At 42.1% G+C, this 121373-nt stretch overlaps 2 protein-coding genes and 1 long non-coding RNA gene across 5 annotated transcripts; 2 read left to right on the top strand and 1 right to left on the bottom strand.

Annotated features, from left to right (window-relative positions):
- Window positions 1-2506: 2506 nt before the first annotated feature.
- Window positions 2507-93574, top strand: pknox2 (pbx/knotted 1 homeobox 2). 2 transcript variants are annotated; one of them, XM_037749378.1, is made up of 11 exons: window positions 2507-2713; window positions 58303-58409; window positions 62066-62202; window positions 78415-78586; window positions 81807-81992; window positions 82176-82311; window positions 84188-84285; window positions 88868-88987; window positions 89238-89314; window positions 89870-90042; window positions 90827-93574. In XM_037749378.1, exons 2-11 carry the CDS (start codon window positions 58323-58325, stop codon window positions 91090-91092), a joined length of 1452 nt encoding a protein of 483 aa, XP_037605306.1. In that variant the 5' UTR covers window positions 2507-2713; window positions 58303-58322; the 3' UTR covers window positions 91093-93574. The 2 variants fall into 2 exon arrangements, with proteins under 2 accessions (XP_037605306.1, XP_037605307.1); XM_037749379.1 differs by lacking the exon at window positions 2507-2713 and having other exon boundaries at window positions 54064-58409.
- LOC119476175 lies at window positions 33335-51806 on the bottom strand. The gene is made up of 3 exons (XR_005203962.1): window positions 51631-51806; window positions 40870-40878; window positions 33335-33481 (listed from the first exon to the last, which is right to left on the bottom strand). It is a non-coding gene; the product is annotated as an uncharacterized LOC119476175 (long non-coding RNA).
- A 3287-nt stretch (window positions 93575-96861) lies between the features above and the next one.
- panx3 (pannexin 3) lies at window positions 96862-103156 on the top strand. 2 transcript variants are annotated; one of them, XM_037749387.1, is made up of 6 exons: window positions 96862-96976; window positions 97262-97454; window positions 100347-100489; window positions 100825-101039; window positions 101380-102131; window positions 102557-103156. In XM_037749387.1, exons 2-6 carry the CDS (start codon window positions 97271-97273, stop codon window positions 102613-102615), a joined length of 1353 nt encoding a protein of 450 aa, XP_037605315.1. In that variant the 5' UTR covers window positions 96862-96976; window positions 97262-97270; the 3' UTR covers window positions 102616-103156. The 2 variants fall into 2 exon arrangements, with proteins under 2 accessions (XP_037605315.1, XP_037605314.1); XM_037749386.1 differs by having other exon boundaries at window positions 101380-103156.
- Window positions 103157-121373: the final 18217 nt, after the last annotated feature.

Here is a 121373-nt window from a genome sequence, read left to right as displayed (position 1 = left end):
TACAGTATTTCTCTAAATGGATATGGACAGGGGGATTTAAGATAAGATAAGATCAGATATTCCTTTATTAGTCCGACAGTGGGGACATTTGCCGTGTACAGCAGCAAAGGGGATAGTGCAAAAAACAAGATGCATCAGCTAACACAGTAAAAAAGTGAAACAAAATATGAACCATTTAAATAGAAGGAAGTATAAAAATAGGAGCAGTATATACAGTATTGACAATAAACAGACTATTAACAAAATTGCACAAGTGGAAAAATGATATTTTACAGTGAGAATAAAATGAAATTCCACCTAAAAGCATTGCACTGTATGAATTACACCTGAGTAGTAATGGTATTGCACAGTCAGTTTACAGTATAGTGCAGGTATTGTCAGTGTTTGGTGTGTATGTGGTCTACTGGGAGCAAAGGTCAGTTCTCCTGGGTGTTTTCAGCTATCCAGACCAAACAGAAGGACGTGTTTGGTCTCAATAGAAATGTCTACAGGGGCTGTTATTTGCAGCAGTGCTGGTTCCCATCATCCCACCTGTCTTTTTGAAGCATGCAGTTGTTAATGTGGGCCGACAGGGGGCTGGCCAGCTCCGCCATTCAGAGGCGGGCTGTTTCATGCCTTAAAGTGACCCTCATAAGATCCACACATTCAGCATTTATTAATGAATTTGGATCAGAATCAGATGGCAGCACTGGATCTCATTTAGAGACATTTAGAGTCAGCAAACCGAGGCCTGATTTAATACAGCAAACTACCAAACTGTGCGTGCAGTTTGGTGTTCTCACTGTTTTTTTTATCTGGAATTCACTCAAATGATTTGATCTCCTCCTGCAATCTAAAAAAAAAAAAGATCTGTTGGATTAAAGAGTGAATGGAGAGAGCAAACAGCAGTACACTACAGTACAAGCATTATTCTCTGATTATAAACCTGAGTAACCTCACGTCAGGGTCTAGTTTCTCTTTCACAATAATAAAGAAAATAATGGAATCAAAAGAGCACATAGTATAATGCATATTAGATATAATAGATAGATAAATAAAAACATGTGATTTATACCCATACATGGATGCTCATGGAGACTATAATTCAGTAGTTTAATAAACTAGGTCAGAATGAGTGCATTAGCATATACTAATGGGGGAAAAAATTGCAAAATTAAACAAGGAAAGAAAAAATGTATGAGCTCTCTTATAGGCTAAAGTAGTCCAACTGGAGGTTGTAGACATCTTTTCCTGTATCACAGAGATACTGCTGACTCATTCTCACAACAAATCTGGAAGAAAATGATTGAATAAGATTTATACGTTTTTAATTTTATTGGCATGTTGTGACCTAATTTGTGTTTATATTTGAGGTGTATATACACCTCAAGTGCAACTACCTTTGTTTACATTTATTACATCTGTTTTACAAGTCCAATTACCTCTGTTTACGTTACATCTATTCTTATATTTTATACTTCTAGTGTAACACTTCTGTTTATATTTATTTATTACATCTACTTCACCTGTTTTATTTGCTTTATAACTGTTTTTTTTTTACCTGTTAGATGTTTTAGCCGGCTCGTTTAGTCTCGTCAAGTATTTGTTTTAAAGCACTGACCAGAAGTGGACACTGTGAATCTCGTTGTATTTAATACGATGACATTAAAGCTTTCTATTCTATTCTATTTTATTATGTCAAAATAGAACAGATTTCATGTGTATTTGTGGTCGATAGGCTATAATAAACTTTAATGTTGCTGATCAGGAAAAAAACAAATTGTACAGGAAAGATAAAACGTGTTCTTTTGGTGCTTTTTGCAGCAGCATTCCCACAAACAAAAAAATGCAAATGTATGAGCTCTCTTATAAGATAAAGCAATCCAACTGGAGGTTGTAGACATCTTTTCCTGTGTCACGATACGATAAGATATGACACAACTTTATTGTCAGTTTGCACTGAAATTCATTTTGCATCCATAGGCAGCTCAGTTTGAGAAAAAGTACACATCCAATAGACATACTGATACCACAGACAGACAGACAAGTACGACCCATCAGACAAAAAAACAAAACACATCACCATTATAATAATTTATTAGCATGTTGTGACGTTATTTGTGTTTATGTGAAAATAGAACACAGGAAAGATGTGTGTTTGTGGTCGATCGGCTGTTGAAAATGCTGTAAAACTTTAATGTTGCTTATCAGAGAAAAAAAAACAAATTGTACAGGAGAGATAAAGCATGTGTTCTTTTGGTGCTTTTTGCAGCAGCATTCACACAAACAAACAAAATGCAAAATTAAACAAGGAAATAAAAAATGTATGAATGTATGAATGTATGAAAATAGAACAGATTTCCTGTGTATTTGTGGTCGATAGGCTATAAAAGGCTTTAATGTTGCTGATCAGGAAGAAAGACTAATTCTCCAGGAAAGATCAAACATGTGTTCTTTTGGTGCTTTTTGCAGCAGCATTCCCACAAACTCCAGCACTCTTTTCTCCTGCAGATTGATGCTGGTTGCTGGGGTTACCGTTGTGAAGCCCCCCACACGTGATTGCCGTATTTCCCATGGACACTGGAAGGCACCAGCAGCCCGGTGCTCGGTGCTCGGTGCTGGGGGAAGATGATGGAGGTGGGAGGGGCCTGGCTGTGCTGACGTCATCAGCTGTGTGGAGGAGTATAGGCTGTGCTGTCAGCCCAGTGTCAGTCTGATGAAGATTGGCATGCAGGTAAGCTGTCATTCATTTTCAATGTCAGTGCATGGGAGCAGGGCTTTACCACTTCAGCGTCCTTTTTCCCCTTACCCCCCCTCACCCACCTCCCCCATCCTCCCTACCTCCCCCCCACCCTCATTACAAAAGGCAGGACATTATTCATACAGGCAGACAGGCAGCCAGGCCAGAGAGAGAGAGAGAAGGAGAGAGATGGAGAGAGAGAGAGGGAGGGGGGAAGATAGAGAGAGAGAGAGAGAGAGAGAGAGAGAGAGAGAGAGAGTCAGAGAGGGAGGGGGGAGAAAAAAGAGAGAGGGAAAAGAGAGGAGATGCATTTTTGTGCTGGACTCAAAGACCAGTGGATTTTTTTTTTTTTCCTTTTTGCTTGATGCAGCGTTTGGATTTAAAAAAAGAATGTCGGTAATGTTTGTGTGATGCATCCTGCAGGAGGATGTGATCTAGGCTGGTTAGAGCAGGAGGCTTTTGTGCAGAAAAGGTTGAGATTTAGAGAATAATCAGAGAGTGAGTGGAGGACACGAGGAGCGCTCAGGCTGCAGGAGGCTGCAGGAGGAGGATGCTTTATTACCGCTTTGCATTCTGCATTCTGCATTCTCATTATTAGTATCTGTAAATTAACTATGAATATGTGATGGTGTGAATCTTCCGTGCAAAATCTGCTTATTGTCTTATAATGTCGAAGTTACGTGCTGTGTTTTTATTCGAAGGGAAAAAGGCTTTTATTTTGACATGCAAAAATTGGTGTTTGTAAAAAAAAAGAAAAAAAAAGGATTTTCAGTGTAGAATAATTTACACTCTGATTTGATCCAAGTTAATTTTCTTTGTTCATAATAAATTCTATTATAGACAGTAGTGTGTGTGTGTGTGTGGCTGGGTTTGTTTGTTTTGTGACAAAAACAAGCAAATTACCACAGCACATGTCAAAGTGAAGAAAATATATCATTAATCAATAATTCAAATGGCTTTGTGAATATATTCTTTTTTTATATATGTGTAACTTTTGGCTGTTTGCACTTCATAAACAGCAAAGTGAAACAAAATATATTTTTTGTCAATACAAAGCTAATGTCCTGCATTTATTCCAGAAAAATGTGAAACAAAAAGAAATGTCCTCACTTGTCTGTATTTAAAAAGGTCAAACAGGGAGTTGTAACCCTCTTTTGCATTTCCCGGTGGTGAATACATCTTTGATTGAAGTGTTTCTAAACTATCTGCATCTCGGTGCGGTCTAATGTTTACTCCCCACATTCCCTGCCCTGCAAAACCTCTCTAGACTGAACACTGGCCTTCTTTGTGTGCCGCTCACCGCTTACTTTCTATTTCAGATGACTACTTTATTCCACAATTGCTTGAATGACTATTTCACTCATTGGAGACGTTTGACTGGCATGAAATGCCGTCTGTTTGATTTTGACGGAGCCTGTGTCTCTCTGACAGCGTGTCTCCAATATACTGGGGCCCTGTTCGATTTCATTTAAATGATCATTCAGTTAAAAAAAAGCAGAAAAAAGGTACGGATTGGCAGGTTGTTTACTGTGATTTAGTAGTTTAGTCAACTCATCTGTTCAGTTGCTTTCAGTTTTGATCTCTGCCCCTCAAATATGACATCAACGTACCTGAACATAAACAGATTTGGAAAACACATCTACATTTGAAAAAAAATAATCACATGTTGCTAAATGTAAAGTTCAGGAAATATAAGTGTTATATATATTTATATATATATATATATCTTTATATATAGTGTTACTTAACTGTTGTCATCTGTCAATGGCAAAAAAACAAATGTTCCAACAGTATATTCCAAATTGAAGGCCCCTCACAGCAAAGACTATAGTGTGAGTTTTGGGAGTACATTAGCTTAATTAAATATGCCTGAACCATTTGTTTACTAATCATCTGCTTCCCTGAGAAATCACAATGGTCGATTTAGACCACTTTAGCTCCCCCCCGTCAAACACATTCGGCAGGTGCAGAGTGCTGAGCATAAAGTCCCACGAGGAGCTAAACTCGCACCCCATGTGACAGTAAACGCTTTGAAAGACACTGTTGTTGTTGCTGTGAATCGCTGTTGAAAGACCAAAAGGAGGTCTGTTACCTTTTACATTATTCAAATGATTGTGTACCTTTGTCAGCGTCTCGAAGTGGATGATTCAGCTGGGAATGCATTTTGACACACACACACACGAGTCAAAACGCATCACTCCTAATCACCCTCAGTGATGTTTGTTCTTTGTTGTGATGTACCCCACACGGCTCTACATTTAGTCAGATAGGGATAATGCCAATTTAGTTTATCCCCAAACCCTGCTGAGATCTTAATTGATGATTTGTGTCATTGGACAAGCAGCCCGGGGGCATATTTGGTGCTGCAAAATACTCCGACGGTATTTGCATATTCCCATTCCTCCTATATGGGCAAATTACATGATGAGGTGTAATGCTGTGCATTCCTGCAGCTTTTGGGGGGATAATCACTAATAAAGTGATTCAGTCACACTAAATGAAGGAAGTAAACAGAGCGAGGAGAGCATATGTTACAAACCAATTTAAGCATTTATGTATGGCCATAAAGCAATCGAGGAAATTAAACCACCAGCAAATGTCTTGTCATTTCCTTCGCCTTTGCCTCTAATTCCACCCCCGCGTGGTGCCGGAGAAACCGATGCATCATTTGAGAAGATCTAAGGTTTTTTGGAGGGTCTTGCGAGGCTAACAGGCCTCACTATGCAAGACTCCTTTTTGTAGCAATCGGATAGTGGGATGTCTAATTTGTTTTTTGAAGGCCTCACTTTCTCAAATCAGGCAGGAAAAAAAGAGAGGATGTTCAGAATTATTCATAAGACTTCAGTCTGCTGGGTATCCTCAGCGGAGGGCATCTAGGTTCTGTTCCAGCCCCGTGGGCGACGTGATGTAGGCTAGTTTCCTCATGTTCAATAGAGCAGCGATCCTTTAGACAGTTGTGTTGTGTTGTGTTGCATGTTTTGGCCATGTCTGGGCCCTCACAGGTCATGCCCACTAAGCCCGTTTGATCCCTATTGCTCTCAAGAGGAGACAGAGGCCTGTTTATACCGTCAGACAGCTCAGCTTAAGGACAGCCCTTGCATGCTTACCCTTGCTCATTCCGCAGCCAGTGCTGCGTTGGCATGGATCTAAGTAAGCCACCAGGGAGCGGGGTCGGAGAGAGATGGATTGGCTTGATTTATGCTCCAAGAGGAGCAGCAGGCACATTTAATGATCCTCCATACTGTCAACATCACCGAGCTTTGTTCCTGGAAGGACATAGAGATGTCATGAGAATACGTGCGGTATAAGACCGCAGTATGGGTTGAAAACTGCGTCAGATAGCGATGTTATCGTGTTATACTGTAGCATTATTGCTGACACATGTCATTCCCCCAGTTTCAAACCAATCTAACAAAAACTGTAACCCCTCATATCAAAAAGAGCCAAAAACAAATGACCATTTCAGATCATTTCAGATTATTCGTCACATTATCTAGCTAATAAAACTCTTAACAGCAATGTGGTTTCGTTCTCAAATTCTCAGCTAATGAAGCGTTGTGTTGCCATGTTTGGTGTCACAGAGATGTGAGGAAATGCATGCATGCAGGTGATATTGATATTTAAAAGTTCCTTCTTAATGGACATATATTATTTTCAAAATACTTTTAGTTTGGGACAAATCACATTTATATAAATACGTCAACACGTTTTCTCAATGTGGCTTTTCTCTCAGTATGTCATCAAAGAATATCTTCATGTAAGAAAAGTCCATATTAGTCTGTGTGATTCAGCGGTCGATTGGGCTTCGCACATTTGAATCAATCGGGCCTCCAGACAGTCAAACAAACTTTTAGAAATACTCGTCTCCACACAATAATATGTGATGTGTGCTTGAACAGTGAACGCCACAGCATGGAAGAAGTCATACAAAGGCTTTAGTCATTAGGTAATGATTTTAGCATCAGTACTCTGATTGCATTCCTTTTTTCAGACGGAGGAAATGAAAACCCAGCGGGGACACATTCCATAAACTAAGTCGAAGTCATGGCATAGAATGGAAGACTCCGATACAGCTTAGGTTGTTCACCAGCAGGATGCACACATAAATAGTGTTTACTGTGGGTGAGATTTCAAAGATGTGTATAAGACGTAGGCTATATTCCCATCCTCTGATGTCCTCAGTATCCGTAGTGTTAGTGCAAATGGCTTTTGATGTCATTATTTTTGCAGTAAAAACAATTAAAACTTATATTTTTAGACATCAGTGATGTTATTCAAGAATCAAGCACAAAATCAAATTAGCAACAGCTTATTATATATTCTGCATTTAAAGACCTTTAACAAGACTCCGAACCTCATTGTGCCTTTCGCTTCTTATCTCTGGTGGAATGTAGATAATCCTAATAAATGAGTAGAGCTTCACACTGAGAAATATGAAGCCTGCCAGTAAATCCTGAATTTATTATATTTGAGAGTCCTGGTAACAGCTGAGCTGGGTGAGGTTCAAAATATTTGATTTGAATTCAACAGCAGATCACAGCAGAAAAAAAAAAAAAATCCCACCAAACACTGCGGCTGCATATTTGTGCTTCCCTCCAAAATGAATAAATGCATGGGCTAAAATGGTGTCACTATTGAAAATCTCCCCCAGTGTAATACTCTTTAAAACTTACTTCTGAGTGAAATGTCATCACTGCCGGGTTTCCATGCTAATAGCACCGACTTAACATCGTGCTAATGCACAATGAAGACCGTAAAAGTGGCATTGGCTTTCTCCTGCCGGTATGTTTGAAGCTTGATATCTTTAGCAAAATTGCTATTATTATCTTTTTCTTCTACTTAAGAGGAGCAAGAGTACGCTATTTTAAAATAAAAGAGATCCAACCTAAAAACCCAGTCCAGTGTTGCCAACTCTTTTCCAAAGAAAGTAGCAGCACGAGCTCCAATAGTCCCTAAATCTAGAGAGAAAGTGTCCAAGTCATCAACACTGACAGTCCGTCCCTTTAGGACTTCCTCCAAAGATACGCCCCCAAAATGATCATTATAAACATTAACAACAAACATGGCTGTTGTTAGTAGCGGTCATGCTTGCAGCTGGTGGAAGACTCTAGTGACGTGCAATGAGTGCACGCGTGCAGGTAGTTAGGTGGGTAGGTAGACAGGTAGGCTGTTCAGTCATTTAAAAAAATAGATTTGAACAGCACCACCAACCCAACCTTTTAAAGCATGGAAAATAAGAGAACAATCTGAAACGTTAAACTGATATTACATCAACAGTGTTTCCGAGCACCAGAGTCCCGATGGAGATCTCTCATTTTACTGCAGTAGCAGGGTCTGACAGTCCTGGTTCTGGTTCCCCCGTGCCTCCCTTCCCTCCAGCGGGCCCAGCAGTACAGCCTGGGCCTCCAGCAGCAGTGGTGTCGGTGTTGGCTCCCAGCGGGGACCGGCGGAGCAGCGAGGTGAAGCTCTGCTCCTTGCCGGAGGAGGAGCCGCTGCTGCTGCTGCTGCTGCTGCTGCTGCTGCTGCTGCTGCTGCTGCTGCCGGGCGTGGAGCTCTCCACCTCCAAACGGAGCTCTCCACCTCCGAACGGAGCCCCTCCGACTAGTTTGGAAGGCGGCAGTAAAGCCGGGTCTGGTTCTGTCCGCGGTGGGCTGGTTGCTGGAGTCTGACGCTGAAGCAGTCTCTCGTGAACCTGCGTGATTTCATTTGATTTCCAACCTGGTGCACCGATGACAGCCATTAAAAATAACTATATAGCCAATCTTCTCTCTAACAATTACATATGTAGGTCATATACAGACATCAGTGTTACAATGAGACTGTTTCGTTAACAGCTCCTCACAGTAACTTTAAACTTCTCTTGTTTCATACTGCAGGTTTAGTTCCAGCTGTTTTTGAGCACTGCGGTGCTGCTACCAGCAGGAAAGCTGCTGTTCCTCCTCCTCTCTGAGTCAGAGGAACTTTTATTACACATTTTTAGACAGACAAAGTAAACATCTACTGAAGATATGTAGTGAACACCATGCTAACATATATTACTGTATCAATACACAGATGAGGTGCAGCAAGAGACAGGTTGGTTTGCCCAAGACATAAGGCAACATGTGAAAAATGTGCAATAGAGATGAACATTTTGCTGCTTTGAAACGAAGGTAGATGACCTTTCAGAATCACCTTACTTTGATTATTGGCAGAGCAGCCCATTGAAGTCTGCTGCACGTTGAATAGAAATGCAACAACGCTAAAGTTGTGACCTCCAAAAGGCTATTTACTGGAGCACGGTTCCATTTTTCAGAATCCTCTCCAAAGATATCATTCAAGTGTGTATTGCTCTTTCTGCCACTCACATCTCATCTGAATGTTTCAGCCTATTGCACTCCAGGACGCAATTGATCTGAAGGACGATCTTTCCACTCGGTTTACAGCTGCTCCTTTATTTTGACATTAGACTTTAACAGAAAACGTCTTTCTCTTCAAACCCATCCGTATACCTTGCTGTTAATCCGTGTGGTCTTTGCAGATGCCTGGTGGAACACTTGTTAGTGTGCAGGCTGTCGGGTGAAACGGCAGCTCGTCAACAGACTTTTAGTAAAAGCATCGTACAGTGGCAAGGACAGAATAATTTGCACTAATGCATTTTAGTGATCGCTCTTATTAGCTGGAGAATGACTTCCTTTCTGCAGTTCTGTCCCCCGCTATAAAAGCGCCATGACTTTATGACAGCACAGGCTTCAGTCGGAGTGCGTTTCATTCTCCACGGGAAGGCTACATCTTTTATGGTGTTTCATAAGAGTTGTCACTCTTGAAATATTAAAGGAGGACTACACTCTTTTATTCCTGTATTATATTTCATTAAGGCTTTTGGCATCCTGGATGTCTCAGTGCTGCTGGATTTATATCACTTCATATCGGTGCCCAAAGGATCTAAATGCCTCTTACACTGTAATACAAAGTCCCATGTTTAGCCAGTAGCTTTTAACTGTGTGGTTACCACACTCTCCTAGAAATGGTGTTCACATAGTACTCTATAAAACCACATTTGAACAGCAAATACATTTGTAGAGAAATGTCCACCCCAATTGCTTTTTCCAATCAACATAATGAGGAAACATTTTTAATGAACGTATCTGTTTTCCTTCCATATACTGTAGAGGAGAGGGGGTCGGTTGGGACAGAGCCTTTTTAACAAGTTAGATGCCATTCACCATGCATGTTTTGGCACTTTTCTTATTTTTTTCTGCTGTTTTTAGTTATGCCACATAGAAAAAAACATATTGTTGGAGAGCTTATTTTCTGGTCTATTTTCTGCTAGTGTTAGCTGTCTGAATTTGTGTTGGTAGCTAGTACACGAGTCTAAAGTGTGTCTGCTCTTCCTGAGATGGCTGGGACACTAAATAGTTCCTATATTGTTATAAATCAACAAAAACTAGACAAAGGCTTTTCCTTATTGAATAAGACCCGCTGTGATCACCGAGTGGATGTTTACTCAGGAGGCAGCCGGTCAGAAACCCTTTTTTGCAAAATTCCATATCTCAGTAATTTATGGAAATATTCTCATTTTACAAATTATTTTTTTTAAAAGAAATGTGTGAACAAGTTGCTCAAATTTAGACTGTAGTTTTTTTCAGTTTATTTATTATTATTATTATTTTATTTTATCACAAAACAATGTGTCCCAACCGTCTCGGGGAGGCAGAATTTTGGGAAAATGCACTCCTTAACAAAATTGTTCCTGTCTTGTTGGTGTCGAGCTTTAAATAACTTCATAAATTGTATCTGTATCAGTTCAGGGATCAAATTATTTTCATTACTGTTCCAGTAGTCTGTGAGTCATGGAAGGTTATTTGGTGTCCCAACTGACCCCGCTCTCCCCCACACCTTTGCAATTCAGTATCCGCTCATAGAAATAAAAGCATGCTTAGTGATTTTTATGGTTATGGTTTTGGCAACAAAAGCACTTCTAAGGTTAGGCAAAGATCATGGTTACATATTGAAAAGGTAACTTGAAGCACAAGACGGGGCTAAATTTCTGTTGCCTAAAATGAACCACACACACAGGACGCTAACTCTGGTCTGGGGTGTCATAGTCCTGCACTTTGTATGCCCACCATCCACCCCGACCCCAAACACTTCAACTCTCTGTTAAGAATGCAGCACTTTGTTCCCTGAAAAAAAAAAACTTCTCTGAACATAATTCTGGCAGACGTGATGTTTTCTTCATAAAATAACTGGCAAAACAAATGCATATTATATTGGACGCACAATAGACTCTTAATCATGCCAGTAAGTGTGATCTATACGGAGCTGCAATGCTGTGAAAAAGTCTGCAGAATCACACAGTAGAGCGGTTATTCCGAACATCAGCTGTCCGTATATGAAACTGCAATTGTCGTCTTGGCCGTATTCATCGTCCTTGCCTTCTCCTCTTCTCACTTCATTACATTCAGAACATTATGACTCTGCTGAGAGTGTTAGGAAACACGAGTGCCACTGACATTAACCTCCAGTTTAAAGCTACAGAGCACACAAAGAGCTGATGGTTAGTTTAGTCTCTTTGTTCACATTCATTCTCCTTTACTTCCTGTTCTGAAAGGACATGAAGACATTTCTTCCAAGAACACGCTCCCAGATTCTGCTGATGTTTGGTGCAAATTTAAAAATCTGGCAATCGTGTTAAAAGTTGTTTGTTTCGAGCCGTCTTCTGAACAACTCTGAGCTTTGTTGACTGGTGTCAGAGTATCATGTTTGGCCCGAAGCTTAGGCTCTGCAAGCAATCACGAGTCAGAGACTTGGACCGGCTAATGGGTGACAGAGGTTTCCTCCGGAGGAGTGTGAAGATGACGTGTGCACTGAGTCAGATAAATGTGCTTTTAGTCAGTAAGACAACCCTCCTTCAGATGATGTCTGTTTATAGTGTACAAATTAGTACATTTTTGTGTTACATGGCTATATAACCCCCATTCACTCTATTTATGTTTTGCAGTGACTCAGTCATCAAGTTTGCTTTTTATCCAAAGTATCCAGCCGAGAAACATCTCTCTCCTTCACTCCGAGCTAAATGCTTATTAAGCCCAGTTAAAGTCTGTTTCCAGGCTGCCACATTCCATCACGTAAAAAAGTTAGATTTATAATTCAAACCGAAGCAGTCACAGAAAAAAATGAAATGACTGTAGAGTCTCTGTTTCCTGTGATTTGCGGTGGCAGGCACACAATTTGTCAAAGAAAGCTGTGCTGTGTTAAGTATGTTTGTACAGTGGTGCCGGCTAACCGCACACCAGCTCTGATTTTACAAGTGGTGATATTTAATGACTCTACAACACACGTCTGATTTGCGAGCGCAAGAAACTCTCAGCGCCACTCGTTCATGTTAGCGTCCTTCCTGATTCGCTGCTGCTGACGAGACCCGAGGCATCGAGTCATGTTGCCTTTCAAGTCGTAATGTAAACATGTCAGATTTCTGGCGTGTGTGAAGAGTCTCAGGGAGCGAGCGCGTGCAATTATCATAACAGACACATTGCTGTAAATGAATGTATGCAGAAAGCACCTCAGCAGACTTTATTTATACAAGTTTGTGAGTGAAAACATCCGTAATGCTTTACAACAACAAGACATATCTGTGTTACTGTGAGCTTAATCAAGAAAATACTCTTTACACATTATCAGGCCGTGCAGATGTGCAGATATTCCACATGTTAATAGCAGCACTGTGAACTAAATGAAAAAAAAAAAAATGCAGACTGAACCCCCTGTTTTTTTTCTAACCGAGACTTCTTTTCCACTACAAAGAATAATTACTTTTCCCAACTCCCGCGCCATAATTGGTTACTACTCTTTTATCTTATCTATGTGCGCATAATTATCACAGTCATCATATTAGATTATTTCATGCATAATAAATGAGCTCAAACTGTGTGTGGGGTAATTAGCATGTTAGGATATGTGCCACGATAAGAGGTTTGCTCTCTCAAAGATTGCATTGTTCAAGACCTTCCTGAAAAGGGAGAAATGCAGAAAGAAATGAATATCTTACCATCACTCTGGTGTGTTAAGAAATCGAGTGAATAGTGTGTTAAGATCTTCTTTTAAGTTCACTTTCCGTCTGTTTCAGGGAAACTTCTCATGCAAAGTAATGCACCTTGTAATGTATTTGACTTTGGATTGGAGGTCCAGAGCAGACAGTAGTTTATATGCAGAAGACATAACAAGACATAGAGCATAATGGAGACTATTGTGAGAAGACAGACCAATATGCTATTTGACTTTGGCAGCTGTCTGCTGCATAGATCGTGTCCGATCCAAATGACAGATGTGCATCACTTCAGTCGACATTTCAGTCGTGAGCTTTGAGCTTTTAAATGTTCCCTTCAATTTCTGTGGAGCTTTTTTTTACACAGTATATACTGCAGGTAATTAAGATATTTACAGGTTGTCCTCAAATGCTGTTAAATGTTCCATAATATTACATAAATGTACAATAACTCCAGGCGAGAAACATTTCTTTTATTGCATTTTTACGAATAAAGTTCAGTGAAAGGTTGATTTGAACTACTTAAAGCCGTGCATGGTGAAGGCAGACCGGTCCTAATATGGCTCTTATTATTGACCGACAACAGCAGCTCTTCCAATTCAAATGAGGTAAACCTGCTGCTGGATGCTTTTCCAGTTCAATGCCGCCCTGCTTGGAAACATTTCAGTAGTTATTTAATGAGGGGAGCCAATCAGGACCGAGTCCAGTTGCGATGCCTTGCCTGGAGTTAGTCTGGAGTGCCTATAAAGACATAAGGGAGTTTTGAAAATGCAATAACTTCACATTTTACCACCTAATTAAAGTCCAATTTTCACAGTGTATTAAATACTAGTGGAAAGTGATGTATATAAATGAAGGGAAATGTGACCCAGCAGTCAGATTTACGGTGTGCATGTCCACAGTTTCATTTAGAAAGTTGTATATTTAACTTGAAGAAACTTGCAGATTCAGAATAATTTGTAAACCAAACTTATTTTAGTGTTGTCCATAAATCCGCCTCTCATATGATAGATGTACGAAAGTAAAGTTTGGTCATACTGCAGCAGCAGTATCTCGGATGCTTGCTTTTTTTTTTCCCACCACTAAATAACAAGAACAACTTCTTTGATGCCAAATGTTTCAGTTTTTTTGGCCCTGCAGCATTTTTGGCAGTGACACCTTTCACTAACCTGTGCCAAAAGCCTGTAAAACACAACATAATGAGCTATTTTCAGCATTGAGATGTTTTTATAATTTTGTTTTTATTCAGTGAGTTGTTCAGGGGGGGAAAAAGAAATTCATATTCAGGATGCCATTATTAAAAAAAGATGCTTGTCAGAGTTTATACAATTAAATTCAATGTGATTCCTACTATTAACAATAAATGGCTCTGGCACACAGTAATTACCAGAGTAAGATAGACATGTTTCACAGGATTTATGGGTAAAGTTTACTCATCTTATTTAGTTTTGTTTGAGTCGACTGAAAGTTAAACAGCTTAAGGAAGCTCTCCTTTTACATCTCTGTGTCTAGCAGACACAGCTTGACAATGCGAGGGCACCACTGGGTTTCCATAGATACCCCAGTTATTCATATAACCCACACAATCTTCTAAATAAAAATAATCTGAAAATGATCGAACCCCCTCGGTGAAATTCAAAACCCACAACAAAAGTTTGCAGCCAAAGAGGAGACGAAGCCTCTCCGAGGAATTCATAACAGAGTTTAGAGGACTTTAATTATCACAGAAAATATTGAATAAGAGAGTAAAGAAATGACACGTAGTCACGCACCGACACACACCGACACACACCTCCCACTCGCTGTGTAACTTCATAAGGGTTCATCTTCCAGAGACTGATGAGGGCTCTGTGCTATAAGTGAGTTCTAAACAGCTGCTGGGTCAGTGGTAAATAAGGCAGCTTGGAGGCGGTACAGTGTCATATCTGCTGCTTATATGACGAGACTCTCACCGGGTGAGGAGAGAAGAGCTTTCCAACCGTCCCTCCGCCGGTCAAGGTCTCACACTAGACCCCTGTGTGATATGTCTGTGCCCGTCTCCCTGCTGGCACCGCGCTGGCATTGCTGCAGTGTCAGTGTGGTGTAAATGGGAGTTGGAAATGTGATAGTGCTGATTGCGGGTCCGATGTGTTTGTTTAGCTTTAAAGGAAAAGTTTCTTTTGGGGGGGGGGGTAGGTTAGTCGGTCGGCCTGTCGTTTATGTTACTGCATTTGTCCGAGGGCCAGGATTTCTCTAAGCAGACACTGTGGGAGCTGGACTTTCACAACAAACTGAAAAACACAGGAACTCCATAACTTAACTAGAAAATGCTCTCAGTCGAGGTCTGAAATCAACTATCTGTCTCCTTCAAACAACTGGATCTATTGAAAGTTTCTTGCAACATTACATTTGAACACATCATGATAACATTATAATTGTATCTTTGCCTATATACATTTTTTTACTGAATAGAACGGTATCATAATGTAACTCAATGGAACATTAGTAGCTCCGGTATTTAGCCGTGCAGGACTTCCCATCGGCTGCTAACGGCTAACGTCACCAGCTCTCCTCCTGTTGATTTCACACAGATTTGTTGCTCACAGTGTCGCATTATCACGGAAAAATAGGGTGCGTCCCCTCAGTTTTATTAACGCCACGCTGTTGACCTTTTCGTCCGATCCCAGACAAACTGAAACATGATACAGCGTGCGTATGGCTTTACATCATTGTGCATGCTGTCGGAAAGCATCGATAAGAGGATTCATATAGGGCACGCCATTCCAAAGAATCAGACAACTAGGAACCGGCTCTCAATAGGAACCGATTCTCTATTCCCATCCCTCGTGTTTTCCATGCCTTCCCGAAGAGGCGGACAGCCTGACAATGTTACCCGCCACTGCCAACAGTTTACCTGCATTTGGCGGGTGGCGGATGCTTAATTTAGACCCTGCTCTCAGTCAGTTCACAAAGGAGTGATGGTAAAGATCTGTAATTACCAAAATATTAATCAACTTTAAACAGTTTTGATGCTTTAGTTTTGTGAGTGTGGTATAGGCCTGACTCCTGCATGGCGTTGTGTAGACTACTCGCTAATAATAAAGCTGACGGATAGATTTATAATGTCTTTAGTACCCGCAGGTCGAACACACATATTTGAGGTTTGGTAAATCATTCCTAATGAAATTATTTCCATCTCAATTGTTTTAGTGTTTGCTATAATATAGAGGAAAATTCATATTATAAATGGCGGAACATGTTCTTTTTCCACCACACATTTTCTGCAGGCCGGATTGAAGCTTTGGCGGGCCGTATGTGGTGTGTGCTGTGATAGTCTGGAGACCTGTCCAGGGTGTAGCCCTCATATAAATATATAAATATATATATATATATATATATATATATGTGTGTGTGTATACAAGTAGGGACAGTGAAAGAGGAGGGTGAAATTGATTGAGTGTATCTGAGTTTTTGTCCCTTTTTTTCCTGTGTTTGTGCGAATCCTTCAGTCTCTCTTCCTCTCAGTGACCCGTTACACCGCCGTCCTTCTTCCTCCCCGTGGTCAGTGGTATTTATAAACCGCCATAGACGTTTAATACAGATGGCAGAGCACCTTAAATTTAAAGACACTTCACTTTGCTCTTTTTCTCTGTCCTGGGAAATGGACAGAACGTACTCTGTATTTAACTACCTGGATATGGAGCTGAGGGGGGCTGTGAAACAAGTGGTGCATTTCTAATGTGAGGAAATGCATATAGTAGAGACTACAGAGGATACCTGACCGTCAGTAAATTCTGCAGGCTCAGTCCATAGGGATGTAATGCTTTACTATGAGGAGCCGTGCACACTGAACAAACAACTGAAGCAGACATCCAGCATGTCAGTGAAAGGGTTAACTTTCTGTCTTTTGGATTCTCACCAGGAGGGAAGAGTCAGAAAAAAAAGAAAAAAAAAGAAAAGCAAGGTTAACTCTCTTCAGACACTGACGGGGAATTCCGAGTTCTGCCTCGGCCGTCTCTGCCAAGTCCATTGTGTTTCTGTCTTCCCTGCCTACCGCGTCTGTTTCATGCCCAGACAATGAAAGGGTGTTTAAATTACATTACATTTCATAAGTATATAAATAATGAAACCATCGTGGAAATGATTGTTAAACTGTGTCTGTTTCAATTCATGTCACAAAGAGAATGACGGCGCTTCAACTCGAGCTTTCTTAATGTTTCCTGCCTAGTTTGACCGTTTGGTCGGAGTTTGCGAGTAACAGCCGGCTCTCATAGACGGCAGATGGACAGCAGACTCCAGATCAGATCTCACTGCTTGTTTTCCTCCGATCTGTGAAATCTTGCAGATGCCGTTAGGAGCACCGGAGGACACAGAGGACACGGAGGACCATGATATTTTTTTCAGATTATTATTATCTCATGCACTACTGTCAGGATATAGTGACCGTATTATAGAAATAACTTTTTTAAATCATGATCGGATGAGATGTGGAGCAGGACTTCTGATGAGCTCACTGGAAGGCCGACTCTGGAAGACTGGTCGTGATGAAGATCAGAGTTGAACGGGCTGGAGGAGGGTCGCATCTATAGAAGTTGTGGCAACTTCTGATTGTTTTAACTGTCAGCTGATTGAGCTGGAAGCAGGAACAAACAGAGAGAGAGAGAGAAAGACAGAGGGAGGGAGACAGAGTAAAGTAAGCTTTAGTCTTCCTGATTGAACTTATGGGATATTTCATATACTGTATAGCAGAGGTCTTTGTTAAGAGGCCTTATGTTTTTTTGGTTGTCTGCTTGTCTGTGGATATTGGTGATCAAAGGTCAAGGTCACAGTGACCTCACAAATCACAGTTGTTTGGCCATAACCCAAGAATTCATAGCTAATTATAACAATTTCACACAAATGTCTAACAGGATAAATTATGAATTGATGACATTTTGGACAGACATGGAGGTAAACTGACTCTTGGCTTCAACTAGCTGGCGAAGGTATACAAGCGCAAGGTGGTAAATGTAGTTATTTATTGACTCATACATGTCCTTTTGTTCTCCAAGGTACAAACTCATTTGGTCATACAATATAGATAAACAAGACAATGAACACGCCATAACATAATCATCATATATAAATCCAAAGCAGGAAAACACTTTGCACCGATTTAATGAAAAATGACCTGAATCTGATTTATAAAAACGGTGCTGTTGTGTTCCATTAAGGAAACCACATGATCACCATAAGAGGGCATAAGACAAGAATGAGTGCGGTACTATTTAAAATTTGCAACATAGTGTTGCACAAAAAAAAAAAGTGTAGCGTGGTTTAAAACCAAACAGAACTACTCAGAAGCTTTGGACGGAGAGCTCGCTGAGGCCCACTTAAAAAACCACATCCTTGTATTAGCCTTTGTGTAAGTGAAAGCATATGAGAGTCTCACCAGAGCCTAAAGCAGTTTAAGAAGCATAGCTCAGATGATACACGCAATGTGCAGTAGCTCACTACCTACCTTTCTTTTATTGCATTTGGGAAGTTGGGCTGAAGTATTAAGTGTTTTGGACAGTGAGAAATATGCAATATTTAAATTCATGCTGAATTCTAACACGTTGAAAGGTTGATATATGGAGATGGTACGAGGCTTAAATTGACATAACAGTGATGAACTGGTCTACATGTGTGGAGCCCTGAAACCATCACAAGTTAGTTATCAGACAAGTGAAAAATATATCTGAATACAGCAATGAATAATAGTGTTATGTTAGTAATGCTACATAGTTCAATGGAATGTCCAAAGAAATACAAACGTCTTTATTATTCTATTCATCTTTCACTTGCTCATTTTATTTTTTCCATTTCTTGTTTTTTTTTAGTCTGAGCACACATTTAGTGATTTAATGTACTCCCTATTTTGCTCACCCTATTTCCAATTTCCTTATTCTTACATCATCATGAGATGGGTGATGAGACAGCTAGCTAGCTATTACTACTACTAATAAAAAGGCAGATAATAATGATGGTAGCAGTGGTTGTCAATCAGGCAGCAGACGCAACCGCGATCCAGGTGTTACCTCGATCCATGGATACCTGCGAGACGAGAAAGCACAAAGACTCCGGGGAAGAAACCAAGTTGGTAACATGCATGAACGGGACATGAATTCATCCAGATGGAGAGAGAAAGAAGAAGAAGAGAGTAGCTCAGTGTATCATAGGAAGTCCCCCCGGCAGTCTTGGCCTATAGCAGCATAACTAGGGGCTGGTCCATGGCAGCCTTGGACCAGCCCTAACTATAAGTGTTATCAAAGAGGAAAGTCTTAAGCCTGCTCTTGGAGAGGGTGTCTGCCTCCCGGACTGAAACTGGGAGCTGGTTCCACAGAAGAGGAGCTTGATAGCTGAAGGCTCTGGCTCCTATTTGGAGACTCTAGGAACCTTAAGTAACCCTGCTGCATTCTGGGAGCGCAGTGCTCTGGTGGGGTAATAGGCTACTATGAGCTCTATAAGATAAGATATTCTGGATATACATGATTGTGTAAAGTATGTTGTGTGAAGTACTCCTCTATTAGACGTAGAGGAAGTAGATGTTTTAGTAAATATTAGCTATTCAGTCACTGAACACCCCCAAAACATCTCAGTAAAAACACATCTATGTTCCCGGTTGCACCTTCATTCTCTTTAAGTCTGTGATTCTTCTTCACATCATTAGCCTCCGTTTGGATAATCTCTTTATATCCCACTAGTCTGCAGATTTTTTTTCTCTCCCTTCTTGATGCAGCTTGATTCATTAAATAGATGAATCCACTGGTGGCAGGGAGGATTGGAACTCACAGAAGCCCAGACTGGAGGAAATTAGACTGGTCTCTTTTTGTTTGCTCAAACCTGACTTATCACAACATGGGTATTTTTAGCAGTGGATTCCTGTTTAGCTCCCCGCCCCCCCCCACACACTGTTCACAAGGGGCTATTATGTGAGACAGGGAGGAATATAATCAATGTCAAATATCAGCCATGAGTTGATTAGGCAGAGATACGAAGTTAGTGAACCTTGTCATGATATGTGTTGCAGCTGGATAAAGTGATCATATTGGTGTGTGTGTAGACTAAATGTGTGTGTTTTGTCTGGCTCAGCTGCCTGTATCAGCTGCATGCTCATTAAATGTTGGGCTTAAACCAGCGCTGACGTCGCGCCGGCTCCGGTTACTCCTGTGGGAATACCTGCCATTGCCATCGTGAGCCCCTTATAATTCCCTGGAATTGGTTGAAGTTCGGCTGGAACCGAGCTTCGTCACTTCCACCACATTTGAGGATTCATGCTTGTGATGCGTCACCTGAGCCTGAAACTCTATTGTACATGTAAACCTCAAGCGCAGCTGGATCATCATGTGTGTGTGTGTGATTCCTCACTGTTAAGGTGACCAAGTGACCCGATATCCTGTTTGTCAGGAGAACAGAAATATTTCTGATTGTTGCACATCCTGCCGGTCAGCGATCTGTGGCACATACAGCTGCCGGGCATGAGGACTTATTTAGCTTCCATTGTATGAGCTGGGAAACAATTGCACTATACTGACTTCATCTTCAATCCCAGGGAATGATTTCAAAGTGTGCAGGTTTGCTGGGTTGGTTGTCAATATGCGTGGGAGATTCTTGCGACTTTCGGGCGCACGAGCCACAGGCATTATCATGCAAAATTAATTATTTGCCTCTTTTTTTATGTCCCCCTGAATCTCAGTGCAGTAAAAAACCTGCCTGTGTTTTATTGAAACGAAATTATGGTATAATGTCACTTTTGCTATTAGCCCAGAGTCTGTGCATGCCAATTGATCCTGCTGTTGTCATAGCAACATGAACCACTAAACCTCTGCGCAGCTGTTGTTATGGAAGCCCTTGAACAGCTGGGGGGCTATGGCTGCGGAGGGATTGTGGGAAACGGGTCTTTTGCTCCTTCCTTCACACCTTGACCCCAAAACTCCTGCTATAGCGAAAAAGAAGAGGTTCTGGGAATCTTAAAGATGTCCATCTGGAGTTTTCTCTCTGCTGTACAGAACCTCCATATGATCAGAGAGAAAGTTTAGGCAGGAAGATGTGAATATTTAATCATGTCTGTGTCTTTCTCCAAACCTGCTTTGCCACGAACGCGAGCAGTGAAATCAAATGAGTCAAATGAGACTAGATTCTCTCTCTCAGGGTTTCCTTGATGCATTGGAGCATATCCCATTATTGATGTGAGCAAATGTTGTACACAGTGCAACAATAAAACAATCATTTCACAAGAAGCACAACTTGTCCGGGGGAGTAGCACTCTCTGAGTCCAATTCCTTCCTTCAGAGACAATAATGCTGAATCATAACCCGAGAGCAGGTCTCACTCTCCCACCGTTTGATTTAATGCACAATGTGTGGATGTGTATCAGGATTGTGGACGCTGCCCTTTTGGGACTCATATATACTGTGGAAGATCACTGAGATGCTTTACTTAAGCAGAAATTCTATAATGTAAGACATAGGGATGCTAATTTTTAAAATTTGTCTTAACCGATAACTGACCTTCGTTAACCGATTATTAACCGTTAACCGACAAGATTTGTGCCTCTCAGGCAGCGGTGCGCCAGCTGCAGGAGCACAACAGACAACTGAGTCTCCAGTTCACCGTCCGGGAGCGTTAACTTAGCAGCTACGATGCTGCGTGTAGTGTCGCGGACATGCAGCCACTTTCCCAGTAAAAGTCTCCACCGCACATTTAGTTTAGTTTAGCAGGTTGTCCGCTGTGTGTCTGTCCGGATTAACGATAGCTATTATCCTACAAACAGTGTGTGTGTTTGTGCTACGTTAGCAGCTCTAGCGTTGCCGGTGGCTCCGTGTCGCTGTAGCCACACACATACGCTCTGTCAGCGCGGCGTAACTTCAGAGTTTCCGACCGACTGTGTTGTCGGTGGCGTTCTAGCTGTGAACGTAGCTGTAGCAGACAGTGTGTGTGTACAGTTTATTTGTCGGTGAATAAATGTTACGAGGCTTCATCTCCTCCGCTCAAGCAAGCCAGAGACGGGAGCCAACTCCCTGTGTCTGTAACGCCGGCTCTGCTTAAGGTGGATCAGCGTTTCTCCTTCAAGTTACGAGTTTTTCTCAGCTTTTTGACTAATTATTAATATTTCTTTTAACCGTTTTAACCGATAGTGTTAATCGGTTAAAATGCTTAATGTCAGTTAACAGTTAAAGGTTAATTATTAACATCCTTAGTAAGATATTTTCTATTACAAGTAAAAGTTAATTCAGTAAAAGTGCATTATTAGCTAAATGTGCTTCGTATTGTAAAGAAACACAAAGGTTCTCGTTGAGCATCATGACCCCTTTCATACATGTGTCAGCAGCTTTTCAGTGTTGCAGCTGGATTGGACGAACTAATGATTATCTTAATTATACATTAATCTGATGATTATTTTCTGGATTCATTCGCTGGTTGTAATATGTCAGAAAATAGTTTAAAATGGGCGTGTTGATAGACGCATACTACTTAACCTATATACGGTCTGCTAACAAATAATGGTAAAATGGCAAAAACAAAAAAAAAGAAATTAGTAAAAAATACCCATCACAATTTCTCAGAGCCCGAGGCGACATATTCAAATGTCTCCAAAGAGATTTTCAATTATATAGAACAGAGAAAAGCAGGGAATCCTCATGATTGAGATGTTGAAAATAGAGAATGTTTTTGCTTAAAAAATTATTTAAACAATTAACTGATCTGAATAGTTGCTGTTACATTTTCAGACTCATCTAAACGGCTAATTGTTTAAGCTCTACAAATTATAACTGCTTTATATATTGTTGGGTATCTCCGTCGGCTCTGCCCTGTGGCGAGTAATAGCAGAGATGAACCTTTTATTACACTCTTTATTAGATGGATAGTACCAGCACTGTTAATGTCTTCAGTCATATTGTGTTATGTTTATGTTTTAGTTTTATGTGTTTGATGCTGCAAAAAGAATTTCCTCTTTTGGGACAATAAACGTAGGAATTGACCTGAACTTATAATACTTTATATTTTTTGCTTTTAAAATCTGCAGAACTGTCAGATTAATGTAGGGGAGTACAATATTATTATATTATATAAAAGTACAATATCTGCTTCTTAGTAGAGTAGATGATAAAGCAGCAGAACGTGGAAACAGTATGTGAAATACAAGTGAAAGGACTGACTGTATCTGTGTACCTGTAAACACGTGTAGAGGCTGCGGTGTGAGTGATGCTGGGCAGGTTCAGGAATGCTAATGTTTCCTCTGTGGCTTTTGTGAGGGACACGGTGATTAGACCTCCAGCCCCCTGGGTGGAGCCCCTCGCTGCACCGGCTCCCTCTCTGCTTCACTTTGACGTCAACAGGAAGGTCAGCTGGGTCCCAGAGGGGTCATGCGAGAGACGGTGAACGGTGTGTGTGTGGCGGGCTTCGGTATACAGACACACTCCTCTCCGGATCCCAGACGGGGCCGGAGGGATGACCAAGGGAGGAAGGGAACCTCGGAGCTTAGGGAGGGCTTCGGGAAGGATTACTGAGAGGCTAAAATGTTTTCTTTGTGGCTGAAAGAAACCTAAGAAATGCTCTCACCCAAATCTCCCATGGTCTGAGGGGGCTGTTTGGCCGGGAAACTCAAGCTACATCCTAAATACTTTCTCCTTTTCTTGGGCTTTGAGCTTGTCTTTACTGTCATTAACATGCCCTCAAAAGTTTGAGCTCCAAATCTTTGATTGTAATGAAAGAGCCTAGTGTAAAGAAAGCCAGGTTCAACCAATACCACAGCTGTATTTCCCCTCCAGATAAAGAATCAATGGGATTGGTAAGAAACTGTGAGTTATATTGCATTGGATAATTTGTTCAGTAAATGACAATTTCAACCAAAGTCTGTTTCCAAAACACTGAGACATTAAATACACTTCTTATGTGCTGTTGCTCTCATTAATAGGTGTATCAAAATGATGATATTAGAGCTCCATCAGGCACTTTCCTTTCTTTTTCAGACACCAACTTGTTCACTAATTCTTGTAAACAATCTTCAAAAAACGGTTCTGCAATTTTCTCATAAAGTCTTCTGATGTTTCTCCATTCTATGTTCAATGAACCGCTTTATTTGTATCATCTCAGATGATGTAAACACTCCTAATTGACTTTCCTCAAAATTTGCATGACAGTTGGATAGAATATTAACTTTTTATTGTTTTTTCCACTTGCCCCGTCTTTAAGGAGATTATGTTGAGAGAAATGTTTCGGCTCTTCTTGCTAAATCTCCACAGCTTTCATTCCAACCCCCCCGTCCCCCAATCCACTCAGGGCCTCTGGTAGTACCTACCTACCTACCACACACACGGTCCCCACTGAGCTATGCAGGACTGGATAAATACCATCCCTTCAGAGGCTCTGTGTTAGCAGATTGCTGGAGGTAGGCGGCCTGCTGTGAGGCCCGACCACACTCCCACTGTTCTGGAGGAGCTTTAAGCGAAAGATCAGGTGTCCAGCCCTGAATGCTTGATTGAACTTAAATCTTTTGCATGTGCGCCATAACTCTCTCTGCTGCGCTGTGCCCCGCGTGGCTCAGACATCGCCAGCCAGGCAATTGCTCAAAGGAATTTGAGTCACAGCGGATCTCTGACCTCCGGAGTCCAGGTTACGGTCAAAGGGTGGTCGAGCGTTGGAACAGTCTTCCAGTTAGTATTCGATCTGCTGACACTGTTTTGGTCTTAAGACACATTTTTACAAACTTAAGTCTTGCATGTTATCCCTTTGTTTCCTGTCAGTCTTTACCGTCTATTATCAAATGACGGCAAGATCCCACAAAGTGGTTTATGGCGGGTCCCAAACTTTCAGTTTCTGGTTCATGATTGTCATTCAGTGTCCACTATACGCAGGATGATAACTGTCTCAAATTGCATTTTATTAAAGGATGAGGCTGGTATTAATTTATATATTTGTATCATCAACAAACCCAAAAGACCAAAACCAACAATTGCGACTCAATTCACAATAGTCTAGAAATTGAATTTGTGCATAAATGGACGTTCCTGACCATTTTTCACATTATATTATCCTGAATAAGTAAAACAGCCATGTCGAAGAGATGTTTCATAAATCAAATAAATGCATTTAGTTGGAGTTAACAGGCTCTCGTTTTGTTTCTACTCATCAGTAAATCAAACAGAATGTACGCTAGTCTTTCAATGTTATAACATTAGGCTACAATTATCAGAACTATAGGAACATCGTAAAACACTTCATTCAAACTGGACAGAAACAAAGTAAAACTCACCTAAACCGTCGTCCTTACTCTTTCCAACAATCACCAAGTGTGCTTTGGTCGAACTCAACTGTAATTTCACAGAGTTTAATGTGAGAAAACGCTGAATCTACAGTCGGCTGATCGGAATTCTTAAAAATATTCCTGAATCCGGATCATGATTCGGATTGCCACCAAACTCTAATGGATTGTTCATTGTGCCACACCCTACCCAAAAATGTCCTTCCAATCCATTGCGGACTTTTGGAGTAATCCTGCAAACGGACAAACCAACCAACAAACCAACAAACCAACGCCAGAGAAAACATAACCTCCTTCCTCGGCCTTCGGTCTTGGCGGAGGTAAAAAGAAAAGAATATACTACTATATATTAGTGTGAAGTTTTTAAAGATTTACGTCTTCAGTAGGAACCAGTGGGCTCGGGGCTGAGAGCCACGGACAGGGAGTCATAAAGTATTGACAGATGCACTAACACATTGTTGGTTTTGGTCTTTCCATGGGATTTGTTGACAGTCAGAACAAATATAGAATAACATCAGCTTTATCTTTTAAATGTGTCACTTGTGGCTTGTGAAGCACACTGATTCATACTGCCACAAAAAAGAAAGCTGCTGCGTTGCTGTGGGCAAGCCAACTGTAAGTTGTCAATTGCCATAAACCTTCTACTATAGCCAGGTTGTATGTGGTTTGTTAGTGTCATTAACAAAGCGGTGTGTTCCCTGAAGAAGCCCAGTCTGCTCTGATTGGCTTGGGAGGAAAAATATGGTGCACCTTTTACAAAGGTAGTTCTCCAGCTGTGGGCGGTATATTCTAATGAAGAAGGGGGAGCCACATCTGATTGGCTTGGCCCACTAAAAACGGACTTATTTCACAGATTGTGGGTTGGTATCTTCTCACAGTAGATATCCAAATGGATGAGCACAAGCTGTCCCCTTTAAGTAAATGATAGGTACCCATCGGTGCAGGTTTGGTTTATCTGGCTTGACAAGTGGACGTTTCTTAATGTTGTGTCCACGTACATACAAGGGCAGGCAGGCATATAAGCAAAACAATTTTCATATCATCAAGCTAAAGCGGCACATATTAGCTAGATGTGTCAGACAAGTTGGTTATTCCACACCATTTTACCACATTAGGGGAATAATTGCTTCAATAGAAAAGTTGTCTTAGCTCTAACATTATTTCTCAGACGAGATAATGAAGCGTTCATGTTGCTGTAGCTGTGATAACTAGCAGTGTGGAGCGTACTGTAATGACTTTATCTGATGCAGCAGCTAACAAAGCTGTCACAATACGTGCTCTATTTAGAATCACACAAAAACCAGATCATGAGATAGAGACTATTATTACTATGACTACTTTTGTGATTTTAATATGGTGATTAGAAGGTTTAGATCGCAAGCGCAAGGAATAGTTTGCCCAAATTGTCTGTGTTGTTGTTGCCCACATCGACCTCGACCTGAGTCCAGAGACGCTGATATTAGAAATTAGCTGGAAATTGCTGTCTTGCAGCATTTTAATATTACTGCCTGTCCCTGTGGTTCAAATTGAAATAAGCCAAAGGACTTTAATGTCCTCTGCTCTCCCATGTTTGCAACTAATTGCAAATTGATTTGGAGAGCTGAAAAAAGTTTTGGTCGTTCCCGCTGAATTAAAAATGATTCTACAAATTGAGACTGGAGCTGGAGACGAGTCGGGCTATAGGTGCAAATTCTATTCCGTCTAATTAGATGTAGGGTGTCTCGAGTCAGTGTGTCAGTGTGTCTAAATCCTGCATGATTTGGAACAGACGTGCCTCCATGCATTCATCATCATTCAGTCATTGCAGGAGAGGGTTTCCTCTCTTGGGATCAACTGCATTTTGGATCTAACCATCACTGGGTCGGGTCGGGAGGTTCTCAGGTGCATTTCAGATTCTGTCAAAAGAATAAAATAATTGATGCTGTTTGAGTTTGGGTTTAGGTTTTCACAGTCCCAAATTATTGAACCATTGAAAGCTTCGACCAAACAATGCTTCGACATTCATTAGTATCTGCAACTCCCCAGTAACAGCAGTCTTAAAGTGCAGGTTAGCTTCACAGGATCAACTGGATTAAATAGAAGAGAGTCTTGACAGTCACTCTGTTGTGGGTGTTACATGTTCATCTTTGACACAGCTCAGTATCCCGACACTAGGAATATAGGTATCTCACAGTTTACATCCAATATTCAGTGGCAACATGTGAAGTACTGACGTAGCAGGTACCAGTTTGGAGGTCAGGGTGGTTGGTGGGTGTAGTGGGCCTGACTTTGGTGCAGGAGACTGGAGCTTGCGTCTCATCACAGATCTACAATTAGTGTTTATTAAGCGGAACTATGATCTTTCGCTCAGCTTCACCAAGTGTTTTAGTTGCCGTAACCCCAATATTTCCCTAATAACCATAGCTGCCATGTGCAGATATTGTAAAAAGGGAGAATTTAAAAGAACATTGACATGTTAGCAACAGGGTAGATCCACAGCAACAACATTTCCCCTGCTGGCTCCAGGACTCAAGCTTGTCATCATCCTACTCTTGTAACATCAAGCTCTTCATTGAAAGTGTTGTTTTTTGTCAAACTCTTCTAAATCATAATTAGTCTTTGTAGTCAAATTCTGTAAATGTCCTTGTATTGTGAAGGGGCCGTAGACAAAATACGAGCCAGGACTATGCGGGATCTGTACACACATGGCAGTAGTTGATTGCCAGAGGAGGTCTGGTTATACCGAGCAATTTGTCTCTTCCTACACAGGCCAGACTAATCGCACAGCGAGTCTCCATGTCCTCTCAGCCCCCAAGTGTTCCCCACTCCTGCCCTTCCCTCTCTCCCCGCACCCAAAACCTCCAGCACGATTCCCCACCAAGGATTGTTTTACGCTTAATTTTGTTAGACTTAATGAGATTTCACTAATTAAATCTCCTCCTGGTTGGAGACCCCCCCCACCTCCTACATTTCCCCCCTCAATTCCACTTACAATCACTCCAGCCCATGGGGTGATTGCTTGTAGAGCTATTTTAGACAAATAAAGTTTTTCATGAAGAACAGGGACAGTGGGTTGCACAAGGACAGGCCCGTGTTACTCTGTGGATTTCCAATTTCGCGCCAAGATGCTCCGCTGCACTTGTGATAGCCAATAGGTTTTTCAAATCTGATTTGTTGTATAAGGGTAGGAAGTAGTAGTCGAGTACATCGAGATGTCTTTGCATTGTAAAGATGAGGTGCTGATGAGTATGTCTCTAGCTGCTGTAGAGTAGTGGCAAAGTTCTTTGTAACATCTCCTTGTCGGATTTGGTAATACTGTATTTTATGGTCCTTTACAGCTTGAACTGTTGCAGGATTCTTCTTCAAAACAACGCTATCTTATTCTTAACTCCTTGTACTGGTTATACCTTCCCTGCTGTTAACCTGCCATATATTGTAGCACAGTAGCCAAAAGCTCAAAAGCAAATCCAAGTGACAGGACTTCACTGACAAAACGCACACATGTTCCAGATTCATGTCCCTAATAATAATCCCTTTAGCTGTATGGCAGCGCTAAAAGGGAAGTGCTGAAGGGTGGGACAATCTCAGTTCAAGCAGCGGAGGCCTTGGAGGTCATTGTTGACAGCAGCCGCTTGCCCTGCTATTGTGGACGACCCTCTGGGACTCTCACACGGACTATTGTGGGAGCCAGCCTCCCGTTTCCCGTTTGAGCCCCGGACACCCAGTGCCAGCTCTGCCGCTTGGTTCTTCAGCCAAAAAGTCCATTATACCCCTCACCCCCCTCTCTCTCTCTCCCTCCCATGCCTCTGTGGCCCATTGTAGCCCAGCTCCCTCATCCGCTGCCTCATTTGCTGTGGCCCCCGGGTGGGCGAGTGGGCAGTGTGCCCGTTTCAGATGGGAGAGCTTCCTTGATGAAGGCCCGTGCTGATCGGGTTTCTGCCACCTGTCATTCAGCTTAGGAGGCAGGAAAGGGGGCAACAGTGGTTGTGGGCGGTGGGAGTGAGGGGGTGGGTGGGGTAGAGTCGGGGGGTTGATAGGAAAGATGCCATGGCAATCTGGCACCAAGCCTGCAGCCTGCTGTTGTTTCAGTATAGCCTCCCAGATTTCTCAAATAGTCCTTTTAGTTCAGGCGAATTCCCCGCTCCGTCTCGTAATAAAGTCATCCAATTTCACATCAATTATGTTTTCCTAATTTTACTTAACATTATAGTAGATAATTCACAAAATAACATTCACTGAACAGCACATAGAAGACAAAACGGTAAGCTTTTCTTAGGAAAGTGAATTCATGGAGGTCTAGTTGTTGTCTGTTAGATTGTATTTACTATATATGAAGGCCTAAAGTCTCAAAGGTTTACGGAGCAGAGGACTGTTGGCCAGCGCTCCAGCTACTCGCTCTTCATTTTTATTGACCTGATTACATCTTTTTCAGATGGTTTTAGATTATAATGTATTAATTTATTTACTTGTTTCATCACTCGGTGCACACATATTGTAATAGAAAGTTTTAATCACACCCTGGTCTGTACACACAAGCATGAACATGTTAATCTAAATCATGGGATGTTTGTACAATGATCAATCAAAGTCAAACTAATGGGGACCGACTTTGACCATTTAGTTTTGATGTTGCTGTAGCACCACCTGCCATTAAATGTTGCACAGATGTTGTCAGATAGTCCATGCATGCCCGCGAGAATTTATCAACCAGTTATAGTGAAATGCCGTTGCATTGGACAATAGTTTTTTGGCAAAGCATTCAATAAATGATGGAAAATCTAGTGAGTGTGGTGAATATGGGTCGATGCATGTTGGACCAAAGACTCTTGAAAACCAAACAAATTATAATATATTTGCTTTTATGCTTTGCAATTCAGGTGTTAAGAGCAAAAACCACACGAGACCCAAGAAATGCACATGTAGGTGCATGCTCTCCACCGCCTAACTTTCCATCAAATCTATTAAGAATCTAATACATTCTTATTTATTAAGAATGTATTATGTTTTTCCCGGATGTCCTGCTAACTAAAACACAAACAGACAGAACAAACTGGACCAGAAACATAACCTCCTTGGCGGGGGTAACACAATAATATGACCTGCTGTAATTCATCACAGGAATTCATCTCGCAAACACAGCATGTTATTACAAATTGGATGCTGGTGGAATGCTGGCAGTAAAGTGTTTATGGCCTCATTTAGCCTTGCTCATGGAGAGAAATTCATTTGCCTTTCCTCCTGAGTTAGAGTAGCAGGTTTCCTCAGTTGTGAGTTTAGCCCTGCCAGGCTTTATGTGCTCCTTCTGTGAGATTTTAGTTAAATCAGGACGTCTGGAAGTTCATATTAATCACAAATACTTCTTAAATTTGGGAGTTGCACTAGATGTAGATGTTGCTGAAAAACAATGTTTGAGAAATGCTGCATAGTAAACTTATAGCATTTTAGCTTACATGGTCTTAGCAGATATGAAATCGTGGCTGCCATTTCAGATTGCACCGTGTGCAGCAGCTTGTGGAGCTCCTTTAGCCTCTTCCGCCTGCAGGTTAACATCTTTAGCAAAGAATGTGTCCGATTCTAAGGCCTGCAATCTGGCCTTGTGTGAGGAGGATTTTCTGCGGTAATGAAGTGGCTCTATTTTGGCTACAGAATGGAAAATCATCAAAGAAGATTGGAAACTGGTGCACAGCGACTCTGACCTCTCTGTTACATGAATTCAGGGTCGCGCTCATGCTCTACATTATTAGCTTCACTGTGTGATCCCATATTTCCCTCCACCACACTATACTTAACCATCACCCCCCAATCCGTCCATATCCATTTCTGGCTCACCCGGGCTCCTTACCCTATACCATCCCTAATTGTAATTATGTTGATTTAACTTAGACACATGCGGCTCCCTCCCTGTCATCTGAATGGAAGCTTATTAGTTTGAATTTTTTTTTTTAAATATTTATTTATTCCCATTTCTCAGGGTCCCTGTCGGCATTTCCAATTACTCTTGTCGTGCGGCTGTAATTGCCTCCATGCTAATGGCCGCCAGACAATCGTGCTAAATGAGGTGAGGCCGAGAGGCTAGGAGCCCGACTTCATTAAGAGCTAATGGGATTTTATAAGGGGGACTGAAGACCCAGCTCATCAAAAAGAGGGAGATGGAAGGAAAACAAAACAGATGGAGGGGGAGAGCCAAATCACCACTATTCTAACTTAGCCTGCTCCTTCTCCAGGTTACTCTTTCTCTGGAGGACTACTCAATATAGAGAAACACAATACTACTGGTGGAGAAATAGACACACTGATGAACTGATAAATATCCCTCTGGCTGTCCGGTTGAACATGAAAAGCAACTATTTTTACGTGTCCCGTGCTCTCTTGGAAGCTGCTTCAAAGCGACTATTTAATTGTTGGCAAAGTAACAGCAACAGATATGTGTTAAATTATTTATTTTAGAAGTGAGTGGACAGTCCAGTCCAAATCCTCCCACATATTTCACACTTCATTTAGACACAGAGAGAGAGAGACTTAGATTGGATGTGAATACGTGGCTTGAACACAACAGGATGAGACCAAGGCAGTAATACATACTGTAAATCTGCATATGGGTTGAAGGCCAGCCGGGTCATGAAATAATTCAGAGCTCTTAAATCTGTTATTGTTGTTGCCTGATGATAAATTCTGCTGTAATTATTATGGAAATATGTGTTCTTTTTAATAATGTGGTTCCAACTAAACATCAACAGAAAGAATGTGTGACAAGAGAAGAAACAGGCTGCAAGACGATCTGCTTTTTGGGTATTTTCTCTTTAGTTTCGTAACAGAACAAAGCCCAATCTATTCTTACAAGCATTCCATTGTGTACAATATATACAAAAACATTTGTACCTCTTCCAACAAAATGCTCAGTGCAGTCACATTAACAAAGTTCCCCATTCAGACCACTAAACCAGCCCTTCACAGAAGTAATGATCCCGTACTGATCTGTCTGCCCTTGAAACGCACTGAAAGGCAGCTATCCATCTTGGTGAAATCGCTCTGTTCCCCACCGGAATATAGTCACATTGTGCGTTCTGCAGTTGCAAGATCAGTTGCCCTATACTTTAATTTGCTGCGACATCTTAAAGCTGACACGGTTTGTCTGCCATTGGTTTCAGCCCAATGGCCTTTTTGGCTGCCGCAGATGAGGGGCCTGCCAAATTCTATTACACGCTGAATAAACCAACATGTTCACCTATGAGAAGCAGGCATTATAGAGGCAGTGTGGTAATGGATACTGTAAAGTGGGTGTACTACTACCACAACACTGACTCAGGCTCATTCCCTGGCTGTTATGTATCTGCTAGTTTGTTTATGGGAATGTGGGAGATAATCAGTTTCATGCATGTCCTTTATTGGTTATAAAGCTATAACATTACCAGGAAATATTTCTTGACTTTTTGCATCATTGGCAAAGACAACGCTAACTGATGTTTGTGTATATCACCCACATGTAAAAGTTACAAGCATCTGCAAACCAAAAGCCTATCTGAATATCATATAATGGTAGAATTCCCCTTAAATGTAACCAGTAAAAGTGTATAAAAAGTGCAGAGCTGTTTCTTCACAGTGAGGCCAAATGGGAGGTAATTATCTCTTTTGGGGAAACATGCAAATAGGAATCACAGAGTCGGCATTGAGGGTGAATTCAAGGCAACAACAAACAGCAGAGCAGCATTGTACGGCGTGTCTGGACACAGTGGAAATTAGGCCAATCATCCTCCGGCTATGTCTGTTGTGGGCAGTGAGCAGAGGTAAAACTATTGTCATTTGGCAGAAGGATAATGCACTCTGATGTTACGAGGAAATTGGCTTTTTGTGAAATTGTTTCACTTTGTTGGTGTGCTATCGAAATGATATTGAATTACCTTATGTAAATGCTGGTACACATTTACTCAAGTTACAAAATTAGACAACATTTGACTGTCAACCACGCAGGATGAGACCCCACCAACCCAGTCAACATGTTTTACCTTATATTCTCCAAACCATCTACCATACAGACGGTTATATGACCTCTGAATTAAAAACAACAACAAATAGTAGGTTTGAATATGGCAATAAGTAGTACTAAAAGTGTTTTATTAAATGTATTTTTGATCAGAAAACAAAATCCTGTGGATTATTGGTATTGATTTAAATATAAAGAGTTCATGATCTTATAACCTATTTACTTTTTACTAAGCCTGAGGACATTATTAGGATTTTAAAGTAGTGCAGAAAATAAGATATGTGTTAAAATACCACTAATAATACTACCAATGAATCAGTACTGATCTCAAGCCAGACTTGAACAGCCAAGCTTAAACTATGTCTAAACATGTTTCAATCAAAACTGAGGGCCACACCTCTCCATAATAAAATATAACATTTCTAAATATATATATCCTTATCCATTCAATGTGTATTACCTATGGTAAGTTAGGTGGCGGTCGGCGTGCTCCCAGTTTAGAGAAACAGACTAACTAACTGGTCGATGCAGCGGTAGACCAGCAAGTCCCGTGTTCTGAGAGGTAAAATGACTGTTTTGTGAATGGAGTCTGGTGACTTTGAAGAGAGCATAGATAACGTCTTCAGTTCCCCGTCAGAAAGGGCTGTCTGGTGGCGAGGTAAAGTGGTGAAGATATTCTAAATATAGCTTACACTTAAACTGATATAGATTTTTTGAAGGTGGCTTAAATCTGGACGTGGAACTGAAGCCGTTATATCGCTCTCTTCAAAGCCACCAGACTCCATTCACAAAACAGTCATTTTTACCTCTCAGAACACGGGAGTAAACATACAGCCCTACTTCAGAAAATCCCTGACTGTTGTACATAGAAGAAATAAAAGCAGTTCATTAACTGGTGGAGAGCTGAAAGCATTGTCGTCTTTGCACTGTCTGGAATCTGCTGTTCTTTTTCCACAGACGCTTCTGGAGAATCTACTAAGTACGGCAGATGTGTCTGATCATTTGGGCTGCGGGCTGTTTTTGTCCCCTAAAATGCCGTCCAGGCTGCAGCGATGGTGGGACGATGGCTGCGGTTTAAGACTCGGGCCTAGTAGGAACAGCTGTCCTACAGCTGCCATCGCTCCTGCTTTTGGGGTGGTGGAGGGGGGGTTTGAAAAACAGTCCCAAACCTCCTGGGTCAGAGCCCTGGTATGGCGGTCTCCCTGGCAACTGGAGCTGAGACTGTGGTGGTGTGTGTCTTTGTGTATGTGTCTACAGTGTGTGTGTGTGTGGGGAGAACAATCTGGCCAGTGAGAAGCAGAGTACCGGGGGTTAAGGCTACAGAGTCGATCCTCACTTTATCTGTATCTCATTCAATTCACAGACTCTTTAGCCTGAGACGATGTGGGACGTAGCCAGAGCGGTGTACGCACTGTCAGTTTCCCCCCCGAAAACCAACAAACATTCAAACCAGAATGCCGTGATTAATATTCTGTCTCTCCTTCTTCTTTTTTTCTCTAACTACTCTCTAAGCTCAACTCAAGGGAATGTGGAGCTCCCTGAGCAGGGCAAGACGTTGTGAAAGGGGGAAAAAAGGGAAAGGGAAAGGGAAAGGGTGGGGGGAGAGATCAGTGAAAAGAGAACGTGAGTTTAGGAAGAAAGAAGAGAGAGCAATGACGGGAATGAGAAAGAAGATAGGGGGATGGAGAGGAGAGCAGCGGAGGGCTCTGGAGATGGAAACGCAGGGAGGACAGGGATGAATGGGAGAGGGGGAAAGTGGATATGTGGAGATACTTGGCTTGGGCCCCATCAAAATAGCGGTTGTCATGCTTACTCAGCCCTCCCTCCTCTCTCTCTCTCTCTCTCTCTCTCTCTGTCTCTCACACACTCTCTTTCACCTTCACACTCCAAACCTCTCTGACAGCCTCTAATCAAATGCAATTTAAGAAAACTGGTTTTACTAAAATTACAAACCAGTGTGATGTCTCAGAGGAGTTTTCAAAACATCACGTTTTGCAGTGACTTTAAAATGCATTAACTTTTACGCAAATGCACCAGCAGGTCATTTCTAAGTTTTAATTCTTCTTTTTAAACCTCGATTTAAATCCAAGCTGCCTTTACACTACTTCCCAGCCAATGTATATCGATACAGTGGTTGCCCAAATCCTGGCAATTAACGTCCACAGTGTATTCTCACACTTAAACTTCAAACTATATATCGCCCACCAACCTTCTGTGCAAACACATTTGATGAGACAGCCTGAGTTTGTGTTGTGTTTAGTGAGAAATACTGTACAGTCTATTACAATAAGCTCACAAGACAAAAGCACAGTAACAGGTGTTAGCTGTGACACATGAGCACTTACTGAGTATTGGCTGATCAAGGTGTGAGAAGAGTGTGTGTGTGTGTGTGTGTGTGTTTGTGGAGAAGAGCTTGACTTGACATCAGCAGCACAAATGGAGTTTCTAACTTCGTGTTTTCTTAAAGTATAATTTGGAAAGCAACACATTTTAGATCTAAATTGGCTCTATGCTCATATTTAGATGTAAATGTATGCACATATTTCAAACATCCATTAACACCACCTGAACCTTACCTACCTACCTAACTACCATTAGCGCTTAATGGTATTTTATTTTTTTAACCTTAGTGGTATATATGGTAATATTGTGGGATAATGATTGTGATAAGATTATGTTTTCATAACCTGAATGGCAAAATACTGTAAATCTTGCCGTGGTCACATTTAACGACCGGCCGGCAGAAGAATAATTATATGGATTTGCAATTGACTTTTCAAAATAAAAGCCTTGTGACAGCACTTGACTGCTAGAAACTGTATCTTTCATTCATATTATTTATATATATATATATATTTATATATATATATATATATAGTACCATCATTAATATTACTATTATTATTGTATTAACCTATACTACACCTATATATTATTGTTATTAATGTTATATCTTATCTCATTATATCTTCTCATATCATTTCTTACATCTTCTTGTATTATCATTTATAGAGCTATACTACTATTATACTATTACATTACACTACTGTATCATACACTATAATATACACTACTATATTCAGTGCACTATTTGCACTCCCATTGTCACTTCACTGCTGTACTTATGTTATCTTATTTTTATTTTATTTAACTTTATTCTATTTAATTTGATCTCTTTTTAAGGTGTATTGTTGTTTGGACGTGTTGTTTAAGCTACTGGATGCCTACATTTCCTTCGGGATCAATAAAGTATCTATCTATCTATTTATCTAAACTGGATTGTGTATTACGTTTCGAGAGATTTTGTCACGGATTACGTTAAAAAATAAAGTAAATTACTCTTCAAAGAATGCCAAAATGAACAAATAAATAAAGAAATGATTCACAAAAATCGACTGTTGCAATAACAGTGGCTAACCTATAAGCCGTTGGTTACAGTAATGATTTAACATTTGCATAGAATAAATATTTTTTAGTGATACTTAATGTCTGGTTCCTAACATGCATCATCAGATTGCATCTCAGGTGATGTCAAAAATCACGTTGTCAAAAAGGCGTAATGTGCTGCATGATTTCATATAAACCTCTACATCAGTGGATGCTCTCTGCTTCTTCCCAGGCCGGTACTGTGCTTTAGAAGAAACACAAGACACAGACAGATCTTTAAATGTGATGCGTTTTTCCTCTTAGTCACAAGTGGGCCAGTTTTGGCCGCCCCGATGACAAGAAAACACCAAACACAGAGGGGCTGGACGTTGTTTCCATAGAAACAGACCTCATGCGAAAAGGTCACTGTCAGAGGTTTTTCTCAGAAAAAGGCAGAAGGATTATTGGAGGGGAGGTTGAGGGGGGGGGAGTCAGACAAGAACAAAAAAAAAAAGCAGTTTTATTATCCATTTTTATACATTCCTCTTTCCCCTCAATGAATATTCTAACAATGAAAAAATGTAGGATTTAAATAGCGCAATTACATGGCTGTGGATGGTGAGAGCCCCCTCTCTTTTTTTATTATTATTTCTTTATTCTCTTTTGAAGTCGGGAATTGAAAAGGGAGAGTGGTCGACAGCCTGAGCGATGCCTGAGCTTTGTGTTTTGGTGCAGATACGCCGCCTGCCTGCCCCCTCAATCACTGGCAGTTCCTTCCTCTCTCCCCTCCCTCTCAAGTCGTTTTAATTAAGTCAGTCTCACTGGCATGGTAGGCAAAGATAATTGGAGAGGGTTTTTGGATGCCATTTACTCTAAATGGCGCCTGTTTCTTCCCATTCTCTCGCCTTTTCTCCACTCCCACAGCTTCTCCCGCCACCCCTCCCCTCCCGCTCCTCATCTCCTGGCAAGGAGTTACCTATCTTCCCTTTCCTTCCCCTTTTTCTCCGCTTCCATCTTATATTCAAACGTGAAATATGGATTAACTTCTTCTGTGCGGCTGAGGGGACGACTTCCTGTGAATTGCAAATTTTGGCCAACACTGCAATTTATTTGAAATGGCAAATCAGGCAAAGCAATTTACTGGAAATGAGGAGGTGCTTTGAACTTTCCTCCTTTGAAAAAGTTTGTGTTTTCTCATCGCATGGGGAGCATCTGCTGAGAGAAAAAATCATATAAACGTCTATCCATTGCTTTAATCCTGAAAACAAGATGGGCTTTGATCCGAATCTTTATTTGCGTGAATGAGGTGTTGGGGAATGCTTTGGGAAATCTTCAGGCATTCAGAAAGTGCATGTTGTCAATGATGATCAGAGTTGTATTCATGTTCCATATCACTTCCATATGTCCGACACATTCTCCCAACTCGCCAAATACCGACGCTTCGTCGGTGCCCCTCGGCATCGGAGACCAATTTTGAGACTTTTGGACCTTTTGACGTCTCAGGGAACGTATACACTTATACATACATGCATAGTGTCCTTTCAAAATAAACTTCCGTTTTCACAGGAAGAGCTAGATTTAGACAACACAACCACTTAAGTAGGGTTAGGAAACAGTCGTGGTTGACGTTACCTTCACTGCCTAGCAACTCACATGACTCTAGCGATACTAACGAGTCACGTGACTACTGACGTGACAAAATAAGTCAACTTTTAGTTTGAACAGCGGTCTCCTGGTTGAAAGTCCTGTGTTTGTTTAACTCGTCTCTCCCTCACGCTCTGACCGTTGATAATGCCGAGGGTTTAGCTGAAAGCCCGGTGCGTCGCAGTCGCTAAAGGGTGCCTCCGTGCGTCGCTATCCAATCATCTCACCAAATGGCGGTATTTGACGAGTTGGAAGTGAGAATGAGATTGACATGTCGGGAGTTGTTACTTGCATTAAAAGCAGGTCAGTTTGTGTTTATTGATTATCAACTTGTATTACAATGCACTTCAACAGGCTAGCTCTAAACTCACTTGTAATATACGGGGTAACGTTGTAGGAATGTGCAGCACATAAAGTGTATCATGTGCTCGATGCATGATTGATAGGCCAAACTAAACACAGTGAAAGGTGGAAGTACACGTGTCCATACTAATCCATGTTAGCAGCACCACCAATGTTTCAATGGTCCATGCTGTATTTCAACCGTGTGGGATTTGTCAGTGTGTGTGAGTGTTAAGTGTGCGTGTGGGGCTCCCTCTATCAATCAGGTATGGCCTGGCTCTGCTGCTGAAAGGGGGCTACAGTGGGCCACCCATCCAGCCGGGCGCTCTGGGGAGATCCAATGTCCTTAGTGCCTTAATGCGCTCCAGATGTCCCTTTAGCCGAGGGAGAGAGAGAGGGGGCGACGGAGAGGGGGAATGTGAGGCTGTTACCTCAAAGTAGACCTTGATCTGGCTCACGGACTGGAGCTCTGGTTTGTCAGACATTCTCGTCGGGGCGGGGGGGCGGGTGATGTTTGGGCACCTGCAGTTTTCTGTTATTGATGGCTAAATAGATTTATTTCCTCATTTAAAACCTGACATTTGTTTTTGTCTCTCAAGTGCGTATATACATCTTAGTGCATTGCTTGTAGTCTTTGCCTCTGTCCTCCTTCCCTCCTTTAAAGGGGACCTATCATGAAAAACCTACTTTTTTTCAGTGCTTGTGGACATGCATGTGGGTATCTGAAGTGACTACCAACCGTAGAAATAGAATAGGAGTAAAATCTATGTCATTTAATTCATCGTAGCAGGATGGTCAGAGCGGCGGACATCAAACGCATGATTTCTTATTGAACCGGTACAGCACTGAGAGCCTATCCCCCCCATTATTCTAAATAACATTAAATATGACAAACATGTATTGATAAGTAAAGAAAACTGTTTTTCTTCTGATGCAACCGGAATCCTCTGAAGCTGCATTACGGAAGGGCTTGCAGCCGGGCACCGCCGGAGAGGACGGTGCATAATGCGCGGAGACATCAGCCTCAAAACGCCACCGCTTAGGGTCAGAGGGCCCGCAAACTATTAAGTAGCCTACAACTACACCCGCACACAGAGGGATGATGAGAGGAGACGCACTCTTAGACTCATCATGACACATTTTGTTAGAACAAAACGTGTCTGGGAAGGAGTGTGTGACAGAGACGTGAGCCGCAGGGAGGCTCTGCTGCTGGCAGTCATCTCTCTGGTCAATGCCTGAAAGCTTCATTATATTCCATTATATTCTGAATCGTCACCTGCCACCTGAATTTTCTTTTACATAGATAAAACGTTGTTCTAGCGCCGACTCAATTTAACAGTGTGTGTGTGCACTGTGAACCTGCCTGTGTAGGCAGCATCTTACAATCTGCGCCCTTGAAATAGCAGGAAAACACTACGTTTGACTTTAGCCCATGCAGATTTTTGTTGGTCAATGCTTTCAATCGCTTTCTGTCGCTGCGTCAGGATAGCAATGTGCCAACAAAGCGCCTGACCACACCTCATTTTAACACCAACACGCCCATGGGTGCACAGATGGGCTCAAGTACATTTCCTACTTACAAAACGTGGATATATAATAAAATCCTGCAATCAGGATTCAAGCGCTCTGCTGCCATCTTGCGTCTGTAGTTATCAAGTACACCCCAGGTACAGGTACCTTTTACCGCCGCGACATCACCCTGGTAACGCGGCGGCAATCCTGTCAAATGAAACCAGCGTGGGTGCTGGGCGTGAAAATGACAACCGCGTCGGTCTGAAACTAGTAACTAATATACATTTATTGAAGCTGGAAACACGCATTTAAATGTATTAGGAGTTCATATGACATGAGCACATCCACTGCAGATATCAGCTTAATAAAGTCAATCTATGGCTCAACGTTACCTACGGTGTTGATCTTCCGTCAATCTTCCGCATCCATGAGGCCTACAGAGCAAAGGCAGTAGCGTCTCCTTTAACTCCGCCTCCCAGACCGCGCTCCAGCCTCGGTCTGGGTCTCATTCACATGAACGGAGGAAGGGAAAGAACTCTGGATTCAGCTATATACAACTTTTAGGACTGATTTAAATAAGGACTATTAGAGTGTTCATAGACGTCTCTTTCCCAATGTACAGTGAGTCTACCTCACAATAGCTCAATTAGCTTACTTTGTGTTTCAGCAGGACGTTAGCTTGATGTTTCTTTGATGAAAAGCTGAAAGAGCACTGATGCTTAGCTTATCAGTATGATGATGCAGGTTATCGTTAATAACTGCTGGAGAAAGTCTCTCATTTTTCATACTATTATAAAACTGGTCAAATATGTGCTGCAAGGTGCCCGCTCCTTCTGATGTAGAGTCAGACAACTAGGTAACGTAGGTTGCACGGACACCGTTGCACATGAACAAGAGATTAATTTCTCCTTTGTGGCAGTAAACACACCACACAGGCTTGCTGATAACTGTGCTATATTAAGCTTCACAACACTACAGCAGCACTGTATGGCAGCCGGGCTCCCACTTTGCACCGACACTCCCTCCTCAAACACCAGGAGAGCCTCTCCAGAGAGACTCTAGCAGAGCTACATCACAGGTACCCACACAAGAGACTCTCTCAAAGGGGCATAAACATGCTTCTAGAGGCTGTCAAAGTTCCACCAGACTCCCGTCTTTAGAGCGGAGACGTGGCTCTGATGACTGGCACCGTGGCCACGCACGCCGCTGTCCGTACACTGAGCTGTGGTCATTCAGACACAGATGTTACCTTCTCAGTGGTGGAATGTAACTAAGTACATTTACTCTAGTACTGTGCTTAAGTACAATTATAAGGTACTTACTTTACTTGAGTATTAACATTTTATGTTACTTTGCATATTCAGATTATTAATAGAAAACATAATAAATAAGCAAATCAACTAATGCATTATGATGTATTATAACATGTTAAGTTACTCAGCAGTATATAAATATATATTACAAGAGATTAACACATGCATTATTAATTATAATTCAATGATATAATATATATTACTATATATAATAATGAGTACTTTTAATTTTGATACTTTAAGTATATTTTGATGCTAATATTTGTATACTTTTACTTCAGTAAGATTTTTAATTCTGGACTTTAAAGCTTGTAACAGTACTCTGTAGTATTGCTACTTCAGTAAAAGTTCTTAATACTTCTTCCACCACATGTTTTAACTTTACTAGAAGGTAGAGTCCTCACAGGATTTGCGCGTGGACTCTTTAAAGCCATTTCCTCATGCTTGGTTGAAATGTCCTTCTACTACTGCCACTCTTACTTTCTTTTCTCCTCTAACAACTCCTTTACCTCCAGTGTGACCTGGCACTCTCCAGTCCCCTCTTGACTTTCCCCATGTCCTCTCGACAGTGTGTCTACAGCTCTCCTCATCTTTCTGCCCCTTTCTCTCCGACTTTCCCTTTTATTTTGAGCTCTCTGCCCACCCAGCCTTCTTTCACACTGCCTTCCTCTCTCTCTCTCTCCCTCCTGCTTGTCTCTGTACCTCTGCTGTCCATCTCTCTGTCCCCCCTGCCACGCATGCTCCACGCCTCTCCGCATGGCATTTCAGGGGAAATTTAATATGGGTTTGTTTGGTGTTTCCAAGAATTCCATTCGGCTGCCGGCTCTCTTTGCCCCCCCCGACACTAAGACAAACAGAGGCCGTCCAGCCAAGAGCAGCAAACACCGCCGGTGTTGGCCTCATTATTTGGTCTTCACTTTCAGTGGCGTTTTTAAGTGGAAAAAAAATGGTGGGGAAACAACTACTCTGCCCAGATTTACTTTACACCATTTAATATTTGACATAATGAGCTAGTTCACATTTCCCACACAGGTGATAAACCGATGTGTTCTCCTAAACAACGGTTCGTATGATATCTAACGAAAAGTTATGCCTCATTTTTCATTCTCCTATGAATGTCTAGTGATAATTTCCGCTCCAGTCTTTTCAAAATAAACGTCCTTCTTCACAAAAGACGACAAAACTACTTAGTTAGGTTTAGGAAAATAGTGTGTTGTTAAGTTAACGCCACACCGGAAGTGGCGTAACTTAAGTATGGAAGCTACGTGACAAATAAATCAACGTTGACTTCTGGTTTCACACGGGACACAAACAGCGGTCTTCGGTCTTCCTGGAGAAGCAGTCCACCTTAAATCTGATTATTTTGTACCGGCGGTTCAGTTCACCGAGGTGTTTTATCTCAAGTTCTTCTTCAAAGACAACGACAGACTTTCACATTAAGTGCTGTAGAAGATAACCCACATCGTCATGGTTACCACAGTTAACTCTCTTCTTTACTAACTACTACAAGCAAATGACAACAACAGTAGCCAATCGAATTGCAGCGGGACAATGGGCCCACCTGGCATCCAATTTGTGCCATGCGGTTTCATTGCCAAAGGCTTTGGGCATGCTAGTCATGCTTCATCCTCAATAATGTTTCATCAGTTTTCACAACAGTTATTGGTCAGTGCAGGATAAAGCTTGATGTTGCACATTTTATTTTGTCTTCATGATCTGATATTGAAGCCCGACATCTTGGCAGCTAAACTTCTACTTCTACATTTTTATATCTGAACAACTTGTGACATATACTGTGAACAAAGTCAGAAACCTTTAGAAGTATCTTAACAGTTTTTTTTTTTTAATGAAATACAACAGTAATTCAGATTATATGTATTTGTATTACATACAAATAAAGCTTTTGAGTGGTATGCATGTGACGTTGGACAGTTTTGCTGCAAGTAACATAGCCGTACCTCGAGCAAACTGAGTTGCCAGATGTCTCTTCTTCTCTCCCTCCTTTGCATGCTCAAAGAGTCTGAACTGTCATCACTCTGGCTGGGCTTCCCGATGCAGACTTGTCGTACATGCCAGTCTGCTCAGTCATCCTCTGGTTGTGTCTGGCCTGCAGCAGCTCTTTGCCTGCCCGTCCCTCCAACACTAACTCACCACCCAGATCTCTGCTAACACTAAAGTGGCTAACACTGCAGACACACACGCACACACAGACATGCACATGCACACATAGAGAGAGCCACCCACCTGCTAATCCCCTTCTCATTAATCCCCCACCACCCTCCTCAAATATTCCCTTCTGCTGATCTCATTGTGAGGGAGTGTGTGAATGTGATGATGGTGGCGGTGCAACAGGGCCTTCTGCAGAGGAAGCCTGGGTCCATTTAAAGTGCTATTTCACTTTCACTTTGGTAGAACATTTCCAATTTTCAGCGTATTCACACCTACACAGGAGTTCAGGAGAATTCCACCTCAAACATCAGCCGTGCAGCCCAGGGGGGTGTTCAGGAGTTTCTCCCAATCAGCTCTCAGTGAACTCTAAAACATGTCACACTGCCTGTTTAGAAGGTAGATCCAAGACAAACAGGTCAGCCGTCAGGAATTATGGGTAGGGGGGACAGACTTTCCAAATTGGACCCGTCATCGACACACACTCCAGGTCGTCTAGTCTCACGTGATACCAGTATCTTCACTGTAGCTATAAAACTGAACCCGCTACAGCTCCTCACCTTTGTATGTTCTGCTTCACCTGTACCTGCTGCTTCTTCACACTTTTCTTTGGCTAGAAGTTTGGCCATTGCCTCTCTGATCCTTTCGTTTTCTTGTTCTCCTGGCTTCTCTTTTTTGAGCCCCTCGTAGCCAGCTATATTTGCATATTTTAATGACTTTGCCTGCCTGATTGTAAACATGTAGTGAATTATTGTAAAGGAGAATCAGGCTTCTAGTGCATTTTAGCAAACACAGTCTGTATATAGCTATTAATATTTAAAGAAAGAACACTAACAGTCTATTCCTGACTGATCAACACTTTTGTAATTAACCCTCTGAGACCCACAATAGACCTGTTTTTGTCTTTTTTAAGGGGGGGACAGGGGACAGTATATACATGTCACATACTCCTATGTGAATTAATTAATGATTTATGACTAGACCAACTTGACACATAGCGCTGAGCTGCATCTCAAATTAATCTCCAGGTTCCAGCTTTCAGACGATGTTCACCACACACACTTGTTTTGGTTTGTATAGTTTAGTTATTTAGTTAATGTTGTGTTTCACCTTTATTATCTTGTAAATAGCCTAAATGTGAGGTTGAAAGTGAAAGAGGGGGTGGCTGAATATGAGCATGGTGAATGAAATGGAATCAAAAACTGAGTTACTGTCACTCACATCACTTCTAGTTCAAATGCTTTTTTGAGTTTGAGCTGTCAACTCTTTGCATTAAAGTACACACTCGGTACACAAACCGGACTTTATCTTTGATTCTATGTAGAGTTAAATGTTAAAGCGAATAAGCCACCCTGCATCCTGTGTCAGTCACGTCCCCCCACCAGTAGCTAAAGTTGTGATAAGAAGGTATCTTTAAAAAAAAAAAAAAAAAAGGGAGCCTCGCAGATGCAACGGCAGATAAGAGGCACAATGTATGTGCCAGCAAACATGACAGTGGAGGAAGAGGAGGACTGAAGTGGTGGTGGTGGTGGTGGGGGAGAGGCAAAGTGTCTGGAAAGGATTCAGCGGGAAACTCTTGTAGATTACATTTCCTCTCCATGAGCTCGGCCGTTCCAATTTCAGCTTGAATTTTTCTACCTTCAGTGTTCTGATGGTTATCAGCTTAGCAGAGGAAATGCTCCTCCTGTGTGTGTGTGTGTGTGTGCGTGTGTGTGTGTGTGTGTGTGTGTGTCGACCGCAGGACACTCGGCCCTACACCACCTTGCAACATCACAATGCCTATAAGCTACTATTCTTGGAGTTGGCAGCTGAATGGTACATGCGGGAGTATGTGTAGCTTATATGTATAAAACATCCATTCATCTCTTTGGCACAGGAACAAAAAAAAAGAATGGCTTCAATAAAACATCAGTTCCCTTCTTCTTCTTCTGTGTTCTTCATCTTCATGTTTTATTTGAGTAGAAGAGGCCGGTGACACTATTAATCAAGACGTGATTAATGAAGCTGTAGCCTACATCCCCAATGAGCTGATGAAAGTTTCTCTTATCATCTGGAGGATGTGGAGGAGACCTGCCGGGTCGTCTCACAGGATTTCAGTCCAACCTTGAAGGAAAAGGCTGGCAGGCTCCATCTCTCAATACTCTCTGACTTCCCAAGACCAACTGGTCCCGAATAGCCCATATAGTTTCAGTTTGAGCTCCGTCAGTTCGTCTTTCTTGTCGTTTTTTAAATGGGATTTGAGTTAGATGCCTGAAATAAGGTCTGTGGTTGACACAAACTGGAGAGATTTTAACGTTTTGTTCTATGATATAAAATCAGTAAATATCCCACTTGGGAATTTTGAAGCTTTTACACACCTTAAAAAAGGGCGATGCTAACCTCCAGGTTGGCCTACAAAAACACATCATCCCTGCAGCCCTTTAGAGTTAGCATGCTCACAATAACATCAGCTCACAGCACAGCCTCACAGAGCAGCTAGCACGGCTGTAGACTCCTATAGTCTCGTTAAAAACGTCTCAGTAAAACAGCTGGGCACTGTTAGTTTTTAGCAAACGCAAACAGAAGTAAACAGTGCATTTGTTGGGGACTATTTTTAGCTGCTGATTTGATGTGCTAGTGAGTATTTACAGCAGCAGGCCGGTGTGGGATTGAGTCAAAACAGTGTTCATGAAGGAATATGTCACACAGTGACACAGTGTGGCTCACTGATGTGTTTTTAATAGTTTTTGGAGAACAATGGAGCTCTGGCACAGAGGAAGACGAGAAATCCGGCTTTGATACGCACACACAGTACTTGTTAGTGGATCCATTCACTGTTGGTTCTGGTCTTTTCATGCTAAACATGGCTTGAGATGCACGTTCTACTAAACATCATTTCATCCGTGGTTCTCTGAGCCTTTTGCTCCATACAGACGCTGTTGCAGTGCTATTTTTGTTGGTGGAGGGGAGTGCGATGTTGGCACTCTCCACCCACCCGCTTCCCAAGAGTGTGTGTGTGTGTGTGTTTGTTTGTGTGCCTGTATGAGTGTGTGTGTGTGTGTGTTTGTTTTAGGAAATGATGCAGTGCCAGTTTGTGTAAATTTAACCACGACAGAGCTGAAACAAAAATAAGTTCACTGAAGCAGGTCCGACAACCATTCGGTCGCCATGTTTGCCACGAGTCGTATACGTAGCGGAGCGTGACCGCGGTCTTGTTATCATTTTCTATGTGTGGGGACGGAGGAGCGTTTCTGCAGCCTGCTGGGAGGAAACACACCTCCATGCTGGCATGGAGCTGGAGCCAATGAGAAGCTGCTTTCACATTAGTGAACGCTCTCTTGGATATTGTGGCGTTTTACTGTACAGTCAAGAGCATCTCTATTCTCATGAAGGGGGTTATTGATTATTATGATAATCATGTGACACAGGAATCAATCAAATGTATACTCAATCTCTTATGTGCTGTTTTTATCAATTTTCCAATATCCATCTGACATACAGTAGTTTATTTAATACACATGTGTAGTAGCTCTGCTGTCTGTGGTCCCTTTTATTTACCCAACTCCTAATTATCCAATCCAATACCTGTACCATGTCTAGTTGGATGCAGCTTCTAGTATGTATATAACTGTCAAGTAGCTGACATCTTGCTGGAAACACTATTACCCTTATAAAATATGAGTAATTATTAAAACATCAGGCCGAGGGAAAACAGCTGAAAATGAACCTTTTGATGTTGATAAATCATTAAAATGCATTGCATGTTGTATGCATTATTAAAGGTCCTAAACACAAAATTCAGATCATTTCTATTGCCGACTTCTTCCAAGTCTATGGGGAAAACGGTCTTTATGGGCCCAATGGCATCATGGGACGGACACAGACGTTGTAGTACCAACGTTTGACCACTATGTCAAATTTGTTCCAAAGCCCGGCGCACTTCGTGGGTAGCAGCTCCCAGCTAACGGTGCTAACAGCACTAACAGCAAACAACGGTGAAAGTGTTCAGAGAGCTAACAGTGTTAACCTGAGGCCAAACCGGAGGGTAGGCGCTACACTTCCACGAGGACGGCGTCAGTCGGGATGGCGTTATCAGCTGTAACGGTACAAGTCCACCAGGTCCAGTGAGAACACTACGGGACACGCTGCTTCACTCAACTATACGGAAACCGGGACAGTCCCGCTTTAAAGCTTTCCCGAGTCCCGGCAGATATCTGTAAAACACTCAAATGTTTTGGGGGTTTGAAAATATGGTCACCCCACTCAACTGGCTGTTCAAGCGGTGACGCACCCTATTGTAGATCGTGCATGTGATTGGTCCCTGGTTTTCTGCTTGCAGTTTCAAACAGGAAACAGCATGGCGGCCTGCTCGTAAACTTTCAGTTTTTAGCGTAAAAACAATCCACCAAAATCTAACATTTTAAGCTTCTCGCTTAAAGGCGATGCCACTGTTTCATTTTTAGATCGCCTAGTTTCACAGCTCGGTCCAAGTTTTGTGAGCCGGACGCGTCGCGCTGGACGAGCTCATTTGTATAAAGTTGAGATTATTCAACTAATCGACTACTTCTCCTGCTTTCCATACATAGGAAATGAATGGAAAGCGTTGAGACGCCCTCCGTCACCGGATCTGGTGGAAATGCGCCGTATGAGAGCAGAGCAGAGCAGCAGTGGGCTAAAACAACAGAGCTAGGAGAAGCTCTGATTACAACACACACAGAGGGACACTTCATTCATCACTCCTCTATATCTTTACATAGACTATAGGTGATGATGATATATTAATGCTCTGGATATCGTAGAGAATTTTACACACTTTTGTTAAAAAATAAAGATTGATTCCAGTGGCATCATGAAAAGAAAAACTCTTTTTGTTATTTAAATGTGTTTAAGAAAGGAAACAATTAAAATGAAGTATCATTGTATTGCAGAAACCTCAAAACAATTGTAATTCTTGTTAGTCTTTAAGGTTTTTACATGACTAGAGACATGAATATGAACTTTCTCGCGTTGCTCTTTTTCTTACTTTTTTTTGAGTAAAGTAAAAAAAAAAAAGTTGAAGCTCAGGTACCTCTTGATCGAGATGATTAAAAATGGTACAATCATTTACCTGCAGCCTGAATATTCTTTTCATCTTTGTCTTATATGTTTAGCCTCCTCAGAAAAAAAGCCTTACCTCATTATAAGAAGGGCTTTTAGCTATGCTAATAAGGTTATTTGCATGCAAACCACTTGTCCTTGGGGAATTATAAAACATGTTCCACTGTACTGTAGTTTTACCACTATCCATTTTACTTGAGCCCTTAATCTAATTTTTAAAAGCAGGAAGGAACACAATCAAACCGGAATCTGTAATATCCAAACAAACATTTGCATAAATACAAAGAAAACAAGAATTGCAGTGAGATTGGAGCACATTGTCAGCAGTTAGAAAAGAAAGCGATGAATCTCGCAAACTGTCATACCCGAGGGGATTCCCTGTGTCTTCATTATGGCTGTGGGGCATATTTGAATATGTGAAGGGCGTTCATTAAGAAGTTCAGTATGAAAGAATCATCTGGAAAGGTTATAGATTTAAATTCAAGCATAAAATGTCATTGGAAAATTGATAAGGACGAGTCAGAGGAACCCTTTTTAGTGAAGTCCGCCCAGTCGGTGAGAAGAGGAGGACGCCAAAGGACATGTTTATAGCATCATGGTGACGATGATGATGCAGCGTTTTGGTTTTATTAAAAAAATACAAAGTTTCCTCAAACTGAGCTGCAGATTTGTGCAGATTTGACCTTGATAACACATTCTGAGCATCCCAGCTTGTTTATAGCTGACTCTAACTTGTAATCATTTAATTCATTTCCCCTTCGCTCTACAACCAACTCAGATCCATAGACAGCAAGCGACACAACTAGGGATGCCGTCTGGGATCGTTAACTTAGCAGCTCCGATGCTGCGTGAAGTGTCGGGGACACGCAGCTACTTTCCCAGTAAAAGTCTCCACCGCACATTTAGTTTAGTTTAGCAGGTTGTCAGCTGTGTGTCTGCCCGGCGTAACATTAGCAAGTGTCCGACAAACAGTGTGCGTGTTTGTGCTACGTTAGCAGCTCTAGCATTGCCGGTGGCTTCTTGCTCGTTGCCGCCGCCACACGTACAGTCTGTCAGCGCGGTGTAACTTTGACGAGTGTCCAACAGACCGTGTGTGTGTGTTGGTGATGAGTGTGAGGTTGTTGGTGGCGTTCTAGCTGTGATCGTAGGTGTAGCAGTGTGTGGACAGTTTATTTGTCGGTGAATAAATGCTACGAAACTCCAACTCCTACTAACTCCTCCGCTCCGCTCAAGCGAGCCGGAGAGACCGGAGCCGACTTCCTGTATCCTGCAACTCCGGCTCGGCCTCTTAAGGTGGGCTGTTAAGGTGGACCGGCATTTCTCCTTAAAGTGACGAGCTGCTCCTCTGAGCCGCTCAGCTTTTAATTAATTATCAATATTTCTTTTAACCGTTTTAACCGACAGCGTTAATCTGTTAAAATGCTTAATGTCGGTTAAACGGTGAATTATTCACATCCCTAGAAACAACATTGTGTTGAGTGTTGTTGTTGCTTTCTGCTTTTTGTGACTAGAGTTACATCTAAATGGGAACATGCTCCACCAAGTGGTGACCACAGAAGCTCTCAGCTCTTCTCTGTGGGTTTCATTTCAACAACAGACCCTCACTGTAATATTTGCAATGAGGTAACACTCCCAGAACACCGCAGCGATATGAAATTCATACTTCTCTCCTTCGACCACTGGACACGAAACTTCGTCAGTCCACCACGCCTCTCCACTTTTGTCCGTTAACAATGTCCACCCGATGTTGAACGTCCTTCACCAAGCTTCCAATCCGTGCCTTCTCTATCTTGTGGGATGAGTCCAATCAACAAGAGCAGGTGAATAAATGATACTAGTATGAATTGTAAGTGAGGAGCTGGGTGTTGTGAGGCTGGGTGGAGGGGGCTGCTGGCTCAGGTTAATGAGGTGGTCTGGGAGTGTGGACTGGGTCCTAACTGCAGTATGTGTGCAGCTCGCTCTAGCCTGAGGGGGATTTGTAGCCCTAAGACCACTGGTGAGACTATCTTCGCCTCCGGCTGTGTATGCTCTTCGAGTGTGTGCGTGTGTGCATGTGCGTTGGGGCGAGAGACGGTGTGTGTGATATTGCCCTCAGGATGACAGTGGTTGAAGCTTTGCAATCTCTGTGTTTAATGTTGGCATTTGTGCATTAATATATGTTTGCATGCATGCCCATTCCCGTGTGTGTGTGTGTGTGTGTGTGTTTGTGCTCTGATCTGTGTGTTTTCCGATTCCTGTGTTGAGTCTGACCATAAATGTGTACACAGAGCCCCTCCTCCTCCCCGGCCCCCAAATCTCATTACCATTCCGCCCTTCCCTCCACCATTTTACGCAACGGCATCAAGGCCTCGCCTCTCGGTGTTTGCATTGTAAATCAGGCCTGACAATAAGGCGATGATTAGATCCCACTCATATTCAAAAACACCTGATTTATTTATTCATCTTCCTCTCTTGCAGGGCATCGAGATGCATAATATCTGACCAAGGTGACATACCCCAATTCCAAATGTTATTCATTGCATTTGCAGGTCAGCCTCTTAGCCAACAAACTCAAACAGGGCAGATTAAATGAGATTTTGAAGGGAGGATGAGCAAACGGGCTCCTTACATCCACGGAAAGGCTTGTTCTCTCCCTCCTGCATGTATATCTGCTATCAGATCTGGTATCAGAACGGGTGCTGCAGTTTGGATAGTGAATCTATAGCCTTGAGTGTAAAACTGTGATACGCCGTCTCTGTTTTCATGAATATGCACAAGATATTATTTATGGAAAGCTTCAGGATTCTGAGAAGCAGATCCAATTGATCACTAGTTAAGTCAGACAAGCCTTTTGCACTGTTGTTGTTTTGTTTTTTAAGAAATTGGCATCGTGGGGATTGAGCTAATTTCTCTCCGAATTGCAGACTGCCCTTGTGAAGTTATTTTCGTTATTTTTTCGAAGCATTTCTGTAACTAATGAAAGCAAATGAACTCATGTTATTTTTGAGAGGCTTTTACTAGTTGAAAACAGCAAAGAGAATTTAGAGGGCCCTAAAAAGGTCTTGGTTGGTAATCAATACCAAGTAAATACATGTATACATAAATATCAACATAACATAAATATAAATAAATAAAGCATCAGATCAAAAAACTAAACTGCATGATAACTGTGCTACATATACAGTTTACTGTATATATATCCTTATAGTCAGTGTATTACATTCAGTAAGTTAGACGACATTCGGCGTGCTCCAAGAGTACTGGCAGGAAGCTAAGCGACGTACCGCTGTGGACGCCACGTTAGTTCAGATCAGAAAGTCACACACTAACACAGACTAACTAACCGGTCGATGCAGAGGTAGACCTGCAAGTCCCGTGTTCTGAGAGGTAAAATGACTGTTTTGTGAATGGAGTCTGGTGGCTTTGAAGAGAGCATAGATAACGGCTTCAGTTCCCCCTTCAGAAAGGGCTGTCTGATGGCGAGGTAAAGTGGTGAAAATATAGATTTTCTTAGGTGGCTAAAATCCGTTTTTCTGCTGCTTCCATCTACAGCCGCTTTACCTTTCAAAAAATGGTCTCACTACAATGACATGGCTCCTATGGAGACTGACATCATCACACATGAATACAGTTGGGCTCAATCGATCCACAAGAGTCTCATCTTTACAGTGATACCCAGTTTATGTAATTCAAAGACTGTTTTAGGGACCCCAGTATGCAGAAATATTCAAATTACACCATTTTACAATAGGTGAAAATAACACGTTTATACTGCATTATACTGCATGTCTGCAAAGGAGAGACTGGTTGGTACCTGGTACCTTGTGCAGCATTGTTTAGCCTCTTCTTGACCAGCTAGCTGTACCTGCTACCCGTTGGCTCAGGTTGTTAATAGCTCATATGTGTTTCAGCAAGATTTACAAACTTTCCGCACATTCAAAATATTTCCCACAAAAAAAAATCTGTAATACTGCCCTATAGTTTGCTGTGCTTTATGTTATTGCTCTGCTGATATGGTAGTGTCCCCTTCAGACCGTCTGACAGAATCAGAACCCTGTCAGGGACTCTGGTCTCTGGATGAGACCAAGGTTATGAAAGAGAGAGAGAGAGAGAGAGAACTCTTCTGATCAGGCATAAATCTCACCATCGTGTAGCTAACTGTTCAAACAAATGTTAAAGGAGATGAGTCATGAAAAGATTTGTCTCCCCTCCCTATGTCTCATGCAGGTTCATTAGAATATTTTCATAGAAACCCAAAATAGAAGTCTGAACCTGGAAATGAGCGTGACATGTCCCCTTTAACTTCACCACCTCCGATGAAGTACTCCTCACAGCCGCTTCCCCCGAGCTTTTCAGTGGGAAGCATCCTGGAGTCTGGAGACGGTCCCAAACAGAGCAAAGCAAAGCGACGGGGACGCAGAAACAGAGCTGCCGGTCTCATCATATTATAATATTATGACTTAATTCTCTAAATCTCAGATTATTATTATTTTTTTCTAACAGTGGCCCTAATTCTCCGTTATAGTTGACAGACTAGAAATCCGCCTTTTGGTTTTATCTTATTCTCTCACTAATTCGCGGCTGTATTACAGCAGCTTGTTTGATCAAAAGTATTGCAAGGGACAATTCAGTAGTCGCTGGATATCGGTAGGGACATGTCCGTCCCCCACGCCCAATTCTACATGCTTGAAAAAAGGCAGCAAAACAATGATGAAGAACTGACAAAGAGCAAAGGGATTAGGCTGGCATATGAATGACTGATTGTCAGTGGGGACAGGTGAGCAGGAGGTCAGGTGACTGCCTGGCTAAACGAGAGACAGGTGAAACTAATCAAGGTGGGACAGACATCAAACACACAAAGGCAGGAAGCGCAAAGACTACAGCGGACAGCCAACTACCATGTACGTCCTGCGCCTGCGTGAGATGAAATAACTCTCCACACCAGCAGGTGGTGGTAGTCTGTATTCAGCAGGTGGTGGTAGTCTGTATTCAGCAGGTGGTGGTAGTCTGTATTCAGCAGGTGGTGGTAGTCTGTATTCAGCAGGTGGTGGTAGTCTGTATTCAGCAGGTGGTGGTAGTCTTTATTCAGCAGGTGGTGGTAGTCTTTATTCAGCAGGTGGTGGTAGTCTTTATTCAGCAGGTGGTGGTAGTCTGTATTCAGCAGGTGGTGGTAGTCTTTATTCAGCAGGTGGTGGTAGTCTTTATTCAGCAGGTGGTGGTAGTCTGTATTCAGCAGGTGGTGGTAGTCTTTATTCAGCAGGTGGTGGTAGTCTGTATTCAGCAGGTGGTGGTAGTCTGTATTCAGCAGGTGGTGGTAGTCTGTATTCAGCAGGTGGTGGTAGTCTGTATTCAGCAGGTGGTGGTAGTCTGTATTCAGCAGGTGGTGGTAGTCTTTATTCAGCAGGTGGTGGTAGTCTTTATTCAGCAGGTGGTGGTAGTCTTTATTCAGCAGGTGGTGGTAGTCTGTATTCAGCAGGTGGTGGTAGTCTTTATTCAGCAGGTGGTGGTAGTCTGTATTCATCATTCAAACAGGAAGACCGAGGACGGCGGATATACAAGCCGTTGTTATGATACGTACATGAAACAAAGCAGCGTCTGCCGACCATTTTCACACCACTCTCACTCAACGCTTTGCTTCATTCCAGATGTTCATGTTGCTGTGAAAATATCTGGAATGATCAGATGTGATGAAGATGAACAAGAAGAGCCTTCTGTGTTTTTCCTCTTAACTTTACTCGTTGTCTCGCTATCCTCACTTCCGTTTCTCTTCTCATGCACTGATTTGTTTAAGCTGAATCGCCAATCAGAGTGATGTCTGTCACCGTCGTGCGCCGCCACCGATTCAACATGCTGAAAAACCTCCGCCATGGGCAGACTAGAGCCGACGGACGCTCATCGACGGCCCCAAACTGTCCTTGGTGTGTCAGGAACTTTAAATGTGATAATGGTAAACTTTACAGCCTTCTGGTGAACGTGATATCTCAGGAACACCTGGAAGGAATATCTTCAAATTTGGCACAAACATCCACTTGGGCTCGAGGATGAACTGATTGGAATTTGGTGGTCAAAGGTCAAAGGTCAAAGGTCAAGGTCACTGTGATCTCACAAACATGTTTTTGTCCATAAGTCAAGAATTCATGGCTGTAAAGTGACACTTGACTGGTCGGCGGAGGCGTACAACCATGAGGTGGTAGTTCTAGTGTATGTTCATTCTTGCTTGCCGGGTTGTAAATGTTGCACCCTTAAACAGATGCGACTCCGTCTTCCTTTTGGCAACTTTATTCTCCACAGTTCTGCATTGAAGTTATCTTTACACGAAGTAATCAGAACATCAGTAAACCTGCCCGTTCACTCAACGTGACTCAACTCATCTCTACTGTGCTGACTGATGACATCACATCACTCTGAACTACGACCTCTCGGTAATAACATAAATCAGATAATATAGGTAATATTTGCAAAAATGGAAATACAATGAGATTAGAATATATTTCTTTCAGAGAACTTAAATCTGTTTCAGGTCAATATAATGTAAATTCTAAAATATTTCTAGGTTGCAACATAAACAATCTACATCCCCTCAAATTCAATCATCCTTGGTTTGGTAGGAGAGTTGAGCTGTGTTCAAGAGCGCTATAAAGATCAGAACATCACAGTCTGAGTCGTGGTTATTTTCAGTCTTACGTGTGAGGGTTGGATCTACCTGTGGTCTCTGTTCGCTGCTTCGTTAGTCTGATTTTGCAGAGAGGTGAAGTGTTGATGATTCACTATGAGAGCGGGTCACATCTTTGTCAACCACAAGTCTGCTTTTAATGAACCGATGCAAAAACCCTCCTGCCAGGTCACAATCTGGAGTGCCAGGAAATGTTCTCCGTGACGCTTTCTGTGTTTACAATAAATCATGAGGAGGATCAGTTTTCTTTTTATCGCCTTGGTTTTGTAGCAGGAAGCATTCCACATGTGATAGAAGTTCAACACTGTACAATAAATTCACCTTCAAACCAAAGCAGACAAGAAAAAAAAAGCTTTGGACATGGTTGAAGTGTGGAGGCCAGAGGCAGTGATCACATCATATGTGACCAGATATGGATTTTCATTTCAATGCCAGTGGTAAACGGGGTGAAACTGCAGCTATTCCACTGACTAACCTCACATCAATACAGCAGAGGCCCATTCTATGCCCCAGAATCGTTGGAAAATTGAATGCTGAATAGAAGCTTTTCTTACGGCACAGAATCCGATGAAAGAGTACGACTGCCTCCAATCCAAATTCACAAAACCCTTTGATGTTTGTTGGAATAATTTTATGCCTACTTCTCATTTTCCATTTTATGCTTTGCTTTTGAATTTTGATTGCGACTACAGGCACTTTTCAATTGATATGCATTATGAACTCTGTAATAATTCAAAGGCCTTTGTTGAGGAACAAACATGTCATTTGTCCTCAAAATGAATTTTACGACTTATTGTGTAACCGTGCACCTTTTGGCGAGTTCAGAGAGAGTCGATGCCAGACGATTTGTACTTTCAGTTTCATGCAGCATGTTTGTGTTTAATTTCACCGTTGAAATTAAATGTCTTGTTTGTTGGTGTTTTTGCAGTGTTCTTGTCTGTTACTGCATGTACATTCACGCTTCAGCAGCCATTGTATGGCATGTGTGTGTGTGTGTGTGTGTGTGTGTGTATTTATGGATGCGTGATTGCCTGCTCAAATTTGGCGTTTGGTGGCCCGTTCCTTCGAGGGATGGGCGAAACTTGAGAGGCTGCCTAAAATACTGTGCAGTAATTGGAATTGCTTTATCTTCAGTCTCATCAATTAATGTGCAATTTTCCATTTAATCACTAACACGCTCACTGCATTTGCAATTAAAATGAGGACTGATAACAGAGAAGATGCCTTTCAGCTGATACCAGTTGGAATGAGAACAGAAACCAGGAGACGCAATCAGTACACAAAATGACTCGCAGAGACATGCACATGGCACACAAACAAGTGTGAACACACACAGTGCAAACAGTCATGCTCATACAGTGCAGCAACTGAATACACACACACACACATGCATACACACAGCTAACACAAGCACAGTATGACATGATAAAACATGCAGATTTGTGGCTAAAACCCCAAATTACAACTTGTCAGTGATGAAACTAAACCGGCATTTAACATCAAAATGTTGGCAGCGGCGGTGGAATCGGATGCCACTCAAAAAAAACCAGAAGGGTCTCAGCCAGTTGTCTTGTCTGTGACGGGAAAGTCAGAGACATTGCCAGGGTCTGGGTCTCAGTAGGGGATGAGCTCAGTGGCGGGGAACATCTGACATGTATTGTCCTGATTCTGAAGAGAGGGATGTTTGCATCTCTTCCTGTTTGGCAGCAGAAACCTGAAAACTACCCAGAGAGAGTGTTTTTATTTGAGAATGCGTATACAGGGCTCAACACACAGATGTGTGAAACTATAAGAGAAGGATACGGCAGAGGTTTTATAGTGCTGAGTGCTGCGTAATATCCCTATGTAGTGTGTCTGTGTATGATATCAGTGTATGATATTCCTTTAATAGTATTTCTAAGATCCTTGCATGACATTCTTGTAAAAACAATAAAAGATTATTGAAGTTCTTTTTCATCTTTCCATAACCTCACAACTCATATCGCAAATCCTCAGCTCCAGTGGTCAGGCAGATTGACTGCACATCTGTATTTCCTGATGCGGTAGCTCTGAAAGAGGATGTAGCAACCGGTGCAGAGATTTTGCACGGATGTTCCAGTTGCATTTCACTAGAGGAAACGCTTGATTATAATCAAGCGTTTCCCTCCACGTCAATACCGTTCAGTCCGAGTGCACCAGTCCATTGCAATTTGCTGCCTGCCTTTCATGACCACACAATGCTCTATGTGGCATTATAGACTTTTGTTTTTCCAATAAGTCCAGTGGCTCAAGGTAACCAGCAAACATTCAGACTTTGAAGATGTGTCAGAGTTTAAAGCACCAAATTGAACTTTGTAGTGTCCATATACATGTATTGGTGAGATCAGGGCTTATATTTGATCAAAAACAAGGTTTAATAAAGTTTACCCTCACATTTATCCAAACACCCTTTCCCCGCCTCAGGTCAAATAGTTAATTTACAGCACATTTTCATGCAGCGTATACACATAGGTTATATGTAGCTTCAGGATGGAGCACCTGCTGTGCTTGCCTATAGTACGTTGGGGTGATGGTAGGGGGTCTATGTGTGTGTGTGTGTGTGTGTGTAACGTACCCCTGAACCAATTAGCTCACTTCAGTGGGGGTGGCAGCGATGGTTACAGCGGTGTTCCACAGGGTACAACCCTCAGCCCTGTGGGGTCCCGGCCAATAGCAATTAGCCCACCAACAAGAGCCCTAATTAGCTCTCTTGATTGGCTTGGTAACAGCGCAACAACAACACCATGCAGCCAACACATAGAGACGACCAAGGTGACTCCACCAAGATCGGCATTGCTTTAAAGCCAGCTGTACTGCAATTAGCAAACAAGCATGGCTGTCTGTAATTGGTAAACAAGTAGTCGGGTTTGTTTGCGGTGTCATTATGAACCTGCTGGTTTGTAAAGTATTTCTGTAAAGGGCTCCATGATTGAGTCTGTGTTGCTTTGTTTTCTTTCTGCTTGGCAGCATTGTTAGATCACTCAGTATTAATACATCATCCCGCCTGACTGTCAGCTCTATGCAATCCATGCAGAGGGAGACTGAGGGGGAGATAGAGCAAAGAAATAAATTAGTAAATGGAGAAGGAGGGAAAAGAAGTGTGAGAGGGAAGAGTGAGATGTTGCGTGAGAATCCCATCTCCTATTATTTAATCATAGCAGCACCTGGTGGCTGTAATAGAATTCACAATCACTGCTCGCACTGGATTTATGTTTTCTCTTTTTTTTCTGTTTCTTTCCCAGTCTAAATGTGAAGCTATCCCATGATGCAACATGTGTCCCCAGCACCTGCAGTGACAATGATGGCCACCCAGAGCGTTCCTCCACCATCGTACCAGGAGAGCCAACAGGTCAGAGGCTTCATCAGAATTTACACTCGACACACGATAGCTCCTCAAGAATGGATGTTAAAGGCCCTGAAAACTTGTGTTTCCCACGTTCTTACTTTGTGTTATATGAGCTCTTTTTACTTGTTTTTTTCATAATATTCCTGTGCACCAATCAGATGTTTGTATGTTTTTATGGGAGATACTAAATTGCATGTACAGGAAACGGTAAGACTCTATGGTCGTAAAGTAATATTACAGTGATACCAAAACAGATACAAGTTACGATAACACTCTATGACGTCCATGTCTATAATGCATTTTAAACATACTTGCACTGTGTTTTAATCTCCTTATAACACTGTATAATTATAGTTATAAGCACTCATAAATATTCATAATGCTTTGTAACAATAATAATAACACATTATAAAGCATAATACTTATGATTGCTGCTCACTCACTAACATTTTCTTTTATTGCGAGGATCATAGTGTATTATAATTCCCATGGTTGTAATACTTAATGTGACACTGTTTTGTGTTGTTCTTGCATAGATTTGATGTATTTTTCAGTTATACAGTGCTATAACCAGATTATAACACATTACAGACATGGGTGTCATAAAAAGTGTTCATATGATATCTTACAAAAAAGTTGTTCCTCCTTTTTTGTTCATTTTCAAAATTCACTTCTGTCTTTACAGGAACAACTTCCTTAGATTTAGACAACAAAACTACGTAGTTAGGTTTAGGCTAAAAATAACTCCGGAAGTGGCGTTAACTTAATTCCGTAACGCATAAATCAACGCTGACTTCTGGTTTCACACGGGACCCGAACGCCGGTCTCCTGGGTGAAAGTCTGATATTTTTAGACCCACTCATCCACCCTGACTTCCTCCCTACTGTCGCTCTCTATAGTCCCTGGTTCACAATTATGTGGATTACACTCAAATACATTTCGTGGGATTTCTATAAGAATGACGGTGCATTACTTTTTGTAGGTAAAGCTATGAACTGTGCATGAGACCAGCCTGCACAGGCACCAATAATTGATATTGATATATTGTGTAATAATAATAATAAACAACGATGTCTTCCTTTTTTTCATTTGCTGACCAAAAATATATAATATGTCATCTTACATTGTGACGTAACTAATGTTTCCTGTGAGGTTTAACATCCTTTTAGCCGATCCCAGCTGACATTGGGCGAAGGTGGGGTACGCCCTGGATAGGTCACCAGACTATCACAGGCTGACACACAGAGACAGACAACCATTCACCTCACATTCACACCTACGGGACATTTAGAGTCAACAATGAACCTGCATGTCTTTGGACTGTGGGAGGAGCCGGAGAAACCGGAGAGAACCCACGCTAACACGGGGAGAACATGCAAACTCCTCACAGAAGGGCCACAAGCCGGGTTTGAGCGAGGCTACAGTGCTAACCGCTGCACCACCGTGCCGCCCTGTTATGAAATCCAATACCTGAAATCCAAATACTCATATTATTAAGGAGGAGCAGTGCTGCGTAAAACCTTCCAATCACAGATACAGAGCATATGAACATGCTCCACAGCTGCACGGTCTCTGAGATCCCAAACAGAAGTCTCTGTAGGAATATTAAAATAATTTTTTCATGAGCTTGAATTGCATTGTATAATTAAAACAAGAGTGATACATCCTGTATGTCAAAGTGTAAGAATAAGAGGTCAAGCCCCCGCCTGCGGTGTTCAACACAACGCGGGATGCTATACCTGCAGGTCGGTGTAATTAATGTAACCTTAACTGTGGCTGCATGGACCCAGGTTGTGTCTAACACCGCAGACCATCCCATGGAGGGGGGGGGGGAGGTAGAGCAGGTTCATCCGACCGCCTAACCCTCCTCCTCCTCCTCGTCCTCCTCCTCCTCGTCCACACCACCTCTGTCTGCTTTCGCCCAGAGGATTAGTGCCACGGGAGAACTCCCGAGCTGCAGTCGGCGCGCTCACAAAATGCAAATGAGAGCTAGTTAAGTGTGAAGAAGCTAATTTATTTCCCATTTGGTGCTGGGATTAAGACTTAAAGCTTCCTCCCACCCCACCTCCACTCAAAAAAAGAGGGGGGGGGTTGTGAGATGGGGGTTGCTTGTTAGACTCATTTCCTCAGAGGGAATGATTGAGAGACGAAAGTGGGGTGGAAAGGGATGAAGAAGACAACGAATTGTGTTTGTAAAAGATGTCACTCCCCCCCTCCCTCCTTACAGCACAAATAACACCAACACAACACATTGTGTCCTCGTTCAACCAGCAGCGGTGCTGTGCTTCTCCAGTGTTCATGCTTCAGCAGTGTGGCCAGTTGTGAACACACATTGTTAAGTTGCTAATTGAATATTTATCATTCAACAGGAATCTATATAAGACCTGAGCGTGCCTTGTTCAATTACTCAATCTATCCTATCTCATTCATTTTGGCTTTAACGGCTTCATTACGAGACTACTGACCTGTCAAGCAACAATGATTCATTCCAGCTACATCCTCATTTATAGTCTGTCGGCGTCGGATGCATGTTGCACCTTATTGCTTTTGAAAAGTGATTAAAAAAAAATGACTTGGACCTCGAGCAGCTGTGTGCTCATTACAAGAAGTAGAAGAAGTCCATTTAAGAGTTTTACATCGTTGATAAACCGGTTATTTTGATCATGTGATTTTTGTGTTTTTTTCCTGATTGACAGATGTTTAGTCTTTTATTTACTAGCTGGGAACCAAAGTAGCCGTTTCACTCTCCCCTACCTCAACTCTTAAAGGGACTATTTGTAACTTTCAGAAATGCTTGTTAACAGCGACACCTGTGGCCGTGAAATCAACGAAAGTCAGCATCGGGCTCGCGCTAGCTCGCTCTAAATATACCTGAACGAGCATCGCTCAAAACAGTGAGGAGACACGTCAGCTAAAAGCACAATATCACTCTATATTTCAGCTGCTTGGCAGTAATGTTAGCTGACCAGACGAAGGTCTCTCCATGAACATGATTTAGATCTGATCCTAGTGTTGGCTTTTCCTTCATCAGCGCAGGCTGAGGCAGGCTCTCTCCGCCCGCAGCCAGAGAGAGCAGGAAGACACCGGCACCCGGTCGGTAACGAGAAGACAACGTAACTCGTTGCAGAGCGCCGTCACTTCACAAGACACGGGAAACCTCTGTTGGTCTGGAGGAGCTGCAGCAGTTATTTCTGCACAAACGTCCACTGAACATTCACTAGATATTCTCAGAGCTAAACTAACTCTTCTGCAGTGTGGAGTGAGCGCGCGTTCACGTCTAGAGGTGGAGCGAGACAGCGAGGGCGCGCGCGCTGTCTGAGTGAAGGTGAGCAGGCAGAGGAGGAGAGACAGCAGCTACACGCGAACGCGCATATGCGACCCGGTACATTTATACGCTTAAAAAGTTACAAACAGTCCCTTTAAGGCCTTTACACACCGGAGCCTCCGTGTTGTTGTTTGATAAATACAGGCGCAATGGTCGATGCCTTTATTCGCGTAGCCAAGGTTCAGAAAGTACAGCCCTTTCTTGCCGCTAAATATTCACGTTGTGTTTGAAAGTACTCGTGACAAAAAGCTAAAGAACCAACCTGAAAAACCAACTGAACATTGAGAATATAGTTTAACTTTAAAGTCATTTTGTTCTTGTTTTGTGTCCCCAGATGACGGGCACCACTCAGCAGAACACCAAGACCCCGCAGGTCCATATCCCAGCAGCCTCTGCAGCAGGAAATACCTCTGTCAGTGTGACCCTTGACCCCCAGGCCCAGCTTGAATCTGACAAGAGGGCTGTTTACAGGTTGGTTCGATCTGCCATGAAGAGGTTCATGTGTCATTATACGTCTGTTTTACTAGTTGTGGCTATGTGCATCATTCTGCCCTTGAATTTCCCTTCACTTGTTTTTCCTTTGATATAATTATTGCATTTCCTCTCTCGCCACCATGCTGGCTTTAAGAAATTGTACTAAATTGACATGCTACTTCTGATGGAGGCCACGAGCACTAGTGTTGTCTTTGATTAGCGTGTTCTCTTAAACTAACCATGACTTAAAAGCTTTTGAAAATTGTACTTGAAGGGTGCCTCCTTCAGTTTTCACTCAGTGTCGTTCATAAACCAAAGAGCACCTTCAGTAAATGCTTTCAGTCATCAAAGGCGAGCAGAAGCACCCTCAATTTCCTTTTCTTTGGATTTAATTGACTTTAAAATAAGCTTTTGATATACTGGCAATAGTCAGGCTGTTTCTCTGACTCCTGCACAGTGTATACTGGGAAAGCCTCTTATAACTCTGATTAGTATGGGGAGACAATGAATGAATGCATACGTGAATAAATGCCTTCCAGTCATTGTATCGGGCAACACGGACTCACTCTCAACTCGTCAAATACGGCTGCTTGGTCAGTGGCCGTTAGAGCTTTGGCTGCCAATAGGTGAAGGCACATTCATATACAGTATGTGTCACCACACTGAAAATACTTTAGTTGACAAGCTTGAAATACATTTTTAAATCTATATTTTTGAGTGAAATTTAGGTTTATAATCACATGGGTTAGCATGCATGCACATATACATGTACATGTGTATGCCTGTGTATGTGGTATTGCTATATCTCTGCATACACACACCCCTTAACTTATTTGTTTATTTAATTTATTATTATTATTATTATTATTATTATTACCTTTTTTAATTATTTTATTCTATTCTTTTTTTTAATTTTCTTTCAATTTTGAATGCTGATGTTTTCTCTAGCATACTTATTGTGTTTGTTTCTAAGCTCAACTACTTAAAGATTGGTTTATAAACTATTGTAATTACAAACTGTAAATTGCATATACAAAAATAACCTTGAAAAAAGGGGAAAGAAGAAATTTAGGTTTATAATCGGGCTCGGGCACAAAACTGTTACGGTGGTTTGGGCTTGAGTTGGACTTTATCGGTCTTTATACAACACCTCACCTGACTTCCTACTTTACATAACCACACCACGTCAGTGTAGAGCGTCATAGATTGAAGCGTAGGGCCACTGACCAAGCTGCCGTATCTGAAGACTTGGGAGTGAGAGCAGGCTGTATTGATCTATGAACACCCAGCAGGGCTAAATGAAACCACATGTAAACCCAGATGTTCATATCAGGCTAACAGAGTTGTTTTGTGTAAAAGTTCCAGACTGAAATTGTAAAACACAATGTATTTCTTTTTCACGCCAACAGTCATTTTCGAAGGTAAGCATCACTCTCCAAGTGGTAGAGACCTTATTCTGGAGTTAAAACACTTTCTTTAAGCAGATGTTTAGATTGATTATATTATTATAAGCTCTGAGTAAAAGCATAGTGAAATGCTGCCTGACAATTTTCACACTGAAGTATATTTTTTTTCTCTTTTGTCGCCCATATTTGAGATTGTTTACGGATCACCCCTTGTTCTAAATGAGATTCTTTTATTTAGCAGGTAGAAGCGCTGGAAGGCACCACCTTGTTAGGTGTAGAAAATAAGCAAGAAAATCTCTGCTGGGTGAAACCCAAAACTCTAGTAAAAAAAAAACACCTCACTCCTCTCTCAGCTTATCACTAGAATATTGATGCACCCTTATAATGAGTTGTATTATCTATTCATGAAGTAAATTATTCAAAATACAGACATTTTTAATCGAGTCGGTGTAGGCAGCAAACCAACAACTTACTAGATTTGTTCAGCGGGATGAGACAGAAGCTGCCCCGCACCGTCTGGTGCAGCACCGTCCTGTAACGATGACACCGCACACCGCGTCGGGCCACGTGTCCCGGCTCCTCGGGTCCCACCGCCGGGTATCCAGCGCCACTGTCTGAGGAGGTGCGAGCACCCGTGCTCAGGCCTGAGGCGAGCTGCTGTAAAGTCCTTAGCAGCTCCTCTGAGATACATGGCTGCCTTTGATGTGAGCAGCCATGTTTGGAGCAGATCCGGGTGGTGGTGGTGGTGGTGTGTGGAGGGAGTGGGGGGATATCTCAGTCCAAATCAGCCCCTCTTCCACTTCTGGATCTCCACTGTCTTCTCTTCTCTCCCTGAACCACACACACAGGAAGGCAGGAACAGAGGAAGCTCTCGGTAGCAGCTAAACAACAAAGATGTTTAGTTGATTTAAATGTGGTCTCAGCGATCCAGCTCTCTAGCTGTCTGACAGAATATATTAATGTTAATAATGCTAATGTTCTTTATTAGCTGCTTGATTGGAGTGCCTCCTATAAGAGCTGGGGTATCTGTGTATCCATTCTTGGGTGTGTTAATTAATGTAAAACAGTTTCAAACATGCACAGTAGAAGAGGACGTGCAGCAGCGGCGTGTTGTGCTTGTTGTTGGTGTTGCCGTGGTAGAAGTGCTGGAGAAGACGACACTGAGCTGGATGTACATGCATACACATGCACAGTAGGAAGTCAATACACAGATTAAAGAAATAGCTCGACATATTAGGAGTAACACTTATTTTTCATGTCCAGGTGTGAGATTTTGCATGAAGACAGACATTCAAACAGGCTGTTCAATGGAGTACTTAACATAATTAGGATTATTGGGCTTAGTTAGTAAGATGATCTTAAATGTTTAAAGTGGTACTCTTACACTAAGGTACACAAACTCCTTTTGAAGAGTATTAGGGTCCACATTATTTCCTTCCACAGGCCAATACAGCTGTATACTCTGTATCTTTATGTGACACGACAAGACGGGAATAAAATAAGACAGGAACTTGAGTTACTTCCCGGTTAAATGGAGTTATGGAGAGCACAGAGTCAGTTGAGTCTGTAAATGTGTATGATGGCCAATTAAAATGTTGTGATCTACAGTGTCAGAGGCAGCGCTGAGCTCGGGGAGCAACACGAGCTCAGGATTCACCAGCATGTGCTGTTAAAACATGATTATTTGTAGTTCTTAAGTTAAATCCTCGCTGTTCTGTACCCCAGAGGAGGCAGAGCAGATTAGAACTTTTGGAATTATTTTTGCTCATGCGAGGAGCTAATGACTAAACGCACCTTGTTACCTTGTTATAAACGCAATTAAATTTGACTTCACAAGTCACCGTCTCCCACAGTGAGTCAAATTATGCAGAAAAAAAACACAAATAGCACTCTTATTTTAATAGAAGTCTGATCCGCCCGTGTTCCTGCCTCTACACAGTGCTCATATGGGGGCTGTAGACTTTGAAAAGAGGAAAGCAGCGGAGAATCAGCATCTCTGCCATTTTTCTTTAATTATTTTTGCTCAGGAAGTCTGTGTGGGCTTTAATGTTTCTTTTCACTAATTGCTAGAATGCCAACTTTATGAGGAGATGTGTGGTTTCCTCTCTCCCCCTCTCTCTGTCTCTCTGTCTACTTTGTTATTAGCAGCGGAGTAAATGTGTGATAGGGTAATTAGCCTAATGAGTTGTGGCATTTACTATAAAGATCCTTCTGGATTCTGTGCATCTTATTAAAAAGCCAGTGAAGCTTTTGTTTTTTAGGTTGCGAATAAAGCGCTCTAAGCTGATGGAAGCCGATTCGGTTCAGAGATGGAAACATGCACTTAATTGAAAGAGACATCATAATAGTCCTTCTCTTTTAGACGGAAATGTCCTTGTGATGCTTTCCAAACAACTCGGGTAGAAGAGAGCTGTGTTTACCAGAACACGCTGTTTTAAGGTCGCACTTTTATGTCTGAGTTAAATGCTCGCTTGCTTTACATGTAGAGAACTTAGGGGAAGCAATAATAACCAGTAAGGCGAGTGTGTTTCTCACAGGCAGTATTACACATTCACTACTACGGCACTATTCCAGACAGAGAGCGATTACCTGAAGACGCAATCTGTTCTTCAGATGTGTTACCTATTCATCAAACATATTGAACTCTACTTGGTTTAGGAATCAGTTGTTGATGATATGTAACACATGTTATTTGCATCAGAAAGGGAAAAGGAAAACTAAAATGTGATTTATTCTGTGTTTTGACGGAGGTGGGATCCTTTTACAAAGCTGCCAGTGTTGCAGTGCAGAGCCCTGTATGGGGCATATTATCATTCACTCCCCTACATGGTGGGTCTTTGCTGAAAGCCTCTCCCATGCTGGTCAGCCTGGGTATTTTGCATTGAGACTGAATTTAAGGGTTTGTGTGTGTATTTTGTGGGAAGGTTAACATGCCGTCATGCTGAAACTCCAAGACATGCAGGAGTCTATCCAGCCTTGGGTGTGTTTATGCTTGTATTTGCACTTTGTTGTTAATGGCATAAAAGAAGTGAACATTTGAAGACCCCTCATGTCGTACACAACGGGAGGGAGCGCGTTTAATTTGACACGTCCAAGGATGCCGTCGGCCACATTTGTGTTTGCCTGCCTCTGTAATGCACCATAAAGTCTGTTTATCCTCGCTGCCACAATGCATCAATGCATCCTCCACTATCGCGCTGCTATTCCAGCAGAGCAAAGTATCACGCTGTCTGACGGGCTTAAAACAGGCTGTGCCTTCTCCATTTAGCAGGTCAGCGTGTGCTGGTGCTCAGCCGCTGCTGAATGCAGGAAACTGTGTCAAAGCTCAAGTGGTTTTATTGGCTGTTTCTTTTAGATACGCGTTTTTATGAGTTTCCTCGCCGCTTGACTTTGGGTGAGAAAGGAAGTCCACAATTTTCTTGTTTTGTTCTTTACTTGGGTAGTTTAGTAATCTGTTATCTTTTCTTGGCACAAGATATAACAACCACAGAAGAGAATAAAACACAGCCTTCAAATAATGCCCTCAAATGTATCTTCATTTCTTTGTTTCACCAATGAAAAATATAGTTTGATAGATGCATAATCTATATATGATTGACTTTTTATAACATCTAACATGAAAAAAATATATAACAATAAAATAAAAGTAATGGCAACTTGGGTTTTGCAGGAGTTCAGCGCAGCCCCGTCGAAGAGGCAGCCAGTCAGGTCCAGCAAATATTGTATTTAGTATTTAGTTCTCTCGCATCCCATCACATAAACCACGCCCATAGCTGCAGGTAGCTCCTCACAGAACACTGATTGGTCAGACACAAATGCATTACTTGAAGCCTGACGAGATGGATTTTCATGTGATCCTGTGATTCTCACGTGATCTCGTGACATTGAGAGAATCCAGCTGTCGTGCGAGGTACGTTCTTGCCTTACCATCCCCGAACCTTTCAGGACGGAGCTGGTCTGTTGAGAGTACGTTTTTTTTTCTTTCTTCTTTTAGTTGCTGGAAAAAAAAAAGGGGAAAGTTGTGACAATGAAAAATGAAATAAATATAATAGATGAATATTATTCTGTAATACGTTAAAGGAACAGTGTGTAACACACATAATCACCTGAAACTAAGAATTCTTGTTTTCTTTAGAATGAGTGGTTTAAATACACCAATCAGCCATAACATTAGGTCAGCACGGGCACCCTGACCGGTCCCCATACGCAACAAATGCTCCTCACTGTGTTTCTGACACCTTTCTATCAGAACCAGTATTAACTCTTTCAGCAGTTTGAGCTCCAGTAGCTCTTCTATTGGATCAGGCAACACGGGCCAGCCTTCACTCCCCACGGGCTTCAATGAGCCTCGGGTCTGACCCTGTCGCCAGTTCATCGGTTTTCCTTCCTTGGACCACTTTTGGTAGGTCCTGACCACTGCAGACCGGGAACATCCCACAAGAGCTGCAGTTCTGCTTCCAACACAAAGTTCAAAATGCTCACTTGCTGTCTAATATATCCCCCCCCCACTGCCAGGTGCCATGGTAACCAGATAATCAATGTTATTCACTTCACCTGTCAGTGGTCTGAAGGTTATGGCTGATCGGTGAATATATCCTTCATTTAACCAGATAAAAACTCATTGAGATTAAAATCTCTTTTCTGAGAGTGACCTGGCCAAGAGGGCAGCATGAACATTTTTACAACAATAAAAACAAACAAGACAAGCAGACAAACACAACAGTCACCCAACACGAGTGAACGAGCAAGACAGCCCGATCGTATGCAACACAAAAACAGCTGCACAGCAAAACATCAATACCATTCAGTGAGAAATTCAAGAGCAATCACATCGTTGTGTCACTATCTCCATCCTCGTACAGTAGTAATCAGCTCTGATGGTTTCAGGTCCTTCTTTACATTATTCCAGCGTATTTAAAAGCTTTTCTTTAGCCCAGCTCCGTTCTAACCTCTGGGACCAACAGCTGTAGAACATTGTGAGAGCGCAGGCCATAGTGGTTTTGGTTTGTGCACATGTATGTACACAGATAGTAGGGAACCAGTCCAAGGAGCGATTTATACATAAGAGCCGACCGATGTGAAAGTCTGCAGACATACAGAGATTTAGCCATTTAGCAGCCACATACAGAGTACAGCGGTTTACCAGATTTCCACAGCCAGTAATACAACATAAAGCACAATGGTAACCAGTATCCAGCCTCTTTAGGAGCTGGACAGGTGCATTCATATAGAGCAGATCACCGTAATCCAATTAAGGTAAAAAAAAAAGCTGCCGATATCAAGTGTTTCCTCGCTGATCAATAATGATATCTAAATACTCATATGTTGGGACCATTTCAATATCAACCTCTTGAGCATCAGGAAGATTAGATGCCATTTAAAAAATAGCATGATTTTGGATTTGTCTGCATTTAACACTAACTTAAGATGAGTTAATATCAAAGGCAGACTGCAGGAATTCAAGGCTCTGTGCTACCGAAGGGGAAGAGCAATAGATAACTGTATCGTCTGCATAAAAATGGAAAGCAGCATTTGATAAATTATATATTATATCTATATGTCTGTATAAATCTGCTATGGACTTCAGCCAGAATTCCACACAGGCATCTGCATCTGCAGACTGCGTCGCTGGTTCTGGCTGGTGTTGGGAGAGATGTACACATCATAGACTGAATGGAGCTATTTGGCTCAGGAGACCTCAGAGAAACAAAACCCCGAGTGAAGTTCAGGACCAGACATGAGAATGAAAAGGGGAGTTTGAAAAGTAATGAAAAGAAGACAGGATTTATTCAGATAGTTCTTATTCACACACACACACACACACACACACACACACACACACACACACACACACTCCCTTACGCAGGGTGTGCTTCAGACATGTAGCCTGGGGAAACGGGGGCCTTGTCAGGAGCAAACACAGCAGGACTCCACCACAGACTGGCTTCTAATATACGGGGGTACAGCAGGCCTGATTAGGCTGGCAAACAGTGGGGAGCACACACACACACACACACACACACACACACACAAACACATACCTTCAAACCCCACCCCCATCTCTGTCTGCCCCCTTGGTGGCCTGCCAGATTATTACGAAAGCAGGCAAACATGACTTATTCTGTAGACGTCTGCGCTGCTTTGATTTGAGCTTGTTTTCGTGCACAGCTCTGCGTCTGCAGGTTTAACATTTTTCATTGTCAGGAGAAAACCTGACTTTTTTTGCTGACAAAAAAAAGGTGCAATGTGAAAGATCTGGACAGAAGTCTAGTCCAAAAAATGAACTAACATTATCAACAGAATGTGAAGAGTTTACAGTGTTGGTGTTGATTCAAAGACGTCTCTGTGTTGCATAGATATCTACTGAAATGAGCATGCTAACCCCGACCTGCCCTGTCTCTTATACCCCTTTCATACCAATGACCAGGGTTGGACCAGGGTTAACCTACGCTGGTCCTGGTAGCCCTCCTTTTGTCAATTCAAACCAAGCCAGTCAACCTGGTTTGAACCCTGGTCAGGACAATTCAGATGCGACCTGGCTCGATAATGTAATGAACTGTGACTGGGTTTGTGACTTTATAACAGAGAGAACAGGTGACAGATGGATCTTTTAGTAGGTTTATTTTGAAAGATAAAAAGGTAAAAAGGTAATGTTACAAATAGAACGTGAGCAAACACGCTTTAAAAACAGATGTGCTCACAGCTGGCGGTCCCGTGAGGTGGTCGGGTTATTATTAACACGGTGTGTTTGCGTGTAGCGGCGGATGCCTCTCTCATTCAGCAGCCTTGTTATGTTGGTTTAACGTTACACTACGTTGTCCCTCACCGTCCCGTCATCTACCTCTTTTTTTCTTCCTCAGCGTGGACGGTCAGCAGCTCCCGCACCTCAACATCTCGCCACACATCCGTGTTCTCGTCCGTCGTTCACCTCCGGTGTGTCTGAAATCATTCCTGCTGCCGTCGCTCCGTTTGCTTATGAGCCTCAGCGATCTGTAACAGTTACATCACGGACCGTGCGTCCTCATTTGCAAACGGAATAGGTCTGTTAGCGACCCTGGTCCGTGCCATTCACATCGAAATCGACCGTGGTCCGACCCTGGTCTGACCCACCGCTAACAAGAGGGCCGGGACAAACCAATTGGGTTGCAAATGAGGGCGCACAGTCGTGACGCAACTGTTACAGGTCGCTGTGGCTCATAAGCAAACGGAGCGACGGCAGCAGGAATGATTTCAGACACAGTTAACAGTTGTTAGCTTGGTTTGTATAACTGATGACAGTATATTTAGATTGTATCGACCATGCATCATACTTACTCAAAGTTCCAGACTGCAGCTTTAACAACAGCATTTTTAAATGTTAAAATCATTGTCTACCTCCAAGTTGTGCTTTTTGAAGTGCACTGCCCTCTAATCAAACATCAGAATCCAGTGACACTGGACTCACCGGCCATAAAGCAGCTGCCACAAGAGCTGCCACGTCCCTCACCTTCATGTTTAAGTCATCACATTCCCCCGCTGGCCTCTGGAGCTCTGTTTTGGGCTTTCCGTTGGTGACCCAGCACGATGCAGTGCTGGAGGGTGGGGACCATGCTGACTCCACTCACTGGCCGTCCTGTAAATCGCTCTTTTATGGCCCTCGTAATGATCCCCCAGCCGACAATCTCCACTCCGTCGCACTGCAGATAGGAACCTGCCGCTTCTGGCAGCCGACATGGGGGGGCTCAGGATGGTTGCAGGAGGTAGTGGGAGACTGGAAAGCACACACAAAGCGTGACCATTCACTCACCCATTCACTCACACGAGCAGACACATGCGGCTATGTTCGCGTTCATAAAAATGCATGCCTTTTCACACCCCATCTACCTTAATCCCGACTTCCTGTGTAAAGGTCATAGAAAGTGCCGAAAGGTAGTGTTTTTAACGTTGCTCCGACTTGGCGAGGTCCAACTGTGTATGGTACGTTGTCTAGGATAGACGTTTCCTCGTGCAAACCCTGATTTGCTTTGAGCTTTAGCCTTTAACCGTTAGCCGCAGAGCACCAACACTGAAGCTAATCTCAACAACCCGTAATGATCTTAAACATATCATGTCAAACATCTGCAGCTGAAAGCTTTCCAGAAAGGACAGAACACCGTGAAAGATGTTTATTAGAGCTTTATTGGTGTATCTCCATCAAGAAATATTTTTTTCCGGTTAAACAGCGAAATGAAAATGTATTTTTAATATCTTATTATATCACTTTTGTTTTTAACATAACATGTTAAGATTTTTGATACATCTATAGGCCAAATGAGGAAAGCAAGGAACTGAATTGCAGCAGCAGAGAAAGAAAATGCAAATATCTTATATGCAAATGGGTCCACATCCACATCGAGCTTTTACAAAGCTGTTGTTGTCAAGATAACATTCTCACCATGTACATTAATACGTTGTTTACAGATTTCAACTCAACAAAGTCTGATGAACAAATGCACTTTCAATTTCATGTATTTGACTGTTTCTGAATGTTAATTCGACTCAGTGCCATTAAACAAGACGTGCTTTATTGTCTCTGTTTAAGAACGAACAGAATGAGAAGGCTCATTTTCTTTCAAACTACAAAATCAGTTTGTGTTTATTGGAGAGGGTTGTGTGTTAACATACCAATTATGATGAAATACAGAGAATCTGCAGAACAACAAACAAATAACTCTTATAATAGTAGAATAAAGCTTTCTCATACTGGACAGATTAAAACAATGTAATCATTCAGATTCATATTCAGTTATAGAAAAAAGAAAAAGCACCATTATCCAAATATTGATATGTTTTCCAGAGCGAGCCAAGAGGCATAATGTGGCAGCTGCCACCCAGGACGCTACCTCCGGTTCTGAGAAGTGAAGCCAACGTGGAAGTGCCTTAAGCCATAAAAAGCCAGCAGGTTGCAACACTGATTGTATAGAAGTCAAAGAGAAAATGAGCCTCCTTCTCTCGTGATTTATTACCTCAGTAAACATTGTAAACATGAGTTTATGGTCTCAATCGCAAGTCTTCTTCAATACAGCATGATGTTCATTTAGTAAATGATGGTCCTATTTAGAGTCAGATAGACCATAAAGCAGGGGATGCTTTAGGGCGGGGCTACCTTGTGATTGACGCTATGCTCCGGTCTGGAGAATGTTTTCGTCTTAGAACGTTAACCCTTTCACAGTGTGTTTTCAGTTTGTCAAAGTTAACTGTAACATTTTGGTTGCTTTATGTCTTATGCAGCGTTCGGTTGTACTCATAGCTCCACCCTCTCGTGTCACTTCTGGTTTCAAAAACCAAGATTGCATCAGCTAAAATGCCAAGCTCGCGGCTTCAAAACCGTAGCTTATATGAAATCTGCTATGCAATCATATAAACATTACTTGTGTGTATTAATTCATCCGTGACAACAATTTAACATCTTCATGACATCATTCTGTGACATGCATTCTGCCGCCTTTCATTGCTGTATTTGCTTTGTTTTTCCCGCCCTGCACAGGGCAGCAGTAGTCTATATATCTACCAGCCAATAAAGGTGTTGTGTACTCTGCAAGCGCTACCCACAATGCCCCTGGGGTACTCAGGCCCTGCAGTGCCACATCTCCTCGTCAGCAGATATCTGTGAATAGATGCATTAGCAGTTCTATGTCTGCGTGATGTTTCTAAAGCAACTCACGAGTCACGACTCAAACAAAGTGTCATGAGTGTCGACACTCAGAGAAGGTTAAATGGAATTAATCACTTTCTGTTATAAAATAAAAATAACACAGAGGCAGAACATGAGAGTAAATAAGTTGTTAAGACACCATCTGCAGAGCTGAGAGTCACCCTGTTTGCTCTCAGTTATATCTCCCCCTCTCCGTCACCCCCACCTGGGTTCTTCTCCACCCCACCACAAGCAGACATTAAACAGACAAGGCAGAGGCTCTCCACTGCGCACGTGACCCTCCTGTTTAGTATTCCCGCCACGTCTGGCTGAGGGAGCGGCATTAAATTGGGATCAGGCAGATTAGAGTATAATATAGACGACTATTAAAGGCTGCAAATGAGAGCCATGGGTTAGGGCCTGAGCAGGGGCCCAGTCTGCCTCCATGTCACTGCCGTCCCCTGCCATATACACTCACCACACACATATATACATGTCCACAATAATGACACGGTCTGACATGCAAATGTGAGAAAAATATGAAAATCATCTTTAAACAAACAGCTACCATAAGTGCAAAAATCAATTTGCTATACATACATTATGTACAATTTATTTTTTCCATTTGGACGTATATTTTGTTTGTTTTTTTAAACACAGGAAAACCTGCTCAAAATAGGCGAGAGTCTCCTTTCCCAGTTACAGTAGTTACTTCTTTTTTATATCTGTTACTTGTTCAGTCTCTCCTCAAGCTCAGTGCCAACTAATTTGGAACGATGTTCGACTGCTGCTTGGACGGAGACGGACAGGATTTGTGGCCGAGATGACATAAAAAGCGTCGGAAATGGGCCAAAAATTAGTGCGTCCACCCGGGTCATGTCATGTTTCCATCACTGCCGATCGGAGCTGGAACCGATAAATACCCGTAACTACTGCAGAGTCATTTGTCCCGGCAGTGAATGCTGAAAAAATGCAATTCATGTTAGTCTAATGTAGTTTTAAAATGATTTTCCATAAGTTGTGATGTATGAAAAGACCCAAATTGAACTCTGTAAGCGGACTATTTGATTACTATAAGCCGATTATTTAAACAGAATGATTCTTTTAGATCCATATGAGTGGTCGATCACTGTAACCGTGATCACTAGAAGTGGCACCGAGGCTCCCTTTAGCGTCTGAATGCAACACTAGACGGTCCGAGCAACTGATGTAGTATAAAGTGCACAGTAGTCTGCCTAGAGCGGGTCGGAGGGATGACAGATGGGTCAAACAAACACAGGACTTTCACCCAGGAGACCGTTGTTCGTAGCCCGCGTGAAACTAAAAGTCAACGTTGACTTATTTTGTCATGTTATTTAGGTTATGGTCGTATCAAAATACACAACAATGCACGCCGTCTCCCCTCAGACATGGCCATGACTTCAATGGGCTGAAAGCAATACACAGACTCCACCAATGTTCAGACTGAACAGGACAAATGTGCAAGATGCTCCAATCATATTAAAATTCCCCCCATATGGGCTTTCATGCAATCCAGAATCAGAGTATGCTTTAGAAATATGAAGGAACAGTCCTGGATATGCCTTAAAGCTCTGAGGAGTGTTTGAATGAGCGTAGCATAGCCAGAAAGGAAACTGGGTGTGCCGCATGATCCAGGGAAGGACTGGGACTGAAACTCAGCCCAGGACTTTGAGATGGAGAGATGCTTTATACGAGCGCCCAGAGGGCAGTTTGAGCACTAATCCAGCCACCCCCAGCTGCCACCTGAGTATATATTTATGAAAAGTTGTGGCTGCTCGGAAATTCACAAGAACGAAACCCCGATGTCGGAGTGCAGGTGAATGCAGCAAGAGATGACGCTGCCAGCTGCCGCTTCGTTTTCTAACAGCCCCGGCAGCTTTCTGTGCAGCCTCTCCCGGTCCCAGCGGCACGCTACCACTGCTCATGACATCTTTTTCCTGCTAAATGTGTGTGTAGGGCCAACTGCCAACTTCCACTATAGTAACAGTAACTCGTTTTAGTAAGGCTATAACTCAAAAATTCATTCTGCATCTGCTATGGCGTAGCACACCCGTGGCTATGCCTTAGCCGTATCTATAAGAATAATGAGTTCTTACGTCACTGCTTTTTTGCTGTTTTAAATAGTGAAACATCACTAACTAGCACTCGATGAGCGCAGACCTCTGCCAAGGTGCCTGACTTTTAAAAGCTCCCAGCTGGCGGTACCGTGAGGTGGTCGGCTTATTATTAACACGGTGTGTTTCCGTGTAACGTATCGGCGGATGCCTCTCTCATTCAGCAGCCTTGTTATGTCTGTATAACGTTACACCTTGTTGTCTCTCATCCCGTCATCTACCGCTTTGTTCTTTCTCACCGCAACCGGACAGCAGCTCCCGCCGCACCTCGATGTCTCGCCACACATCCACACGTATCTCTCTGCTCTCAGGAAGAAGGAAGAACGCGGGGTCATGCGTCATCAACGCGTTATCAGTTACACTGCACATGTGTCATACCCTGTGGATTTATTGCTCAGGCTGATCGGAATCCTGATCCCGATCACCACCAAAATCAAATGGATTGTTCATTGTTCAACACCCCACCCCTCCAAAAAACATCATTCAAATCCATCACAAACTTTTGGAGTAATCCTGCTAACAGAAGGACAGACAGACAGACAGACAAACAAACCAACACTGGTGAAAACAATACCTCCTTCCTCGGCCTTTGGCCTTGGCGGAGGTAATCAACTCAGCTTCATTCCTTTAAGAAGCCTCCCTGTACACCCTACAGGCTACAGGTAAAGCTACTGGATGTGGAAGTAATGAAAGATGCCACTAGTAAGCTGTTAACTGGAGATGTATAATATACTGCCAAAGTGTCCTTATCATAATGAATTTGATGGGGACATATTTTGAGAAGTTCCGCTGTGTTTCGTCTTCCTCTAAGTCGAAGGTAACACAAAGGACAGCGTGTGAGAGGACGGAAGAGGCAGAGTCCAGGAAAAGACACGGCATGAAATAAGAACATGGAGAGAACAGAGATATGAAATATAGGTCTATATTCATCTATTCTCAGTCAGTCTCCTGTCTGAGTTTGTGTTCTGTCACTCTGGCCATTAGGACAGCAGCTTTCCTCCAAGTGGAAATGCTCAATAATTTGGCATGTACTCCATTCAGCAGCAGTATGGACCATTGCACAGTGTATCTGGGGGATCTTATATGAGTGACATTCCCTATAAAAGGCAGATGGTAACAATGTAGGTGACACTGTGAAGCCTAGCGCTGTCACTGGACCATATCCTATCCACTTAAAGATCTTTTTTTGATCTCCAGCTGAACCTTGTCCGTATGTTCAGCATGTCCTTTAGGGAATGTCATGGAGCTGCCATGCTATTAACGGTGCAGAGAGGGAGGTTGAAGGGTTTTGGAGTGGAGCTCGTATTATGTCTTGAATTCTTCTCTCTTGTGCCATCACTCTATTAAGAGTCCACGTGTCTTTGCATATGTACCGTAAAAATACCATCCCAGGGCCCTGTAGTCAAGAGGGCTCCTCGGCCATAAGGACTTTTAGTGAGTAGAAATATGTGTGAAAGGAATCTGAGATCTTACATGTAAATAAGAATGCTATATAATCATAACACTTTGTAACATAATCAATTGATTTGGTAATTGGTAAACCAATTAAGCAATGGTAACTAATGTCAAGTGTCAAAAGGGAAAGTCACGCTTTTAATGCGTCGGCAAAGTGTCAACTTAAAGACAAACAGCTCAAGATGCAGCTAGAGAGGAGAATCAGCTGAGAGCAGACCCTGATGTCCCTCTGATTTAATGTCTCTCTGATGAACTGATCATCAGACCTGATGAACAACGCGTGCCTCCAGCAGAGCTACTGAAAACATAAAGTCATGCATTCTATTATATCTGGAGTGTTTACTATTTTCCACCAGATTGAGCCATTTGCTAATAAACTCCCACCCCGTGGTACTATGTCAACAATCTGGCATTCAAAGGGTTAAAATTCTGAAAATGAATGAATATTTGGTAGTTATGATCAGGACTGTTGTTGGTTAAAAGATCTAACTCAGTTAAAGTTAATAATAATAATACATTTTATGTGGTGGCACCTTTCAGGACACCCAAGGACACCTTCCAAAGATCAAATTATACATGAACAGATCAAAACAGCCGGACATGACATAGACACATTTATGCCGACACGTATGATGAACTGATGGACACTGTAGAGAATAGGCCAGTTTGAACAGGTGAGTTTTGAGGTTGGACTTGAATGATGTGATAGTGTCAGACTGCCGGATGTGAGGAGGGAGGGCGTTCCAGAGCCTGGGAGCAGAGCAGCTGAACGCCCGAGCTCCCATGGTGCTGAGGCGTGAGGTGGGGGGGTCAGAAGACCAGCTGAAGATGAGCGCAGGGAACGGGAGGGGGTGTACTCCTGAAGGAGGTCTGTGAGGTAGGTGGGGGCGAGGTTGTGGAGGGCTTTGTAGGTGAGCAGAAGGTTTTGGGAGTCATGAGAATGGGGGTGATGTGGTCGGAGGATCTGGTGCGGGTGAAGATCCAGGCGGCAGAGTTCTAAATGATTTGAAGTCTGTTGAGCAGTTTGGTGGGAAGGCCAGAGAGGACAGCGTTGCAGTAGTCAATCCGGGATGTAACAAATGCGTGGACCAAGATTTCTGTGCTGGGATGAGACAGGGATGGGCGGAGTCTGGAGACAGGGATGGGCGGAGTCTGGAGACAGGGATGGGCGGAGTCTGGAGATGTTGCGTAGGGGGAAGAAAGCAGTCCGGGTGATGTTTTTCAAGTTAATAATAAGAAAAAAATTATATAATTTCATGTGACTTTTTTGTCCTCTAAGGGCATCAGAGATACTTTCTTATTAATAATATTAATTATTACTAATTAATTGCAAAACACAAAATGCCCCAAACTCCTAAAATGCATTAATTACCTTCTCTCTTGAAATGCAGTGAAATTAAGATTCCCAAAGCTACAGTTATGACTTGATGACGGCCAACATTTACTTCTAATACACAATCAATAATATATACATGAGGTCAAATCTACACATCTCTACAAACTGTGCCTCTCTCCCTCCCTCTCTCTCTCTCTTCCTCTCTCTCTCTCTCTCCGTCCTCAGACATCCATTGTTCCCCCTGCTGGCGTTATTGTTTGAGAAATGTGAGCAGGCCACGCAGGGATCTGAATGCATCACGTCGGCCAGCTTTGATGTGGACATTGAGAACTTTGTGCACCAGCAGGAGCGAGAACACAAGCCCTTCTTCAGTGAAGATCCAGAGCTGGACAACTTGGTAAGCCAACTACTACTGTGACATACAACACAACATGGGCTCCAGACACTTTGATTTCACTCATTGTGAGTATTGTGGTGCTTCTTCCATTAAATGCTTTTTAAACATGCTATTAGAGAGTTAGTTTAGGGAACCTGCTCAATAATAATAGAGCTGTAGAAATGTGTGTTTCCAGTGCATCCCATCATTACTACTCCTAATCATTCCCTCCTTTTTCATGTAATCTTCCCCATCCACCCCCATGCACTTCCCCTTGCACAACAGCTAGCAGTAATTACAAATTAAGAGAAGGAGGATGCTGATCATGTTCAATGAGAAAAGAGGGGGAGGAGTTGAAGCCAGACAAAGACAGAGACAAGGAAAAAAAAAGTGCACTCTTGCCATTACAGTACTTGGGACGGCCGGCCGACAAGTGCTGAACAGTCAATTAACCCTGCATCTGTGTGTTTTATGAGGCACTGGGTACGGGCATCCCTCCCAGAGGGCACTAACTCTTCCACAGGACAGTAATGTTACACTGGGCCTGACTGGCTGCGATGGGCAAAGAGTTACTGGTCCCTTGATTAAGTGAGCGCAGTTTAATTAGCTGATTTATCTCCTCCTTGGCCAAGCACTTTTCTGTCCATTCTGTTGACCTTGAGGGGTGACTTTGAGGGAGTGCACTACAGCGTGCTGCACGGAGTGGAGGAAAGCCACGCTGTTGATGGCCAGATGACTGCTGACGACTAGAACATACATGTCAGACTAAACCATTAGATTCTAATCTGTTTATAGTGAAGTCTAAATATGTTCTTTGCCATTATGAGGAGATAAACCTGCAGTTTCCTAGCAACGCAACTCCATTGAAATGGTCTGTTAAATATAAGACACCTGTCTGTCAGTATCTAATATAATAGAAGTTCCTCCCTGACCAATAAGCAATAATTCTATTTTGGTGTACGGGAGATTTTCCTTGACATGATTCTATAAAAGCTGGACTGAAACCTGCCTCATCAGCCTCATCAGAGTTCCTTTAGGCCTTTAGGCTTGCCAGGAACAGCATGGTGAGGAAACGAAAGTCAGCATCCTGTTGCTGGCGCTTGTGCTCGCTCTACATAGACATGAACAAGCATCGTTCAACACAGTGAGGAGACACACGTCAGCTAAAAGCACAATATCACTCTATATCTCAGCTGCTTGGCAGTAATGTTAGCTGACCAGACGAAGGTCTCTCCATGAATCAATGCTGATCCTAGTGTTGGCTTTTCCTGCCTCAGCCTCCCGACCGCGGCCGGAGGGAACGGGGGAGACGCCGGAGTTTTGGTCGGAGACGATAACGTTTCTCTCTGCGGAGCCCCGTCACTTCACAAGACACGGGAAACCTCTGTTGGTCTGGAGGAGCTGCAGCAGTTATTTCTGCACAAACGTCCACTGAACATTCACTAGATATTCTCAGAGCTACACTAACTCTTCTGCAGTGTGGAGTGAGCAGCATGCACGTGAGAGTGGAGCGAGAATGAGCGCGGTGTGTGAGTGAAGGCAGGCAGAGGAGCAGAGACTCCGGTCCTGGAGACCAAAGCTACGGTCTCCCCCGCGTCCTCCGACCGCGGCCAACACTGTTTAACAGACGAGCTTCACTAGATACAACCAAGAGGTTTTGGTGCTTCACTGTAGTTTGTGTTGGAGTCTGAGTCTGAACAGCGTAGCCACACGCGAGCGCGCATGAGACACCGACCCACAATGATTCATACGTGTTAGACGTTCCAAACAGTCCCTTTAAATGTCGTAGCCCTCAAAGCCAGCCCTACAGACATGGAGGCAGAGGAGAAGCTTCAAGTGTGACCTCTCAGCATTACATATTAGAGACTTGATCTTCGGGAGAGTGAAGGATGAAAGGATTACAGCCCCCCCCCTGTATACTTGCAATCTGTATGCATCTCTGGAATAAATAAAGAGGCGGATATCACTCCTGCTCATCAATAAAAGACATCGCTGCATGTCACGTCCTCTCGTCACATCTCACCATTTAAAAACTGACTCATCTCATCTCACTTGAGTTTACTTTATCTTAACATATCATTACTCATTTCCAGGGTTTCTACTAGAACATGTTTACATGCTTTAATGTTCAAAACACACATTATTTTTTGTTTTTCCTGTATTAACCCCCCTGAAAAAGCCCAGTCTGCTCTGATTGGCTTGTGAGAGAAACGTGGCGCACCTTTACAAAGGTAGTTCTCAAGCTCTGTTAAAGTACTCTGCTAAAGTACATTCATAGCTGATGTGGGTGATCATCAGTGCATCTGTATTTTTAGTTATTCGGGGGAACATGCGGTTGCCTGGGTTTTTAATGGGTTTTCTGCATTGAGTTGTAAAGGGGATAAAACCTTTAAATCAACCAAATGCCATAAAAGGAACCCCAGAATTTGTATCTTAAAGGCCCAATCCACCAATCGTACACATGAGGGGATCTTCCCAGTGTTTGGACTTTGGAGTCTTACAATTTTAAACAGATAAAGCTGCATTACAAACTGAAGGTTGGAAAGAAGCGGACATTTAGGAGGCAGGAGAGATCTCATGAGAGACTAAATCCAGCTGCATTATGGGAAATGTAGGAGACAGGAACTTGACTTCTAGGCACTAGAAAGATGAATCCTTCTGATTTATCCTCTAGCGTGAGTGAAATGCCTTGACAACTATGGATTGCCATGGCATTTGGTACAGATATCGGTGGCGCCCAGAGGATGAACCTAATAGTTTTGATGATCCCCTGACTTGATCTAACACTAACACTTGATCCAATAGATTTATGACCAAATAACTGCAAACTAATTCCCTTCAGCCTCAGCTGTACTCTGTGTTTAGTGCTAAACTGAGACGGTTAACATTGTAAACTTTATTTGCTACTGTAATCATCAACATGTGATTAAAGGCATTTAGGTAGCTCAAAGCCGCACTATGCTTCACAGAGCCCCACGGAGCTGTTAACATGGCTGTAGACTAATAGATTTGTTCTCCTCTTAACCCCTTTAAAATTTGCTTTAAAAGCTATTCCTGGATGTTTTGGGAAAAAGTAAAGCTCACTTAATGCTATTTGGTAGATTTTAAGGGGTAAACTGTGTAGAAACTATATTCAAAAAGCATGAATGGGTAATTAATGTTGTTTTAATAAAGTGAGTGATTGAGTTTTGCAGCATGTTGTGAAGGTGATCTGTTTATGGTTCATCTCTGTTTCCTTCAGATGGTAAAGGCCATCCAGGTGTTGCGAATCCACCTTTTAGAGTTAGAGAAGGTCAATGAGCTCTGTAAAGATTTCTGCAACCGTTACATCACCTGCCTCAAGACCAAGATGCACAGCGACAACCTCCTCCGTAACGACCTCGGAGGACCCTATTCTCCGTCACACACCAGTCTCAACATGCAGCAGGTCAGTCACGGACTCTCTGTGGATGTTACAGTTCCTTGATGGTATCGCTGTCTGAGTAGCACTCCCCAAGATACACCTTGTCATTTATCATCAGGTAGATTTTGCTCCTGGGAGTTTTTCACTCACAAACAGTAGAGCTACCTCTTTACATTTGCTCACTAGTGTCTCTCTGTGATCCCCCAGGAATTAATTCAGACCTCCTCTCCATCCATGACCTCTGTCTCCAGCTCTGTTAACCCTTCAGGGATATTGGTGCCCGCCGGGGGTCTGCAACAGGGCAATGTCGCCATGACTACCATCAACTCTCAAGTGGTATCGGGTAAGCATGTGATTACATACACACACACAAACACCAGGACCCCTCATCATTTTGGCTCGTGTTAGTGTTAGGCGAGTATTTCTAGTGCAATGTCACATTTAAAAGCTGTAATAGGGAGCAATAGCTGGTATTTCTGGGGTTTTCGATGTAGTCAGAGGATATCCAGGTAACTTTGTTTTACAGTCTCATTAGCAACTTGAGATGCGGGAATGGAGTTGGAGTTGAGAGACGACGTCCAGATTGTTTCACACTTAGTTAACAGTTTATTTATGCTAATAAAAAGCTAAATCCTCGTCAGACAGGAGCCGATGGGTTCCGAGATTGCATTTATTTCGGCCGATGTGTTCCGCCTCTTTTGCTCTCCACATGGACTGATTACCTGCATGCAACCAAAGCTCGCTGAAACGTGACTGGTCGATACTACTCAGACTATTAATGGAAACCAGAACGCTTCCGATACTGATAATTCATGTCCCGTTGCCTCCAGATTCTGCATTTATAAGCAGATATCTGTTTATGAGTAACGAGTAATGTGCATATCAAATAGTCTACTGATGTTTTTAATTCAGTGATAGACAACGTGATGCTCTGCTGGCTCTCAGATGATTTTGTTCCTACCTTACTAATAGAAGTTTTGATGTCATCAGTGGAGGAGCATCTTCTATACCTTGCCTGTGAAGTCCCCCAAGGATCCCTTTAGGGACTACTTTTGATTCATATATATATATATAGCCAACATTAAATCATTTTCAACTCTCAGATTTTGAGAAAGTATTCCATGCTTTTATCCGTTCAAGTTTAGACGACTGCAATACCCTTTATTCTGGTCTAAAAACACCATACTTACTTGTTTGAGTTTATCCAGTGCTGCTGCTCTACTACCTTACTTTTAATTATAATATATATATAAAATATATTATTTTAATTATAATATTCAACTTAATACTTTTGTATCATTTGTATTATCTTTATTAATTTTCTTCTCCTCTGCGTTTTATCCCCATTACTTTATCAATTGCTCTGTTGTTGTTTTTTTACTGTAAAGCTCTTTGTAACCACATTTAGAAAGGTGCTATAATAATATATGTTTAATGTTATATAGTATATATAAATAAAGGATATTAATATTATAATTAATATTCTTCATAAGACTTGTGTTGCAATGACATTTGAAATGACAAATAATCACTATTACGCAACATAAACTATTTATCTTGACTTTGCATTAACAAACCATATCTTCAAATACATATATAATCATATTAATAAAAATAATCATTATGGTAAGCATGTTTTTTTTATTTCAACCATATCACACAGTACAAGCATAATACACGCCATTCTGCAATGAATCACAACATTTAAATGCTACTCTTTTAATATTCTATTTTGAGAGAATAATAATGATAATACTAATATTGCATCTTTTGTGTATACAGTATGTATAAACTACTGTCTGTGTATCAGAGAGCCATGATAGCATCCTTCACGTGGTGCCTGGCTGATAGGGTCTTATAATGTCAAGCCTGTACAGTGAAATGTTAATCCTGCCCTCCGGAAATCCCTTTCAACCAAAACTAAATCAATATCAGCCTTTGATCACTACACACTGAAGAGCTCAAACAGACTGTGATAAGAGTGTCTTGATCAAGACTAATTAAGCCAGGAGCAAAAGCAAACTCCCTTCTTCTTCTTTTTTTCCCGGGTTAAAGGACATTAACTCCCCTTGAATTTAATCATTTCATTTCTTGTCCGCCTTGTTTTTGTTTGCGGGACTGACAAGAAGTTAATAAGGCTCCGGTGGTTGTGCGAAACGTGGCTGCCAGTATAGCTGCTGAAGCCACTTGATACTCATGACGGCAAATTATCCCCTCAGGTGGGACCCTGTACCAGCCGGTTGCCATGGTGACATCGCAAGGGCAAGTGTTAACGCAGGGGCTGCCGCCGGGAACCATCCAGATCCAGAACTCACAGGTAAAAGCCGTCTGACCGGTGATGCTTTGGCCGACACATTCGCTCCCTCCCTGTGAACCTCACCGCCAAATCTCAATTTGTTATTATTAAAAGGGCTTCTTTACGTCTCACAGAAAACGCCCTGGGCGCCTTTTCATTGTCTCCGTCTGAACACAGCACGCACCCCCACCCCCCACCCCGACAGACAAAATGGAAATAGTTTATTCCCATGATGTTTAGGACCCGTGATGTTTAGGGGCCCTTACATAATCCTCTCAGGTTTGACGGTGAATAAATGTCATGCAAGGACATGCACTTAAGACTAACTTCATTTAGTAGATTACATTATTTTCCATGATGTGATTTTACACAGATACAGGAAATCAAACTCAAAGTTAATACAAAAACTGGTCGCCGTACAGAAAAGAATGAGAGTATTGTGTAATTATTATGGACAGGAAATGTTATGTCCACAAATGTTATATCTCCATGAAAGGCTTTAGAACAGTCAACCCCTTACAAATACCTGGAATTGGATTTTTTATGACACAAAGACACATTTGTGTTTTCCTTTTTTCCAGCTCAACAGGCCTCTGCAGTTATTTTAGGATATTTGTCTCCTCTGATGTTGAGTGTTAGGTTGTTGAGTAGATGAATAAGCCTTGAGTAATCAATAACAATCAATTCATTTAGCTGAAAGCTACATCATTCAGAAGAAGAGGTCATAACAGTTTTGGTTTAAGAGTATTGATTCAGATAATATTAATAAAATAGACAAAACATCATGTAGAATATACGAGAAAAAGGCTGCTGTCAGTAGCTTTGAAAAGCTGGACAAAACTACTCCTGCTGGTGCTACTACTACTACTACTACTGCTGCTGCTGCTGCTGCTGCTACTACTGCTGCTGGTGCTGCTACTACTGCTGATCCTACTATTACTACAACTATTACTGCTGCTGCTGCTGTTGCTGCTACCACTGCTACTGCTAATCCTACTCCTGCTACTGGTGCTTTTACTACTAGGCTACTACTGCTGCTACTGCTACTGTTGCTACTAGTACTACTACTACTGATGCTGCTGCTTCTACTATTACTGCTGTTGCTACTACTACTACTACTGCTGCTGCTGCTGCATCTGGTACTATACTGGTGCTACTGCTACTGTTGCTACTACTACTACTATTGCTACTATTACTACTACTACTACTACTACTACTGCTGCTGCTACTGCTACTATTACTACGACTATTACTACTACTGCTACTACTACTGCTGCTGCTACTGCTACTATTACTACGACTGTTACTGCTGCTGCTACTGTTGCAGCCACTACTACTACTGCTGCTGCTGCTGCTGCATCTGGTACTATACTGGTGCTACTGCTACCGTTGCTACTACTACTACTACTACTACTACTACTATTGCTACTATTACTAATACTACTACTACTACTGCTGCTGCTGCTGCTGTTACTACTACTGCTACTGCTACTACTACTACGACTGTTACTGCTGCTGCTACTGTTGCTGTCACTCCTACTCCTACTATTACTACTACTGCTGCTACTGCTACTGTTGCTACTAGTACTACTACTACTGATGCTGCTACTACTAATACTACTGTTCCTTCTACAACTACTGCTACTGCTACTACTTTAACAGTAAAACACTTTAGTTTCCAGCTTTTCAGTGTATTTCAGGTCTTAGCTTCTTCAGATAAAAGAGTTCAGCTTCCAACTCAGCCAGTTTTACATTTCAACAGCAGTGCAATGCATTTGAGCTCTAACATTTTTCAGCAATACTTTTCCATTTACTTTAGCTTTCGGCATGCACACAAATTTTCTGCAGGATATGCATGTTCTAGTTAATGATTGTAACAGCAGATAAAGACTTACCCGTCATACAGCAACAGTCAGTGTTGTTCCTTAATTTCATTGTCGGCCTCGATCACCAGGTGATGGTGGTTCACTTTAGGCTGGTCAAACTTTCACACGACTGAAAGCATGATAATTTAATTTTATATACAATTTTAAAAAATGGTTGATTTGAGGATTGGCCAATTAAATATCTATTTTAAACCAGTGCTTAAACTTTGTCGCCTGTGCTACTAAAGTTCATCTTCTGTAGCACCAGTTCTATGTGCAAAAAACTGAATGCACAGCCCTGCTTTCACTTTTGCAAACTACACATAATAAGAACAACTCCTTTATAGGAAGTGTCAGTTGTGCATGTAAAAAAGGCCTGATAGCAGGGTCTATTGTTAATTCAGAACGTATTGAGAGATGGATTAATTGCCGCTGGTATTGTTTTCACCTTGTGAATCTGTGTGTGAGTGTTAATATGTCTGTCTGTGGACATCATTATGTTGTGTTTGCATCAGGTATGGCTAAAACACTTCAGAGGGGAGAATATACTGTATGGAAATTTCATATGCATAAGAATGTAGAACAAAATGCATAAAGAACAAATGCAGGTCTGCTAAAGAATATGAAATTGATTAATTTCATGCAGAGCGCAGTTGTAGAAAGAATCCCGCCTGTCTTGGAGATAAATAACAGACACACCTATATGCACTCATAACCATGCAGAACCCCCTTAACACACACGAGGCCCATAAATACACACTCACACACACTAACATCCCCCTCATACTCCCCACATGAAACAAGAGACATTAGAGTTGCAGCTGGGTGTCACGTGGATAACCCTCCTCTTATACCCCCTCAGCCCTGGGAGTGTGTGTGTGTGTGTTGCGGGAGGAAAGCAAGGTTGAATTAATTGGCGGCACCGAGCTCGAGAGTGTGATTACTCGGGGCTTGTCGGCAAAGAAGCAACGGGGCTGTGTTCAATTCCCAGCCCACATGTAGCACTCCGCCTCAGCTGAGCCGAGGCGATTCACCGAGGCCTCCTCTGACTGTCAAGCACAGAATTACCTGCCTGAAACTGAGCCACTCTTCAGGCCACTGCTGCTGCACATGAATCACTGTTTGAACTCCCCGGATCCCAGTTTGTATTTATATCTATAAGTAAGTGTTGAGACTATCAAGGCCAGGAAAAGACCGGCCTCACCAGTGATGCATTAAATCCGCCTCGCCTGAGTCATACATTGAAATGTTTCAAGAAAAGGGAAATGATTCAGACTATTATCTGTAATTCTGAATTCTAATTATTGTGGTTTGGGGGTTCATTGTCTGCCTACATGTAGTATCACATAGACTCCTCCTCTGAAGAGCAGCATTGAATGTTAAAGGAAAATAAGTTTTCATTATATTCTGTTGCTGATTTGTATCGTGCGTTGTTAATCTAAGCTGTGGCTCGATAAAAAATGCTGCTACTTATATTAAAAAAAGAAATACTGTGCCCTCATGCACTCAAGCGTTTCCCTTTGGTTCCTACTGAAGACATACATCTTTAACGTCTCATAAATATTTTGTTTAATTTATTAAAAAAAAGGCTTAATGATATCCTAAAACATCTGGCAACTGTAGTTTTTTATCAAACAATACTTAAATAGGAGGAGATATTTTATGTTGGGGACTATTTTCAGCGGCGGATTAATCCACATTTAGTGAGTATTTGTGGCAGCAGGATGAACTAAATCAATCAATGAAGGAACACAGAAGCTCTTTGGCACAGAAGAAGAGATATCAGGCTTTGACACACACAACACTTGTTAGTAGATGTAGACATTCACTGTTGGTTTGGGTCTTTAATGAAAATAGAAATGACTTCTTAATAGCATGCAGCCCAACCTTTACCTCATATGTACTCTTGATGCTGGGGTTGTTCTTCAAAAACACATTTGTTATATTTGTTGAAATTCTACAAAACAAGAGTGCTGCTAGCTACTTTCTTTGGAAAAGAGTTGGCAACACTGGTCTAGTTTCTCCACATTACTGACCCTAGCTTTAACCAGAACACCCAAAACATTTACTAACCTTAACTTAACCTCGCCTGCAAACCACAGAACCCCGGATGACCATCACAACCCTAAAATATCCTCACAAGAATAGCGGACTATGAAGTCAGTCCTCACAAGTACGGCTCAGCCAGACCAAACACATGGACTCACACACATCCATATGTGCACCGCAGGCTGTCAAACACTGTCAATACTCTGAGAGCATCTCGTCCTTCAGCACTCGCACTCCAAACAATAACATCTGAATAATGATTTCTCACTGAACACAAAGACGGGCTTAGGTCAACACACATGAAGAAGAGAGCCAAACGCTGTCACACTTTGTACCAGCCCTCTACTAATTCAGCTGTGAAATCCAAACTTCTGACCGAAGGCTCGTCTGACCCTCCGCTCTTTTAAACTCATTGTCGAAGCACCGAATAGACGACTGACCCTCTTGTGTTTCCACACAGTCAAGGGTGCTGCGTTTTTATATTTTAAGTATCATTACTCAAATTCAGTTTCCATGGTGACACTTGAGGAGGTGTTTCTGCCCTTGCCACTGAAAAAAAAAAAAAGGATAGGTAATTGGTAGTCTCCCTTTGTTTCCGTGGCAACAATAACTAAGCCCTACCATCCGCTTCCTTTTTTTTCCTTTTCTTTTCTTCCCCTCTCTTCTCTTCCTGGTGTTGTATTGTAAAGGTAAACATGGACCTGTCAGCCCTGTTGGACAGTGAAGACAAGAAGTCCAAGAATAAGAGGGGGGTCCTGCCCAAACACGCCACCAACATCATGCGCTCCTGGCTCTTTCAGCATCTCATGGTGAGGCAGACAGAGAGTGTGTCTGGAATGGTCATACATGGTGACGTGTTATGAGGTGGCAGCTGTGGAAGCAGAGAAGGAGTGACAGATGTCTATGGAGAGTAAACTAGATGAAGAAGGAGGTTTACTGAATAGAACATTTCAGTGTTTTCACATGAGACGTCAGAATCACTGAGGGATCGGCACGTACATGCTGTTAATTAAAGAAAAAGTGCTTGAAAACTGAGATGCTGTTTCTTCCTTCTGTCAGCACCCGTACCCAACAGAAGACGAGAAAAGGCAGATCGCAGGACAAACAAATCTAACGCTTTTGCAAGTGAACAACTGGTAAGATGCTGTAATGAACTTGAATATACTGGAGCTCCTCAGCACATTGCTGGACCTGTGGTGCCATCTCCTGGTCTTATACTTCAAGTACACCTCAGACCAAACTGTGCCTTTCCTCATTGTCATGCATTGTTACTCTTCTTTTAAATTTAATTTTATCTATTGATGGGTTGAGATGAAAGATGGTATTTGTTAAAGAAGATTTTGTAGTTGAAAATATGTTGAAGTTGGTTGTAACTTGTATAATTGGTATCTATGGTGATGCATAAGTCACATGACTTATAAATGGACTGTATATAAGGAAAGCAGAAACAACATGAATCATTTTGGATTGACCTTCATTGAAGCTTTTACTCTCTTCTGGACCTCTCTCTCTGTGTTCATCCTTAAAGTTGAACTTGCTGTGCCTTCACTCTTACCCAGATTTCCCCTGGTGCCAAAATATGTCATCCACAAATCATGATTGATGATAACCTATAGCGGTTTTCACTTCCCTGAAAATGAGAATGTGTATCCCCTCCTGTACATCACTTGTCCTTTTTCTCATTCTCGCAGGTTCATCAACGCCCGTCGGCGTATCCTCCAGCCCATGTTGGATGCCAGTAACCCAGACCCGGCTCCTAAAGCCAAGAAGATGAAGTCCCAGCACCGTCCCACACAGCGCTTCTGGCCCGACTCCATCGTGGCTGGAGTTCTGCAGTCGCACAGATCAGGAAACAACTCAGACAGTATGACGACATTAACATTTACCAAAAAAAAAAAAGACAAACACACCTTCAAATTTTCAATGTGTGTTTGAAATGTTCCCACTAGATGTCACTGTTGACTCTTTCTTTTATTTATGTAAGAAGATGTGAAGGCGACAGTCAAGAACAAAGAGTATAACATTATTGGGGGAAAATTCAACATTTGTACGACAGGAATCTTAAATTAGATCTGAGTATGTGTTTGAAAGTGTGAGGGGTCTAACTCTCTAGAGAATAGTTAGATAAAGAAATAGTTTTCAGTCATCCAAGGCCAATTTCAGGTTATAGATTTTAGTCATTGGGTGTAATTTGTTATCTGCTATCTCTGTACTGCAGCTCTAGCAGTGTGGAGAAGCAAAACCTCTCTCAAAAGCAAACTTCACTGTCGTCATTTCAACTGAACCAACAGTAATATGAGCTTTTCATTCAGGCAGAGGGTGTTTGGATACTGAAGCTCTGCTTCTAGGCAATAATAAACTGTACACAATGAATAGGTAAATTGTTACTTCGGTGCAAGTACTGCCAAATACATTAATTTACATATTCTGATATGAAATAATATCAATAAATCCATCATCCAAATCAACTTATAGTGCAATCAAATGTGTTTCTGTCACTTGTATTTAAGTAATTAAGATGAGCTCCCTGGGCCACCTTACCTTAGCAGTACAGAAGGGTGCACAGATGAATGGAGAGGAATGCATTCGGTCTGTTTACTGTGTTTCTAACTCCTCACCCTCTCTCTGTCTCTCTGCCTCCCCCTCAGACCCGCTGAGTATGGACAGCCTCCAGTCGCTGTCCTCAGACTCAGCCACCCTGGCCATGCAGCAAGCCATGCTGGGCGCCGACGACTCCATGGACGGCACCGAGGAGGAGGACGAAGAGGAAGAGGAGGAGGAAGAGGAGGAAGGAATGGAGGAGGAAGAAGAGGAGGAGGACGGAGAGGAGGAAAACGACAGGGGGAGGCTAATGTCCAGCGGAGGAGGAGCGAGGAGAGATCTGCGCATGGAGCACAGAGAGGAGCTAGAGTAGTCGACTAGAGGGAAAGACTTTATGAACTTTGACCTCAGTTGTCCCCTTAATACGGCCTCTTTCAAACTCAACTAGGACGGCTCTAATGCTAAGTGACTCTTGAGGACATGTTAGGTTTTTTCTCCAGACTCTTATGCAGAGCCACCGAGGAGACTAGTCAGACTCAATGGCCATCATGATTATGATTACAGAGGACGGATATGAGTTTAATGATGAATATGTGTTGTTTCATTTTACTATTGTATGTTCTCATGCAGTTGAGCTCTTGAAATATTTGGATAGTAGCAATTTTTTTTTTTTTTACTCTATAGCTCCTGTTATTTATGGACAGTAATGGCACAGGAACTAAAAGGTTGAAAAGATTACTGCCAGTTTTAAATTGAGACATTTTCAACAGCTTACGGTAACAGTTAAAGAGGCTCGGTGCTCTCTGAGAGCCGTGACATTTCGAGGCTGTTTTAAATTCAGGTTACAGTGAACTGAAAAAAAAGGAACAGTAGAATAAGGAGTCTTGAGTAGGTGCACATGCATAAAAAAAACACACAAAAAAAACGACTGTATGTGAAAAACTTAAAACTTTAACTGGCTGAAAGAACTCTCAATTTTCAACTGACAGTCTACACGTTAACGGTATAATATGTATCATAGGTTATATATGAGAGAGAGAGAGAGAGAGCAGCGATGGTGGAGCGAGCTATAGAGTGACTGAAGAGAGGGAGCGGAGTTAGTGAGAACAAAGCAGTGAATCAGAGGAATAAAACGTTATCTTCTGATTGTCTTCACAGCGGTTACGTTCTAAAGCACAAATAAACACAACTCACAACTCCACACATCCCTGCCGGAAGGTGAATGCAGCCAAAGGGCAGCTCCATCCTGTCCTCTCTGCTTCGGTGTGTGGGGCTCGGCGCTGCTCTCGGTCAAATCGTCGCACCGATAGCAGCGCTTTGCACACAGCAGAGGAGAGACGGAGGAGCAGGGGGGAGCACATGCACAAAAAAACACACATCCATCAAACATGGCTCTTTGTCTGTGACAGAGCTAAAGGGGGACTTGTGCCCATGGATGTACAGTATCATGCTTGTGCCTCGGTATCAGACACCGATTGGCATGACAAGGCGCCGCTATTTGACGACCTGAACAGGCTGCACACCCTGCATGCTGTTATTGGCTGTTTGCAGACGCCCAGAAGAGTAAAGCAACATAAGAAGGAGAGATGAAATCCAGGCAGAGGGCTGACACACTGCTAGTGAGTCATGGTGATGATTGGGAAGGATTATTTTTGTACGACATTGTTTTTTTTTAGATAATTCCTGCATAATATACCTTTAACTGTGCAGTTCATGTGTCATTTTGCTTCCTAAAATAAGAGTGAAGAGCTAAAGGAAAGAGAGAGAGATTTAAAAAAAAAAAAAAAAGTTGTTATGCTGTCCAAATATCTGCAGAAGTGACTGTATGTGTCGGCTTCCACTGCTAGGACGTCATTCACACCTTTTAAATGACTCATAGGTTCTCAGGTCGAACAACACTCTCATCCGGTGCGTTTCTTCCTCACGAGCAAAAACCCCTGGACTCATTGCCGCGGCGGCAAAACCTTTTAGAGCATGACTTTTTAAACAATCATTTTGTTTCTCCTCCCATGAGCAAAAATAAAAACAAAAAAATGGTAGTAAACCAGTGTATACTGACTGCACATATAGTATGTATATCGGATTTCTCATATGTTTGCATTCTGGTGTTTAAGGTTTTCATATTTATTCTTTTGTGTGTGTGTGGCCTCAGAGGGAATCTCAGTGAACAACATGCCAGTTGCTTCTACATATACTGTAGGAATAAGGCTATTGTATCAGCTGGCGGGCCATGCACATACTTGACTTCAGCCATCAAGTCAGGCTTAGAAAATCGCTTGTGTATTTTTGTGACCTTGGGTGATTCTGTCACAAAATAAGAGCATGGCGAGCACCGACAGTCACTAGGAACTGTCTCACCCACATCTCAACATGGAGGGAGATCACACAGAGACGGTCAATGACTTTGGAATCCCCCGACTGACAGAGCCGCCGTCTTTTACTGACAAACTTTTTCAAGGATACAAAGAAGACAATTTTGAGGGGAACGAGAAGAGAGAGAAAGAAAAGTCAGAAGTAACGTCTCTTTCAATTTTATGTGAAGGATTTTGAAGAAACTGTGAAACAATTTTAGCTCTCTGTTTTGTACTAAAACACACAAATGGAGTCGCTGGTTTCTAATGTGAAGACAGAAAATGAAAAAAAACACGTTATATTGAATGTTCTGATTGTTCATTGTGAAGTATGTTGCTCATTAATATTCTTTTCTCGATTGCTTTTTTTTTTTTTTTAAATGGATCTTCCAGAGCAAGTGACAGACAATAGGGAATATTTCTATTCATTTGTACACTTGGTTGTCATAATCTATTGTGTTTCAATAGACCAATTTTAATAATTAAAACATGTAAAGGTACTGATTTTTGACTTTGTGATATTAAAGTTCTGTATATGTTTAGGCTGAACAAACACATCCAGAGCCGTAAACAGAAAGAACAAAACAGTAGATGATTAACATGAGCATTGTTCCCTGCTCCACAGATCTAAGCCAGCATCACAATAGAGCAAAGCTTGTATGTGTGACACTTCCCAAACCTCTAAGGCCCTTCTTCATTTCCAGATTACAGAGTTAGTCGTCTAAATATTGGTTTAACTTCCATTTTCCTGTCACGTGTGGAGTCTCCCACCCACTGGTTACAGATGTAGCCTGTGATTTAACTTGCTGGAAGGGGCCTGCCCAAATGTTCTCCCACCTACCATAAAAGAACCCGACAGAGCTCCCCACCACGGGGTTTCAACTTCTGCTCCCTCAGAGTGTATAATTGCATCCTTGCATTGTTTTACGCGCCCCCTTCAAAAGGTCATTCTCAAATTGCAGCAACACTTATTAAATATCTGTTATTGTCTACACCTCTGCTATACTTTCTTCTCCTTCAGACACATTTTCCAGTAGGAGGAATTTGAATTGCAGTGGCTTTGCATGTTGGGCTTCAAAATAACATATTATAGGGGGTAGGCAACATGTGATGAGATGATCAGTATTGACATTATCATGAGGAAGCAATGCTCAATAGTTCCAAACAAACACACGTCGGGTCGAGTCTGTGCATCGGGCGGGTGTTGGATAAGCCTTCAAACTCATCGATTACTCACTCAGGGGCGAATTCATAAAGAATGGATAGCGGCCTTTGATAGCGCATCATTTGCGACCGCTATCTGCCCCGTTGCAAGGTTCGATCACAGCGCAAACACGCCCATAAAGTTTTGCAGTTGAGTGCAATTTGCCCTTTTTTTCATCTGATTGCAATTAACCATGTGGGTAGGTGGAATAATACATCATTAATGGGGACATATTATTTACATTCAGGTGTTTCTAACCCTCTTCTCTCCCGTTTGTCTGCCCCAACCCCGTTCTTCTCCTCTCTCCTCTCTCCTCTCTCCTCTCTCCTCTCTCAGCAGGGCATCATGATGGCTCAGCGGTTGGCCTCACAACAAGAAAGTCCTGGATTTTTACCTAGGGGGGATGATGAAGCATAAAGCCCATCGAAACGCGACCCCACTCTGAGTCTTAACCCCCGGGTTCCAGATGCTCCAGCCACACCACGACACCGTTAGGCCTCGTTCATCCCCACGTGATCGACCCCTTTTCAACCCTTTCCTAGATCTCCCTTCAACCCTCTCCTCGAACCCCACCGTCCCACCGTATATAACCCCGATCGAACTTCAGCTCCCGTTCATCCCCCCTCCCTTTTCATCCCTCTCTGGCGAACCCCTAACATCCTAACCTAACGTGACCCTCACCCAATCAGCCCACCGAACTCGACCCTTACGACCAACCTTCGGCTCCCGTTGGTCTCCCGGTAACCGCCCCCCTTTTCATCCCTCCCATCGACCCCTCCATCATCCCACCGAACTCGACTCTTACCCAATCGTTCCCGCGTCCCCCAGCCATTCCAAATACAACTGCTTTTGTACTGCACTAATGCCGTGGTCTTTGTTAGTGAAATAAGTGCAAATAGCACAGGAGTATCGAGACGCTATTTGCTTGGCAGTGCTATCATGGGTGCATTTCACCCTTTGCGGGTGCTTTGAGAATTGCTTTTTGTCTTATTTGCACAGGTTTAAGCCGTGCAATCCTTTTGTGACTTTGCCCCTAAAACTGGACTTACTGGAGAATCGTATTTCATCTCCTCACTAGTACCCAGAAACAACATGCCCCCAGCACCTTACTGTTCTATAATACAAAAAAAACTCCTCAACCTTGAATGACATTTAAAGCTGATTAAAGTTGCAATAACCAATATCCTTTTTTTATGAAAAAAGGATGAAATGACTACTTGAATCATCATCATAGTGACAAGATAACCTGACTCATCTTTACTGAGCATTTTAGCATCTTTCAGGTCATTATTTCGGTTTTACGGACCGTAACTCTACTGTATTGGTCTACCTGTTCCCTACCCGAAGGTTTAGGGATTGGTAGAATTAAGAAAAGTTATTTAAAACTTACTTTAAAACAAACTTGACGGTCGGCGCCACCAGCAGCTTGGGAAACAGACAGGAGTACCGACATCGGAGCAAAGCAAAAAAAATCCATTTATATGTACGCTATATTTAGAATATTTATGACAGCGAACCGAACTGAAAATGTAACGTATATATACTGTTTATGTCATCTGATCCTGCCGGCTTTGGAGAGATCATAGACACGTTTCATTTTCAGTTCAGTTCCCCATCAGAAAGGAGAAGGAAAGAGTTGTCTGAGCGCTGAAAATATTCAATATATAGCGTACACTTAAATGGATATCGATTTTTTTTAGGTGAGCCTTTCTTCAGGTGGCTAAAATACGTTTTTCTGCCGTTCCCATCCACAGCATTGTATTGCTTTGCTTTGGTGCCGCTGCTCCTGTCTGTTTCTCGATGCTAGGGCACGCCAAGCGTCATTAAGTAATACACCTACTATGGATAAGTAGCTCATACCACCCCACTTCAAGACACGCACACTATCCCTTTAAGCATTTCAACAAATGACCAATGCTGTTCTTTTTCTGGTGAAAACAATTCTGTTTGTAGAGATGCAATTCAACACACCATCTGTAACAATGAACTGCACTTGACAAATCTGATTGCATACTGTGGCTCTTCTTCATTTACAGCACACAATATAATACGGAAACATCTAATACAGATCCCATGCAATGGCTGAATGTTGTTTGTTTCATTTGTATTCTGCATGTTGTCAGATTCAGATACACCACAATAAAGTTCTTCCCATCCACAGAGGTCCTGTCAGATCCATTTATTCAAATACAATATTTACACACGGTTAGTTTTTCTCTCAAACACGTACACTAGGCAGAAACATGAGCATCCCTGTTGTACGGTACAGTAGCTCAGCTTGCAGTCGCTCCGAGGCTGAAGTGCAGTAAAAATAGTCTCAGAATGACAGAGGCTGAAAAAGCCACTGGCAATGGTTCACTTGTTTGAAGTGGGCCAAAGCCACCGTGCTTCACAGCGTGGATAGACCAGAGAAACACACACACACACACACACACACACACGACTGCATTGCCCAATGTTGAGTACTGGAGGTCTGCTGCAGTCAGTGCCATCTGGGCGCCTACATGCTCCCAGATGTCCACTCTGTAATTAGAGCCAGACCCGGCTCGGCCTGGTCCAGCCCAGATCCAACCTCTCATTTACAGAGGCCCTCCCTGTCAACTTAAGAAGCTTTCCAGCACCGTGCAGGCTTTTAGAGGAACTCTTTGGCTCTGCAAACACATGTTCTAATCGTATCACCATAGAAAGCTGGAAGACTCAAGGTGAGTTGGCTCCATCATGTTAATTGTGATGTATGTTAATTACATTTTTGATTGAATTTCCCCTAATTTGGAAAAGCAATCTTCTCTAGAGGTTTTCTTTTGTTAGTGTAGATTTATTTACAGGAGGTGAAGAACGACCGAGACGATAAGGTAGAGAAAGGCAAGCAGTAGCATGTGACGAAGGTCATGAGTCTGATTTGTACTTACAGCACTGAGAGCACACAATATCTCCTTTTGCTACTTGGCTGTGTCAAAAAATAACCCTTTTTTGTTATCACTGGGTAGGAGATCAAAATGTCCATCGCTCAGGCGGCGGCCAAGGCCATGCTATCTGATGCCCTGCTGCAGGCCAGCCCTGGGATAAACCGGATCAGCCACCTGGAGCTGGAGCTTCCTCTGGACAAGGTCATCAAGTTTGTGTCTGTGGGCCTTCCGCTGATGCTGGTGTCCATGGCCTTTGCCCGCGAGATCTCCCTGGGTGAGCTGCTCTCTGTCTATTTCCTTTTTTAATACTATGTTAGGACATTTTCTGTGTTTCAGTTACACTGTTTGGTGCTGTCCTCTGTAAAGTAATCATGCACTGTTTCTCCTTAAATTAATTACTTGCTAGACAGCATTTAGTTGAACTTGTGATGAGGAGGAATATCATGCATACTAATATAAAGCTACTTATAATTCCTGTCATTTAATTCACCGTTAACACAAGGGTTTAGACAGAAATCTAATTTATCATGAATTGAAGAAGTGACCCAGATGTGTTATTATTTCAGAGCATGAGTTAAAGGTTTTGAACCATGTGAGCACATCTCTTTCCCAGCAGGCTTTTACACTTTCTTTGCACTCAGATACATCTCCTCATCCCGTACCATTCCTACTTGAGGAAAACTAAAAGCAATAACAAGGAGAGCTATAATTACACAGCACTTTCCTGAACAAAAATAGGGTGCTGTAAAGCAAGAGGGAGAAAAAAAACACTTAAACAACAACCTATCATAAAATGAAGACATGCTGACTCGTACACTGCGGACGTAAACTGACGGTGAGGAATTTCCTGGAGGGATTACATTGCGGCCCGTTTTGCAGCGCTCTCCATCAATGCTGGGCCAATTTCAAAGAATTGTTGTCCCCGTTAGAAACCAAAAACATGGGTTGAAAAATACTGTTTCCCTTTAAGACCTGCATAATAGATACCACAGTAATGATGTGACAACACAAAATGAAATCTATTAATCAGTTTATTGACCGTTCTGCTTGAAGTGTTTTAGAGGAAAGAGGAAAAAACACGTTTTGAAAATAAAAAAAGTGGTGTTTTTTTTCATGCCCACAACCATGTCTGCCCATGGTCATTCTAAGAACACAAAAAGAGCAGCTGACAAAGCAAAGTATATGTGGCAAGTCTACAGCACAAGTCTGTTGCTGAGGAAGCTGACTCCCGTGACTTTGAACTAAGCGTCATCTCTCCAGAGCTGGTCTGCAATCAGCCTGATGCTCCTGATGCTAATTGCCATGGGGATGATTGAGAGCAGCGTTCACTAACGCTGGCACGCTGTAATTACAAGGCGAAGTTCTTCTGTGGCAGCTTCGAGTCAAATGAGAGGATATGTTGATTAACTACGGGGATGGGGGGGGGGGTCGTAGAACACGGATCTTGGCTGCCTATCTGCTGGGTTGTCAGTTTCACAACAGTGCTTGATTGCACTGCTGTCTGGAGTCTGGTTTACTTGCACCTGGACTCTCAGCCAAGAATGATTGTACAAAGCATACATTTGGGGATGATCTGCCAATGTTAATTGGGGAGTGGGAGTAGGAGATAGGAGCGGTGGCAGAAATGTAGGTTCCCTCGCTTTGCCAAATGGCTCACAGGGCTGGGGAGTTGAGCGGCAAGAATAATTTACAAGATTTTCATGAGAAGGCATGTGCTGTCGTTTTTTTTCATTTAGAGTTCACAATGCATGCGCCCACACATCATGCACTCACAAGCAAAGTGGAAAAAATAGATTCCAACAGTAAGCTTCATGAGAACATACAGTGGCGTCAGATTGTATTATAACTACAGCACTCACCATGACTTAAACCTCAGTAAGTACCAATGAATGCAGCTTCCATCAGGATAGTGTTCAGCAAAATATAAGATCTTGGGAGGCCCTGAAAGCATCACACCATTCAGTAATGGATCTGTTTAATGCAACATGTTTGCCCAATTGGAAGCAAATTACATGAATGGCTCCATCATGATTGTTTGTGAAACTTGTAGGACAAATAATGTGACAGACAGCTTTACAAAACCTCTTTAGAAATGATATACTTTAACACTATTTCATTATGTGGCTGCCAATACTGGATGGTGATGAACCAACCGCTGTTCCGCTCACTAGTTTGACCATCTGTTTTCAATATGTCCTTACAAATTGGCGCAAAACACAATATAAATATAGAGAGCATGATTGACCAATAAATATTTCTAAATCTCAAATCAAACGTTCATTTTCTTAGATATATTTTGGCCAATTTCCATTATTCAATATGTGTAGGTGAAATCTGAAGAATGCTATGGCTGGTGTTGCTGTACCATATGTTTGCATATGCATATTGCTTTCACCTGTAGTATATGGAATAACATATATGTTATATGGGCAACCATATGGGACACTAACCAACAATACATGTTTAGTTTGTTCGGTGTCAGTCTAGAAATATAAATACTCTTCTTTCTGTAAATATTTAAGGTCACATTTAAAATGAATATCCTCCAGCTGCCAAAATTACATTTTATCTGTCACCATCAATATGTTAAAATGTGGCTGATTAATTACACACACTGTAGTATAATTGGACCATGAAACCAGGCAGGAGACATCACATAGAGACAGTAGATTAGTGGCGGTATATTTCTACTTACAGAAAGCTGGGCAGATGTGGTGTTGTAAAAAAAGAAAGCCCCATGTTTGTGTTCTAAAGGTCTGAATTAGGTGGGGGCACACCCTTGGTGTGTTCCCTCCCAAGCGCTCTGCTTAAGGGTGGAGCACCCTCTGGGAAATGACAGATGGGTGCGGAGCATGGATTCAAGTGGTCGGGCTACATGTGGTTATATCAAGGTGAACTAAATATAAGGTGGAGGAGGCCACATTTGGAACGGAGTCACCCAGGGTTTTAAATGCCAGGTTGCCATTTGGAAACATATGATTTCTCCAGAGAAATTCTGTACCACTGAAAAGAAAAAGGGCATGCAGACGCTCACGTGTCTGGTGGTGGAACTCCAGTACTATGTGTGTGTGAGAGAGAGAGAGATATCAAGTGCTTAGAGATTGCAGAAAAGTAATTTCCCATATTAGCGGATAATGTGTCAAGTCAACATTTGTTTATTCTGCAGGGCCTCAGATCAGCTGTTTCCCTCCCAGCAATTTCACCATCAAGCAGGCCAGCTACGTAGACACGTACTGCTGGGACTCTCTCATGCATCACGAATTCGACAGCAATGGTAACTTCGAGGAGCGCTCGCTCTGGGTACACAAAGTAAGTTGAGAGATTCTGATCAAGCTTGTTATTCCCCCCTAGAGTGGCTCATGAAGTTAAACTGCTCAAACCTTTTTTTTTCTCCTTGCTGCAACTTGCAAAACTTCAGTTGAAAGTGTCAGTTGGACCCTTCATAAGAAGCAGAGTACATGTTGTGTTGCTAAAACCCTTTGCGAAGTATTCAGACCCAATGCAGTTAACATTCAAGGCCCAGTCACAAACAGGAAAGCAGTTCTAAACCAGGACTTGTGGTTGTTCATTTGTAATACTGTGTTTTGAAGCCAGTGTTTATTTTGCCTCTCTCCCTCACCTTTTTTCTCTCATTGTCCATCCAGATGTTCCCTTACTCTCTTCTGGCCATGGCAGTGTTGATGTACCTGCCGGCTCTGATCTGGCGCCAGCTCGTCATGCCCTCACTGGGCTCAGACCTGCTTTTCATAATCGAGGAACTGGACAAGTCGTACAACCGCTCAATCCGAATGGCTCAGAACATTCTGGATATGCGCCAGAACACTAAGAACCCCCTCACATTTCAGGCTGAACTGCAAAGGTAAGAGACCAGCGACTGTTGGCTTGTAGCACGAATATTCATTGCTCTTTATGTCTCTTTCAAACAAAATGCTTTTCATATCCAATGCTTTCAGTAAGCTGATCTTATGAGCTTTGATTTACCCCAAAACCTCTGTTAAATTAAACTTGATTCCCATAGTCATAGCAAATGAAGATGATCTGCTTACAGAGGGTTACAGAAGTGATCTTGTGGGCAGTTCCTCGTAGCCTAAAGTAGAAGATCGTGGTTTGGTTGGGACACTCCCAGCGTGGAATGTGTGAGTCTGTATAAACATGAAGGAGAACATGGTGCTGAGTTTCTTTTCCTTGTTCAATTGCAGGGCCAAGAAGAAGCGGTACTTTGAGTACCCTCTACTGGAGAGATACATGAAGTGCAAACAAAACTCCTATTTCCTTGTTAGCATGCTTTTCTTGCGGGGCTTCCTCCTCCTGACCTTCATGACGGCTTCCTGTCTCTACCTGGCCTACTTCCACCTGTCTGCCTTCCTGCAGGACGAGTTCAGCTGCTTTGTGCGCACGGGCATGCTGCGTGACCAGAACTGGGTTCCTGAACTGGTTCAGTGTAAAATGATTGGCCAGTTGGTTTTTCAGGTGATAAGCGTGGCCAACGGCGCCATCTACGTCCTGTTGGCTCCCATTGTCCTCTTTAGCCTGATTCGGCTTTTCGTTTGGGACACCACCTTCTTCTCCGTCTACGAGCTCCTCCCAGCCCTTGACCTCATCAACCGCCGTAGACTAGGCTGCCCATTGAACGACCTCAACGTCCTCCTGCTCTTCCTGCGTGCCAATGTAGCTCACCTGATGTCCTATGGGAAAGTGAGGGCACTGTGCTCGTTGGCACCGCCACAGGTGGGCAACGCCACCGCAGGGCAGGGATTGAACGCCATGCTGACCCAAGAGGAGATAGAAGAGCGTGAAGAGGCTGCAATGGAGCTGGCGGAGGAGGTGGAGGAGGCCAAGGAAGAAGGGAAGCTCAACCTAGTGGATATCATGACTATTCTGGGAGCAGCACAGGGACGAGTGGTGAACTGCAGCGAGAAGAGGCCTCTGGTGGAGGAGAATATGAGTCTCGGTACCGTAACACTTATCTACACACTCAAACGCATTCTGCTAGTGGCTATTTTTGTCTACATCATTTGGGATGTACAGAAAATTATTAAGTGACCTCCAGACTACCAGATACAGGCTCTGAAAATGAATAGCACGTGTTTTAAATAAAAGGTAGCATAAGCAGTTCTCACTGAACAGACACTGAATACAGAATGAGGTCAAACCTGAGGAGGCAGTTTGAGAAACAAATTCAAATCAATTCAAATAACATTGTTTAGTATTTTCTTTTCTCTCTATTGTATGTAACTGTATTGCTTCTGCTTTCTTTATGAAGCCAGACTGAACTGCCTATATTTCTAAAAGAGTCTTTGAAAAGCACTGGCTAATGTAGAAGAGATAGAACTGTGGTACTTCCTAGACCTAACCGCCCTCTCTATCTCTTCACAGAGCCAAACCACCAGGGGTACCATGAGTTGAAGGAGACTGCACCATTTAGTCATTACTAGGCCTCCTATGGACTGAATCAGTGTGATAACAATGGGGGGGGGTTGGTACAATCTCTCAACAGTAGATTTCCAAGAGTACTGTACCCACAAAGACTGTGGACATCAATCAAGGGTTTCTGTGGTCTGAAGACAAAAAACTAAAAAACCTCTTTTAGAATTACAGGGCAGATTGTTCTGGCTAGAAATGTCAATGGATTTAGAGTTGTCAGTTTTTAGCATGTAACTGCCAAAACCTTTTTCTTTCTGCCTCTTACTTTGGTCCCATGTATTTTTTATTATACATTATTATTATTCCTAGTGATGGTTAGGAGTCAAAGGAGAACATGCACGTGGAATTGTCTGTTGTAATTATGGTGAGAGAATATAAAGTTGAGCATCATGACTTGGTTAGATTGCACATTTGTTCTGGGAGTATGCATATATGCATGTCATTTGAGAGGCAGAAAAAATATTGTTTTAGAACATTTGTGTGAGTTAGTAAAGTGTATTCTATGTACTTCTAAATAAACTGTGTGTGATGTTTCTGTCATCAATATCCCCAATCAATCATCCAAGATCATATTTGTTTACTCTCTGCAGTTGTATAACTTTTTGTTTGTTTGTTTTTATTTGTAAAATAGATGTTTGACAAATAATCTTCTGATGTAATACACCAGAAAGTCAAACTGAACTACCCACTTAAAGCTTCAGTAGGCCAAACATTACATAATAACCTTTCAGCATATTTTAATTCAAGTGTTCTGAGAGACTTCTGCTCCTCCTCATGACTCTGTTTTCAGGCTTTAGAACATCTAGCCCATGACAGTAGACTTTGACCAATCACAGGTCATTTCAGAGAGAGAGAGAGCGTTCCTATTGGCTGTGCTCCGGTCATGTGATCGGTACTTGGCGTTCCTTCACCAGATTTCACAATGGCGGCGGCGGCGTCACAAACTTTCTAATTTTCCAGCTAAACCGTGCACTACAAGATGATTCTGAGAACATCTAAGGAGAGAAACAGGCATTAACGTAACAGAATATTGATTCATATTTGATCAGCGCTTCCTAGTTTGACCATTTGGTCAGAGTTCAGAGTGATTGACAGTTGGCTCTCATAGACAGCAGCTGGACAGCAGACCTCAGATCAGCTCTGACTGCTGGTTTTCCTCCGGTCTGTGAAATCTTGCAGATGCCGTTAGGAGCACCGGAGGACACAGAGGAACATGATTTTGTTCAGGTTACCTGTTTCATGTACTACTGTCACGATATAGCGATTTATAGAAATAACTTTTTTTTGATCATATTTGCTCCAATCTCGCTGACGTCAGCTTTAAGGGCAGCTTTAAGAGCCTCTCACTTTTGTAATGCTTTTATTTTCAGTACAGAGCTGGACTCAAGCACTGCTGTTTCTGTCCTCAGATGTTGGATACTTTTACTAACAGAAGGTAGACGGTGAATAAACAGAACACTCTTGTTAAGGTCATAGTTTACAGTTTTATTATTAGTTGATAGATTGTGCAGTATATTGTTTTCATTATTGCATCAGTTGTCACTGGCTTCACAGTATTTAAATGCATAAATTAAAGTTTTTATTAGAATGACGTGCGGGTTGAGTGTTTTAATTAGTTGACTCAGCGTTGTTTTGGGTCAAAGTGAATGTACTTCATGTTTAACTGTTAATTAAATAGATGAAACCAATAGATAGTAAACATGTGGCATCCACCATTAGCCGTGTGCTCCGGGGTGACCAAACGCCATCTGAGAGGAGGCCTCACTGGACACAAATTACAGACCCACTGCGTCTCTTACACGGATCGGCCTTGGCCAAAAAATATAAGTAGCAAACTGTTCTGCTTGTGCCACCATGTGTGACTGTTCTACCCAATGAGCCCAGAATGTGCAGCAGCAGTGAATTATCCTCAGAGCAAAGCATGCAATTATTTTGATGTAGTCGAAGACACAAGGCAGGCAAGTTGCCTGCTGGGTAATAGAGGCCATTGGTGTATAGCAGGAAAGAAATGTAGATCTGAAAGTGGACAAGTGTTTTATTAGTGAAACAGGAAGTCACGGGCCACGGGCCACTTTATAGTCAAAGCATTTCCAGCTCTTGGATATCCTCTATGCTAAAATAATTGTTCGGCTTCCACGCTGCTCCACTCCAAAACTTTAAAGGAAAGCTGGTGATTCTACTCGTCATCAACACTCATGCGTGTCAGATCCCGTCCTCTATCATCCATCTGGCACAGAGCTAGAAAAAAGGCAGACAGATGGTGATGATGAATGTTCTCAACTGTGTATTTTGAAGAGGAGCAAACTTTAATTCAGAGCTTAACACAAAGGCAGAAATATCAGTATCTGCTGTTTGTGATGCTGTTGGCTGTACAGTAGCTGGCTGTATCAGGCCACTTGAGGGCATCATTGAGTCACGCTGAAACTAGACTGCCTGCATTGTTTTGATAGCTGCAATATATTAATTTAGGGCTGCATCACGAGTAGGGTCAGTGTTGATATTTATAATTCCTGTAATCAAAACAAAAGGGAGTGCAGTCTCATTCAAATCGGCCTTATCAGGCGTTCACCAGGTCCTCCTCCTCTGCCAGAGTCTGTGAAAGCTTCTGTGTTGCAGCCAATTTCCCAGAGTCAGTATAAGTGTGAGGAGGCTGGTGTCGCTGTGATTGGAGCTCTGCCTTTTGGAATCAAGAAATTGTTGACAATCTTCATCGAGTTCAGTTATGTCAGCATGCTGGACACCAACTTCCACAGTTTGCACTCAGTGTTTCCCCAAAATGTTGGGCATGATGCTCATGCTTTATAGCAGGATTTGTTTGAGTGAAATGAGAGACTAAAGGCGTCCTCAGATTGCTCAACACTGTCATTCCAGCCTGCCTGGATAACAGTGATGACTCTGTTACATCCAAACAATGCTGAGGCGATATCATCACAGGGGTTTACATAACTCATGTAGCTCACAGCGCAGCAGCAAGCTCAGTGCAGGATGCAAGTGAATTTGTTCTGTTATACAGTTCGACAACTCTCTCTGCCTTGAACATTCCCCTCACCTCTGCACGAGAAATCTACTGATGATAATGGATAGAAACATCAGATTACTTTGCATAGTCGTTTTTCTTTCCACTGTGTATGGCAAGGAAGACACACACGGAGGGCCAGAACATCATTGGTACCCGTCTATACTGAGCATCAGTGCTCTACGTTGCACTACATCTGCAAAATTTACATTGAACTATTCTGTTATGTTGGTCTTCTTATGCACATTACCATAACAATAGCTTTGCACTACCCTCATTCCCACTAACGTCTTTTTTTACATTACAATCTGTGTGTAGCAGGAGGAGGCTACCACGGTGTTTCATTGCACAATGCTGTATTGTATAAAGACAAGCTGAACCTTGAACCTATATGTGTGAGAGGCTGGTGGGAGAAAAGGGCAAATGAGACTGACCACACTACCCTCTAAACAGGACTAACGTGTGAGGAAACTGATTATCTTTAGTGATGACGGATGCTTTGTTCATGTCAAGTAATAGCTACCTGAAATACTGCTAGCGTCTTCCGTGTTGTGGTTTTACAAATACCCTGTTTTGCCGTTTAGATCGCTGGCTGTAAAAGAGTCGAGGTCAGATACCTACAGATCAGATTCTTGAGGAGTTTAAAGTGGCAGCATGCAAAGCAGCAGCTGATAGTAAACCATTAAGCACGGTTGAGGTGACCTCCAGATCTTGACATAATTGATCTACTGTATCTCACCTCCTTGCTCAGAGGGCCGCTTAATGAAGACAGAACCTTTAATCAAAACACACTGAGCAGAAAACACACACACACAGGCAGCTTTGTGTTGTTGTCGCAGTGATTAGAGGAACCTTGAAAAGCCGTAGATGCCTGTCAGGGCAACACGTTCTCATCCCAACGCGTTGCATACTGACACTGTATCAGGATCATATGTTTGTTGGACCCATACACCTCACTCTTTATACTAAGTCACCACACTCCCGACCGCTTTCTCTGAGTGTCTAATATTGACACAGATGGGTTTACATTGTAGTTAGTTGAAAGCCCGCTGCGTCTCATATACGCTAAAGGATGCCTTGTGCGTTGGTATCAGACGCCGAGGGCCGTGACAAAGCGTCGGTATTTGACGCCATGGTAATGAGAATGGGTTGGTCAGGGAAGGGTGTGATTATATGGGACATAATAAAATACATATTTCTTAAAATGATAGTATCTGTTAGATGATAGTTTTTCCAACATTTACTAGAAGCTAAATTATATTATAGATTTTAGCAACATCTTTAAGAATGAAGCAACCTTTGCTCCGGTGCTTTTACACAGTACCCTCGTTAATATAGTGGAAGACTGAGGCTAATTAGAGAAACTCCAAAAAGAAAAAAAAGAGCCAAATCTTCAGCAGTCCTCGTTGACCCCTCTCAGCATGAAGAGCTCTTCATCTTTAGAGGGCGGAATAAATGTTCACTCTACATTTGACTCACAAGTTTCCTCTCAAGCATGCTTCCCCTCCTCTGAGTGACTGATCTTTGTCTCTTTTCCTGGGGTTTTGAGTGGCCCTCTTCTCTTTGTTTAGCCATATTAGCTAACACTGTCAATGCTAAGTACCCAGACCTCCCCCTTCACACAAAGCACAGCCTGGACAGATTACCTGTGTGGTCAGCGGGTGGCGGCTGCCTCGCTGAAAGTCTGCATGTTTCATGCGTTTGGTGTCCACACCAGCAGCCCTTTCTTTCTACTTTTGCTTTCCATAATGGCCATTTCATTTCATTATAAATGTAATTTATATTTATTTTAGACGGAAAAAGTTTAAGAAACGTGTGGTTATTTGTAAATAATAGTAATAATCCGAGATTAAAACCCCTTACTATATTCATTCATGGAGCTCTGCAAGTCACTGCATGTTCTACAACACTGTCCTGTAAATATTTCAGAATAAAAGCCTTGTGTTAACGAATTAAGGAATTCTGTCCACAGAAAAAAAAAAAAACGCTTAAGGGCTTTTATTTTGAAATGTGTTGATTTAAAAATAAATCTTTACTTCTTTTCATGTCCGTGACATATTCTACAGATACACACATTGAAACTGTAGTAATGTGCTGGTATGATGTCAATATACTGTCAAACGATCACTTTCACTGCACCGCCGAAATAAAGAACAACAGGTTCCTCAGCCGCCAAGCGCTGCTTACACGGGCAGTCTGGACACGCCGTAATGGTGATGCAATTTTAGTAACACTAAATAATTCTTAAATACTATTTAATATCTAAAAATAACTATATAACATCATACAATACAATGTATTTATATATAAAAAAAAATTCTTATATGCAATTGAAACTGCAGGCCAAGTCTGACCTCCAGCGTGACTCGAGTCCGCCCTTCACTCCTGACTCATAGTGCTGGCAAGCCGCTTACCTCAGGTGTCAAAGTAAAGCACGGCTGTCAGCAGGTAAGGATGTGAGATGACAGAGAAAGGGGGGGCTGACATTGTATTTCAGTCAGTGCTGTCAACTCCTGACACTGATAATATCCTGACAGGTGGATATATCTCCTCTCTACTCCACTTCTGCAGAACAGTGAGCAAGTTTGACACTATTCATTTAGTCATTTACACCACGTACTCCAAAATAATAAGCTGGTTGTTTGAGAAAAGAACTGACATCACATTAGTGAGAGAAATTACTGAGACATGCACACACATACACAAGCAACTCTATAAGTCTGTTGTCTGCATGTTGCTGCTGCTTTCTTTTGTATTTGCCTAGTTTTGTTGGTGTGATGATTATACTACACTAATCTTGCTTGATTACTTTTTTTGTGGTTTTGTAATTTTTTTATTGAGACATCTGTACAAAATGCAGATTACAGTAGAACACTGTTAACGCAGCTTGCCAAGACAGCAATTCTCCAACTTGCTGTTGCACTCAAATGCTTAATTTCCATCATTTTTTTGGACTCTGCAAACATATTCTTCGGATTTGGAATCAAGTCTACTTCTGTTAGCTTCATAATTATGGCTAGAAAAATGCTAATTTTCTAAATGGCAGAAATCCCACGTCCAGATGACCAACAAAATCCAATCAGTTGTTCCAATCTGTCCACCAGATTTCATTAGGAAGTCTGTTGTTAGGCTCTTGACTTCTCCTGCCAATAGACAGACCAATAAACTAACTGATGGGTAAGCATAACCCAGCAGTAATAACATTTATTTGATTCTTACACTTATAAGAGTTAGTGATTCACATTTAACACACACGACACACACTCATCAGTCCCTTGTGTCAGTCTGTAGTGATCAAGCAGTAAACATCCCTCTGCACCACCACCTTCTTAGCTGCCTTTACTCATGTGTCAGTAAAGTGTAGTCTCCTAAGGCTATATACAAAGTTTGGTGTTGAAAGATCAAAAAAGATAATGAAAAGCCTTCAGGGGTAAGCTGTTCAAAACATCCCACAAATACAGGTTAGTGTAGTTCAGTGGAACTTGAGACAGATTTGTACTGTAGTGCGAGGACAGGTACGTCAACACGTTCTCATCCCGACTCGTGACGCTCTGTCTAACATTGTATTTATTATTGCATTAATGCATTATGTATTAATAGAACCCACTTGGCACCACCCAATCAGAAGGCTTCCTTTTCTTTGCAGGATCATCCATTGAATAGCAGTCAGCGCTGTTTTAATGATCTGACTACGACCATAAAGTGGTCGTGAATTTCCCAGCAGCCTCTCCTCTTTCACTCAACGTACAGCCAGTGTCTCTCGGCCTCGTGATCGCTCGTGATGACGGCAGCTGTCGACAACACAAAGAGAAAGCCTAGAATTTAACTTTATCCATTTTATATAAATACTCCTCCTAAGGTGTTTATTATCTATGTCAACCAGTTACATAAAGGTTACTACGAGTATGCGGATACATTTGGCTGAATGTCACCAGATAACACGTCACCTGTTAAACGGAAACACCTGTACACTGAAGAACAGAAGCCTGAGGAGCAGGAGGAAGAAGTCCAGCCATCGTTCTCAACCGTATATTGAAATGTGTTTGTGTTTTTGTGTCAGAGTGAGTGTCTTTGTCTGGTGAGGATCTTTGTTTCCCATCTAGGTGCTCTCTCTCTGATTGGCTGGAGGTGCGGGTTCAGTCTGGGTCGTGCCGGCTGGTGATTGGTCCAACCATCATCTCTGCAGTTTAAAATGCTCAGGTAGTCTGACAGCAGTCTGACAGCAGCCTTGTTCTGTCCTCGGCCTCCAAACCTTTGTATTAAAGCTGTGATCTACAGTTGAATCAGTAGCCTTAGTGCCCTAGTTGGCTTCATCATTGTGTAACTTGTTGTAGGTTTTCTTTGTTGCTAAAGATAGACCTCAGCCTATGAAGTCTACTGGACCCAGAACAAGGCCTACTGGTCAAAGACTCACCCTACTGGACCCAGAACAAGGCCTACTGGTCAAAGACTCACCCTACTGGACCCAGAACAAGGCCTACTGGTGGAAGATAAAAAGTGTCATCAGGGCATCACATCAGACTGAACTCTTTGTCCCTGCTCACCTCTGAAAGGGACTATTAAGTCATTTCAGTGTTCAACACCAAGAAGCCCCGTCATCTCCTGCTGGAATCATCAACAGTAAGATCATTTATGGACTAATGGCCGATTTCATTATTATTGTTTATTGGCTTTTATGCAGATGTTGCTGCCAGCTGTGTGTGAATATGTGGCTGCTGTGACAGGCTATGCTATGCTATGTTATGTTATGTTATGTTATGCTGTTTCTGTTTGTCTTGTTGGATCAGAATCAGCTTGGTTGTCCAGGTATGAGTAGACCTGCACACAGAGAGGCTACCAGGAGTTTGACTCTGGTTGTTTTGCTCTCATTGTACAACGGAAAAGAAGATAAATATACATGTCAGGTGACCTGTAACATTACCTCTGATGATGATGATGATGATGTAGAAGGCTTGTAGGATTAAACTATGCTGCATGGCTCCTATTGTGGTTAACATCTGCCTTTCAGAGTCTTATAAGTAGATGTTTGGTCTTGGACAGGACAGGCCCACCTGATTTTCTCTGTGCCCACCCACACTGTGATTTCTGCCTACACCACTGATGCATACATTCTTCTCTTACATACACATATTATTTATAATATTAAATGTATTTGAAGTATGAATGTGTGCATTAAATATGTAAATATGAGAGTAAATGTATGCATGTGTGAGTTGAAATATATAAATATGATAATTAAAATGTGTGGGTGTAAGAATGAAAATAAATTAATGTGCGAGAGGAAATCTATGAATTTGAAAGGAGAATGAATGTGTGTGAGAATGCCAGAATGAATTGTCTTGTGCGGTCCCTTTCATGTGAGCCTAGCGTGTCACAGTCAGTACAGACTACGTGGTGTGAAATGGAACGCCCAAAACAAGAATGGCGTTGTTATTTCACGTGAAATGACTTACAAATTGGCGTGTTATTCATACGCCAATTACAGACGACACCACAGAACGTTTTCGAATGAGTCCATGATGTCGGTGGTGTAACTGCTCACGCTGAATCATTTCTCTCTTTGTGAGTCGGAGAATATGTCAGATCTGTTCAGTTTGATGTCTGACGATGTTCAAAGACCCAAACTCATTTGCATGCGTGGAACAGTTGGAAACAGTTTGACCTCTGCCTTGTAGCTACAAATCCAATTAGTTGTGTTGTCCAGTAGGATCAAAAAGCTTAACCAATGTGTCAGAGAACTCACAATTGCACAGTAAACCCTCTGAAAACATGTGGATCTCTGCGTTTGCCACAAAATTCAAAGCATTCCCTGTTTTCCTGTGTCACACGTTTCTTTTATTATTTTCTGTTGTTGTATTACCGTCTCACTTCAGGGCTATTGGCAGACATCTGATCAGCCGTAGGAAGCTGACACACATGTATATATAAAGAGACAAAAACAATAACTTTACTCATTTGGCATTTGTCATGATAAGGACGTTGTGTGTCACAAGCTCTATCTGATGCTATTCATCGCCCCGTAGCGGAGATAGATCACATCAACGTGTGTTTACAGGTGTTGGGGAGGACTAGTGCATATTATGTGAAAAGAGTTGTAAAAAGACCTGTGTGGCTCCAGAGGGGAGCCGCACAAAATCTGATGGTCCGCCATATTAAAGGCCATTCCAAACCAGTCACTGGGGAGTGGAAGTGGGTTATAAAACCCTCCAACAGCGAGCCTGCATCGATGCCGACTTAACCTGCCGCCCCTTACTGACGACGTGCAACGCCGCTTTGTGTTCGTCATGGAACATGATCCAATGTCAGTTCCGTGTGACTACTGGTACAAACATTTACTGTAAACGGCTCAAACTGACATTTATTATTCTACTTTATCACACAGACGTCAACAACATAAAGTAAATAGGTTGTATTTAGGATCAGATATACCCTCGTCCAGTCTAGAAAACGGTAGATATGTTCATTCGATGGTAAATTGTTGTATATTGTATGTATGTATGTATGTATACAGTATATATATATATATATATATATATATATATATATATATATATAACACACAACATATATATATTATTTTTACCCTATCAAGAGCTATAACCCCATAATTTATAATCTTTAACTGTGCAATACTGACTTAACGGTGCAATAATTTAGTGCAGTAATTCAGCTGTGTAATAATCTGATTTAGTTCGGCATTAACGCTGCATTTATTTATACACAACATTTAAACTAATATTCTTATTTTACACTATTCTTGGATTTTCATAAATGCATGTATTTATATTATTTGCATAGATCCTATTTTTCAGCATTATTATTTTCACTGTTATATTTATTTCTTATGATTTCTTTATTTTTATATATTTATATTCTAGAATACAATAAAGTATTTATGATTTTGATATTTATTTTCTTGCCGGAGAGAGGGAAGTTGGTCCCAAAGTGGCCGCTGTATTGATACCCTCCATAAAGAGTTGATTCCTGATGTGCAGGATAACACCTTGCATTTCAGACTAGAAAAGGCGCTACATGCAAGTCCATCTACCATTTACTAAATAGTTGAGTAAATAGTGAGAGGTTAACTGAGATTTTAATCTTCAAGAACACCGTGCGTCATCACTGTCAGGTCTAGAGTCGCACAATAGTAATTTCCTCTGCAGTAAAATGCAGTGCTTTGTGTTGTAGGAGTGTGTGGGATTGTTTTGCTGCTGCCTCTACAGACTGCTCAGTGTTGGAAAAACCTTGCACGAGAGACAACACCGATGTGTCGAGGGGAGAGCCTGTGTTTGAGTTTGAAGTAATTGTCTAAATCTATGCAGTGGTTCTGATTCTCTGCACTCGGGTCCTCCACATCTTTGCCTTGTGGTCGAAACGTTGGATGAATAGAGTAACTGCCTCACTGGGAAGAGTGCGACATCCATCTTCATTTCAGCTGATCACATGATCCTCTCTCCTCGCTCTTATTTCTCTCATGTTGATTTCAGTCTCATGAATTTACATCTGCTTTTGAATGAATTGTTTCAGACAGCCTGATACAAGCCACGCCTTCCATCAGGTTGGTGTTGCTAATGAATATCTCATTAATGCAAGTGTTGTTGTTTCCAGATTCTCAATTTGTAGAATTCCCCCGGCGTCGCCTACAGATCTTGTTTTTAGTGTTTCCAACACACAGTGGCAAACCCCATTGGCATATTGCGTAAATAACAGACGCCCAAATGGTGCTCGGTATATCTCGCTTCATGGGTTTTGTTGTGCTGGAAGTTCAAGTTGTATTCTTCGTGATTGAAAATGACTACAAGAACGGGAACGCCTGGGGGGGTTTGCTATTCTGTGTTTTTCCCCTTTGCACTAACAGATAAGGCATTTACCAGTTTGGATTTTCATTTCCTGTTGTGCATTTATTTATTTCTCTAACCTAGGAGGGAGGCTCACATGAAAAGCTCTCAGACCTGTAATTTTCTCTTGTGGGAGCAGGTGATATGGTGTGGATTTTATTGGCATGCCAGGTTCCGCTGTTGTGGTTTAAATGAAGTGGGTTGCAGAAATCACTTTGGTTCCAGCTGACTGGGGGGGGCACATGTGGTGCTAGTTGCCTAGTTGCATGTCGCATCCATACAATAAATATCGCGCCACCTGAGGTGGCCGAGTGAAAGCTCCATATTGACTGATGACTTGCTCAAGAGAGAGATAAATGGAAGGAGGGAGGAGGGAAGACTGATATAAATGTGTTGGCCCATCTGCATCTATTTCATCTGTCAACAGTCCTGATGCATCACATACTAGAGAGGTGTGCTTGTGCATTCATATAGCTCTGTGTATGTGTATATTGTATTGTGATAGACAGCTGCTCTGATGTTCATGTGCTGATTGATGTCCTTGTATTCATAGTCTATATCTCAATGGGATAAATAGCCATTAAAGGCTTCAGTGATGCTGCATATTGAGCCTGTGAGAGATTTTCAAGAGCACTTTGGAATGTTTGGTAGGATTTTAAAGGTGAAGGTAGTTGTTTTTTGTTTTAAAGAGTCAATGTGACTCACAGTTTTTAACCATGACTGACTTCAAACAGCTGTAGAATATATCAGTTACATAAAAGGTCTCACTATATGTAGGTGCTCAAGGTGAACCTGCGTTTTGCCTCCTAAACACCACCTCTCCAAAATAACTCAGAACCTCATCCAGTTTGTGCATCTGTTCTCCGACTTTTACTGATTATGTGACATTATTCAAGGCCTGAGGGATTTAGCTTGCTCCTGCCAACAAGAAAAGCAGAACACCGGAAACCCTGCGAGTGTACAATCCTCGCTGTATATATTCATTATGTGGCGTGTCTTCCATATCAGGCAGCTGGGAGGTTTGTGGAATTAAGCATACATGTATACGTTGGCGTTATAAGTGATGCTAATTGCCTCTGTCATGTGTTCCTTAGCACATTATCTCGTTCTGATAACATGCCCTTGGCTTCTCGTCAATCCAGCTATTTATCAAGTGGCTCCGAACAGCAAAAGACTGGCTCCGTTGAAAACAGGCGATGTGTGTTTCTCCTGACTAAAACCTCAAAGTGACACCATGTGGCACTTTCTCAAATACAGCTTCTGTTTCTGTAGATAAACATCCACATCTGGGTCATCCTTTGCTGACTTTGACTTTGACTTTTTTCGTCAAGCATCATATCACCGTTCTGTCTCCTCTACCAGCAATCTGCGTTTGCTTCTTTTTCTAAAACGTGAATTTCTTACTTAGAAAACATATATGAGTATGTATGTCAGTGTTGGATTATTAATGTCCAGAATTATGTACTTAGTGTTTGCAACACTTCCCAACCAACTAAATTGAGCATTAAAGAAAAAAGTTCAACAGTTTGGGAAATATGCTTTCTCTTTGCTTTCGTGCTCAGAATTAGATTATTAAACTATGAAGGGCTGGCACTAAATTAACAAACAAATCTTGTCTATTCAGATTGAGTGAGACTGAGTTTTGTATGCACGGGACTGCACTGATACGAACTGCTTCCAGGAAATAACCACGGCCTCACATTCTGATTCCGACACTGACAAAAGCTCTCGCCTTCTCCCGGCTTTTATACTATACCAAACTAATATAATATAACTACCAGAGATTTAAATGGAAGGACTACTACCTAAAACAATACTACTAACTTTGGGACTATGTGACAAAGTTTACCTTTATTTAAAGAGCAAGATTAATGATAAGAGAGAGTATGTCAATCTTCTCATCTAACTCTTTGCAAGAAAGCAAATTAGCTTGTTTCCAAATATGTCAAACTATTTATTTAATGCATGACAGGAAGTGCTATACCATGTAATACTGAGCTTATAGTGGGCTGTTGTTGTGTTCTGGAGATCAGAGTTAGGATTAGCTGTGGAGGCACATAAAAAGCTGTTTAATCCCCAATATGTACGATTTGAAAAACACACGTCGAGGTTGGTGTACACTTTGTGCTGGGTTCCTTTCTTGACATTACAGACAGCTGAGGGTCCCTTGACCTTTGACCTCCAGATGTGTGAATGTAAATGGGTTCTATGGGTACCCACGAGTCTCCCCTTTACAGACATACCCACTTTATGATAATCACATGCAGTTGTTTGCATGCAGTATAAATGTGTTATTTTCGACTATTCTAAAATGGTGTGTTTGACTATTTCTGCATCCTGGGGTCCATAAACAGGCTTGAATTACATAAATTGGGTATCACTGTAAAGCTGAGTCTCTTGTGGATCCAATGAGCCCAACTGTATTCACGTGTGATGATATTAGTCCCCATAGTAGTCATTTCATTATAGTGAGATCATGTTTTTTTTAAACTTGTCCTCACTGTTTAAAATGACCTGCGGTGACCTCTAGGATAATCACAGCCTCATGAAACTTTACAGCCACAAACTAGAGACCTAGAGCATTCAGAGGATGGATGGATCAGACTAGAGACCTAGAGCATTCAGAGGATGGATGGATCGGACTAGAGACCTAGAGCATGCAGAGGATGGATGGATCAAACTAGAGACCTAGAGCATTCAGAGGATGGATGGATCAAACTAGAGACCTAGAGCATTCAGAGGATGGATGGATCGGACTAGAGACCTAGATCATTCAGAGGATGGATGGATCAGACTAGAGACCTAGAGCATTCAGAGGATGGATGGATCAAACTAGAGACCTAGATCATTCAGAGGATGGTGGCTTTTTATAGGTAGATTGACAATAAGGGGATTTCTGAGCAGTTAACACAACAGAAGAGCTCGCTATCCAAAAATGCAGTTCTTGCAGAAATCTCCAAATGTCAAAAGTTTTTGATACCAAATCACAGCATGTCTTTTTCTCTGGTGTTCCTCAAGGTCTTGGTGTCTTAATGTGGTATTTTAGAGGGATTTTGATACATTTTTAAAAATTTTCGAGCGGAAAAAATGGTTAAATTTAGCACCAAATCTTTGTAACAAATGGTATCAACTCAGAAATTGCTGCAAACAAATTATGAGACATAATAGAGCATGAGGATGGACATCATATACTGTGATCAGAATGTTCTAAACCCTTATACACTTTTAAAATGTATTTTAATTCATTCATTTTCATTTCTTTTTTCTGACTAGAACAAGTTGACACGCTGAGCTGCATCTCAAATTCATCTTCAGGTCCGCAGCTTTTAGATGATGTTCACCACTTCTATGTGACATCTCCTGTTGACTTTGTATATACCTCTGAACATCCACCCTTACCCCTCTAAGAAAATTGGGTGGAATGGTAAGGGGTTAAAAGATTGAACAATTTGTATCATCTAACGAGGAGAAAACCAATTATCCTGATAGGAACGTCACTGAAATCCAATATTAAAATGCGCTACACATATTACTGTGTGTGTGGTCAAACTGGTGACCACTGGTTGTTAAATTCAACCCTACATATTATGAAGCTACATAGACTGGGGGGCAGTCAAAACATATTTAAACTCTCTGCTCTGTGTGGTGCATGATGTTCCTTTATGCTAAATCACGTTAGATTAAAGCCACTATGGAGAGCCGGGCGGGATTCATACAAGTGATTAAAAGCTGTGAATAATATTTGCATTGCAAGATTCCATTTGCAGTCTAAGTCTACCACAAGGGCTATTTAACAAAGAACCGGAAAGTGTTTAATGAAGAAATATGAAAATAAGACTTTAAATTACACGCATCATGAGGTAATAATATGAAAAGCAGAAAAAGCTGAAATGATAAATTGATTTTGATTACCAGAATCATCAAGGTCAGGAAGCAGAAGGTCAGAATTGCAAATAATGGATTAGATCATGTACTGTATTAAATCACAAATAAATATAAATGTAGCAGAACATCATGTGCAAAAGCATAACTGATTTATGAATGCCATACATACAGTATATAAAAGCTTTAGCTGTAATTGACCCCTGACAACATATCTGAGTGTCAGCTTAATTAAAGCTGTTTGATGCAGATAAGACATATCTGGCTGACTATTCAACACGTTAAACAATTCATTCCAATAATAACAATCTTTTAAGGACACCTGTCTTATTTTGAAAGTTAGATTCCTTCTTCTGCGCCTTCAGCCGTTCTGGTCAACTTGGCCTAAATGTTCTCCTCCTGTGAAAGGAATGCTCGAGTTCAGTCCATTTGCTATTCAGCACCTCAAACTTGGCCAGCGAATCAGTTTGGATGTCAGTTGCTTGGGTGCCACATCAAGTGCCAGCACATGGTTCTCGCAGTGCGCTGCAGTCTGGTGGTGTTGTTGTCGAGAACTATTGGCAAGACGAGTTTCTCTCTGCTGCTCAGTCTGCTCCGTCCTTCACGTCAGTCTCAGCTCTCTCTGTGTGTCTCAGAAGGAGACTGACGGAGCCTCCACACACACACAACATGACAGCAACAAGGACAAGGCAAGATGCAAAACAAATCATTTTGCTTTATTAATTATCAATTATAATTCACATATTATTATTATTTTTTTTAATTATTGAGTCCGTTATGTGTCCAATTTTGATATGGAGCCTGCGTTTGTTTATCTCCCCCTCTTCTGATGATTAAAGTGTCTGGTGTACTTGCAGATTTCAAAAGACCTTTGGGCCTGCAGGGTGTGTTGACATCCTGGATATATGGATGTTGTTGCCTGCAGAAGTCTGTGAAATCCCAGCCTCCCTCCTGCCAAATGAGGCCACTTAGATCAGCTCTCTCCATCTTTATGCACATGGATGGATTACTGAACGGGCTTACCGGGCACAGGCCCAGGGGCCTAAAGTGTCAGCCCCCCCCACCCCGTACAAAGAGACTCAAAATGACTGCAAAACAACTACAAAAAGAGGCTAAATAACTATTAAGTCTTTGTGTCTTGCTCCCATCTAGGAGAGCCCCATTATCTCATAATCCGCCCACGTCCATGCAGCCTGGCTATCCTCATCTCTGCTGTTAATAGAAGTTAAATCAGGAACAATCGAACATGCAGCAGAACTTTTGCACTCGCCTCACCATTATCCCACAAGTTTTTTTTTTTATGACGGCGTAATATCACTTGCTGCTCATCAGCATGTTTTCCAGCACCCTCGGAGGATGTGCCCCACATTTGAAATTTGATTGCTGCAAAAATCTGGGCGAGTTAAATTTGCCTGAACTGCCAGACACTAGAAAAGGTCATCCGAGTCCGCGCGTCAAAATGATTTCAACCTGACCGCTGACCCAGATGATGATTATAGATTTCCTGCACTGTGACACTGATTCAAATTGTGAAGCCATCATCATACTTTAATTATAGGGACGTTGAATAAGATTTGCAGTGTCTGGGAATGTAGAGTTTAATCAAGAAGAATAATACTAATACATCGTACATGAGACTATATGAGAAGCTGCAGAATGGCCTTGTCAGGGAAAGTCCGGTGACTTTATGTAACCAGTAAGTGTGAGATTTTCCTCTTTTTGCATTTTTTTCTCAGTCTTGAAAAAATGCCAACTGGTATGCCAAGCAGTTAATGAATTATGGACCACAGAGACATTAATTCTTGCCTGGGGAGAGGACTGCTATAGATTTTTCAAATGATCAATTACCCGATGTAATGGCTTATTGTTTTAGAGCTCATTCCCATAAGTCTGCACATTAATCTCAATCAATAGTCTATAAGCATGATTTACACAACTTTTCTGCTTTTTTTCAACAAGAAACTACGTTTTTTTTTTTCCAGTATATCCAGCGATCCGAATAAGGAAGTTCCTTTCCTAATGTGGATATTATAGAATGCACTTGGCGTTGTCACTTCCAGACTGTTCCTCTTGTCAAATGTTTTAATTTTGTATCCGAGACGACTGCCTACTCAAATGTTAGAGACAAAGAGATTGCTGTCCTCATCCCTTCTCACTGAAAATCCTGGTCCACATGTGAGACACAGTTTGGGGGATGTACAATCAGTATGTTTCTTGTAAACAATGTGCTAAGTGGCATGTCACGATAGGCAAACACAACGAACAGATGATTGCGCTATTAATTCGCAAGGAAGCTAAACGACTGTGTTTGCCTTTGTGTGGTCTTGACAGTGGAATGACAGAGGCTTTTATGAAGTCAGTGTCATTGATTGTGATACCTTGTGCATATACATGTGTTGAATCTCTAATAGTAAAGCACTGTATATCATAAACCAATCCAATTTGTTGTTATGATCTGAATCAATAAATGGCTGCCTCTTTTTTCAAACTTCTAAAATTGATAACTGATCAGTTATTCATTCTGGAAGTATAAACTCTTTAAAGGGACTGTTTGTAACTTCTTACACGTATAAATCATTGCTGGTCGGTGTCCCATGCGCGCTCGCGTGTGGCTACGCTGTTCAGACAAGACTCCAACACAAACTACAGTGAAGCACCAAAACCTCTTGGTTGTATCTAGTGAAGCCCGTCTGTTAAACAGTGTTGGCCGCGGTCGGAGACCGCGGGGGAGACTGTAGCTTTGGTCTCCAGGACCGGAGTCTCTGCTGTACTCTGCTCCTCTGCTCCTCTGCCTGCCTTCACTCACACACCACACACCGCACTCCTTCTCTCTCTCTCTCTCTCTCCACCTCTCACGTGCATGCTGCTCACTCCACACTGCAGAAGAGTTAGTTTAGCTCTGAGAATATCTTGTGAAGTGACGGGGCTCCGCAGAGAGAAACGTTATCGTCTCCAACCAAAACTCCGGCGTCTCCCCTGTTCCCTCCGGCCGCGGTCGGGAGGCTGAGGCAGGAAAAGCCAACACTAGGATCAGCATTGATTCATGGAGAGACCTTGGTCTGGTCAGCTAACATTACTGCCAAGCAGAGAGACTGAAATATAGAGTGATATTGTGCTTTTAGCTGACGTGTCGAGCCATATTGTCTTGTCACCTTGGAGAGCTTCTTTATCTTTGGTGATGCAGTGCAGGTGTTTATATTTGGTCCCTTTGTACATGATGAATGTGTCTTTATTGTTGTCATCGATGTGGAGTTTCTGTGGGTGGTGTTCAGTTCTTTGTCTTCTCAGCAAAGGCGACAACAGTTGTGCTCTCTCTACCCTTTTCCCTGCATATGCCACAGAAACCAGCGTTTCTCCCACAGGAAACATAAAACTTTGTGTTTGGCATTGAATTTTTCCCAGAAGAAGACCTACCAGACACTGCAGCTGTGTGCCCAATCCTAACAAGTCTCTCAACCTGAACCACAAAATAGGTTCTTTGCCGCTGCGCCTTCCAGAATGACCCGTTTGAGTGTTTTCAATCTGACGACCGTATGGACAGGACACACATTGTTTGTCAGCGGTTAAAGTTAGTGAAGGATTGTGGTCATGGCTAGAAACTTATTAGAATCCAGCTTGAACATTTATAGCAGCAGAATCACAGGCTTTGGTTAACTACTCTAATCATTATCACGTAGCAGGAAGATGCAACAGCACTTGTTTTGGTGTAACGTGAATCATTTGGTTCAACCTTGTTCGCCTGTTTTGAGGGAGTACTTTGTACTTGTGTTTGTATCAAAGAAAAGGAAACAGGACACTCTTCCTCTCAGAACACTCTTGTGTAATGCAGTGTAAGGCAATTTGCCAACCTGAGGAGGGAGTTGGTGGACAGACAGCAGGGATTGCTGACCACGGTACGTTAGGCCCAGCAGGAGGTTGCCTTGAATCGCTAGGTAAAGAATCTATTCACGATGCTGATTTGTCAGCTGGGAATTTTGGAAAGAACAAATACGAGCTTTTCTGTCAGATTTTACACAGAAAGTGTGATGATGGC

This window comes from Sebastes umbrosus, chromosome 17 (assembly GCF_015220745.1).
Source record: "Sebastes umbrosus isolate fSebUmb1 chromosome 17, fSebUmb1.pri, whole genome shotgun sequence".
NCBI lineage: Eukaryota > Metazoa > Chordata > Actinopteri > Perciformes > Sebastidae > Sebastes > Sebastes umbrosus.
Note: the sequence above shows the minus strand (reverse complement) of the source record. Positions and strands in the feature narration are given on the sequence as shown.

Coding starts and splice junctions, on each gene's coding strand:
- panx3 (XM_037749386.1), top strand. CDS start 97,271: ATGTCCATCGCTCAGGCGGCGGCCAAGGCCATGCTATCTGATGCCCTG. Junction 97,455..100,346: donor TGCCCGCGAGATCTCCCTGG/GTGAGCTGCTCT, acceptor TTTATTCTGCAG/GGCCTCAGATCAGCTGTTTC. Junction 101,040..101,379: donor TTTCAGGCTGAACTGCAAAG/GTAAGAGACCAG, acceptor GTTCAATTGCAG/GGCCAAGAAGAAGCGGTACT.
- pknox2 (XM_037749378.1), top strand. CDS start 58,323: ATGATGCAACATGTGTCCCCAGCACCTGCAGTGACAATGATGGCCACC. Junction 62,203..78,414: donor GACAAGAGGGCTGTTTACAG/GTTGGTTCGATC, acceptor CTCCGTCCTCAG/ACATCCATTGTTCCCCCTGC. Junction 90,043..90,826: donor ATCAGGAAACAACTCAGACA/GTATGACGACAT, acceptor CCTCCCCCTCAG/ACCCGCTGAGTATGGACAGC.